General features: G+C 42.5%; 2 long non-coding RNA genes across 2 annotated transcripts; both read right to left on the reverse strand.

Moving 5' to 3' along the window:
* Positions 1–17,956: 17,956 nt before the first annotated feature.
* On the reverse strand, positions 17,957–26,579 carry LOC128834883 (uncharacterized). The gene is made up of 3 exons (XR_008444514.1): positions 25,599–26,579; positions 23,892–23,964; positions 17,957–18,525 (listed from the first exon to the last, which is right to left on the reverse strand). It is a non-coding gene; the product is annotated as an uncharacterized LOC128834883 (long non-coding RNA).
* A 13,706-nt stretch (positions 26,580–40,285) lies between these two features.
* LOC128834862 (uncharacterized) lies at positions 40,286–97,922 on the reverse strand. The gene is made up of 3 exons (XR_008444501.1): positions 97,869–97,922; positions 91,299–91,347; positions 40,286–41,023 (listed from the first exon to the last, which is right to left on the reverse strand). It is a non-coding gene; the product is annotated as an uncharacterized LOC128834862 (long non-coding RNA).
* Between the last annotated feature and the right edge of the window lie 46,257 nt (positions 97,923–144,179).

Genomic DNA, 144,179 nt, shown 5'->3' on the forward strand with positions numbered 1-144,179 from the left:
CCTGACCGCCAACCCCAAAAAGTGCCGGATTGCCTGGCAAGAGACCAACTATCTCGGCTATACCGTCGGGGGCGGGCAGGTCAAGCCCCTCGTCGGGAAAGTCCAGGCCCTCCTGGACTGTCCCACCCCATCAACCAAACGGCACGTTCGGCAGTTCCTGGGCCTCGTTGGGTATTACAGACGGTTCATCCCCCAGTTCGCGACCATCGCAGCACCCTTAACTGGGCTTCTGACGAAGGACAGCCCCCGGCAGGTACGATGGTCCCCCGAATGTGAAGCGGCCTTCCGGACACTGCAGAAGTGCCTCTGCCAGGAGCCGGTTCTCTATAGCCCAGACTTTAAACGCCCATTCATCCTGCAGACCGACGCCTCCGGCGTAGGATTAGGGGCAGTCCTGTCCCAAGAAGTGGAGGGAAAGGACCACCCCGTAGTATATCTCAGCCGGAAGCTGTTCCCCCGGGAGAGGAATTACGCCGTGGTGGAAAAAGAGGCCCTCGCGGTGAAGTGGGCCTGCGATGCCCTGCGCTTCTACCTCCTCGGGGCCCCGTTCACCCTCGTCACAGACCACGCCCCCCTCCGGTGGCTAATGCGGATGAAAGATAATAATGCCCGCATCATGCGGTGGTACCTCGCCTTACAACCCTACGCATTTACGGTCCAGCATCGAGCAGGTAAGGACCATACGAATGCGGACTTCCTATCCCGCATGGGGGAGATGGCAGGACCTGGCCCCGACAGGCGGGAGCCAGTCTTAAGGGGGGGTGTGTGTAGTGAGTCGGTGTGGCTCCCCTCCTGCCCAGAAGAGGGAGCCCACGTGCCGGCACCAGAGTGGGTGGGACCACCACCGCCTGTCCCCGCCCCCCGGAAGTCAAGGGGCGGGACAGGAAGTATAAAGGCCGGCCGCCAGAGCTCAGTTGGCGGCCAGCCACCACAGGGAGCAGACGTGCGGCCGGGAGCTCCCGGCCAGGAGACCGTCGAAGACCCTAGCTGGCCTGAGCTACCCCGGGCCCGCTACGAGGAGGAGCCGCCGGAGCCCGTTCACGCCCGCCACTGGGAGAACCCCTGGGAACCGAACCCCGCTAACCCTGAGGGTGAGACTGGACCCGAACCCCTCAGCCCCTGCTGCTATCCAGAGGAGCCGCCTGAGGACCATTGGCCGGACTTCCCGGCAGAGCTACCAGACTTGCCGCCGAGCCCGGGCAGAGAGGAGCCCATGCAGGTGGACTGGCCCGATCCCGGCGCAACGACCGAGGTAGGCTGTGAGGGGGATCACGGAAGTAGCCCGGGGGTAGCCGACCCCGGTCCGGCTGCAACTGAGTGTGAGCCTATGTCAGTGTGTTGCGGTCTGGATACCCCACTGACCAGCAGCGGCAGCAACCGCTGTTAGGGCCCCGGGCTGGAACGCAGTGGAGTGGGTGGGCCTGCGTTCCCCCCTGCCACCCTCCGTACGGGTGGCAGGCTTCCCCCTCACCCAACGCTCGGCTACAGAAGCCTGGCCTCTGAACTATTTGCTCGCTCAGCCCCTGCAACAAGGGCCTGAGCTAACTGTGTTTGCCCGCCCTGATCCAGGGCCTGGGCTCTGAACTATTTGCTCGCTCAGCTCCCTGCAACAAGGGCCTGAGCTTAACTGTGTTTGCCCCGCCCTGATCCAGGGCCTGGCCTCTGAACTATTTGCTCGCTCAGCCCCTGCAAACAAGGGCCTGAGCTTAACTGTGTTTGCCCCGCCCTGATCCAGGGCCTGGGCTCTGAACTATTTGCTCGCTCAGCTCCCTGCAACAAGGGCCTGAGCTTAACTGTGTTTGCCCCGCCCTGATCCAGGGCCTGGCCTCTGAACTATTTGCTCGCTCAGCCCCTGCAAACAAGGGCCTGAGCTTAACTGTGTTTGCCCCGCCCTGATCCAGGGCCTGGGCTTTGAACTGTTTGCTCGCTCAGCCCCTGCAACAAGGGCCTGAGCCTAACTGTGTTTGCCCCGCCCTGATCCAGGGCCTGGGCTCTGAACTATTTGCCCGCTCAGCCCAGCAAGCAAGGGTCTGAGCTAACTGTGTTTGCCCCGCCCTGATCCAGGGCCTGGGCTCCTGAGCTTTAACTGTGGTTGCTCCGACTCTGCACCAAAGAGCCGGAGTTTCAGGACTAACTGACTGCTTATTCCCAGAGTAGTGAGTCGGTGTGGCTCCCCTCCTGCCCGGAAGGGTCGAGCCCCGGCTAGGACCTACTACAGTGTATTTTCCCATTTCTGTTATTTAGTCAGAAAAGCTAATAGGTAAATAGAAATGTAACGCTGTTATTAAAGTGATCGTTGCATAGGAAAGAGCCCATCTGAAAAGCCATGTTACCAACTCTCACAATTTTCTCAAAAGCCTAATGATATTTGGTGGTTTTTAAAGTTTCTGTCCCTGGAGTCGGATGAGAACATGAAAATCTCGGATTTCATTTTTTTCTAAACATACGTTTCTCGCTCTCATAGTTGCAGAGAAAAGCCTGAAACCCTGAGCTGAAAAAGTTCAAAAGCCGGACGGCAATTCAGAAGAACCCCAGATTTATTATGTTTTTAAATTTCATCATGAGGGGGCGGGAGCCTGACTCATGATTTTTGAATGGTTGGGGCTGGCAACATTGCTGACATTACCTGAAGAAGCAGTACAATACATATTTCATTTGAAGTATTGTTTCCTACCCTCTTGAATGGATAGATAAAATATCAAGGGCTATAATTTCAAAGGGGCCCAATCAAGACCTGTACATTTGTGCCTTTAATGTGCAATGACCTGCAGCTGCAAATCACATGAAAATGTCTAATTGCAGTACCATAATTGGAGTGTGCAAAACTAGATGAGAATGATGGACATAACTTTATTCTTCAAGTTTGCTAAATATATTTTGAAGGTGAACAAACTTCCCCTAGACAGATAGATCCATCCTCATTCCTAAATGAATTGTGTAAATCAACCCCTTATTCAGGAAGGGAATTAAGCTAATCAACTAGTCCCACCTATTCACATACTTAAAATTAGGCAAGTGCTTAATTCCTTTCCTGAGTTGGGGCTGATTTCCTCAATTTGTTTAGGAATGAAGATGGGTCTGTCTGTCTCCTCTGTGTATTTGGAGGCTCACTATTCAAGAGTAAGCCACAGAAGATCACCTTCCGGTCACTTGAACAGATAATTTCTACTCCTACATTATGCAAATTCTAATGCAGCTTTCTGAGATCTATAGGCTCTTTAACTGACATGATTTTCATGTGTATAATCAAACAAATATCAAAGTAAAGCAGATAACATTGATTGGATAAAATTGAGCAAAGGAAAAATTAGTCTGTATAGCGGGGGGGGGGGGAGGGGAATTCCTAATGGTGAGACTTATTAGCCAGTGGAATAGTTTCCCAAGGGAAGTGGTGGAAGCCCCACTGAGGAAACCACTGACAACAAGACAAAACAAACCTCTTAAGAACCAATACACTGTAGGGAGTGATTCTAGATGGGCAGTGGAATTAATGTGATGACCTCTTAGGTCATTTCCATATTCATTTTCTATGAGGCTATGTCAGGTAATGAATGTATAGACTCAGTGTAAAAAATAGCTAGCTTAGGAGGATTTTAAAAGTAAACAAGTGGAACACAGTTTGAAATAGTCATGTTTTCCTCTCAGAGCAGGCCAATGTAAATATTATTTCACATGTTATCAAGTAATTCTAAAACTAAACATACTCACCCTAACAATGGTTATGATCAAAATTTAACAATGTCCTTTTGAAAATGCTCAGTACATAAAACTTAAAGGTAGCCTAAAGGTATAGATGACTAGAAGTTTGGAGTTGGGTGCTTCTTGCTCATTGCGGCAAAGGAGCTGTTGTTTGGTTTTAATATTACATTCCATTTATTTTATGCTCTCCCCTCAGTTTCAGAACAGTTTTCTCAATGTGTTACAAATGGTCATCGTTAGGTTTCAGGGTTAGAAAATGTCCCCAGTATAGACAGTTCCAAGCAGCCACTATGTAAGCAGGTATAACTCCAGTTAAGTCCATAGCATTATAACCACTTACACCAGGGCTGAATTTGGCTTAATAACTTATGTGTAAGATGCTGCCCATCCAATAGCAGAGTCTCTATCCCTTATTCCCACTTAAGTATCTTTAACCACCGGGCTACTAACATATTCTTCCAGTTTCGGGATCTATTTCTAGAGTAACATTATTGGTTTCATGATATCTTTACCATTTTTGTTACACTGTGGTCATATTTATCTTGTTTTGTTTCAACAGGGGAAGAGAATATGCTAATGAAGGAATCATCACTTGAAGGGATATTGAAAGATATGAGCACCTCTTCTGACAAGCTGCATGCTCATTGACTTCAGTGCTGAGGGTGATCAACACCTTGCAGCACCAGACCCTACATTCCAAAGTAGGAGAGCACATGGCTCTAGTGTTGTGATTCTTCCCCTTTCTTCTACTTTTCCTTGTGTATTAGCTGGTTTCCCTCACTTCCCAGCTTTTGGAGTCATATCACTAGCTTTGTTTGTTTATAAAAATAAAAATGTTTTTAGTTCTGTTGAGAACCTTGAAAATGCAAACTCTAATGGCTCAAAAACCAGAAGGTAAATAACAACCCCAAATTATGGTTGTTGGCTTTTTTAAGTCCATGTTTTTTAAACCAACTTCATGATTTTTTGAACCCTGATACAGTTTTTCAATGTGTGTGGTTGACCATACTATGGTTCGTTCAGGTGAATTAAAAGGCAGCAGTCTTTAAGGATGCAGAAAGATAGGTTTAATAGGAAGATTAAAATCTTGCCTTATTTCACAACATGTCAAAATACAAGGAGAGCAATCAACAACCTAGGTCTGTTGAATGGAGGTTATCTAAGGGCCACCTGCCTAGCTGATCAAGGCTACAAGCCTCTAAAGCATTGCTGAGTTTGCTGATTTTTGCACTTATTTGCCTTCCATGGGGTTTTACTCCACTGCAAGCTTAACATATGCACCTGCATAATTGAAAACAATCCAACCGTAAGTGCTACTCATGCAAAAAAAAGACACAAAACAAAACAAAAAAATGACAGAGAATTTCATAGGGCCGGCACTAAACCAGTAAAAATATCTGATGAACTTTGCCAGCTGTTGAAAACTGTCTGTGGGATCAGTTCCTTTGTTCTTCTCTAATAATAGTTTTAGTTTATGTTTCTTTTTTCCTTCTTTTTCTTTTACTTTTACTGTTTTCATTTTGCTTTGATGTTGAAAACAGCCACAGCTGCATTACAAAAATAATTGTTCCCACTTTCATATACAAGTTCATGCACTTGGAGGCAACATTCTGAATACACACACACACACACACACACAAACAAACTTTGTGCATAATCTGATGGTGACCGTCTATGGCCAAACAAGAAAAATAGGACGTCTCTCTCTTAAAACAAAACAAAACAAAACATAAAAACAAGGTCCTCTGGCCCATTTATAATGGGATCTTTTAATAACAACCAACAATAACCTCTTGACATTTATATAGTTAGTGCATTCTCTCGAAGGCTTTCAATTCCCTGTACAAACATGAATTAATTATTGTATTTATTTATTCAAATTTTTATTTTGCTACCAGTGCTCTGGACACCCCTGACAATCTTCTAAAATTATACTAATAAATAAACAGACCCATGAATTACCTCAGATCAAATCAACCGGCAACAACATAAATATAACAGAAATTAATCAACCTTCCTGCACATACTCTACTATGTCCCACAGCCACCACTACCCAGCTCAACTCCTCACATGCAAAGAAGAAAGGGTAGACCTCCCAGTGTGTTCTGAAGCCTAACAAACTTGGGCAATTAAGACCATGGAAGCAGACAATATCTTCTGAAGGCCTGGAAGCCCTAACAAAGAACACCCTCCCAGCTAGTCCTCATCCCTTGTTTAATTTAGCCTCACATCTATAGATGAGTGATATAGGTAAGTATTATTCCTATTGCTAAAAATGAGGAAAGTGAAGCACAGTGACAGGTTAAATGACTTGTTCAAGGTGACACAGGAAGCCTGTTGCAGAGCTGGGAATTGAATCCAGGTCTTCTAAGTCCCAGCTCTGCATTTAACCACATGACCTTCCTTCCCTTGGACATGAAAAACAAGGATATTTTTTAATGAAAAAACATTTTCTTCCTTTGTGTGTCTTTTCATAGGATGCCTAAAATGGAGCATTCCTGTTGATTTCGACTCGACTTCCTGAATAGCCCCCGTTATTATAATGTTGCTTAAAATAACAGAATAATTAGATCACGATTCCTAACCCCTGGAATATAGCTCAGCAAAATTAGCAGCAAACTGTACCATAGCAAGCCAGATTGTAGAACCCTTATTCTTGTTGGTCAGGATTTACCTAGGCAAGTAGTTCCACTGACTTGGTTGGGACCACTCAGGTAAGTAACAGCTCCCCAGTGTATCTATTTCACAGCCAAGCCCAGAGAATGAAGTAGGGGACTGGAGTCAAGACTCCTGAGTTCTATTCCTAGTGATATATTATTATTAAAATATTAATATTACAGATTGAGACCTCTGGGCACCACAGATTAGGGTCCTGTTGTGATAGGCACTATACAAACATTATATGAAGACTGTTCCTATGCTCAAGTGTTTACATTCGAAGACCTGATCTGATAGTTGCCACTGAGGGTATGTCTACACTGCTGACTCGGGCTCACGGGGCTCAGGGACTGTTTAATTGCAGTCTAAACATTCAGGCTTTGGTTGAAGTCTAGGCTCTAGAACCCTGTGAGGTGAAAGGATCCCAAAACTCAGACTGCAGACCGAGCTCAAATGTCTACGCTGCAATTAAACAGCCCCTTTGCCCCTTGGCCAGCCATGGGTTTTTAATTGCAGTATAGACATACTCTGAGAGCTATATGAGCTCTGACAAATCATTTCTGCTCTTTGAGCATCATTTTCCCCCATTGAAGATGTATGATAATATTTCCCTACCTTGCAGGTACACTGCAAGGCTTAATTAATTAGGGCCGATTCTGCTCCTGTTACATTGAAATCAATTAGGCTGTTCACAAGAGTAAGGATTGAAACACTGAAACTCAAGGTAACGAAGATGCTAAAGATCAGAATTGGATTTCCTGGCTCCACTAGTGATATCATGCTCTCACTTCATGAAGAAACCAAATCACCCAATCTAAAAATAAATAGATTTATCGCCTTGCCTATGGTAAAGTATCCTTCTTCAAAGTTACCCAGGTTGGCTCTGAGTTCAGTTTTAAATTAAAATCATTATTTTGTTATGCAGGCAAGTGTACCTTTCCTATAGGACAGAACTACACTTTTTTAACATTTTGAAAATCATAGTTTTTCAATTATCTAGAAATCCCAACCAGCTCTACAACAATTAGAAAACTCTAAAAAAAATTGCATTAAAATCTACAGGGTTCCACCCACTCCTGATCTTTAAATCGAAAAATCTAATTTTAGACATTTTTTCCCATTAGAAACCTGAATTTCAAGAAATTTCAAGCAGCTCTATTCTAAATGCTTCACTGAAATATTTTTAAAACCCCTTTGTCCCTAGGAATTAAACTGTCATCATTATAAACCAGGAAGAATTGGTTAGTAGCAGTGGACAGATAGAAAAAGAAATTAAGAAAAATGCGATAGCCTCAAAATATCCCAAACTCCTTTAAAGTGATCGACATTATTAGAGTTATACATTGTACTAGCAATATACAAACAAATAATTCCAGATATGTGGATCAAAGAAATACAGTCAATGAAGGCAACTGGAACACAGAGTGCGAGAAGCAGGAATGTCTTATTTTAGGCCTGCAAGCAGTATGCATTCTTTTTTTTTTTTTTGTAATTATTGCCAGTTATCTTTAAAGACTTTGCCAGTAGAATGAAATGTTCTTCCTCCTGTTGAGTCTGCTTCCATCTGTACCTTCCCACCCCGATAGAAACATTTAGTAATGATTAGTGATGGCTACATCTACTGCAGGAAGCAGCTGGCCCACTGACTGGTCTTATCTGTCATAGAAATTCCAGGGTGTTCCGCAGCTTCAGATTATATGATGAACTCTATTTAAAAGCAGTTGTCAGGGCAATCAGTGGATACTGATCCCTGTCATGTGACAGAGAGATTGAGCTTTGTCACCCTGGCATGGATCACGTGACTACAGGAGGGAAAAAAATTCAAATTACTTGCCTGGGCACTTGTGTGTCAGACCCTTGCTATAGGGATGGATGTTTAGGGGTATAATTTAGCAATGGTTCAGTTGCCATGTAGTGGAAGTTGTGCTCACTTGTTGCTATACAAAGTGTTGCCAATCCTCAAGATTTTTTTGAGTGTTATGGGACTTCTGTTAGGGCTGGAGTCAGGCGAAAGGTGACCTGAAAAGTTCTAGCCCTCTTTAATATTTAAGCCCTGCCTAGGAATAGCCCCCTTCTGATTGGCTTCCTTCCCCACGTCCTGGGAAAGAGCAGCCAATCAGGGCGAGCAAGACCTTTTCACCCTCCCCTCAAGAACTGACATCATTCTCACAGTAGGGGGTAGGGGAAGAGGGAGCAAACAGAGGCAAGCAGCTCAGGGTAGGCCGTCTCCCTCCTTCCCCTCCTGTGGTTCCTCCGCTTCTCCCCTTCTTTCTCCCTCCCCGTATTACCTGGCAGGGGAAGGGAGAGAGGGAGGTGAAGAATCCCTCAAGCTGCCCCCTCAGCCTGGAATGGGGATAAGGAGTCCTCACTGCAGTTCCTCCCTCAAGCCTGGGAGAGAGGGGTGACAAACCCCAGGACCTGCAGGAGGAGCTGGGGTGAAGCTGGGGAGGGAGAGAACTGATTTGGGGTTTGGTGGACAGTGTTGATTTGGGGGACTTGGAAAGGTGGGAAGATGTGGGGTGAGATCTCCTGCCAAAATCCACCTTGCTCTGTACATTTGGGAAAATTGGCAACCCAGTAATTGACACACACACACACACACACACACACGGGAGAGTGCGTCAGAACGAGTGTATAAACCAAAAGGCCAACCAAAAATAACACAATATAATTTTTGTAGAAAAAGTTCTCATGATTTTTAAGACAATCTCATGAATGTTTGGGGTCTGACATAATTTTTGAACCTTCGGGATTGGCAATACTGTACTCAATACTGCATGTAACACCCACAAATACAATGAACATGAAATGGCCCTTCCCCCCCCCCAAACTAGATTAATAACATTCATTAATTTATAAATAATTACTTGAAAGAAAAGCCCACCGCCAGAATAAAAACCCAGAAGATTTGGCACCTGAAACAAAGAGATGTGCTGTTATGCATTGTATGTGAGTCTAGCCAATAAAATAAGAAAGACCTGGTTTGCTACATTCTATTTTCTCTGCTTCAATTCCTTGGTAATGAAGGGTAGGGCCTATGGTCCTAATCGCAAGGCATTTGAGGTGAGTTTAGAGCCACGTTGCTCCTCCCTCTCACGCAACAGCACAGTCCCCATCATTGCATTAGGGTCTGCTCCAGTGCTGACCAATTCTAGAAGACTTCATAGTTAAACACTATATGACACTTATTTCCCTGAAGTTGGCTGTGCTCTATCTCCAGGGCTAGATTTTAATGTTAAGTATTCCCTTCCTTTCTTATTGCCCCTGCCTAACCCTAACCCTTCCACCATTAATCCAGCTGTTCTGCCACTGTACTTCCCGAAAAAAAAGTATAGGGCCCTTGACAATCTGAGAGGAAGAAATGTGTATTTCAGAGTGGATTTAAAACTCCATGATTGTGGGGTAGGCCAAAAGCCAGAACCAATCAAATATTCACAAATATTAAAATGTAATAAAATGTAAATTAAGTGGGGGCCATAAAGATGCTTGTCTCCATAGCTAAAGTAAGCAGCCAAACTCTCATGTCCTTGGTCCCTGTCTCCAGCAAAATAGTCTCCTGCTGATAAGATATTGTCCCTCTTAGATTTCACCTGAGTACAGTCATGTAGCATTACCACTGTATGAGATATGTTTCCAAGACAATACATGGAGCTTAGCTTTTCAACTTCCATTAAGGAGATAGCATAAATTTGTGGTTGCGGGGGGAGGGGGAACAAACAAATAAAGAAAAACCCAGCAGCCAGGAAGGAACTGGATTATAATTTGGCCTGAGACATTGGCTAACATCACCAGGTGACCTTCTGCAAATCATTTGACTTCTTCCATCAGCCCAGCTGGAAACAAAAGCAAGACCTCACTGGAAACCAGACATTGCATGTAAACTGAGGTTTTCTAGATAAATAAATTACAAAAGAAAGTTTTATGGCAGTCACACAGCCAATGTTCCGCACATTGAACAGACAATGGTAACGTAAAACTTGTGTGAATCCTGTGTGGCAAAACTGCTGCACTACAGAGTCCTCTACTGAAGTTACAAATGAGCCAAACAGTTCCTCATCCTAGGACACTGAAATCACAGCGTGCCAAATTCTGATATCCTTGCTCATTTTTGGCAGGACATTATTCCACCTGCAATCACATCAATTTCAGTGGGACTATTCCGAGAGCAAAGGACAACTCAGTGGCAGTGAGTCTGGCAGAATCTGCCCCCTCTATGCCACCAACAAGCACAAAACCATAGCGAGGGCTCAGTTGTGCACACTGGGGAGCATTTATTCATGTGAGTAATCCCATTCATTTCAATGGGATTATTCACGTGAGGCTCAACAGAATTAAAACCCATAGAGATGACCCCTAAACCATTACATTTAGAGTGTGAGCCTGCTCCTACTGAACTCAAAGGAGTTATGCCATTGACTTCAGTGGGAGCAGAATCAGGGTCTCTATAAGGTCAGCGTTTGTTTTAAATGTTCAAAAATCTAAGGTGCCCTCTTCCTGGGCTCAATCTTGCAAGATATTGAGTGAGCTCAACTGCATTTGAAGTCAGCAGATATTGGGGGCTCGCTGCACCTTACAAACTCAGGCCCACTCTGAGATACTGGCTTTGTTAATTAAAAGGCCACATTGCTGTGAAGCTAGTCGCATGCATTATGCCAATGTGTAAAATTAATATTTCAAATGGACTTCACATTTTCCAGTTTTTAAATGTTGCATCAGGTAACACAGGAGCAATAAGAGCTCTTGTTTTCTCCCGAATTACGGCAGATACTCAAGATAACACATTCCACGCCCGGGGCTCTAGGAAAGAGATTGTACAAATTTACACAGTCCTGGGTAGGAGGCAGTGCAGAACGATACTGACGCTAGAGGAGCAATGGAAGAACTTGTGCTTGAGGAGATACAGTCCATCTTGAGGTTACTTGGTGCAACACACACTGAACATTTTGCAATATCCAGTGAAATGATGCAGATTGCTCCCCCTGGTGGGTTGATGCTATAACCCTGCCCTGCCTTCAGGTACCTCCTTACCTTCATTTCAGGCCACTTGTTTGCTGGGGGGAAGAAAAGGAAATCAGTGCTTGCCTAAAGAAACTGTTGTGAGTGATCCTGGCACAGATGGCACAAGGAACAGTGGGAGGAGAGAAAGGTTTCTTGCACGTGCCCTGCCCTTTCCCTAAGGACCCGCACAATGGTTCATCACACCGTAACCCTCTGAGCATATCTGAGTGAGTTAAACTCCAAGACTGCTTGGCTAGCTGTTGTTTTTTTTCTCCTCACTATGTGAAAATAGCAATATTGTACATAAAAAGCCTGTTGGGAGAAACGTGTTTTTCCTCCATCAGCGAGCAGATGGCACGCAGATTTTGTGCATCATTTATAAATTATTTCAAAGTCTATTTGTCTATTCCAAAGAGATTACTGGAATCTACATCTGCATTTTAATGTAATTGTTTCCATGTCACATGAATGACGCATAGGAGGGTTACAAAAAAATGAAGAACACCATAGTTGGCTGAAAACTGCAAGAATTTGGGGAAACCCACCTAACAAATCCCTCCTCACACCTTGTTTTATTTATTGGTTTTTTATTTATTTATTTATTTTTGACACTACGACATTAGAAGAAAGTCTGCTAGCCTACGTGGGGAGCTAGAATTCAGTTTTACTGAAAAATTTGCAATAACAATAAATGAAATAGCAAAAGCTGCATCTGTTATAATAAACCAAAACTGAACTGTAAGTAAGAGTGCTTCATACTTATTTCTCTTCTCAAAAAGGGCCAAAGCACGCCTTCTGTGGGATGCCAAAACTGGGAAGCATTTCCTAAATTATCCTGGTCAGGATAAACTGACCCTCTATTCACTATGAAATATGTTTCCTTGCCAAGTAACATACCAGGAATCAGGATGATGGATTGAGAAATAACACTTCCTCTAGAAGGATAAAATTCACCTTTCTGTAGAGTCCAAGGCCCTCTGCAACACCTAAGCTTGACATTGGGCCTTCAGATGAATGGGAATGGGTAGAGCAGTGCAGAGGCAGGAAACATTAATGGAGGAGATCTTCTGTACTGGTCCTGAATAAGCATGTGTGAAGATCATGGTTTGCAAGAGGGATAGGGGTGGGACTATTGACTCCATGATTATAGGGATGGATAGATTTGGGGACCAGGTTAGCAGCCCTTTTGAAGAAGTGACTTTTAAGGAGAGCCTTGAAAGAGGAAAGGTGTGGATAAAATCTGCTTAGAGGATAAGAGACTGCACAAGTATCCTCTGAACCATCCCACTGTATGCACAGAGTTTTACTATCTCCAATCTTTCCCACCATGGATTAGGTAGTGTTCAGCTCAGTCCCATGGATGTCCCATCTAGGGAGATCTCAAGAGCTACATGGCTTTGGACACACAGAGTCTCTGCTGCTTCCCAGCTCCCTCAACCCCATGCTTACATGGCTGCATGGCTCCTATATAAATCTAATTTAAAGCTAGGCTGGACAACATGTAAATAAATCTATATTTATTGCAACATTAATATGCTGTCACAAGCACTCAAAACCTAGGAAATTCCCAAAGTTAGGTGGCCTCCACCTGTCCAGAAATGCCAGCTTGAATTTTATTATTTTTCCAAATATGCAGTATAATGGAAAAGACCATGTCTTAAAGGCTTATGCACAGTGAAGCTTCAGTGTTCAACCTTAACTTTGGGAACAACCTGATTTTTGAGTGAGTTCTCACAGCTATTTTTATGGAATTTCCTTGTTTTAAGCTAAAAATAAAAAATAACATGGTTGAGAAGGACTAAGATAGAAAATAATAAAGAGAACAACTCTGAGCTATTCATCTTGCAGAGACAAGATAGATTCCTTGATCAAAAGACTTTCTTACTGGTCCTGCCACCATTAAGTCTGCGGGGATCCCTATTATTACTAATAACAATAAATGTATGTAGTGCCATATATTTCGCAAACACTGACATAGATGGGAAGCTCTTTGGGACAGTAAATGTCTTTCTGTTTTATGTGTACCCAGTGCTTAGGATAATAAGGCCCAGATCACGAATTGGGACCATTAAGCATTACTACAATACAAATTGCTAAGTAATAAATTCCATTCAGCGTCTTGGTGATTGCCTACGCCACTGGATTTGTGCTACGATAAGGTGCAGAACCAGATCATCCTCCCATTGCTCCATGTCTTTCACCCAGTTTTGCAGGGAATAACAGTGAAGTGCTATGAACTCGATTAAAGGGACAGATAGATTTGGGACCAGCGTTAACAGCCCTTTGGTAGAAAGCAACAGAGGGTCCTGGGGCACCTTTGAGACTAACAGAAGTATTGGGAGCATAAGCTTTCGTGGGTAAGAACCTCACTTCTTCAGACGCAAGGGGCTTGCATCTGAAGAAGTGAGGTTCTTACCCACGAAAGCTTATGCTCCCAATACTTCTGTTAGTCTTAAAGGTGCCACAGGACCCTCTGTTGCTTTTTACAGATTCAGACTAACACGGCTACCCCTCTGATACCTTTGGTAGAAGTGACACATAATTGTGGGACCGTCCCAAACTCTGAAATCTCCTGATACTTTCCAAATGCTATTGGCATCTGTTGTCCTAATTTGAGGAAATATTTACTGATTTTAAGCATTCAGAACTTTAAAACTACTGAATGAGTTTATTTAAAATTTGGCTTGACTCATAGCCCTCAGTGGGACGTACATAAGCCAGGGTTTAAGTACAAATTCTATGACTGTAGCAGCTGTGAAGAGTGTACTGTTTCTCACTTACATAGCTCAAAAAATATATTTGTAATCAAATTTTCCACAAATATTTGCCTTCGGAAAGATACCCGGCATGGACATTTTCAAATGAAAAGGAATGAATTTGCTAATGACAAAGACGGTGGGTGCTGTTTATGAACCTAGACAGACAGAAAGCACGCTCTGGACAGATGAAAAAAAGTGGTTTCTATAATAAAACGTAGAACATAAGGTTAATATAATCATGAGCATCATAATGTACTGTAGGGAACAATCCTACATTTGCTGTGGAATAAAATGGTTGACTTAATAGTTCTTTTTCATTTCCAGCTTCTACGGACTTTCCCTTCAACTCTGCTGCTAGGAGCCTGTCTTTTTGAAGAAGGTCCTCAATGCTATATCTCTAGTTGCATTACATTACTCTAGCTGGTAACAGTTGTGTGCATTTAGGCCCTGAATTTCTATTTTTGGGACATCACAAAATGGCACACCCAAGTGCCCAAAAGTATGAAGTCAACAGTTCATCACTCTCATGTTATTTTTCTTTTACTATTGAATATTAGTAAACACTGATAGTAAAAAACCTTGAGATCCATAGCCCATAATCAGTCTGTCCCAGGATGGGGCAGGAGGGAGCAACAAAGTCAATTTGTATGGCCATTAATGCTGCGATTAAAATGACAGTTCTCCACCTGGTGATGTAATGTAAAGTTCAAATGAAATTTGACCCTCTTGAGACTCTGTAATGAATGGAGAAAGCATAGAGTTGGATGGGCTTTTTCTTTAATGGTATGCATTTTCCAGGTGCTTGTATTGATATATTAAAAAAATCACATTAGAACTGTGGAAAATTTCTAGGGTTTTAAAATTTTAATGGTTTTAAATCAAAAAGTTTGAATTTTAATGGAAAAAATGGAAAATTTGACAAAATGTGCACCATTTTTTCTCCACTATTTTTCAGCTAACTTTATAGCTCTGTCTACACTTATGCACATACCCAAGTAGTGAAGCATGTAATTCTCCTGTGTACTTTCCATACCCATGCCTGACCATCCACATTGTGCTGGACACGGGTCTAACACTGTATACACGCGCATACCTGCATCGACATAGTGCTATTGTTACATAACATTAGCACTACCACTTAGGGAGGTATCTTGGGTTCTCTGCATCATAGAAAGACACTCTAAGACCTGCTCTCCTGTGTTTTGTTGGTACTGTCACCTGCCTTTACACATTTGCCAATGGCAATTTCTGATTACGTCACATCTCACTGTTATTCCTGCAAAACTGGGTGGAAGACATGAAGTAACGGGATGATGATCCAGTTCTGCTCCTGCTCCTTATTGAGGGACAAATGGTTAGGCAATGGAGTAGGCAATCGCCGAGATGCTGAATGGAATTTGGGTAGCATTGGGTGATATGTTAATGGCAGCTGACCTTGAGGTTTCAATGACATGTCTTTCAGGTCACACTATACAGATACGGTGAATGTCAGTATGCATCTGATGCAGGAGCACCAGCACCGTCTGGTGGGATCATATAGTTTTGGAAACCTGGGATGACTAGCAGGTGGCTTCAGAAGGTCTGAATGGGGAAACAGACTTTAATGGAAGTGTCTGAAGATCTTGCACCAACCCTCCAGCACCTGAACACTTGCTTCATGGAAGCTATATGACTGTAGAATCAGGTGGCGATTGCCCTGTGGAATCTGGCAAGCTATAGATTCAGTGCAAACCATTTTGGGGTTGGAACGTCCATGATTGGGGGTTGTGGTTTTGCATGTCTGTGAGGCAGTTAACATTGTTGTTTACCCACAATGGTTGCCATAAGAAAAGTTCTAGCAATAATAGCTGAGTTTCCAAGGATGGACTTTCCAAACCGTGCAGGGGCCAGTAATGGCACCTGTACCCCAGTACTTTGCCCACCACACGGGTCAAGTGAGTATGTGAATGGAAAATGTTACTATTTGATCGTCCTGCAAGATTTAGTGGACTACAGAGGCTGATTCCTGAATACAAATGTGGAAAACTTGAGAAAGGGCATGACACCAGGATGTTGAGAAGATCAGGATTGTACTTGAAGGGGGAAGAAGGGATTTTATTTTTCAGAAATAATATGGTTCTGTATGGCATGTCTGTGCTAACTGTTATACACACTCCAAACTTGGCTCCTAAAAGAATACCCCAACAGCAATAACCCTGAGAAAAGGAATTCAGCTACAAGTAAAGTACCTGCAGAATGGTCATGGAGTGGACATTTGATAGGCTGAAAGTTCATTAGGGAAGCCAGTGCACCCAGCTGGATGTCAATGTGGCAAATCCTGTCTGTATAATTGTTGCCTGCTGCTGGGTAAAGGGAATTGGTTCCATCCCAAGTGGACTCAGGATAACTCTAGTTTACAAACTCTGTACAGGCAGCTGGATCCCAACTATAGGTAAACTGGGCCTGGTTCCCAATGGGCAAGGGAAATCAGAGATGCCATACGGGCACACATCTTGGCACAACAGGGACACAAGATGTAAAGCTGCTGGAAAAATATGAGGGTACATGTTTATGGGGCTATATAGCTTTGCGAGGGTTTTTTTCGCCTGTAGCCGAAGGTCATTAGCCATTCGTTCATGTGACATGGCATACATTATAGCCAATGATAGCAGAGCACCTCCACTGGGTTAGCGTGTTGGGGTTGGATTTGTGCCATGTAGCATGGCAGCCGAGTTATATGGTCATTGTGCCATGTTTTTGACTTTACTATACACACTTTGTTAGCTCTCTTATTGGGAGCTTTTTTAACAAGTTTATGACGGTTTGCTGCTTCGGTTGGAGAGTATTGCATCCATTGTGTTTTCTGACCTATTCTTGTCAGCAGTGGTAAATACAATTAATGGCTGTTAGAGAGCACTGCTCCCTGGCATGGTTGAAACTGCTTAAAGTTTGTTTGTTTTTGCGTGGGAGGAGTATACAGGCAGATGCTGTTATTGCCATATTCCCTCTTTCTTTATTATTGGGTTTAGATTTTCAACATGTGTAATAAAGCCCGTAAGATATTGATTGACCCCTTTTTGTTTGTTTTAAACATCTGCTGCATAGAAAATTAGCAGTGCTTTTTAAAGCACATAATGCCATACATTGCACCATACAACTTAACGGATTTCTGAATCTTGCGGGGAAGGGGAGACTCAAAAATATTTGCACTACAGTGGCACCATATTTTTTACGCATTATGTGAGGTGGGAAGCTTGTGGCCATGGGTGGAGGGTGGACTTCCCTCCTTCAGGGAGGCTAGCCTCCAACCCCACCTCTTCTGCAAGAGGCCCTGCCTCCTATGGCCAGAGCCATGAGCCTCCCACCCAACAGCCGAAGAAGCCCTGGGCTGGCCAGAAGCCCGAACCCCCACCCCCCACCGCCGGAGTAGTCCTGGGCCTCCCCCATCCGCACTGGTTGCCCAAACCGACCCCAGCTGTGTGGGCATGCTGGCCGGCCGGCCAACCCGAGCATGCAGCCCCAGCCGCCCGAGCCACCCCAGCCCCAGTCTGGCCCGAGCAACCCCGTCTGGAGAATGAGAAATATGGCATGCCTCTCCTCCTGAGACCCCCAGCTGCTCAGCGGAAGAACACTGAGCTTTTTATATGTGCCATGCAGGTTCTCAGGCAGCTGAGGAGGCAGTATCTGATACTCAGCTTGCCGGGTTCATCAATCATCTCCCTGGGCTCCAGAGAGCAACACACAGTTAAAGCAAATTTATTAAAAGTTATTATTATTTTATTATTATTAAAAGCAGAAGGTTTAATGAGAGGATTCTTACCTCAGAACTATAACATATGTTTACCAAAGTCACTGTTAACAACTGAGAACATTGCTCACAGCTTAGCATATTTGCACCCATCTCCTTCCTCTCCTCATCAGAAGGGGTGAACGACAGGGGACACTGACTCTTGGTGAGAACCAGGGACTTCTCCAGCAAGGGAGTTAGGGGTTATCCATGGTGGTGTTCTGGGTCTCCCGCCAGCTCATCATTCTCCTTCTGCTCTGTTAGGGGTGGGTCACTGCAACAGGATCCGCCAGTTTGGTAGCACCCTGAACAGAAGTCAGAGGAGGTGGGCGGGCTCTGGGGCCTTAGCAGGAGGTGGATAGGATACCACACTCTTTCAGCCACCAATTCGATGAACCTCTCCATTAAGGGATGCTTCTGTTCCCTATGGCGCATCTCCATGTCCATGAACCAGTTCATAAGTGTCTCCTTCTGCTGAAGAGCCCGCTCTTTCCTTGCCTGATGGAATTCAAATTACTCTGAGTTTCTCCTGTACATCCCTATGAGCAGCTTTTTCAGAGTCCTTCTCCATCTACTTCTGTGGTGTTTGGGGTGCTGCGCCTGCCCTCTTGGCAGCATAGTTTTACTGTCAGGAGCTGTAGATCCTGCCAATTCAAAGGGAAGGAAAGCATTATATTTGGGCCTTTGGGACAAACCTGGAAATACTCCCACGTAACATAACTTTGCTGTAGAAGGCCACAATATTGATACATTTCAGCATTCCAAGAATTTAACTGTCTCACTATCTTTTCATCTAAGACAACTTTTACAGCCCATGAGGAAGGAACAGCAGTTAATAATGGTAAGAAAACTGCTTTTAACAATTTAAAATGTTCACACTGTCTCAACAAGAGGTGGGGTAATTCCTTCCCCGGCTATTTTTCTAGTTTACAATTTCTTCTCTCAAGGCTGGCCAACATGTGGAGAACATAGCAGTTTTCAAAGTTCCAGCATGGAAAAGAGAAGTGGCTTTCCATACTGTGGAGGAGACCCAGCAATCTACGCTAGAGAGATGTTTCTGCTAATGGTCACCTCTTTACATTTTGCTGAATAGAGGGGTTCAGTCAGCTGAAAAAAGGTGGACCAAGCAGATTTGCATTGCTGGTGACCCTGAAGAACCACCTGGAGATTTTGCTGCAACAGAAATTTGCTGGAATATGCTTATAGGATTGGGAGGCACTTTGACTGACAATTGACAACATTCTCAGCTAGCATATGGAGATTTCATGCAAACGGATATCTGAACCAGTACAACAACTACCTTGGTTGTAAAATGTTTACATTCTTATTTTTACACATATTCAAAGGGCTAGCCATGGCATTGCAATGTGTCTTGAGCCAGGACAGTGCATTGTTGTGCTGCCCATTGAGCAGACCAGAAGACAGATAATGGGCAAATCATATAATCAGCTGGGAGAATGTACCTAGCGGGATCCCACACGGGTGTATCCTTCAGAATGCAATATTTTCATAGTGGAAAATGAACAGTGGAATGGAGAGTATGCTTCTCGAATTTGTGGATGACACCATGTTGGAGAAGGGGGTTACAAGCTCTCTGAAGGACAGGATTAGAATTCAAAATGACCTTGATAAATTGGAGAATGGGTTTGAAATCAACAAGACAAAATTCAATAAAGACAAGATCAAAGAACATTTAGGAAGAAGAAATCAAATCCACAAATACAAAATGGGAAATAAATGGCTAGGAAGTAGTACTGCAGAAAAGGATCCTGGTGCAGTGGAGGGAGTGTACAGTGGATATAAACCAATAGTGTGATGCAGCTGCAAAAAGACTAATATTATCCTGGGGTATATAAAAAAGAGCCTCATATGTAAGACACGGGAGGTAACTTGTCCCACACTACTCAACACTGGAGTGGCTCCCGTGCTGGTGGCCGTACAAACTCTGGCAGACTTCATAGCTACCCCCTGCTGAATCCAGAGCATTGTGTGCAGTTTTGGGGGTCACACTTTAGGAAAGATGTGAACAAATGGGAGTCCAGAGGAGAGCTACAAAAGCAATGATAGGTTTATAAAAGCCTGAGCTAGGAGGGAAAAAAAACTAGGCATGTTTCATTTTGAGAAAAGAAGACTGAAAGGGGACTTAATAGTTTTCAAAGATGTTCAGGGCTGTTCTAAAGAAAACAATGATCAATTGTTCTCCATGTCCACTGAAGGCAAGACACAAAGTAATTGGCTTAATCAGCAGAAAGGGAAATTTAAGTTAGATATTGGGGAAAATTTCTAACTCTGAGGAGAGTTAAGCATTGGAATAAGTTACCAAGAGACGTTGTTCTTAAAAATTTCCAAACACCTGTCAGGGATGGTCTAGGTTTCCTTGGTCCTGCCTCAGCGCACGCGGATGGACTAGATGACCTCTTGAGGACCCTTCCAGCCCTACAACTCTATGATTCTATGATCGATTGTCATGGGGTAGCTGGGCTCTGTGGATAGACTAAGCCCAGCTCCACTGGACCGGAGCAGATGAGCCCAAATCCAGCCAAATAACAGGGCAAGGCTACTCCTGAACCTATAAAAGCTACTAGAGAACAAGCTTGAGGAAGGACTGAGAAAGGCTGTGCCTTGGGGAGAAAAGGCCCACGCTGGAGTGGAGTTAGCTGCTGAGCTGGGTCCCTGCAGTAAGGAGCCAGGGACCCAGAGAAGCAGTCCTGGGGCTGTTGCTCCAAGAAAGGAGCAAAACTAACTGAGACTAGGAAGCTGCCAGGAGATAAAGTGCTAGAGACCCCAGGGAAGGGGGGCCCAGGATTGAGTTAAAAGACTTTCTGTTTGTTTGCTAACCTCTGTTAAAGAAATAGACCTCTGTGCAAAAGACTGGGCGTGGCAGTGCATGCTTTGGAGCTGGGGAAAAACAAGACTGTTTGACATCAACTATACCTTTCAAAAGAGTATTCCAGTCTGATCCTTGAGCCATTACTCAGGCAAAGCTCTCATTGAGGTTCCTACCTGAGTAAGGACGGATGACGCAATACTTTTCTTTGTAGAAAGGTTAAAGTTCTACAATTAATATTGCCAAAATGGACAGCATCCTTTATAGACTCTTCTCACTAACATTTACAAATGCTGTTAAACTGTTTCTCTCTGTGCTCAAATGAAAAGCAAATGATCTCTATTAAGTGCACTTATTGGTTTTGACTGTTAAACAATTAGAGTACACTAGCATAACTACCCTAAACATCATGTGCTGTGATGATTTATTATTTAATACCCACATTTATTGGAAGTCACAAGTTCTATTTTTCAACTATACAATCTTTTTTCTCCTTATAAAATAATGTATACTGTCTGGAATAAAAAAAAACCCTGTCAAAATGTTTTATTCAGTGTTGTTGTAGCTGTATTGGTCCCAGGATATTAGAGAGACAGGTTGGGTGAGGTAATATATTTTATTGAACCAACTTCTGTTGGTGAGAGCTCCGTGTAAGTTCAAGAAAGCTTGTCTCTCTCACCAACAGAAGTTGGTCCAATAAAAGATATTACCTCATCCACCTTGTCTCTTTAAAATGTTTTATATGCAGGTAGCTTAATGTTTCCTTTCCTTCCATTATTACCAGGAGTAATGATGCTTTACAAGGCCTATTATATCTAATATATTTAAGGACAAGTATCCTCAAGTCAATTCTAGGGGCATCTTCTATATTGCATAGTCTTTTCAGTTTCCCTGAAAAATGTTTGAATCCATACAACTTAAAGAGGGTGGAGGGTTTTGTGAAACACTGGTCCATTTTCTACGGGGAGAGGGGGCTATATAGTCTGGATGGTCTCCACCTCAGTAGAAGGAGAATCAATCTTCTCGTGGACAGGCTGGCTAGTATAGTCAGCAGGGTGTTAAACTAACAACAAAAGGAGAGGGTAAATAAAGGGAAGCGGTGGGCACTCAGCACAAAATCGAGATGTTGAGAACAAAATTAATCAAGGAACTAAAGGACATAAAGAGAACAAATTATTTAATTGCCTATACACCAATGCTAGGAGCCTGGATAACAAAGAAGAGGAATTGGAATTGCATATTTATGAGCATAAATTTGATCTAATAGGTAAACACTGAAACCTGAAATCTGGTGGGATGATTCCCATGATTGAAATGGTTATAACCTATTTAGGAAGGGGGAAAAGAGTAGCACTCTATGTTAAAAATGGCAGTATCTGTTTCCGAGTCAGAAAGAAATGATATTGAGTGCTTATGGATCAATATCCTAACAGATGAAGCACAAGATGGGGTATTAGTTGGTGTCTTCTCGGGCACCAAATCACATTGGTGAACAGAATGACGGACTCCTTATACACCTATCTGTATATGTAGGGGGGAAAGTTGTGTAGTCATGGGGATGTTGGAGTGACATATGCTGGAGGTCTCATGCTGCCAGTATTAAAACGTCCTTGAAATTTCTAAACATTATAGATGAAAATTCCCTAATTAAAAATGTCCCGTCCAACACGAGAGAATTCTATATTAGACCTCATTTTGACAAACAGAGAGGAACTGATCACAGAACTGAAAGTTAGTGGTAGCTTAGGCACAACTGATCATGATTTGATCACATTTATAATATGCAAACAGAATAAACTGCGGACCGTGATATATATACTTGATGCTTTAAAAAGACCAGTTTCCTAAAGCTGAAAACAATTTTGATCCAAGTAATCTGGGAGGAAGAATTTAATCAGAAAAACGTGAATGATAGTTGGGAATTGTGTAAAAACAAATTACAAGATGCCCAAAAAACCACAATTCCACAATCGAGGAAGAAGGCCATATTCGTTAAAAAGCAACCTGGTTTACAGGGGAAGTGAAGGCAGATATAAAAATTTAAAAAATATATATAACAAATGGAAGAAAGGGGAAATTGATAGTAATGAATATAAATCAGAAGCTAGGAATTGTAGAAAATGATAAGGGAAGTAAAGGGACACAAGTAGAAATCTAAGGACAATAAGAAGGAATTTAAATATATTATAAACAAAAATAATCCTAACAATAGTATTGGTCCACTACTAGATAGAAGTGGTAGAATTATCAATAATAACGCAAAAAAGTTCAATAAAGATTTCTATTCTGAAAAACAAAAAATATGTGGTAGTCATATCACAGGATAGCACTCTTTCCACTCCTCTAGTACCTCAGGAGGATGTTAAAGAACAGCTACTAATGTCAAAAACATTTTCAAATCAGCAGATCTGGATAACTTGCACCTAAGAGTTTTAAAAGAGCTGGATGAGGTGCTCGCTGGACTGTTAATGTTGATTTTCAATAAGTCTTGGAACAGTAGGGAAATTCCCAAAGACTGGAAGAAAGATAATGTTGCACCAATATTTAAAAAGGGTAAACTGGATGACCAGAGTAATTAGGCCTGTGAGTCTGACATCAATACCAAGCAAGATAATGGAACGGCCTTGAATAATAAAAAATTAAAGAAGAGTTATATAATTAATGGCAAACCACATGGGTTTATGGAAAACAGATTCTATCTAACTACCTTGATATTTTTTTTATGAGATTGCAAGTTTGGTTGATAAAGGTAATAGTGTGGCAATATATTTAGACTTCTGTAAAGCATTTGACTTGATACTACATGACATTTTGATTAAAAAACTAGAAAGATTACAAAATTAACATAGCACACATTAAATGGATTAAAAGCTGGCTAACTGATAGATCTCAAAATGTAATTGTAAATGGGGAATCATCATCAAACAGGTGTGTTTCTAGTGGGGTTTCACAGAGTTCTTGTTTCTACACTATTTAATGACCTGAAAGAAAACAAAATCATCACTGATAAAGTTTACAGATGACACAACAATTGAGAGAGTGGCAAATAATCAAAAGGACAGGTCACTGATATGACTAAATGTAAATGTATACATCTAGGAACAAAGAATGTAGACCATACTTACATGCTGGGGGAACTCTATTCTGGGAAGCAGTAACTCTGAAAAAGATTTGGATAATCACCTGAGCATGAGCTTCCAGTATGATGCTGTAGCCAAAAGACCTAATGCAATCCTTGAATGCATAACAGGGGAATCTAAAGTAGGAGGAGAGAAATTATTTTTATTATTTATTTATTTATTCATTCATTACTCAAAAACCAGTAGGAGAGCACTTCAATCTCCCTGGACACTCAATAACAGACTTTAAAGTGGCAATTCTTCAACAAAAAAAATTCAGAAACAGATTTCAACGAGAATCTGCAGAACTGGAATTAATTTGCAAACTGGATACCATCAAATTAGGCCTGAATAAAGACTGGGAGTGGATGGGTCACTACCAAAAGTAATTTTCCCTCTGCTGATATTCACACTTTCTTGTCAACTGTTGAGAATAGGCCACTTCCACCTTAATTGAATTGGCCTCATTAGCACTGACCCCCCACTTGGTAAGGAAACTCCCATCTTTTCATGTGCTCTAATATATATACTGCTTACTGTATTTTTCACTCCATGCATCTGATGAAGTGGATTTTAGCCCACGAAAGCTTATTCCCAAATAAATTTGCTAGTCTCTAAGCTGACACAAGGATGCCTCATTTTTTTTTTTTTTATTTTGCCTCTGTATTTGGCACTGGTGTGACCACTGCTGGATGGATGTTGATAAATTGGAGAGAATTCAGAGAAGAGACACAGAATAATTAAAGGATTAGAAAACATGCCTTACAGAAATTGAGCTCCTTGGGTCTATCTATTTAATTTAACAGCAAGAAGTTAACGGGGTAGCTTGATCACAGTCTATAAACACCTACATGGGGGACAAATATTTAATAATGATTTCTTCAGTCTAGCAGTGAAAGGAATAAAATGGTCTAATGGCTGGAAGTTGAAGCTAAACAAATTCAGACTGGAAATAAGGTAAATTTTTAACAGTGAGAGTAATTAACCATTGGAACAATTTATAAAGGGCCACGGTAAATTCTCTCGATGACCATGTTTAAATCAAGTTTGGATGTTTTTCTATAAGACATGGTCTAGGAATTACTTTGGGCAAGTTCTATGGCCTGTTTTATACAAGGACATCAGACTAGATGATCACAAAGATTCCTTTTTGCCTTGGAATCTATGAATCGACGAGGAGCACTTTTTTTTCTTCATTTACACAGTTTATTTTCTGATACAATTCATTCGTTCACCCAAAGCACTCATTTAGGCTATGTCCTATGAGCTCTGAAGCATCACAGCTTCAGCTGTGCCGCCCTCATGCGTCCATGTGGACACTCACTTCAGCGACAGGAAGGGTTCTCCCATCAATGTTGTTAATACACCTCCTCTTCTGTCAACCTACTGCTGTGTAGGTCAGCTTAACATTGTTGCTCAGGGTTGTAGATTTTCACACCCCTAAGCCATGTAGCTTGGTCAGCCTAACTGTTAGTGTAGACCTGGCCTTAGTCGAGCAAGCCATAAATTCCTGACCCCTTGCTGTTTGTTTATGTCATGGAATTTATCTAGAAATTAACCATATGTTAATGTTGAGGAAATCATGAAAAATGTGAATGCTGACAGTGATATTGGATCATTCTATAACTGCAAGCCAACCACCTATATTACACATTTATGAGCAGCTATTAAATATAAATAAACACACATGTGCACATTCCCACTATAGAATGTAGTTAAGAAAAAAGTGTACAACCCCCCCCTCAACTTTATATAGATCCATTTGACTTACCCCTTCACTTGAATTCTTCCTCAAGACCAAATTCTGTTCCCGTTTCAGTCAATGGTAAAAATTCCATCAACTTAAAAGGATATTGAAATTTGTCCTTTATTGTGGACTAGACTGTTCAATCCTTCCTCGTGTTGGTGAGCGTTTACTCACACAGCAGTCCTGTCAAAGTCTGAGAGACCTAATTGTCCTTTGGAGGCACAATGCACAGGTTCAAGTAAGACATGTTGGAAATCCATAAAGCGAATGTCTCCTCATTTTAGAAGCAGTGTTTTTTACATAAAAAGCTTTCTAAAAGCCACTGTGTCTACTAGTTATTTCTTCCTCTACTTGTTTGATGTGAAATGCACACATCTGTCCATTTATTGTCTGTTCCCAGGGATATTTTCAGACATTTACTCTGCCCTTTTTGATCTCCCAGCTCCTGGAGCCACATGACCATTAGTAATGGGAGAACTGTTTCTGTGGGTAATTTAACTTCTTGTATTCACTGGTGAGATAAAAATAGAACATGTGGCTGCTACATAAGGAAGCAGACATTTTAGTAAGTTAGTGTTATGTTAAAGGATATGGAATACTTGATATACTGTACTATACGCAGAGCTGAGGCAAAGCTGAAAAACTCTGATCTGGGTCTGAACTTTACCAAAAATCAGGGGAGTTCAAATCTAGGGTTTGTTTGGGACCTCTCTCTATTTTTTGGCACAATTAATATTTGGTAAAAAAGAAACCAGTAGCCCACTAGAAGCTTAAGGACTAAGTGACATTATTTCACAGACCAGGAACAAAGCAATCAATTACTAGCAAACAGCAGTAAAAACAGCTGGCAGAGACTGCTGCATAAGAGCAGTGCTGAATAAGGCTAGGGTAAACGAAATGTGCCCTTGATAGAAATCGTATGTCAGGCCTGAATAGATGAAGCTGCGATGTTTCCCATGATTCATGTTAATGAAAAACATTCTTGTGTCCTCCAGAAGAAAAAGTTGTTCTTTTGCAGCAAAGTATTTTTTGTTTTAATTTTGTTGTTTCTACAGATGTTTTCTGGAAAAAAAATCATTGTTATTTATCTTCTCTTCATCAGATGTGTATTCACAGCTATTTATTTTTGCTAGGGTTATTCTCCATGGTGCAGAAAGGCTCTTCAATTTGCTAGCCCTCAATTCACTGTTTAACAAAACTTGCAAGAAAACAATGCATATTTTCAAACTCAGATGCCTAAAGTTATATAACAATGTATAACAGAAGCACTTAGCACCTCTTAAAATTATGGGAGTTTTATTCAACTATCTATTATGTCAATTTTAGTTAAGTGCCTAAATATAGCTTTAGATGCATAACTTTCTGGCACCCATTTTTCAAAATATTGGCCTCAGTTTATAGTAAGACAAAACTGTCTATTTGACAAACTACCTTGGTTCACAATAAGTTCAGACAGCCACAATTGTACTCGGTTGGTTTAATCAACAAATAAATAATAGAGGCTACAAACAACAGGCAACATTTACAGGGTCTGGAGGCAGCCAGTTGACGCTCAGCAGATTTATTAATTTACAGAGCACGCGTGTGCTTGGTGCTGTACCAAGAGAGGAAGAACATGATCCTTCCCCAAGGAATTTGCAATATCAGGTTCCAAACCCGCAAAACACTTATGGCATGTGTATAAATTTACTCAAGTGATTAATCCAATGTAACCAATAGGATTACTCACACAAATGAAATTATACACATGTTTAATTGTTTGCACCTTAATCAGATACAAGCTATACATTTCAGACAAAATGCTCCAGAAGTAGGATTTCAGGGCTTCTGTATATAGGAAAACTGACAATAGCTATTCAAAAAACGTATGAAATAAAAATGTCCACACGGGAAGTTATTCCAGAATAGCTATTGCATTTTAAATTCACACTCTACCTTATTCCAGAATAACTTCTGTCCTGTGCAGGCAAGTCCTTAGCAAGCTCATGGTAGAATGGATTTCTCACAAATGCTGATACCGGAACATTTAGAATAAATGATTAATCCAGTAAAACCATTAGATTCTGCACTATCTTGGCAAACGGAGGCAACATGCTTTCAATGAAATAAGAGGTTAGTATCTTGGCTTGTTCTCAAAACACAAGAATCACTACAGTCATCGATAGAAGGATATCTGGATGGTACAGTGGATTAAATGGTAAGAGAATTGAGAGTGTTTCAACTCTGAATCACCATTTCTAATCTGGGCCAAGTCACAAGTGACTGAAAGCCACTGTGATCCAATAGGTGTTTGGTGATTCATGTGAAATGAGCAGGAGCTCTTGGGCCAGCTTGCAGCAGACAGGAATCCACCTCAGACAAGAAGGGCTGAGTGGTACAATGTGAGAGAAGGTGATCACCCATGTTACACCTGTATTAAATAAGATCTGTTATGGGGGTACCAGTTGCAAATTCATAGTTAAAGCTTTTTCTTCTGCATTGAAAACTTTGATTTAAAAATACAGTGTGTCTTCCCCAAAAGTACAGCACTAATTCGTTGAGTACAGAATGAATTTTATCTCAAACTAATTAGCCCACTAATTAAATTAATTAAATTCAAAGTTATTCTTAACACTAATCAGTTCTTAATCATACTCATATGGCTATTGCACTCACCTTTGCACTGCTCTATTGGCACCAGCCCTGGGGAATCTTGGGTGCAGGAAGGTTGGGAGGAGCAAGATGCAAATACACTCAACACAACCCAGTACATTATACACCTTAAGACATTGAGCATGTTTGCAAAAGAGACCCTCGTCTGGGCTCAACAGAGGGGAGAACAAGGGTTCAGTCAAAAGGCAGGCTTATGTACTTTCCATCCAAGAGCCAGGGTTCTGTTGCTATTACCATCCTCAGAGTCCAAACTGATGGCACACTAGCAGAGCCCATTCAAGTTGCTTAGTCAAAAGGGCATGGCAGATTATGAGATCCACCTACCAGACAGGAGGAAGAAGACTAAGGTCTACCATGTAAATTTTCCCAAGCCATGAAAGACCTGGGAAGCTCTCCTTATAGACCCTTGGCCGGTGAGCCCTGAACTAGGGCCCGAGGTAACTGCTTGCCAAAAACCTGGACTCATACTGCTGAACAAGGTCCTTTCACCAGATCAGAAGATCCAATTAGTGCAAATGATCCGAGCCTTTGCTCAGTGTTCAGGGAGAACAAACACAATACATCATCTGGAAACAGAACTAGGGAAACTGGTTAGGGAGAATCCCTCACCATTACCTAAAAGGATGTGGGACACAGTAAGAGAAGAGGTACAGGCAGTGCTGAGAATGGGAGTTATTGAGCAGTCTAACAATGATTGGAGGAGCCCTATAGTCCTAGTCCTCAAAGAGGAATAGTCCAATTTTGTATAGACTTTTGCAAGGTCAATACCATTGTGAAGTTTGATACCTACCCAATGCCAATGGTGGATGAGCTGTTAGAGTGGTTGGGCCCATCACAATACCTCAGTACCATTGACCTAAGTTAGGTCCAGGGCTTTAGAGCTGTGCTCCGGCTCTGCTCCAGCTCCAGGCAAAAACCTGCAGCTCCACTGCTCCGGAGCTGCTCTGCGCTCCAGCTCCAGGCTCCGCTTCAAAGCCCTGGACCTAACCAAGGGCTATTAGCAGATTGCCCTGTCTCCATCCTCCCAGAAGGAGACCACATTCTCAACCCTCTTGGGTTTTAAAACGATACCGTTCAGGCTGCAAGGGGCAGCAGCAATTTTCCAGCACATTATCAGCCAAATCCTTGAAACTGCTCCCAGCAATTCACCACAGTTTACCTTAATGACATTGTCATCTCTACCTATGAGTGGGAAGACTACTTACAGCACCTAAAGGCAGTATTGATATCACTACAGGAGGCTGGCCTCACATCTAACCCAGCAAAGTGACAGAAGTAACTTACTTAGGGTATCACGTAGGAGGAGACCTTGTGAAACCTGTGTCAGACAAAGTCCATGCATTAAATCCATACCCCATGTCCTGGACTGGGTGACAGATACACTACTTCCTGTGTCTGCTGGGATATTATTACCACTTCATCCCCAACTTTGCATTAATCACAGGTCCCCTGACTGATCTGTTAAAAGGCAAAGACCCCAAGAAGGTCTGGTGGGAGATGACTGAAACCTACACTTCACCTGGGAATTTATCCTCTATACCAGGGGTGGGCAAACTTTTTGGCCTGAGGGCCACATTGGGGAATAGAAATTGTATGGTGGGCCATGAATGCGCACAAAATTGGGGTTGGGGTGCAAGAGGGGGTGAGAGCTCTGGTTGGGGGTGTGGGCTCTGGGGTGGGGCTGGGGATGAGGTGTTTGGGGTGTAGGAGGGTGCTCTGGGCTGTGACTGAGGGGTTTGGAGGGCGGGAGGGGGATCAGGACTGGGGCAGGAGTGTGGGAAGGGGTGCAGGTTCCAGCTGGGGATGCGGGCTCTGGGGTGGGGCCAGGGATGAAAGGTTTGGCGTGCAGGAGGGTGCTCTGTGCTGGGATCAAGGGTTTGGAGAACGGGAGGGGGATCACGGCTGGGGCAGGGGGTTGGAGTGTGGGGAGAGGCTCAGAGGTGCAGGCTCCAAGCAGCACTTACCTCTAGCGGCTCCCGGAAGCAGTGGCATGTCCCTTCTCTGGCTCCTATGCATGGAGCAGCCCCCAACCCTGCTAGTGCTGGAGCTGGGCCATGCGGCTGCTTCCGGGAGCCGTGTGGTGCGGCTCCCGACCCCGCCCTCAGGCTGAAGATCGCGGGCCGGCTTAAAATGGCTTGTGGGCCATAGTTTGTCCAGCCCTGCTCTATACAGATGTTTCCGACATCCACCTGGGAATTGTGCTCTCTCAGAACTCTGGGGGAGAAGAGCATCCCATCCTATATTTAAGCAGGAAGTTGTGCTCCAGCCCTATAGATTCCAGGTGCAGCAATAAGCAGGGAGAGAGCATAGAAACACAGATTTTTTTCCCCAAGGAGCTTTGGACTGGGGAGATGTTACAGCACAAAACCTTTCTGGTATTGGGGCAGGGTTGTGTTGGAACATACCCCCCCCCCCATCTCACTGACAGAAAGGCTAACTGCATTCATGAAGCACCAGTTAGATGCACCTGCAGAACATACTCAATCTGGAGAAGGGGAACTTAACAAAGGTGAAGCTCTCCACAGGAAAAGGGGGAAGCTTGCCCAGGAGGAAAAGCTGTTAGGGACTCCCAATGAGCTCCACTACAAGGGGAGCCTAACCTGGGGTAGAGACCAACATTTTCTTTCCCCCTTGTTTTGGGGCAGACGGACATTGCAAGTCCTGTAAAGCTGCTTCCAGCCAATATCTGTGGCAGGGCCTGGGGAGCACCACCATGGACTAGAGGTAATTGAACTCCAAAGGGACCCTGGGAGTGATCTGAATTCCTGCCAGGAACAGTTAGATTGCCTAGAGATGGGCAAGAGATGGTGGAAGAGCCTGGGCTGAGAGTCAGCTGACTACACAGCCACGGAAAAATCTGTGCTACATTAAATTAACTAAATAAAAATCAATATTAGTGATCAAATAGGTGTGATGAGAATATTTTTACTTCATTGTTTGGTCTATTCTCCCCCGTTAAGTTTTGAATTCTTAGGAGGAGACATTCAAACTGAATCCATCAAGCCCTGATCAGCTTCTATACACCTTGTAACTAAAGAGCAACTATGTGGAATATACAGTGCATTTCACTGAACTGCTGGACTCACATATTAAGAGATTTGTCATTGTTCTACCAATTAAAAATCTATTAATAAAACTGCAGCAATGATTTAGCATTTCAGCCCTGTAGATGTATGGATGGCAGCAAGTGTTACATCCCCAGACATGTTATAAAGCTGAAATCTCGCTGCCTGTTTTTATTTTGTAAATCTGTGATTCTTGTGCAAGCATCTCCTGTTATTGGAAAGAAAGCTGGATTCCGAATGGCAGCCAGCAGGGGACTTGGAGACTTGTGCAGCTTTAATGACTTGCTAATCAAAAGCATGAAAACCAAACTGCACCTTTTGAACTGTTTTCCCATTCAGCCTAGATGGTCCAAATAAGTTTCTCCTCCACCATTCCTGTTATTTTCGCTACTTGAGTGTCAGCCTTTTTGGTGTATTTTTAAAACATGAGGGTGGGGGGGAGACCTGTCCAATGATCTCAAAGCATATGTTTTTGATTCTAATAGGATTATGGATACCAAAGGAATAAAAATGGAAATCACTGCTGCCAAGATATGAAAGAAAGTTTGCATACTAAAATAATTTAAACCCTAACATTTGGACCCAATAAGGCTAACAGAATGTTTATTCCATAGTTCTGGAAAGTGTTCTTTTTCTGCACATTAAGTGGTACAATAAAAAATAATGATTCTCACTCAGTTTATTTCTATAAATTATATTGGTTTATAGTTTTCCAGGGTCTGGTTATGTGTCAGATCCTATAGCAAGCACCTGGGTGTAAAATGCAATAAGCTAGTTACTTCCAGTGAGGAAAACAAAAGCCCTAGTTCCCTTTTCGAGAAAACTACATTGAGGCTCATCTAAAACCAGCCAAATACTTTTTCACACTTAAGAAATTATCAGTTGCACCTCATTTTCACTTGCTAGTGATATAAAACTGAAACCTTGATTCAAATGTAGCAATGGTCAGAGATGTGACCATAAATTTGGTGGTCTCTGCCCAATGGGTGATGGCCCGTCTCATGGGTTTAGAATGTAATGTAGCACAGCCTATGAATTAAATACCAAAGAAACTACTCCAAAAATGGTATTTTGGTTGCAAAGTCAAGTGCTCTGAAATTAGAAAGAGCCCGATTTAAGGATGCTCTTGCAATCCTAATTTGGCCCTTTTTTGTTTATGCATTATAATTAGAGCTAATTGGGGGTATTCCATCAAAAAAAATTTGTTTCAGCAAACATCAAAACTTTTCATTGGGAAACATCAATTTTCCATAACATTTTCAATTTACCTTCAGGATAATTTAAGCAAAATATGTAGTTTGGGATCAGGTCAACTGATTCAGGCTGTCAAACTGAATCAAAACATTTTATTTCAAGTCCGTTCAAAATTAAATGTGTGCCCATCTTAGTTGCCTCAGTTCATTGTGGGTGGTGTAGTTTGGGTGCTTTGTGCCCCCATGTTCTTCTACAGGTCAGCTTCCTCAACTGAACTATATCTCCTGTGATGCACTACTCTCCCCCCTCTGGCTGAGTAACCATGTGATTCATGGGAGATGTCATCCAGCAATGGAGAATCGCAGCACGAAGCACTCAAACTACAACTCTCATCAGACATCACGGGAGTTCAGGAGGACTCTGTTTAATGTTGAACCAGTGCTTTATTTGTGCCAGGGCTCGCCAAGGCTGCATCAGTTATTAATGTAAAAACATTGCTTGAGCCCCATCACCTAATTGCGTGAGCCATAGCACGTATTTCGTTACAAATTAAGTACTGTGTTGAACAAAGTTGAAACTAAACATTTCAATGTTTCCAAATGTTCACATTTTTTTATTTTGAAAAGGAAATGCAAGAGTTAAGATTGTATATGTAATATTAATTATGTCCCTTGTGTGCATGTATTATGATAGTCTTTATAACATACTATTTCAGTAATATGTGATGAATGCTAAATATTTAAGGTTGTAGATCATTTTTTTTCAGTTGGCAATACACTATGTGTGCCAGTCACTGAATGAAGGAAACATATGGAAAGTTCACCATAAGTGGCACTTAAATAATATCCTATAGACTAACTAAAACACACAGACTAATAGTAATATATACTGCCATACAGAGACCAACAAAGTGTGCATCTAGTGTGCATTTTTAACATTTCATAGTTAACTACCTCAATACCTTACAAACACTAAAAAGGGCTGTGCTAAAAGCTAGTCAAAAATGGGAATTTCTGTCTCTCAGTAAATTTCAATATATCCAAATTTGTTTTCATCCCAAATAGAGACAAAGTTGAAATATTTAAATTTTTCATGGAACCAACAGTTCAGAAAAATTTAAATTCTAAAATGTTCAAATATGTCATGTTGGCTTGGTTGTACTTTGGGTGCTTCTTGTCCCCATTCTCATCTATGGGCCGAATGCCACAGCTGGACTACACCTTTCATGATATTCCATGGCTGTGTGAGACCCATGATGCATTGTTATGGTTCACCATTCCGTTGTGCATCATGGGATATGTAGTCTAGCCAGGGTACTTGCTCCATAGAGGAAAATGGAAGCATGAGGCATGTAAAGTACAACTCCCATGACACACTACCACAGCTCACAAGGACATAGATTAATGCCAAACTGACCCGCAATTAAACATTGTGAGTCAGTTTGACAAACCAAAATGTTTAGATTCTGGACAACCCAATTTGAAATAAAATATTCCATTTTGATCTTCCCAATGGAAAGTGAAAAGTTTTCAACAAAATCACCTTTTTTTTTCCCATGGAAAATTTTAATTTTGCAGAAGTCACATTCTCCGTTGAAAACCATTTCTACAGAAATTACCCAGCCAGCTCTAGCTGTGCTCCTGGTTGCAAAAGGAAATGCATGGCTGCTAATTCAGGCTGTGATCCTGCAAGGTAGAACATATGGGCAGATCTATGCGCCTGCATAAAAAAGCCCATTAACTTAAATGAAGTTCATGTGGGCTCAGGGGTTTTCCCATATAGTCTAACTTACAGAATCAGGATCTAACTAATTAAAATACATACCCAGAGAGAAAAAGACTTTATAAAAATGTAAGTAAAATAAGATGTACCATTATGGACTATTATCAATAAAAAATAACTTAAGTATACCAGAAAAAAAATATTGCATGGTACTACACACATGTATCTTATCTTGTATCATACAACATAGTTTAGAGAAACAGTCTGTAATTTTTTAACTAATGACAGTATCATAATGCATGCACATAACAGGGTAGAGTTGTATTATTGATCATGTTTATTACAGCTGGTGCCTAGGCATCAACCAGGAAGAGAACCCCATTGTGCTAGGCACTGTACAAACACAGAATACCGGACAATCCCTGCCATGAAGAGTTTACAATCTAAGGGTATGTCTACACTACGAAATTAGGTCAATTTTATAGAAGTCGATTTTTAGAGATTGATTTTATACAGTCAATTGAATATGTCCACACTAAGCGCATTAAGTCAGCGGAGTGTGTCCTCACTACCATGGCTAGCATCGACTTATGGAGCAGTGCACTGTGGGTTGCTATCCCACAGTTCCCGCAGTCTCTGCCGCCCATTAGAATTCTGGGTTGAGCTCCCAATACCTGATGGGGCAAAAACATTGTCATGGGTGGTTTTGGGTACATGTCGTCAGTCACCCCTCCCTCCGTGAAAGCAACGGCCGACAATCGTTTTGCGCCAGACACCAGGGCGAATAGAAGAGCACAGCAGGGCACGCTGTGCATCAGAGAGGCTTTGAAAACCAGTTTCATGACTGGCCAGGCTTTGGTGTGACAGGTGTGTGTGTTTCTCCTTGATGCAAACCCACCCCCTTGCTGATTTTAATTCTCTGTAAGCCAACCACCCTCCCCCCTTCGAAATAAAGTAACTATTGTTTTGAAACCATGCATTCTTTCTTTATTAATTTAAAAAAATGAGAGAACAGACAAGGTAGCCCGGGTGGGGTGGGGGAGGAGGGAAGGATACGGCCAAATTGCTTATTGTAGCCACACTAAAAATCAAACTGTTTGAATGACAGCCTTCTGTTGCATGGGCCATCCTCTGGAGTGGAGTGGCTGGGTGCACAGAGCCTCTGCCCCCTCCCCTCCCCCTGCCTTCCCCCCCCCCCCCCCCGCATTCTTGGGCATCTGGGAGAGGAGGCTATAGAACATGAGGAGGAGGGTAGGTGGTTATACAGTGGATGCAGTGGGGGTCTGTGCTCTTGTTGGCTTTCCTGCAGCTCCAACAGATGCTGCATCATGTCTGTTTGCTCCCCCAACAACGCTTCATCATATCCATTTGCTCCCCCATTAGCCTCAGCATCGTGTCCTGCCTCCGCTCTTTGCGCTCATTTAATTCTTTCCTGGCCTCTGCCACTGAATGCCTCCATGCATTAAGCTGTGCCCTATCAGTGCAGGAGGACTGCATGAGCTCGGAAAACATGTCATTGCGAGTGTGTTTTTTTCGCCTTCTAATCTGCAATAACCTCAGGGACAGAGATGATAGGGGGAGCGTAGAAACATTCTACGCTCTACGATTCTGGGGGGACTGCATGGTCACCTGTGCTGCTGAGTTCACTACGCTGACCAAACAGGAAATGAAATTCAAAAGTTCCCAGGGCTTTTCCTGGGTGCTTGGCTAGTGCATCGGAGTTCAATGTGCTGTCCAGAGTGGTCACAATGGAGCACTCTGGGATAGCTCCCGGAGACCAAAACCGTCTATTTGCATCCGCACTACCCCAAATTTGACCCAGTAAAGTCAATTTTAGTGTTACTCCCCTCGCCGGGGAGGAGTACAGAAGTCGATTTTAAGAGCCCTTTAGGTCGACGGAACGGAGTTGGTTGTGTGGCTGCATTCATTTTTAAATCGACCTAATGCAGCTAAATTCGACCTAACCCCATAGTGTAGACCAGGCCTAAGTAGACAGGACAAATGACAGGTAGGGGAAAGGAATGTAGCACACAAGCAGAGTGATCAGTGTGATGGCAGCAAATGTCTGGTTAGGGCCACAAAATAGTCTATTTTTAATTTTGGGGGGGGTTTCATTGAGATGGGATTGGTAAACAGAAAGGCAAGGATGGGAGAGGGAACATTAAAGGGGGAAGCTGGGGTGCAGAGCAGCGGAGGAAGGAGGAGGACATAAGGGGCAGATGTAGAGTGAGGCTGAGAGCAAGGGGGTGGGAAGGGGTTGGAGAAAACAGTCAGGACAGGGGACAGAATGTGCAGGATGCACCCAGCCCTGACTTCTTCATTTTCTGAATTTACAAATTACCTATGCCACCTAAAGCTATCTTAATGTCATTTTATTGTACGGAACACAAATCCTGGGTGCCTGTTTCCAACTACTTAGAATATGCACATCATGGGCATAGTGTTTTGCAAATTTAGCGAGCACAGTTCCACACTGTGGGCCTAGTTCTGCTCTCGTCAGTATATGTGGAACCACAGTGAAGTGAATGGGGTTGCCTGTGCACTGCAGTTCAGAATACATCTCACCCATTTTAACTGTTTTCCTCACTGCCATAATTCAAGAAAGACATCTTGCACTGAACCAAAGAACCAAGATAAATAAATAAAAGAAACAGCTGCTACCGTTTGCTTACTAACCCTCTTAGAGATTTTTTTTAAATCTCTCTGGCAGGCTACAATACAAAATATCTTGATATCTCTGTCTAAGCTCTCTCTCACACACACACACACCCCGTTTCTCAGAGCCTGTCAAGTGTCTATTTGCCGATGAGGGTGAATGGCATAGAGCCTGCTCACTGTCCCATCATCATCTTCTTGTTTTAATTTAGCTAGGGTTCCCCCATTCCGTCCCTTGGAAGCAAGGTAAAAAACATTTTGAAACCGACAACATTATGGTTTGCTGAAATAACTTCTAATTTTTCTGCCATGAACCAAAGCAGCTGTCAAAGTACAGTATTCCGTTAAAGAGTAGCAGATATGCTGGAAAGGCACCAAAGAAATTTCTATAGTTCTAAACAGCATCTTTAAAACAGCAGCGCTAGAGCAGAAGAGGAGCTCAGGGGAATCCACAGAGCCACCAACTCTCCAAAAATAAAGTGAGCAATGGCTGACTTTGTTGAAGTTACCAGTGGTCGGTCATTGTTGGTTGAAAACTAAAAATGCATACTTTTACATTCTTAGCACAAGCCCATAATTCCAGCTGGCTTGGTGGCTTAGCATTGCTACCTAGGGGGCTAACGGGATCTCAACATCTGCAAAATTATGCTTTGATTTTTGGCACCTTCACACCCCAAGGGATGAAAACCCAAGCAATCGACAGCCAGAACTCACATTTTGACATGTTAAGCAGGGGACTGTTCCTCAGAGAGTTTGCCATTTGGAGAAGAGGAGTAAGCTATATCCTTGAAGGAGGGGGGAGAAAAAAAAGTAGCCGACAGACATCAGTGTTACAGTATTTCTGCTACCAGGGAGAGTGGCTGTTGGAATCAGCTTAAAGGAACAAATTATGAGTGAGATGGGAATGGAAGGAAATTGGCAAGCTCTGTACTCTAATGCTTATTTTTCACTTTCACCATGTTCATTATGATCACTGCAAAAGAAAAAAATATGTAATTATTTAATGCGAAAAGATGAAGAAAATATGATGAATTCTACAGTGAGAAATACTGCCATAGATTATTTCCTTTACAAAACGTTTTCACTCTAGCAACCTGGCATCCTATTTAAAGTTTGTATAGCTGTGCAAGCAAACAGAAATGTTCTAGCTCAATATTAAAAAAACAAGGAGTATAGCAGCTCATGAAAGGGCAGGAACTGTACCTGGGTGCTTTGCTACCCATCAGCCATTTCAAACAGAAAAGCTGTATTCTGTAGGCATAAACCCATTTTTCTCTACGCTTTTTCCAAATTCAGCACTTAAAGGGATGACACTGCAGCACTGGAAACTTTGCCTGGTGCCCATAATCACAGCACGACTGTTTGCAGCTCTGGGAGTTTTTACAATAGGTAGCTGGTATTTGATTGTCCATGTAACTAGGAAGACCAACTAGATCATCCCACCCTTACTTTGGAGGCAGCAATTGGATACTAAAAAGGAGATGGAATACTCCTACTTCTGTAGCCTAATCAGGAAGAACTATCATTCCAAATATTCCAACTATAAAATGTTCATTGATAGGTTTTAAGGCTAGAAGAGACCATTATGATCATCTAGTCTAACCTCCTATATATTGCAGGCCATAAAATTTCACTCAGTAGAGGGTATATAAATGAATGTTACTGAATCCTGTAACTTGTATTAAACCTTTTAGAACACCTTTTAGAAAGCCATTCAGATCTGAATTTAAAGGTTAAGGTCCTCAGCCATTGACACTGAATGCAGGTGGATTAGACAAAAAATAGGTAAACTGGGCTTTGAAAACCACAGCTCTGATTGTGGGAAGGAGTGACAAGAAAAGGATTTAATATTTTCCATAAGAGATTCTCAAACTTTGGTCTACAGTTCACTAGTGACCCTCACAGTCCTTCCTGCTGATCCTCTGAATGAAAAATCTTGAGACCCACATTATAGAGGGATTGGGGATTGTTGGGAGGGGAGTTGTGCCTGTGAAAGGATCTCCCTCTTGCAAAGAAGGCTGCAGAATCAAAAGGCCTGAAGGACACCTGTTCTGAGCAAAATCTTATGTCTTCACAGTGCCTTTCATCCTGAAGGACCCCAGAGCACTTTGCAAATCACAACCTGATTCTCCTTTCATTTACAGCAGTTTTACACCAGGACAATTCCATTGACTTCAGTGGAGTTACTAATTTGAACCAGTGCGGGAGGAGATTCAGCAATACTGTGCAACAATCAGGTGAATAGTAACTTCTCTAGTTGAAATTATAGAGGAAAGACCATTGGATGAAATATGACCACTCAGGATGGTTATGGCCAAGGTACCCAGATTAATAACTTTCACTACAGGGGGAAGTTACATGGGATCTTTTAGTCATCTAGTGTGATCAGAGCCTCTTTTCTGATTGATAAGACTTGTGCTTCCTAGAAAAAGGCATCTACTGTACATACTCAATATACCAGGAGTTCCATCGAAACCACAAGTTGGCTCAAAACTGCTTAATTTATGAGATCGCTGCAAGGATGCTTTATAGTGGGATCTTATGCTCCATTGTTTGCCCTACTCTTTTTATTAACTATTGTTTTGGCATGGTGGTGGCAAGAGCATTTGAAATTAGAGAGAGGAGCAAAATCGTCTGGTCTGCTCTTGACCCTATAAGTGTTGCCAATTATTCCATTAGTGGGGGGACTTGTTTATAATCCTTCCTCCAGGAATCTCAATGTTTCCTCAACAGTTGAAAGACTACTTCAAGTTTGTCTATAGGGAGCAGTGATGTGGACTACAGGAGTGTAATTTCTTAAGCGCACTAGCATGTTGCACATTAATTGGTCCATGTAGCTCCTATTGGTGCAAATTAAAATTCCCTAAATGTACTTTTGCTTAGTACTGTTTCAAACAACTACGTTAAAGAGCACCAGGGAACTTTCATTTGCACCAGTAGGGCCTACACTGACCAATTACTGTGCAACATGTTAGTGCTCTTTAGAAATTACATCTCTGTAGTCCGTATTACCTCTCCACGTAGACAAGCCCTTAGTCTTTTCACCATGCAGCCCAAAGGTCTCTATAGCAACTATGTCAAAAATCAGGGGTCAGATCAGTCAATGAGATTGCTGTTCTGCCATTACCAGAGAGGTAGTGGGGAAGCAGAAGAGATTACATTTTTTTAAATAACTGATTATTTCTTTAATTTATACAAAAGCCCTGTGCAAAAATCTAGACCTGACCTGTGCAAAAATCTAACACACATAGTCAACAATTGAACTAATGCCAATTAACAAGAACTAGCCCATCACCCTCCCTTCACTGCTCTCCTCTAGAATAATAAAAAGAGAAAGAGACTGACTTTGAAAACACTTTTAATAAAATCAATACAGAAACAAGAACATAAATTTCAAATTCAAAAACAACTGCCTATCCCGAACAGTACAAAGTGCATTTCCAATAACCCACCACTGAATGCATTGACCCAAATTGCTTATGAAAGTATAATAGCTAAACTTCACATGAAGGCGTAAAACCACTAAAAATCTAAAACTGAAGAGCATCAGCAACCTCTACCAAATAATTTACATTGTCTACTTTTTGAAAAGGCCACCTGTGCTTGACCCAAAATAAAGTTTGCTAGGCATCCCACAGATTTATTTGTGACCCTATACTTAACAGTAAAAATAAATATATTGTGAAATAAAATAAATAAGGGTTATAACTTGGAACAAGTAAGAAACATGTAAAAAACAGCCTTCTCCATGTCACAAAAAGGACATGACATGGAAACCTCCAGACTCAAATGATGCACAAACACAGTCATGGCAATAGTTCTGTGAAGAATTCTCCATTGTAAATTACCCATCCCCTTCACAACCAGAGGCTTGTATACAGTTCACCAGGCTGGATAGATGGAGTCTGCCACCAAAAGCTGTCTTCTCCATGCCATATTGGGATAATCAACAAGCATTCAAAAATGATGAATCTTTATCACAAGTATATACAATAACTTGTGGCCTAAGCTATTAAATGTAAATTCAGAAGACCAATTACGTATTACATAGTCCTGCCTTGAGTGCAGGGGACTCGTCTAGAAGACCTCTCAAGGTCCCTTCCAGTCCTCCACTTCTATGATTGAAGGCAAGCAAGATGCCGGGTTTGTCAACATCCCAATCTACAGTAGGAACAAAAGGCAAGAAAATAGAAACATTAGTATAATAAGGAATGGCTCGTTCAAAAAGGCAACTGTCCAGACTGGCAATACTGCCCCTAGGAAGGATTGATTCCACCTCTAATAAAAACTGAGAAACCCAGAAAAATGAATGAAAACTGAGCTTGACAGGAAAGATATCTGCTGAGACCTACGTAAAATTAGTAAAATCAATTAAATGAACCAGTTTTGTCATACCTACTGCAATACAGGAAGAGACAGGACTTCTAGAAACAAGATTACCAATCCTCATGACTCTGCTCAAAAGATCAATGAGACCTTGGCGCCCCTTTCTAAACAGGCAGATACAAAATACTCCACTAGAAAGAGTGGAGGGAGATCCTAAAGAATACATTATGCCACAACATAGTGGCAATTAAATGAACAATTACTAATACCCACCCTAAGAAAGAGAGTCAAGTCAAAGACCACTGCCACCTTCACAACTTCCCCTCCAACTTTTCCATAACTCCCTCCCAATTCTAGCCCAAAATATCATCTGATTTCAGCACAATTCCCAGTGCCTTAAAGCCTCTCCGGCAAAGTCAGGGGGTGGAAAATCATCCAAGACCCCAACAGGAATGTGTCACTCTTCCTCCAATTTAAGTAAGCTGGGGAATTCTGCTCCAAAGATTGTTGACATTCAGTCAAAACCTGGATATCAAAATCATTAGAAAGAAAACACAGTCACATTGTCAGCATATGCAGAGACTTTCACCAGAATACAAGCTGCAACAGGGAGTGAAAAGCTAGAAAGGCCAATAGAAAGAGTGTATAATAATCCACAGAGGGAACAATCCTGTCCGATTTCCCTACAGATTGGAAAGAGGGCGATCAAAACACCATTCACTTTAAGTAGATCAGTGGTTTGCAGCCAGGGCCCCCAAGTCTCAGGATGTTTCAGCATTGTAGTGTCAGTCCCGAGTCTCAGCGGTGTTGTCCCCCAAAACTGCAGTGCCTTACCTAGAGTGGGATAGTCCTGGGGGCAGCTCCGCCCACCCCCACCTCATCCTCTCCCTCAGCCTCCCTCAGACCCCACCCTCCGGCCAGATCCTAGGCAGGAAGGCAGAGCCAGACAGTGAGGGGCAGCTGCTCCTCTGGCCATTAGTGCCATGGAGTGGGCAGCCGTGGCATTCCCCCATCTGCTGCTGGTGCCTGGGGTTGCATCTGCTCCTCAGCTGCCAGCCTCCTTTGACAGCTCACGCAGGCAGCTCTGGGCCCAGCAGAGCCCTCAGGGAGTAGCCACTGGCACACAGCCCCAAACAGGTGGGTGGCCTGATGAGATGAGTCATGGGGTGGAGGTGGCACTCCCTCCCAGGACCCCGCTGTGCAGAGCTGGCCCGAGCCCTGCCCCAGAGCCCCTCTCCCCCCGATGGGCCCCAGAGTTTTTCTATCATGTTGAGGGGGGCCTGAGAAAGAAAAAGATCAAGAACCCCTGAAGTAGACCATATATATCTTGATACAATAACAGAAGCCTGGGCCAAAAGCACAAAGGGTATGAAGCAAATATCCATGATCTACACGATAAAAGGCCCTTCTCTTGATCAAAGGAAATCAACCCAACATGTAAATCATGCATTTTTTTAGGCCAAAATTACATCCCACAATAGGAAAAGGTTATCAAAAATGGACCTGTTGGGGACACAATAGGTCTGATCTGGGTGCATGAAGCAACCATATATTTCAGTCTATTTGCCAAAAATAGTGAAAAAAGTTTATGGTCAGAGCAAAGCAGGCACGTAGGTTATGAATTCTTCATCTCCCCAAGATCCCCCTTCTTAGGCAACAGGGTCAGAGCTGTTCAATGACATGAGTGGCAATATCTTCTCTTTGATGTTCTCCTGAAAAATCTGGAGCAAGTCATGCCCAAGAAGGCTCCAAAAGGCCTTATAAAACTAAATAAGCAAACCATCAATACCAGGTGCCTTCCTTGGAGCAAAACCACTTAGGACAGAAATACTAATGTTGAAATCTACACAGATCCTCAAGGAGCCACCAAGTCTAAGATGGACACAGGCTCTGCGGCATACAGGTCTGAGAAAAAGTTCAAAGCAAAGTTCCTAATCTCCACATGCACTTTGGTCATTAGGTTTTTTTCAATCTGTACCACTTCTGTTTGTCATGCTCGGAGACAGAGATGTGTCTCATAGTATACTGAGCAGAGAACAAAGAACAGATTAATGGCAGTCTGCCATCTCTACTCCACATTTTCCCTCAGTCTTATCCAGAAACCTACCAAGAGCATCCTGGGTATGTCCCCCCTCAGGTTGTTCAGGACCCAAAGAAGCTGTGAGTTCATCATCCCCCACACTCTCCCCAGACTCAGAATCTGGAGGGAGGGGGCAAAACTAATACCTGCCCACTTCTGATTTATGATATCACCTGAAAGTGAGAACAGGCATTTGCATGGGACTTTTGTAGCCAGCACTGCAAGGTATTTACGGGCCAGATAGATTAAATATTCATATGCCCCTTCATGCTTTGGCCACCATTCCAGAGGACATGCATTAAAAAATTATGTGTTAATTAAATTTGTAACTGAACTGTTTGGGGGAGAATTGTATGTCTCCAGCTCTATTTTACCTGCATTCTGCCAATATTTCATGTTATAGTAGTCTCAGATGATGGCTCAGCACATGTTCATTTTAAGAACACTTTCGCTGCAGATTTGACAAAACTCAAAGAAGGTACCAATGTGAGATTTCTAAAGATAGCTACAGCACTCAACCCAAGATTTAAGAATCTGAAGTGCCTTCCAAAGTCTGAGAGGGATGAAGTGTGGAGCATGCTTTCAGAAGTCTGAAAAGAGCAACACGCTAATGTGGAAGCTACAGAACCCAAATCACCAAAAAAGAAAATCAACCTTCTGCTGGTGGCATCTGACTCAGATGATGAAAATGAACATGCGTCAGTCCGCACTGCTTTGGATTGTTATCAAGCAGAACCCGTCATCAGCATCACCCCTCCGGAATGGTGGTTGAAGCAAGAAGGGACATATAAATCTTTAGCATATCTGGCATGTAAATATCTTGTGATGCCAGCTACAACAGTGCCAGGCGAATGCCTGTTCTCACTTTCAGGTGACATTGTCAACAAGAAGCAGGCAGCATTATCTCTTGCAAATGTAAACTAACTTGTTTGTCTGAGCAATTGGCTGAACAAGAAATAGGAGTGAGTGGACTTGTGGGCTCTAATGTTTTATATTGTTTTATCTTTGAATGCAGTTATTTTTTGTACATAATTCTAAATTTGTGAGTTCAACTTTCATGATAAAGAGATAGTACTACAGTACTTGTATTAGGTGAATTGAAAAATACTATTTCTTTTGTTTTTTACACTGCAAATATTTGTAATAAAAAATAAAAATAAAGTGAGCACTGTACACTTTGTATTCTATGTTATCATTGAAATCAATATATTTGAAAATGTTGAAAACATCCAAAGATATTTAAATAAATGGTATTCTATTATCGTTTAGCGGTGCGATTAATCGCATGATTAATCTTTTAAATCGCTTGACAGCCCTAATCTTTAATAAAAGATTATATGATATGATAAAACCTCCAGGAATACGTCCAACCAAAATTGGCAACTCTACAACCACCACAAAACTAAACAAACACAAAAAAACCAAAACCCCATTTTCCCACAGAAAGAAACACAGGGAGAACAGCAGAGCGCACACACTCTCAGCATCCCTCCCAAATACTTCCACAATCCTTTGAGAGAGAGAGAGAGAGAGAGAAGAAAAAACCCTACAACTGTCCTCTCAGAAAAAAGCCTAGGAAAATAGACAAGATTTGCAGTGTGCCCTGCAGATCAATAAACCTGGGATCTATCCAGCTCCCTGGGGGGAAGAGAATTCCAGGGTCAAAGACCAGCTCCTCAGAACACCCTTACCCCAATCTTTACATGTATAAATCTAGCTCATATATCCCAGAAGATTTCAACTTCTGGGTTGGAGCACAAAATAAGAGGCAGCCTCAAAGATGCACAGGACCATACCGGGCCTCTTCCATATCGGGCCTCCTCACTCTTATATAAGGTCATAAGATTTCTCACCTGGAATTCAACTTGAGGCAGTCCTTTCTTTCCCCATCCTATCTGGCAAAAACATAAACAGTGTTACGGCTCCACCACTCAGGAAGGCAAAAGGTTAACATCTTTCAATCATAGGTAGCATATGAACCCCAGTCCAGTCACTTCCTCTCAGGGAGAAAACTTCAAAGCAGGAACATAGAATGTAATACTCGAAGTGACACTCCCTGAGGGGCCGTGGGAGGGATGCAGGATGGGAGAAGAGAGGATTATGACAAACAGGATTACCGGTGCGTAATCTTTTTTCGCTGTACGTCTTTCCTCACCCATCTTACTCAGCAACACTCTGTAAAGACTATGGATGTAACAAGCAGCGTTATGCCAAAATTGGGCTAACCTGTAGTAGAACCTAATGTACTACCCAGCCAAATTTGGTATCCAGCAAAAGTCAGAACCAGCTGGCAGTGGCAGTCATGACTAGATGGTCAGATCACAAATAGAAAAGACAAAGCCTGAAAGGAAGTGGGCAGAGTGGGGTTTATATGCCACCAGTGATTGACAGATCTTTGACTCCTGCTTCCTGACTGGTAGAGCCATAATACTGTCTGGAAGGGCTGCTCTCAGGCAGGATGAGAGAACAGGAACACATGACAAATGGGTTTTTCTATATAGCTATTTTACCATGACAGTAACCATGCTTAGAAACATTTCCCTCAGTTCACATTACTTCGGTCTTTGCTGTATTCCCATACTTCCTCATAGTGCTTGCTGGACAGGTGTAAACCCCCACTGTGACGCTGTGAATTCTCACTCCACAAAACAGCAGCAGTGCTGGGGAAGGCGGGCCTGCCCCCAAAGCTGTGACTGGCGAGGCAATGAGCAAACAGGAGTTGGGCAGAGAGATGGCAGGAAATCCCACCCAGTTTCTAGTGGCGAGCACTCTTGGAAAGAAGGAACGGCTGAGGCAGAGGCGGTGCAGGAACACCTGAGAGCTTATCCTGGATGGGGGAACAGAGCCGGAGAGCAGCCTGAGCATGCAGCCCAAGTGAGCCTGCACCATGTGGTACATGAGAATCAACCAGACCCCAAAGTGAAGGAAACTGTGATCCGTGACTGAGGGACGGAGCAGGGCAGTGCAAATGCACAGCACCCTTTATGTCCCTCACAATTAGGTGGTACGGAACTCTATGGTGCTGTGGCTACCAGAGAGACAGTTCTGTGGCAGAACCCACAGCTGAGGGATTGCCTTGGGGACCAGATCCAGGGAGCAGCAGAGACCCAGCAAGGAAGCCCAGGTCAGCATCAACACTATGGTACCAAATGCAGCAAACACTGTTGTGATAATTGGACTTTCAAATTAATCCTAATTATGAGCTCAACTATGGAAAGTGAATGAAAGTTCATAAAGTGTCACAATAACCTATAACAACAAAGGTCAATGGGAAAAGTTGCCAAAGGGACACACAAAAACAATTCAAACAAAAAGGCCTAGTGATAAAATTCAAGGACTATGTTAAAATATGCGTGGCAAACAAGACAGTGTGAGACCGAAAAATCAATTAACCAAAATTGGTGTCAGAAATTAGGCCTAATCAGTGGACAAAATAATGACAGGAAGGGCTATTCCACCCACCTCTCCATTTTGGGTCCTTAAAGAAAGATACTCTGGAGAGAAAAATTAGCTACAGGAGTCAGCTTCACCATCAGAGCTGCCACCGTCTCCTGGGATCCTGCTGGGACTTTGTTATTCTCATTCTGAGAGCTCTCCTGAATCGACCAGGCCAGAGAGAGACCCAGGTGACATTGCCACCTCTACCAGCTCCAGTTGAATCCCAACCACCCCTTGGGATATCAGACGTGGTTCTCTCTCTTCATCCCCACCCCCAAATGTATCCTTTTCCTTCCCTGCCTTATCTCTTCTCTTTCCTGTCTCTCTCCTTTTTCCTTTTGTCTAATAAGAGTCTGGCTTAACTGGCCAAGACTGCACATTTTGAAACACTGCCTGTGACCCAGAAAAAGGCAGATAAAACCAATGTCCTAAGCAGCCCAATGCTGGTATGAGTTTGCCAGGTCTCAGAGTGGCTAAAAAGACCAGGTGCCATGCCTGTGTTTTTCTAGCAGTGAGGTTGCAATGAAAGAGAGAAGCTGCATTTTCTCTTTGCTGTTCTTTTCTCCCCCTTTTGTGTTGTGTTTGTCTTGCTTTTTCTTAGGAAAAGGACTGGACTTTAACAACTACAGCAATAACAACTGCTTCAGCCCATCTCAACTAACAACTTCTCTTTTCCCCCCAAAAAGGACAATTGTTACCATCTTTGATACCATCTAAGAGATTGTATTCTCTTAGGGAACAAGAGATGATGTAAAATTAAAATCTTATCCAGTACTTCACATTTCAAATGCTTTAACTGTTTTTTCTTCTTTTTCTGTATCTTTAATCAAACATTAAAAGGCTTTTTAATAACGTGTTTGCCATAGTACTAAGCAGGCTGAGGTCACTATCTGCCAAACCCCGAACTGTGTTTAAAACCGTTTAATGTTGGACAGTGACTGGGTTATGTTAACACCTTTGATGCTGTGGGCCCATATATTTCATCTAAATAAACACAACACCCCCAGACTTGGCACTCTCAAGTCACACTGTAGAGAGGCTGGAGCTGGAATTGGTCTGTTGCTGATAAAATAGAATATTTGTACTGATAATAGTACTGGAGTGATTCCTGGGTGAATTCCTGCCTTCCCAACAGCAGGAAAAGGGGTCTCCACCCCACGGCAAGGTGTGGGAGTCTGGGCCCCACTGCTAGCAAGGAGAGCTCCCACTGGACAGTACCCTTTTTTGAGTCTGTGATGCTAATGCTGTGAATCCCGAGGTAACAGTAGCTAAGCCAATTATCAGGACTGACGAAGTTCCTTCCCAAAGATGAAAACTGCATATACACATAACTAAATGCCCCTCTGCACGAGTGGTAGCAGAGTATTTGTTCATTTACTCGGAGATTTGCAGACAATTTTCAGGCATATAAGGTCAGGACTAGTAATCTGAACACAGAACAAATAGGCAGGAATTCCTGAGTTCTAATCTTATTTATAACACAGATTCCCCCTGTGGCATTGAGCAAGCCACTTGACCAGTCTGCCTCAGTTTCCCCATCTGTACAATGGGGATAAGAATACTTACCTGCTCTCACCATGCTGTTCTGGAGATTAGTGTGTGTAAAGCATTCTAAAAAGAGTAAAAAAAACCTGCTAAATATTTGTATTAAAACAACAGAAAGCACAAGGAGCTCTGAGTATTATGCTTGGACACTGGGGCCCTCTTGCAGCAAAGTATATTTTCCCCCTGCAGAACAACTACAAAATAAACAGCAGGTCACTAAAACCAGAACGTCAGTTTGTACATTGAGCTGAATGGAAACAATTCAGGGCGTCCATACTATATCACTATAAATGGGGCTTTGTTATACTGGAGTTCGCTATGGGCCAGTGCAGTGCCCTTCTCTGCTGCCACAGAGGGCTCCTTGCCATTCTCCTGTGCAAGGGAGAAGAGTGTGAATGCAAAACAGCAAGGCAGTGGGTGCAGAGCTCTATGAGTCCTGTGTAATAGTCCCGGAGTGGCAGCATGAAGGGAATGGGAGGTGGAAACTGTTTGGGTGTGCTAGGGGAGACATGAAGGCAGGGACAGAGGACCCATGTCTATGCACATCTCACATCAAGGACTACAGAGGCTATATAAGACATTGAGCCGAAATAGACTCTGTGGCACAATTCCAAAGCTTCCAGGGCAGAAGAGGGAATTCTTCATGTGCCCACATATCTGACCAGCACATAGTCTGGTCACTCAGGCAAGGCACTGTACAGAGGACTTGGCCCTGTAAGCAGGTTCCACTCAATACATTATTGAAGGGATACACAGCCAAGAAAATCAAAAGCAGAATCCAGCGTACCGTCGTAAATATTTCCTGCTAGTATCTTAGGTGAAAAGTTCCAGAGTCTGGAGACTCAAACAAAGAAAGCTCTAGCCACAGAGAGACCGATATAAAGCTGTCATGCCCTGATATTAAAACCTGCAGTGTTTTTATATCAAAGAAGTCTCGCCATAACTATTTTGTCTGAGACCAGAACTAACTTTTAACACCCATCGTAATCAGATAACAAATGATGCCCAAACTCTCCAAATTCCTGTAATAAGACTGACCCCCAACTCCCCTTTGCATGACTTCTCAGATAACAAAGATGTCAGCCTGTGACTCACTGAATCCACAGTATCAGTTCGTATATAACTAACAGTGTATAAACCACTGCCTCGGCTTAAATTGACAGAGATTTTTTAAACATAACATTACAAAGAAAAAATATCTGACCTGGTAAGATATTTGAGGAAATTAATCTTACCCCCATTCAACATCCGATAATAGCACATCTGACAAAATAAACAATTGCAACCAGCTGCAGGTGGCACATTAAAAAAGGTTAATATAAATGTAGCAGCAATAAATATTAAATCCAACCATCCTTCCCACTCTCGGTCTCAGAATGATCCTTTTTCCATAGCATCTGAGTGATCAGTTTGCATCCATCATACTTAGCATTTATGACATAGTCCTAGGGAGGTACAGAATGATGGCCATGGGTGATGAGGAAGAGGATGGCTAACATTTCAGGTTGTTCTGTAAGCTGAAATGTTAGCCATCCTCTTAGAATCAGAGAATATCAGGGTTGGAGGGGACCTCAGGAGGTCATCTAGTCCAACCCCCTGCTCAAAACAAGACCAATTCGCAGACAGATTTTTGCCCCAGATCCCTAAATGGCCTGCTCAATGATTGAGCTCACAACCTTGAGTTTAGCAGGCCAATACTCAAACCACTGAGCTATCCCTCCCCCATCTTCCTCATCACCAGTCAGGGCCGACTCTAACTTTTTTGATGCCCCAAGCAGCAAAAAAAAGCGCTGCCCCCCAAGCCCCCGCCCCTGCCGAGCACCGCGCTGCCAGAACCCCCCGCCGAGCACCGCCCCTCCGGAGCCCGCCCGCCGAGCGCCCCCCCCCCACAGAATGCTGCGCCGCACTGCCCCCCCTGTTGAGCACCACGCCGCCGGAGCACCCCCGCCCCCCCACGGAATGTCGCGCCGTGCCTCCCCCGCCACCCCAAGATTGGCCGCCCCTTACCAGGTGCCGCCCCAAGCATGTGCTTGGTTGCCTGGTGCCTGGAGCCGGCCCTGTCACCAGTGGTCATCATTCTGGCACCTCCCAACAATTACAATACTGCCTTTTTCATTCAAAGATCTCACAGTATGTTACAAACTGTCCTTATCCCCATTTTACAGATAGTGAAAATGAATGAGAGATGTTAAGCAACTAGCCCTAAGTCACACAGCAAGCCAGTAACAGAGCTGAAAATAGAACTTAAACCTCCCACTTCTTAACTGCTTCTGTTAGATAACTGCTTCTGACAGAAAATATCATATTGCTCTGTATAAATCCATGGTACACCCACATCTTGAATGCTGCATGCAGATGTGGTCGCCCCATCTCAAAAAAGATATATTGGAATTGGAAAAGTTCAGAAAAGGGCAACAAAAATGATTAGGGGTATAGAACAGCTGCTGTATAAGGAGAAATTAATAAGACTGGGACTTTTCAGCTTGGAAAAGAGACGACTAAGGGGGGATATGATACAGGTGTATAAAATCATGACTAGTGTGGAGAAAGTAAATAAGGAAGTGTTATTTACTTCTTCTCATAAAACAAGAACTAGGGGTCACCAAATGAAATTAATAGGCAGCTGGATTAAAACAAACTAAAGGAAGTATTTTTTTCACACAATGCACAGTCAACCTGTGGAACTCCTTGCCAGAGGATGTTGTAAAGGCCAAGACTAAAACAGCATTAAAAAAGAACTAGATAAGTTAATGGAGGATAGGTCCATCAATGGCTATTCACCAGGAGGGGCAGGAATGGTGTCCCTAGCCTCTGTTTCCCAGAAGTTGGGAATGGGCATCAGGGGATGGATCACTTACTTGGTGATTACCTGTTCTGTTCATTCCCTCTGGGACACCTGGCATTGGCCACTGTTGGAAGACAGGATAATGGGCTAGATCAGTAGTTCCCAAACTTGGTTCAGGGTTCGTACAATGTAAGCCCCTGGCAGGCTGCGAGATGCTTTGTTTACCTGAGCGTCCACAAGTATGGCTGCTCGCAGTTCCCAGTGGCTGCAGTTTGCCGTTCCCAGCCAATGGGAGCTGCGGAAAGCGGCGTGGGCCACGCCACCACTTCCCGCAGCTCCCATTGGCAGGGAACGGCAAACTGTGGCCACTAGGAGCTGCGAGCCACCGTACCTGCAGACACTCCAGGTAAACAAAGTGTCTCAGGTCCTGCCGGGGGCTTAATCAGAACAAGCCGCGAACCAAGTCTGGGAACCCCTGGCTAGATGGACCTTTGGTCTGACCCAGTATGGCCATTCTTATGTTCTCATGTTAAAGTAGCACGTACAGGCCCCACTGTGGTAAACACTTAACATATACATAGTAAGAGAGAATCCCTGTCCCAATCTTACAGTCTAAATAGGTGTGGCGGGTTGGAGAAAGGAAGTATTATGATCCTTATTTTACAGATAAGAAACTGAGGCAAAGAGAGATTAAATGACCTGCCCAGGATCACACATGAAGTCTGTAACAGAGGTGAGACTTGAAACTAGAGCTTCAGTACCAATCCCATTTTTTAACCATAAGGCCATGCGTCCTCTCCTTTCCTGTCCTTTTACTATTATACCACACTGCCTCCATTTACTCACATTAAATTTATAGCGCAAAAGGTTACTCTATTTACATTCCCTGCTATTGGCACCTAAACAAATGGGTTGCTTACATATATGCTCTCCTCAGACTGATGACAAGTTAGTGTCTAAACTCCTTGCATAGAGGGAAGAATCAAAGAACATAGGCGTTGTGAATTCATGACCATATATCAAGAATCCTGGAGTGACCACTAGTTATAGGCCTTGAGCTGTTTCACATATAAGTAGTGAATAAATGAACAAACTCCCATGGCCAATTTTCACTACAGCAGAGTTTATAGGCCAAATGCTCTCTAATCCTATAGTTAATCCCTAGCTTCTTTCCTTGTCAGAGCCAAAAAGACTGTGCCTCAAAGCAAATGTACCTGACAGATGGAAGAGGAAAACACTGACACTGATCATTCCAAAACTCATTTAAAAAATGCAGCAATTGGTCTATTGTAATAGCAAGGTGAGTCGGAAAAGGCTTAAAAGGACATGGACAAGGAAATGTAGTTCAACAATGAGGCCATCTGCTTGTCTAACATACTGGACTTCCAGAGCAAGAAGGAGAAAATGCCAAATTAAAAACGCAGTTCTATATTAATTACCGTATATACTCATTCATTAGCCCGTTTGTTTATAAGCCGACCCCCCAAGATGGTTAGGTAAAAATAGCAAAAACTGTATGACCCTTTCATAAGCCGACCCTATATTTCAGGGGTTGGCAAATTTTGGCTCCTGGCCGTCAGGGTAAGCAGCTGGCGGGTTGGGATGTTTTGTTTACCTGAAGCATCTGCAGGCATGGAGCCCCTCAGCTCCCTGTGGCCGCGGTTCGCCGTTCCCAGCCAATGGGAGCTGCAGGAAGTGGTGTGCCATTGGCTGGGAATGGCAAACCGCGGCCACAGGGAGCTGAGGGGCTCCATGCCTGCAGATGCTCCAGGTAAACAAAATTACAATGTATTATATATTCAATTCAATGATTCCATAGAGTTTAAAATTATCAAATTTTGGTGTAGACCTGTTTATAAGCCAACCCCCGCTCTTTGATGCGTCACTTTTTTTACCAAAAATATTCGGCTTATGAACGAGTATATACGGTAATTATAATTAATTAATTATATTATATTAAATTATATTATATTATACTTCCAAATAATAGGCTGCACTCCTCCATCCTGTAGAATCCTAAAGAGCCAGTCTGAAATATTCCAACTCATGCTGAGTGACACTTTATGAGTGGTCCCACTGACTTGAGTGGGACCACTGACAGAATAAAATATATCCAACGTGAGTAAGGTTGTCAGAATCTGACCCATTATGGCAAATGCCTTTGTAATACATAGAGAGACAACTCAGAGCTGGTATGAGCAGAAGTCAATAGAAATGCACGTATGCCACATCTGAATTTGGGTTGTTCTGAACGATGAATGGGGAGGTGGTCAGATCAGAGGTGATGTTGATTTGCAAACACGGGGCTGGGGAAGGTAGCCGACGGCGTTTGCACTCCTTGAATCCTGGGGCTATGCAAGGGCCGTCCTTACCCAACACCATTATAAGTTAGTATGGCCTCGAGACGGCTCTACCTTACATTCCATTTCTCATGGCTGCCTACCAGCCCTGGGAAGCAGAAAATAGTGAACTTCAGCCATGTCTCCAACATACCCCTTCACATTACTCAAGGGACCAGCTGAAACTTGGAATGCTAAGGGATCACAGTCTCAAAGCAAATTCTTTCACCAGCCTTGAAAACAAAAAGTTGGTTTAGCTATTTTAAAATTAAACAAAAACAAAAAACAAAAAAAATCGATCTTGTCTGACTTTTTCCCATATTCATAGCTTAAAGATAGCATCATGCTAGCAAATGAATTTCTCAGAGCAATTACAAGACTAGCCACAAGATTCCAAAAATAAGGAAGCTTTTGATACTTGTTCATTTTGTTATTCAGATGTCTCACTGATTAAAGTTTTTAGGATCACCGGAGACTTTAAAAGGCTGGAATTGAAATGGTAGCAATGTGAGCAAATCTCTGCATCTTGTTATAAATCTCCTTGAAATTACCTAGTTTAGTAATTAAAATTAGTAATTAAAATTACTTCTTGTTCAGCCAATCACTCAAACAAGTTTGTTTACATTTGCAGAAGATAATGCTGCCCACTTCTTGTTGACAATGTCGCCCGAAAGTGAGAACAGGCGTTCACATTGCACTGTTGTAGCTGGCGTTGCAAGATATTTATGTGCCAGAGGCGCTAAATATTCATATGTCCCTTTGTGCTTCAACCACCATTCCAGAGGACATGCATCCATGCTGATGATGGGTTCTGCTCAATAATTATTCAAATCAGTACAGACCAACACATGTTCATTTTCATCATCTGAGTCAGATGCTACTAGCAGAAGGTTGATGTTCTTTTTTGGTGGTTCTGGTTCTGTAGTTTCCACATCGGAGTTTTTCTCTTTTAAGACTTCTGAAAGCATTCTCCACACCTCGTCCCTCTCAGATTTTGGAAGGCACTTCAGATTCTTAAATCTTAGGTCGAGTGCTGTAGCTATCTTTAGAAATCTCACATTGCTACCTTCTTTGCATTTTGTGAAATCTGCAGTGAAAATGTTCTTAAAACAAACAACATGCTGGGTCATCATCCGAGACTGCTATAACATGAACTATATGGCAGAATGTGGGTAAAACACAGAGCAGCAGACATACAATTCTCCCCCAAGGAGTTTAGTCAAAAATTTAATTCACACATTATATTTTTAAAAAGCATAATCAGCATGGAAGTATGTTCTCTGGAATGGTGGCTGAAGCATGAAGGGACATATGAATGTTTAGCATATCTGGCACATAAATACCTTGCAATGCTGGCTACAAAAGTTCCATGTGAACGTCTGTTCTCACTTTCAGGTTACATTGTAAATAAGAAGTGGGCAGCATTATCTCTCATAAATGTAAACAGACTTGTTTCTCCTAGCAACTGGCGGAACAAGAAGTAGGACTGAGTGGACTTGTAGGCTCTAAAGTTGTACATTGTTTTGTTTTTGAGTGCAGTTATAAAAAAAATCTACATTTGTAAGTTGCGCTTTCATAATAAAGATTTCAGAGTAACAGCCGTGTTAGTCTGTATCCGCAAAAAGAAGAACAGGAGTACTTGTGGCACCTTAGAGACTAACAAATTTATTAGAGCATAAGCTTTCATGGACTACAGCCCCGAAGAAGTGGGCTGTAGTCCACGAAAGCTTATGCTCTAATAAATTTGTTAGTCTCTAAGGTGCCACAAGTACTCCTGTTCTTCTTTTTCATAATAAAGAAATTGTACTACAATACTTGTATGAGATGAATTGAAAAATACTATTTCTTTTGTTTATCATTTTTACGGTGTAAATATTTGTATTAAAATAATATAAAGTGAGTACTGTACACTTTGTATTGTGTTGCAATTGAAATCAATATATTTGAAAATGTAGGAAAGCATCCAAAATATTTAATAAATGTCAATTGGTATTCTATTGTTTAACAGTGTGATTGAAACTGTGATTAATTGTGATTCATTTTTTTATCATGATTAATTTTTTTAGTTAATCACATGAGTTAATTGTGATTAATTGACAGCCCTATTAATTACCATCATTATTTGTGCTTGTCGCTAATATGCATAGTAAGTGACTGAGGAATTAAATGACCAAAGTCCTTGTTAGAGCCAGGAATAGAATCCACATCTTTTGAATCCCAGTCCAGTGCCTTAACTGCAAGCCCATGCTTCCTGCTGTGCAAAAGGCACTAGATTGGTAGCCCGGGTCACAGAGGCAGTGCTCTCTTTCCTGCACCATACTGTCAATGTCCTCAACCTTTTTTCTAAAGGTACTGATCTTTAGGGTGAGGGAGCTGTTCCTCCTCAATGCCCATTCACTCTTTGGTCTCTCTGCCAAGACTGTCAGCAGCACCAATTGTTTGCAACTTTTATTCACAAGTACTTTACATTCTTGCCTAGGAACAAGTCACCTTAGCTCAGGAAATGCATGACCTTATACAAAGTAGGAAATCCAATCAAAAACAGAACTGCAAGGGAGTGTGTTTGAAATTGCAACAGCAGATCAAGTTTCAATATTAAATCATCATCATCAATCTTTAGCATTTCTATAGTACCGTCTGTCCAAGGAAGCACTACAAATATTAATCAGCTACCCCAGTGAAGTGCAGTAGGTGGTATTATCAAGAATGGTAACTTATAAAAGCCAGTAGGAGAACACTTCAATCTCCCTGGACATTCAATACCAGATTTAAAAGTAGCCATCCTTTAAAAAAAAACTTCAAAAACATTCATTTGCAAACTTAACACCATTAGTTTGGGTTTGAATAGGGACTGGGAGTGGCTGGCTCACTACAAAAGCAATTTTCCCTCTCTTGGTATTGACACCTCCTCATCAATTATTGGGAGTGGACTACATCCACCCTGATTGAATTGGCCTTGTCATCACTGGTTCTCCACTTGTAAGGTAACTCCCTCCTCTTCATGTGCCAGTATATCTATGCCTGTATTGGTAATTTTCACTCCATGTATCTTGTGACAGACCCAGACCAGTGGAGTACAGGAGTCTGGTAGAGGGCAAATATACTGGTCATTGGATGAGTAGTTTTCTGTTCCCTGAGTGACCAGAGCAGGGGCTGCACTAGAGTAATCAGGAACCTGCTAGAACCAGTTAAGGCAGGCACATTAATTAGGACACCTGGAGCCAATTAAGAAGAAGCTGCTAGAATCAATTAAGGCAGGCTAATCAGGGCACCTGGGTTTTAAAAAGGAGCTCACTTCAGTTTGTGGTGTGTGTGTGTGAGGAGCTGGGAGTAAGAGGGTGTGCTGCTGGAGGACTGAGGAGCACAAGTGTTATCAGACACCAGGAGGAAGGTCCTGTGGTGAGAATAAGGAAGGTGTTTGGAGGAGGCCATGGGGAAGTAGCCCAGGGAGTTGTAGCTGTCATGCAGCTGTTACACTGCTCTACAGCCAAAATGCTTCTGAAATAAATGTAGTCAAACTTTACTAATTCTGGGTCACTGAGAATGAAAATGATGCTTAAAATTGTTGATTGGCTCTAGTTTTCAAGATATGCTCTTGGGTCTGTATATACGACCCTTGACTTGGGAATGGCAGAGGATAAGTGAGTTATAAAGGGAAGGGATCTCAATTTAAACCAGAAATGACTAAAATACATCTTTGACTGGATCCATGAATAAATCTATGACTGGGTTCGGACAGTACTTGCTTTTTAGGCAAAACAATGAATGATGCAATCTGAAGCTGGTATTGCGTCATACATGATATGAATTGCATCGTGTTGTTCCTAGAAGTCATGGATGATGCAATCATAACGAAGCTTACATCACTCTGCTGAACAAATTGCCCTATATCAGCTCTAGAAATCATACAGTGTCATGCTCTCTTATTTGTCAGTGTTTGATTTTGCAAAGGGACACATTTCTGTTTAGCCAAAGTGAGCAGAGATGCCTCGTACTTGTGTGAACAGTTCAGATAACTTCTGCTATGTTTGTGGTGAAGTGACTTTTGCATCAGAAAAGCGCAGTATAACCACTCTGGTTAAGAAAGCCTATCACCTTTATTTTGGCTGCAAAATTGGAGATCAGGACAAGAGGTGGGTCCCACACATATGCTGCAACACTTGTGCAACAAATCTTCGCCAGTGGTTGAACAGGAAAAGGAAATCTATGCCTTTTGCAGTGCCAATGATTTGGAGAGAGCCAACAGATCATACCAGCAATTGTTACTTCTGCATGGTGCCTCCAGTTGGGAAAGGTGTGTCAAAGAAGAAAAAGTGGATTGTGCATTATCCAAACATTCCATCAGCTATACGCCCAGTACCCCACGGAGAGGGACTGCCGGTTCCTGATGCACCAGAATCATTCTCACTTGAGTCAGAAGAGGATGAAACTTCTGGTCCTGAACCATCAGTGTCACAGGACCCACATTTTCTCCCATCCTCCTCCTTTGAACCACACCTCATAACACAAGGTGAACTGAATGACCTTGTCAGGGATTTGGAACTACCCAAGAGTAAGGCAGAGCTGTTGGGCTCCAGACTACAGCAGTGGAATCTCTGGCAGGTGATGTTAGGGTTTCCATGTTCTGTGACCGTCAAAAGGATCTTGTCCCATTCTTCTTCATGGAAGGTGATCTTGTAGCCTGCAACAACATCGATGGTGTGATGGCAGCCCTCAACATCATTCACAATCCAGATGAGTGGAGACTGTTCATTGATTCATTGAAGATGAGTCTTAAAGCTGTTTTACTGCATAATGGCAATGTTTTGCCATCAATTCCAGTTGGTCATGCAGTCCATATGAAGGAAACCTATGAAAACATGAAAAACTTTTGAGGTGCATAAATTAAGACCAACATCAGTGGCAGCTTTGTGGCGATTTGAAGGTTGTTGCTCTCTTGCTTGGTCTGGAGATTGGATACACAAAGTACTGCTGTTTTCTCTGTGAATGGGATAGTCGTGCAAGAGATTCCCACTACATCAAGAAAGATTGGCCACTCCAACAGTCATTGGAGCCTGGGAGGAAAAGTGTTCAGCATCCACCACTTGTTGAATCAAGGAAGATTTTGTTACCACCCTTACACATCACGCTGGGTCTGATGAAGAACTTTGTCAAGGCCATTGACAAAACACAAGCAGCTTTCAAGTACCTCCGTGGAAAATTTCCAAGGTTAAGTGAAGCTAAGATAAAAGGAAGGTGTCCTTAAAAAGAACAGGAGTACTTGTGGCACCTTAGAGACTAACAAATTTATTAGAGCATAAGCTTTCGTGGGCTTCTTCAAGTGGGCTGTAGTCCACGAAAGCTTATGCTCCTAATAAATTTGTTAGTCTCTAAGGTGCCACAAGTACTCCTGTTCTTTTTGTGGATACAGACTAACACGGCTGCTACTCTGGAAGGTGTCTTTGTTGGTCCTCAGATTCGTGAAGTTCTTCGAGATGATGCATTTGACCATGCACTGCGTGGCAAGGAAAAGACGGCATGGAAAGCCTTCCAGTTAGTGGCAATAAATTTTCTCAGAAACAACAAGGCAGACAACTACAGGTTGTTGGTGGAAAACCTCCTCAAGGCATACAAAAGCCTTGGTTGCAACATGTCACTAAAGATACATTTTTTGCACTCTTATCTAGATTTTCTTCCACCAAACTGCGGAGCAGTGAGCGACGAGCACGGCAAGCAATTTCACCAGAACATTGCAACAATGGAGAAACGCTATCAGGGAAAATGGAGCCCATCAATGCTTGCAGACTATTGCTGGACAGCGACAAGAGATGCTCCAATTAATGAATACAAGAGACAAGCCAAGAAGCGCCGAGTAGACACTGAATAGGACTAAACTATGTACATAGTAGTTTTTTGCCTTTTGTTTCATAATAAATTTTATTTATATAACCCTTTTGCTGATTTTTAAAGTGTTACATAAACAGGACAGGTGAAATATTATCATGTAAAGCAACCATAAACACATGAAAAGACCTAGGTTTACAATTTATGATTAAAACTCTACTATCTACACAATATACATAGACATAAAATGTAAAAACTTAAATATCTTAGAAACAGTAGCCAATCAGTTGTTTTAATTGTCATATTTGAATTCAGCACATCAAAATACACAATAAATAGCACATTTTATCTCTGAAGCAGACGACTTCTCAAAAATTGTAGACCAGTGTTACAGGAGGCACTATAGACAGCTGCAGTCCACAGGGCCCTGGGCTGGAACCCAGAGTCGAGGGCGGGCCCGGGTTCCCCCCAAACGTCCCAATTGACCTGGACTGTGGGTTCTTCCAGAGGGGAAGGTCTCTGGGCTGTTCCCCAACCCACATGGTGAATCTCTGCGGCAAGAAAATCCGCCAATAAGCGCAGGACCCACCAAGATAGAGGAGAAACTTTGTCACAATCTGAAGAAGTGGGTTTTTTACCCATGAAAACTTATGCCCAAATAAATCTGTTAGTCTTTAAGGTGCCACCCAACTCCTCATTGTTTTTGTGGGTACAGACTAACACGGCTACCCCCTGATAGTTTTCATAAAGCCATTTGTTCTCTCCTCATGTCACTAAGTACTTGGGGAGGTTGTAATAGTCTCACCTTTCTGATGGCTGGATGTTAGAAAGAGGAGGTCAGTGCTAATGCTAATATTTCTGACAGCTAGCAAAGATTCTTCTTTAGCACATGTTGAGACCTGAAGGATCCCAGTTGTGACAAATAACCACAATGGAACCAAGTGAAGAAACATCAAAATGAGGAAATTCCTTCATTGGATCTTTGCAGACTTCATTGCGTCTCTCAATCCTGAACAGCAACAACTCCTGCTGTTCCAATTCACCCAACATACCTTGACAGAATGCATCTGTTATGTAGTTATTTTAGGGATTTTTTAGGAAAATATTTGTTTTAAACATTTATGCATGTATGTATATATAGTGTGAAAATATAAGGCTGAACAATGAAGTACGATAGTGCTCACTCGCCAGCAAAAACTAAGAACTAGAAGCTGAGTTGTGTAATAACCAGACAATTTATCAGACTCATGCCTCTCTTCTACTTCTTTTCTTTAGTTGTTTTTATTGCCAGTTTTCCTTTTTTCCATAAACTAAACAAATAAAGTCAAGAAAATTCAATGACAATTAGAGATGGGCTGCAATCAAAACCCCAGATCCAAACACCCCCTTTTGGGGAAGACTAGATCTCATCCAGATAGGAAGTATGCAGCATCCCCCCATGGTCCTGATTATATAAACATTTAAGGTATCCAAGTAACTTTATGTATAGTGAATAGCCCCACTGAAACCAATGGGACTACTCACTGTGCATAAAGTTCAGAGTTCATAGATTCACAGAGTTTAAGGTCAGAAGAGACCTTGGGTCGGTTGTATGTGTCCTCACAAGGAGCACTTCCACCGACCTAAGAGGGAAAGTGTGGGGAGCTGAGAGCCTGGTCTCTCAGCTCCTCTGGCAGCTCCCTGCTGGGAGTCTGGCTGCCCCACAGGCTTCCGGGCTCCTGGCAGGCTGCCCCCCCCCCCACAACTTTAGCTCTCCATTCCCCGCTGGGAGTTGGGGAAGCCGCCCAGGGCTTCTTGCTCCCCATTCCCGGCTGGGAGTGGGTGGAGGGAACTGCCTGGGGCTTCTTGCCTCCCTGTTTCCCACCAGGAGCAGGGTCCAGCCACCCAAGTTCCTCACCCTGGCTCCCAGCCAGGAGTGGGGTCCAGCCGCCCGTAGCTCCCAGCGAGTAGTGAGGTCCATTCTCGCCCCAGCTGCCAGCTGGGAGTAGCGACCACCTGCCCAGCTCTCCAGGGGACCTGGGGGTAGCTGGGCCATAGCTGCCCAGCTTTCTTGACAATTTCATGGCTCCCTGTAAGTAATGTAGTGTCTACACCAGTGGTCACCAATCGGTCGATCGTGATCGACTGGTCTATCCTAGAGGATCTCCCAGTCAATCGCGATCTCCAGCAGCGCATTGTGGCTGCCGCTAACGCAGACTCCTCGCCTACCTCGGTCCCACACCACTCCCAGAAGCGGCCAGCACAGCCCCATGGCCCCAGGGACGGGGGGCAGGGATCTCCCTCCGTGCACTGCTCCTGCTTGCAAGCACCACCCCCGCAGCTCCCATTGGCCAGGAGATCTGCAGGGGCAGTGTTTGCAGAGAGGGGCAGTGCGCAGAACCACGTGCCCCCTGCCCCCCCCCAGGGCCGCAGGGGCACATTGGCCCCTTCTGGGAGCGGCATGGGACCAGGGTGGGCAGGGATCCTGCCTTAGCCTCACTGTACCCGCCACCGACTGGGAACTGCTGGAGGTAAGTGCTGCCCGGCAGGAGGCTGCACTCCAACCCCATCCTTGAGCCCCCCCAGAGCCAGCACCCCATACCCCCTCCTGCACCTCAACCCCCTGCCCCAGCCTAGCCCCCCTCCCAGAGCCAGCACCCTGTACCCCCTCCTGCACTCCAACACTCTGCCCCAGCCTGGAGCCCCCTCCTGCACCCAATCTCCCTCCTAGAGCTTGCACCCCTCGCCCCCTCCTGCACCCCAACCCCCTGCCCCTGGCTCAGCCCAGAGCTCCCTCCCACACTGCGAATCCCTCAGCCCCAGCCCAGAGCCCACACCCCTCCCGAGCCCCAACCCCGTCTAAACCCGGTGAAAGTGAGTGATGGTGGGGGAGAGCGAGCGACGGAAAGAGGAGGGGATGGAGTGATCAGGGTGGGGCTTGGGGGAACAGGTGGGGCAGATCCTGAGTTGCCCTGAGATTCAAAAAGTTATCTTGGGCATAAAAAGGTTGGAGACCACTGGTCTACACAGATACAGCGGTGCCCTAACTACACCGACATTGGTGAGACAAGGCTGTAGTGTAGATACTGACATAATTAGATCAACCTAAACTGCCTTATGTCAACCTAACTCTGTAGTGTACACCAGGCCTGAGATGGGAGGGTTTCCCACTTTAGGATCTGCAGGATCATCTGTGGCTGTGGAGGTTTGACTGCACAACTCTGGCCAGACTCATTGGTAGTTGAGAACTTGCTCAGAATTTGCATTCATTTTTCCACCCAAGACACACATTGCAGATGCAGATCTGAGTATTTGAATCTTTGCAATCAGCTAGTTTGATTCTCAGATCTGTGTCCCCATCTGAACTATGGGTGCAAAAATTGCCCCAGCTAACGGGAGAACATCTTTCTGAAAACGTACCCTTATACTCAGACTATGGTAACATTCAGATTTTAAGCAATAAATGATATTGAGTAGATCTGATTGAAAATTGTCAACTTAATTTTGATGTTGAAAGTATCCTATTTTTTAAACAAAAAGTTTCACAAATGTTTTGCAAATTTTTTTCAAAATAAAGTTATGCTCCATAAAGTAAAAATGTAAATCCTCCTACAGTTTGATATAATTTATACAATCTCTATCGAGAGAAACAAGGAATGCAATAATACAGAACATACCCAAAGCCAAATCTGGAAGTCTTTCCTCAGGCAAAGGAGAATTAATGCCTGAGAAAAGCCTGAGTAGAAACTCAGTATTTATTCGATCGCATGAACAATAATTAATAGAAAAATATTTACATATTCATGTGTGTGTTTGTGATATTTCTTTCAATCAAAACAATTCTGTGAAAATAGCAGTTAGTTATATTTTTAGAAGACAAAATGAGAAATACCTGGTAAGGCTGACATTTCGTTAACCTCTATAACAAACCATACACTTATTCAACATCACTTATAGCATGTCGCATTGCTCCAATGTTATGTGATCATGTAATGAAAGATACTATCATAAAATGTAATATGCACAATGGGGACAGAATTAAGGTAAACATGGGAGTCTTAATTCTGAATTTCCTGACGCTTGTGGGTTTAAATCTCAAACTTAACATTGAATTAACATATATTTAATTGAGTGAGAAAGGGTAAGAAAGGGTATATTAAAAGCCTTTATTAGTTAAAGATGAGTATTTCCCAATGAACACATTTTACCCGTTCATTTTTCATTCCAAGTTGTCTTTGGAATTGAAAACTAACTTCTCCAGTTGCTCTGCACTGAGTTTCCTTAAGATTGGGAGCTCGGCATGACAGTATTCATCTTCATATTCAGTGCAGCAATGGACTTCATCTTACTTAGACAGAACCTATGCCCATTAAAGTCAATTGCAAAACTCCTATTGGCTAGAAGGGAGCAGGATATGGCCCTAGTAATTTAGATATATATTAAATATTTTGAACTATTTAAGTAAGTACAGCAAATGATTTCTGGCAACAAAAGCTATACAACTGATTGGGGCTGCTATGACAGCTTGTCAGGAAAGGAGTTTATTTCCTTTAGTTCATTTAATTCATAGAAGTGTAGAATTTCAAGAATAGAAAGAACATATCCAGGAACATTATAGCTTCTCCCCGCCCACCCCCATACCAATCAGTTTTCATCAGAAAACTTCACATTGTGTAAGATTTTAACTCCTCTGTAGCAATTTTAATCATCACCAGAGTACTGGGGTCTTTTATAATTATTATTTGATCGTATTGTCCCATTTCACCCTCTCTTCTGGAAAAATACCCTTTTTTAACTATTGTTTAAAGATTCACTAGTGTCTCTTGGAAAAGGTGGTAAACCAGATGTGTTTGGAGACTATTCTACTGAATTGCCTAATTTTTTAAACATTTTTTTAGCAAGTGGCAGGAATCATCAGTACAGGCCTGATTCAAAGCTCACTTAAGTCATTGATCTCATTGGGTTTTGGATCAGACCCTATATATTGCAGCTGTAGAATACATTGGCATTTCACTAGAGATGCTCATTTTAAAGAAATAAACCAACCCCAAAAATATGATACTGTGATGGAAATTTCTAAAGTTGCCATTTTTATGGCATTAACTTCCAGATTTTGGTTGTCTTCATAAAAATACTGTTGGAGATGAAGTTCTCTGGAGGCAGCTCTCCCTTCTAGTATGGCTTTTTTAGTAAGCAGTAATTGAAAAGCCTGATTGATAAGAGGAATATTTTGGATCTAGTTTCCAAAAGGAAGTCACTTTTATTTTGGAGCTAGAAACCAGGGTGTCGTGTAGCACAGTCAATTGTCCTCTTAGAACCCCACTGGGAAATCAATAGAGTTTTATGATGTTAGCTGGAGCTTTGTGTAAACACTATAACATTTTATGATGGGAAACAGTACTTTGCTTTTTATGTAAAAATGGCATTGATTAGAGGGTTTTAGGTATTGTGTGGCTGAATTGTTGGGGACAGTTAAAAGAGCATGTATTGTGGTTTGAAAACTGTGTAACCCAAGAAGAGATCATTCATTATTTTCTTGTTCATTCAAAACAATGCAAATTTTGGGGCTTTGTAGCAACCAAGGTAATAAAATGGATTTTGATTTCTAAGAATATACTCTTAGCAGATTATTTATATTAAAAATGATTAGTTGTACATTCATTTTATTATATTCTGAATATGTATCAGAAAGTACATTTACCAAGCTACTTCATGGCCAACATTTGGGGTGTTTTTCTCTCTCAAGGCTCACACTCATTTCTCTTTTCTGCTGTTTATTTCTCATATCCATAGCTTTATGATAACATAGATTACAAGGCAACACATATTCTAGACATGAGCCAGATCAAACCTCAGCAGGTGGGAATCACTAGCAATTCTCAGATCTGGAGTTTGGATTTCTTATCCAAATGCAAAGAAATGTCCATTACTGAGTTCTCAGCCTTTGCCCACACACAAATTCAAACTCACACATTTTTTTCTTTCTTTCCCATAAGGCACCACTTTTATCTCCCAATATCCCATATCCCCAAATCCTTTGCACTATTTCAGTCAAAGACACCATAATAATGTGTTATTTTTAAGTCCATTCAGTGCATACACGTTTTATAATTTCATATTTTAAAAGAATAGCAAAAAGCTATAGGTGGGATTTTCAAAAGTGCTCAGCACTAGCTTAACTGTCCTCCGATTTAAGTTAACTGGAGTTTACCATTGATTTCAATGAGTACAAAGTTGCCCAGTGCTGGGTGCTTTTGAAAATCTCATCCTACAACTACGCACAAGATGAAGAGTTAAAAATTGCATATTCCCCAGTGCCCTGGGCTAGATTGTGCCTTTAAGGCACAGCCCTGAGTAAGGGGTGGTACCAAACCACTCTGCCCCAGGGGTAGCTTGAGGAGAGACCGTGCCTGAAGGAGGCACAATCCCACTCCAAGCTTCCTGATATGCAAGAAAGAGTATGCTGGGTCACCATTCTTTAGGCTACTCCCCCAACACAGAGATGGGGTGGGGCTATAGCGTCCCTGTAGATGCCCATCCTCTGTAGGCCAACATGCATCTCTGGAATGCATGAAGGGAGCAGTCCCTGTGCACCGCACAAGCTTAGAGATTGCAGTTGTGACTGGTATTTGCATGGGGTGCACAAGGTTTGCTAAGGTGCCTTGAGCCCTCTGTGTTAATTCCAGCCACTAACATATCCTACATATGCAATAAACTTAATAAGTGTGGTTCTTGATGTTCAGAAGGTTAAATGCTAGTTTCACAACCAGAAACAATTGAAGAAAAATATTAAAAGGTCAGATTCTGTAAGATATTTCAGGACCCCACTCCCCCAAAATCATTTTTGACCCAGTTTATGGTTGCAACTTGCTACAACAGAAAAAAGCAAACAAACCCCCAAAACACTGGTTTTCATACATTGTGAAAAGAGCATTACTAAGGTCTTTGCCCATCCAGCCTAAAATAAAGCTAGCACTGGCAGGCAGATACAGCTCGGATATGTAACGTTTTATGTACTGTAAACATAAATCAGTGAAACACTCATACTTGCGCAGACATACCCACATATTTCTCACCACATAAAGCCTGTTAAGAAGATCTCAAGGTTCAATGTTCATTAAACATTTGTGTGTAACTCTTCCACTTAGAATCAAAGTAGCTTTTTAACTACACTCCAGTGCATTGAGAAAGACAAGTCAAAAAGTCTTTTGATACGTATTTTTTTAAAGAATAGTTTCAGTGTAAGTCAGTCTATTTTTTTAACATTTTTATCTGATTATTTGGTTAAAAGATTAGAAACTAAACCTTTTATTTATCCAGGGCACAGAACTTGCAGCTGCAAGACAAGCAAGCTTCCTCATGCTGCCCTTCCGAGGACCTCAGCTCTGACCTGCAGGGACCACCCTTATTAGAGGTGAGAGGTAACTCAGGCTCCACTCTTGCTTAGTCTGGGCCTCCCCTAAGCAGAAACTTTGGTGTTTTATGAGCTGATCACATATCGGTGAGGGACAAAGCTGAGGGCTTCACATAACATTTGAGTCGAGGTGGAAAGCCAGCATTTTATCACTAAGCCACCCATGTCCTATTTGTGATTCCCATTTATTTAAGAACACACATAAAAATCCATGGGCCAAATTCTGTCTTCATTTGCACCCTGGGCACATGGCTGCCTTGACATATATCCTCTCAGTGGAGTTAAATGCAGAATAAGTCAATGAAGAATCTGACCCACTTTATTTGATTTGATTTCTTAATTTGCCTCACTGAGTTTTAATTTACCCAGGAGATCAATTTCTCTTTGGATGTTAAAAAAATCCACTTACATGTCAAAAAGTCTCCCTATTATACAACAGAACTGAAATAACATTTTAAAAACTTCAGGCTAAGTAAGAGTTTGTTCTTTTGAAAAATCTAGGCCTTTTGGAAGCTGATTAATTTTTAAGATCTTAAGAAGCCATATGCAGTTGCTTTAAATAGCAATGAAAGGCTGATTCAAGTTGTTAAATTTTATGTTGTGTGTAATGTTGTAATTGATGTCAAGCCTTTCCTATATTCTTCTCACTGACATTGGGCAGTCTCCTGAACTCAAGGAGCTCAATTACAAGAATCCAGACCAAGTAATAGAGCCATGAAATGGATGGCAGAATGAGCATTTATTGCTAAGAACTGAGAAGTTAAAATGCAAAATAATTAAGCCTTAGCCAAATTTATCCAGTTTCTCCCCCATCCATTTATTTTGGTGGATAATTGGGTGTATTAGGTATTTCATTGCATGCTGTTTCTCCTGTAAATGCATATAAAACTTTATTACCCTTGTAAAATACACGCTGTGAATTCTGATGCTTCTGTGTGTTTGGGAGAACTTAATTGTTCCCTTTGCAGGAAAGCATACTTACCTAGATCTTTAACTGAACAAGCAGCTTCCAAAACAACTGCTGCTTAAAAGCAGTGCACCAGACTTGCAATAGAGCACTATTGTGGAAAAGGCAAATCCAACTTATAGCTCAAAAAGACAGTGTCTTCCCCTCTCTCAGAGGATTTATTAAGTTAGTGCTTTGTCTACCTCTTGTTGTTATTTTTGTGATTTCCTTTCTTAACAAGCCCAAGAAAATTATAATCATTTATGATGTCAATTCTGGAAGCATGTAAATGCCTGAGTAACTTCATTTGTGAAAGTCCTACTGTTGCGTTCAATGGGACTAGTCAAGTGTTTGATGTTACTCACGTGCCAGTGCTAAATTAGCTTTTAAAAAAGGAGGGGGAAAAGAGTAGAGACAAAAGAAAAAGTCAGAGAGAGAAGTATAATGGATAGGTACCAAGAATATGCAAGTAAAACATTTACAAAGGCCTCACCTTCCACTGTCACCTTGCCAGCCTTCATTCCATCGTAGATGACTGCCCATTCTCTGACATATAAAACTGCACTGCAGCATCGTCTTTTATCTGTAGTACAGAATCCCCAGGCCCAGTCCTACAAACCCACAGGGATGCACAGGAATAACCCTTCCCATTGATGTCAATGGGATTACTCCCATGAGTAAGTAATCGAGTAAGGGTTTGCAGGATTGGGCCCCAGATAGTCTATGGAAGCCACGCTCAAGCATTTGCCTTAGGCACACAGCTGTCAATTTTAAATCAGTGTGTATCCTGATTTTTTAACCTTGGCACTAAAATATCAGTTCCAGGCACTCCTGCCCACTGCTTGAAGTTAGAGGCTAATTATTTCTCATCCTGTTAGCTGCCAGATCTCACAAGAAATGTAGTGTATATTTCCCAGAATATATCCCTCTTTAGTTGTGATGCCAAGGTAGTGCACTTCTGATTCCATAAATCCTTTGGACAGTTAATAAATATCTATAGGTAGAAAAGGGCAGCTGTTTCTCGCCTGATCCTAAAATCTTAAAATGTCAAAACCAGCAGGACAGTCACCCCTTCAGACCTTTAATTTCACCCTTAGCAGATCTGATTTGTTGGAGGAAGTAACAGTTTACACATTGCAAAAATAAATGGTGCAGCAGGCGATCGTACACAGTAGGAGGTGTGAAAAATGGGGAGGGGGAAGTGACACTGATGGAAACAATCAACTAATGCAGAATGAAAGCACTTTTCCTGCTCCAAGTGGAACTAAAAGGAGCCTCAAACACCTTAAACTAAAACAGAAACACAAACAACCAAATTGTTTTATTTTTTGCAAAGCCCGTTTGCAAGAGCAGTTGAAATCACACATATTTATCCAGGCAAAAACTAAAATTTCTGCATCCAGAACATACAATCAGTTTCAAATTCCTGTATATTTAAAAGGGTGACATTTGTTCGTCTGCCTATCCAGTGTATCTCCAGAAACCACAAATTCACAACCTGGGACCTCACTAACTGAATAGAGGATTGAGTTTATACCTACCTTGTATCGCTCTGTGCACAAGAAATGTGGGATGCATCAGTTGTGTGTCTAAAACAAAGCCGTATTGCAGTAATATTATTTCAGCACAACACGACTCATATCTTATGACTATCTGGCAAAAATGTGACTGTGTATAATGCCATTATAAGGCAGAGATGGTGGGTCCAAATGCTTATGTCATTTGGATTCAATGGGCCATCATTTGGATTTCATTCTGTTCTTGATGACACCAGGGTAAACAAGATCAGAATTTGGCCCAATGAGACAATTGTATGGTACAGGAACACTTCCAAAGGTGGTAGGCCCAGAATGTGACACCCAAGTTATTGGAGAAATTAACTTTGGTTCTATGCATGCCCAGGCCATTGAACTCAAATACATAGTTCAGTGATGGTTTTTCCTTAAAAATAAATAAATAAAAATGATGAAATATCAGTAGCCTTGCCCTCAATAGCAGTCCTTGGAACCAATGTGTGTTTATGCCTGGGAAGAGCAAATTCATTAAGGAAGGACATCAGTCTGAAAGATCTAATGGATTAATATAATTAATAACATTGTTTTAAAAAAGCGTTCTGTTAAATAAGCCCCAAGTTAATGTTAAAAACATAGAGTTAAATGATGCCTATCTCTGCACACCTTTTGGAAACATCCTATAAATATATATAAAATCTTTCTATAGGCTTTGCCTTTAAACCATGTCATAACAGAGAATTAGATCCCTGCAATAGAATTCTACAGACTGTTTTAAAAACCCATAGAAAACATCTAATTCTCTAACAAATTATAAGGCTTTTTTAAGAGTCATTTCTAAGGAATACTCTTAAATGTCTGTAGAAACCTATTGGTTTCAACCCTATGCATTTCTATAGGACTTTTCCATTGGGATTTATGACACTAAAGGAAAGAAAAGACATGGGGAACCTTGCCCTCAGTGCACCCATGCAGCAGACAGCCATGCTTTTTAGCTCCCAAGAACACAACAGGGAAAGGGACTGGCAGGGTAGTGGAATAATCATTGTCTCACCCCTCTGCATACAGGCATGATTCTCCTGCCATGAGCACAGGCTATATCTTGGCAGAGGTGTAGCAAGAGCGAACTCTCCTTACACTTCCTCTGCACCCTGCCTTTGCTTTTGAACCCTTATGTCTGATATAAGCATAATGGACCACATCCCAAGCTGGTGTAGACAGACAATCTGGGCCCATTAACATCTGATGTTAATGTGTCCCGATGCCTCCAACCATCATGATTCTAGTTGTGCACTGTCTCCACTCCTCGGTAAGGTATAATGCAACTCATAATATGGTACTGAACCAGTTAATTATTGTATATAATCGATATTTGAGAGAATGAGGTATGACAATTACACAAACAATATGTGCTACATATGGATTAAACCTCAATAAATGTTTTAAACTTTGTAGTAATTAAATGATACTTAATTTTACCACATTAATTTACGCTTTCTATTGAAGTCATGGGCTTAAATTTAGGCATGTGCTTAAATACCTTCCTGAATCAGAGGCTATATGCACATTTTGGAAACAAAGTATAACCATGCCAGAAAATATACTAAAATAAAGTCGTTATTGAGCTGGGTATCTATCAGCATTATATATTTTCACATGCTGGCTGTGTTCAAAAGTAAATAGCCCATGAAAATAAGTCTAAAAATCTTATATGAATAAATATGATCGCAGTTAAGATTATAATTAAACCAAGGATGTGGTGAGAGTTATAATGCTCATGGAGAGAATACTTCTTAATTCTGGAGGGTTTTTTCAAAAATACATTAATATTATATTTTTAGCACAAAACAAAGCTAAAGAGAGAACTGAAAATGGATGAAATACCATTTTTATATATATTTGGCAGAGCATGTTCTTGGTACCGATCTATTATACTGGTCTAATTACTTTAGTTTTCTTGTGAACTCCTTCAGTGTAAACAAACTCTGTTAGTGTCCTTTAGCTGTGGGCTTCAAAAGACCTACAATTACTAATTTTATTGCTCAGTGTTACAAGATGATGGTATCTCAGGAGAAGGTGACAGTGAGTTAACAGATAGGTCCCCAAGGGCAACTGGCCCAGACCTACAGACTCCCTTCTCCAAACAGAGAAACAGGCACAATTAGCAACTTTCAAAATGATAAATCTCTTTACTTCACTAACCCAGCCTAATGGACTCCCTTTCATTCACATTTTGGTACTAATTAACTCATAACATTTGGCTTTGTCTCTTAAGACTCTGTAGTTTTTTAGATGGCATCTCTGACAACAGCATGCAATGGCAAACACAAATAATGTCAGAACAAACCAATTACAAAGTGAATGAGTCTGCAACTCTCTCCTGGTAAACCATCAGGAAGCACAAGTATATTGACTCCTGGTATCTATCTATTTTAGGGTTTTCTGTAGTGGCCATCATCATAGTATCTAAACACTGGTAGTAGGCAGAGATAAGGGTGAAGATTAGATTGCCAAAAGTCATCAAATTGTCCTCATATCTATCTATTTCTAAAGTGCTCATCACCATAGTATCTAGTCATTAGAAATTTGTTATAAAAGGGATGTCCAATAATATAGACCACTTAGGTATTTTTTTTAAATAGAGAAGGGCTGAGGTTCTAATATTGGATCTAGATCTGATTAAGGTTAGGCTGGGAGTTAGTTTTGACACTAGATTTGAGCTAGCACTTTTAATGAAGCTAATTACTTCAGGTATATTCAAGGAAACTTGAGGTTTCAGTTTTCATCCATCTCTCCTTTTGACATCTGTCATCTGGAGAAAATGTGTGTCAAGCACAGATACTTAATGATCCATTTCTATTATTGTGCCATGGAAGTCTGCTTAGGAATCTGTGCACCAGTTTGGATAAAATAAGGATTAGCTTGCACCTTTACCTGAAACTTGCACCAAACCTTTTTGGAGGCTTGAAAGAATCTGGATATACGCTACAAGTCTTTTGTCTCTTCACTTCATGATATCAGGCAGAAGCACCAAAATACCATTAGAAAAGCTTTTCTCCTTGAGTTGTGTGGAAGGCATGATATAGAAGAGCCTACGGGAGAAGCAGTGTTGCCTGGGAAATACCATGGTGACATTTACAGAGTTACTGACATATTCTATGAGAAGGGCAAGGGACACATCACTCCAAGTGTGCAGATATCCCACGGTCCCTTGGCATTTCCTGAGTGTTACTCGTACTCCTTACGTCTTTCATTCTTCTCTGCAGCACAAATTCTGAGGCAGCTAAGATGCCATGGCCCTGTTGCCCCTTTCTAGTCCACCATCCTCCACACACACTGAAGAGTGTGACTGTAATAATTCTGACTATGTCAGAATTAACCTCAGCAGAAAATTTTCCACAAGTTTACCAGGGAAGGTATTGCATAGAGTAGACATACTCTCTATATCCCAGAACCCTGGCCACATTGTGTTCATACACAGGGGTTTTCATGGCTTTAAAAGGGAATAATGGCACTTGGTCTCCAGTTCTTCCCCTCCCCCGTACAATCATACAGTTGTTTGACTAGTATTTGGACACTTATGCCCTTCATGCTCGAAGTGGAGGGAATGATGTGTCCTCCAGTTTGTATCAGAAATTTCATGAAAGAAAGTGTTCTCGTTTGATTTCTAGAAATGAATCAGAATAAAATGCCTTGATATGAATCCCACATAATTTTGTTTGTGTGATCCTTGGTAAGTTGTTTTAGTGGTTAATTACTTTAACAATGAAAAATGTATGCCTTATTTCCCATCTGAATTTATCTAGCTTCAACTTCCAGTCATTGGATGTTATACTTTTCCCTGCTAGACTGAAGAGCCTGTTATTAAATACGTGACACTTGTGAAGGTACTCACAGACTGCAATCATGTCACCCCTTAACCTTCTCTTTGTTAAGCTAAATACATTGAGTGCCTTGAGTCTATCACTGTAAGGCAGGTTTTTTAATCCTTTAATCATTCTCTTGGCTCTTCTCTGAACCCTCTCCAATATGTCAACATCCTTCCTGAATTGTGGACACCAAAACTGGGCAGTGTTCCAGCAGCAGTCTCACCAATGCACAATACAGAGGTAAAATAACCTCTCTACCCTATTCAAGACCCCCCTGTTTATGCATCCTAGGATTGCATTAGCCCTTTTAGCCACAGCAACTGGAAGCTCATGTTCAGCGGATTATCCAACCAAATCTTTTCTGAGAGTCGCTGCCCCCCAGGATAGTGTAAGTATGACCTACATTCTTTGTTCCTTACATTTAGCCATATTACAACACATATTATTTGCTTGCACCCAGATTACCAAGCGATTCAGTTTGCTGTTTTAGTGACCTGTCCTCTTCATTATTTACCACTCCCTCAATTTTTGTGTCATCTGCAAACTTCATCAGTAATGATTTTGTGTTTCCTTGTTCCGGGTCATTAATAAAAATGTTCAGCATAGAGCCACTCGTCATTAATTTGTCTAGCACTGAATACTTACTATGGGCCACCTTAATCAGTGGCATGGAAGGCAAAAGAAGTTGTGAATCTTAGCTTCCCAACAGACTAATCTGTTCAGCAGAAAGTTTAGCCAGCCAATGGAATTCATGTTTCTCTTCCATTAAAGCCATGGCTTTAGTAAACTGAAGGGGAAGAAGAGGTCTCCTCCCTCAGTATCTCTTTGCATTTGATTCAGCAGGTGGTTTAAATTATAATCTAAGTCGTCAACTCAGTCTTCAAAATTTAGAGCCCCTGAGGTCAAAGAGTGAATGGGCACGGAGAGTGAATTACTTTTTCACTCTGAGGAGGGACCATCCCTGGTGCAGGGTTCACTAATAACAGTGGAGTGGGAGTGGGGAAGCCAGAGATATCCTAACAAATATGAAAGAGAGGTCTACAAAATTAATGACTAGCCACATCAGATAAGCAAGAGATGGGAATTGGAGTGTAACAATGATAGACTAGAGACCAGAGCAAGGACCATCAGCAAAGATGAGGAGCAAAAGATTTGACAGCCTCTGCAGGACGTACTGGATCATGTTTGTTATAAGACAGGAATGTTCAGCAACACCACGGTGAGGTCTTCATCCAGCAGTAAATCAAATGTGATGCCACTTATATACCCTCCAATCTGAAACAGAGAAATAGGTACAACTTGGCTGAAGGACCCAAGTCTGCAAACCCAATGAACACATAAAATTCAGGGATAGCTCCACATGTGAAGATTTTGTAGGACCAACTTATTAGATTTTAAGCATCTGCGGCCAGGTGGAGTCAATTCTCCATTGCTGCATTCCTGCACTTAGCTCAGAAAAAGAGCAGGGATGGTGGCTTTAAACCACCCTTGAACTCCCCATATTTTTCAAGCTACTTGGCCCTCAGCATAAATGAAAGTAGCCTCAGGACTGCTCTAACTTATATTCTGGCTGCAACCATCAACCACAGGCCAGTTGTAGTCTGCCAGTCCAGAGTACCCCGAAAGCTGTGGGCTTGGACACACCCCTCCACATTCCCTTGGTATGCCCCATACATCAGGGCTGCATGGGGGGGAAGGGGAGTATAGGACCATCATAGTAGCTCTATGCCAGGGATATTCCACAGGACCACTTATAGCCCCTTTCCACAGTTCTACCACCTAAGCAGTTAAAATAAATGAGGGTGTGATGAAGTCCCATGTCTTGTACAACACTGAGCATGTCATGGGCACTCTATAACTGGCAAAGAATAGGTAGCTAAGTAAATGACAATAGCTTGTGAGCATCTCCTGTGTTAAGTGAGAGTGAATGTCATTCACTCGCACTTAACACAGGAGATGCTCACTGTGTTAAGTGAGGGAACAGAGACCATCTGTGTGTGAGGGAACAGAGACCATCTCTCACACACCCCAAAAAAACTAACTTCAAGACATACAATCTAGTAAGAATGATTTTAAATAAATATATCTGTATTTCCTTGTTTGTGAGTGAACCTCTAAAAGTGGAGTTACAGGGGCAAGACACAGTACTGGGAAACCAGTATATTTAATTACTGATGTATCTGATAGATACCCTGATTCAGAGGCATTATGCCTGTACAATACCTGCAGATGGAGAGAATTTAATCCTTTCCTGAGGATCTATTACACTGACCTTTCTCAAAGGCTCTGTACGAAAATTTAGAAAAGCCTGTCACTGCATAAGAGCATCGGGGATATTTCCTGAGCACATTTAATCAGTTTCCTATCTGTAAAATGCAACTATAACCCAGTAGTGTGTGTGTTACAAGTTCTCCTCTATGCCAGTCCACAGAGGATATCCCCTAGCTCCGGGGTGGGCAAACTTTTTGGCCCGAGGGCTGCATCGGGGTTGTGCAACTGTATGGAGGGCCGGGTAGGGAAGGCTGTGCCTCCCCAAACAGCCTGGCCCCTGCCCCCTATCCGCCCCCTCCCACTTCCCACCCCCCTCAGAACCCCCAACCCATCCAACCCCCCCGTTCCTTGTCCCCTGACCGCCCTCTCCTGGGACCCCCTATCCGCCCCCTATCCAAACCCCCTGCTCCCTGTCCCCTGACTGCCCTGACCCCTATCCACACCCCCAGCCCTCCCCCTGGACTCCCACCCCCTAGCCAACCGCCCTCTGCTCCTCATCCCCTGACCACCCCCTACCCCTAACTGCCCCCTGGGATCCCACCCCCTTATTCAACCTCCCCTGCTCCCTGTCCCCTGACTGCCTTCCTGACCCCTATCCACATCCCCACCCCCTGACAGGCCCCCCGGGACTCCCACTCCCAACCCTCCCTGTTCCCCCATCCCCTGACCACCACCCCAGAACCTCTGCCCCATCCAACCACCCCCTCCTCCCTGACTGCCCTCCAGGACTCCCCACTCCCTTACCCCCCCCCCCACCAGCAGCAGCAGCAGCTTGCAGCCGCGACACCCGGCCAGAGCCAGCTGTGCTCCCCATGCTGCCCAGCAGGAGCGGCGGGCCAGAGCACTGCCCACGCGACGGCGTACCTGCGGGGGAGGGGCCGGGGACTAGGCTCCCCAGCCAGGAGCTCAGGGGCCAGGCAGGACAGTCCTACGGGCCAGATGTGGCCCGCGGGCCATAGGTTGCCCACATCTGCCCTAGCTCTAAAGCTTCAAGCTTTTAGCTCTGGAGGTCTCCAGCTCAATCCCTGATGTGTTGGCCATGAGTGCAACCATCACACAAATAATAATATTGAACTGACATCCTTCAAAAGAGCATCTACGTAAGGTACAGAAATCATGGAAAAATCTTCAATCTGCTAAGGTCTAATGCAAAGGCAAATGTCCTTGAGGAACTCCTATATGAAGCACTATTTGTGGATGATTGTGCTCTACTTAGTCATAGTGAAGTGACCTATAGCTTATCCTTGACAGATTCTCAGAGGGAACTAGACAGTCCAACCAACTCAATCAACTACCACTGAGCCAAACATCACCATCGATGGTGCAAAACTAAAGAACATCAATCACTTTGCATACTTTGGAAGTACCATCTCATTTGACAGTTCTCTGGATCAAGAAATAGCAAACAGACTACATAAGGTAAGCCAGGCTTTCAGAAGACTCTGTCATAGGATATTCAACCAGAACACCATCAAACTGCCAACAAAAGTGATGATATACAATGCAGCAGTGATATCCTTTTTATACAGGTGTGAAACATGGACAGTTTTCCAGAGACGCATCAAGCAATTTGAACAATTTCACATGCGCTGTCTTTTTGCTGTTGTGGAGGTCTACTGGCAAGACAAAGTGTCAAACATTAACATCCTTGAAAGAGCAAAAACAACCAGCATTGAGGCAATGATTATCAAAGCTCATCTTAGATGGATGGATCATGTTATCAGAATGGGTGATGACAGACGCCCAGAAAAAGTCTTTCTTGGTAAGCTGAAATTTGGAAAGCACAGGAAGGGTGCTCAAGGTAAACACTTAAAAGACACTTTTAAGTAGACATGTGGCATAAACAGGGCTGGCTCGAGGGTTTTTGCCGCTCCAAGTGGCGCAAAAAAAAAAAAAAGCCACAATCGCGATGGCAATTCTGCGGGAGGTCCTTCGCTCCGAGCGGGAGTGAGGGACCGTCCGCCAAATTGCCGCCGAATAGCTGGATGTGCCGCCCCTCTCCGGAGTGGCCGCCCCAAGCACCTGCTTGGCAAGCTGGTGCCTGGAGCCGGCCCTGGGCGTAAATATTGACAACTTCAAAGACACAGACAAGGTAAGACCTCAGTGGAGAACTACTATTAATAAAGGTTGTAATTACTTTGAAAAAGACCCAAAAAACAAATTGAAAAAGGGCCAAGCATCATTCCATGTCCTCAGTGGGACCCTTCACATTCCTACGTGACATCTGTTCACAACCTTGCTCCTTGCAGATTGGACTATATACAGCCACAAAAGAATACACAAGATGCTGAGACATCATCATTAGCTACAATGTACAGCCATAATAATAATAATATTCACAAGAGGGCTGGTTAGATTAATTAAATATTGTTTGTAGGGCACTTTGGAGACAACCAGTGTAATTAAGGAAAACATAGAAGTAAGGAAAGCAGTTGCCCACTAGCAAAGATATGTGCAAGTTTTTGTAGACCTACCTTACATCTAACCCTTCTTTTCAGAATTAGCTAAACTATACGGTAAGAATGAATACATTCAAAGAATGAAAACATACTTTTTATTAAACAGGATATTGTTCTATTGATATAAAACTGTTTTGTTAATTGCACTTACATCTCACTTGATCACAACCAAGATCTGACAGTGACATGTTAGCTCCAGTACATTTCTAAATTACTCTTTGTTGGGTGGCTGGAGGTACTTTCATTATTTTGACATCTGTTCAAGCTCCACAAGAGGTGTCATCTCCTGCTCAGCAAAAGAAGATCTATAGACATCAGACAAGCCATTGTGGAACATCAGGGGACAAAAGACTTTGTTGATTTCTCTCCCCCACATCTATGAAGAGAGATGTACAGGTGGACATGTCTCATCACAATTTGAACATTGGCGAAAAGGAATAAAAATCCCTAACCAGAAGGAACTGTGTCAGAATTCTGCTTTCAGAGTAGCAGCCGTGTTAGTCTGTATCTGCAAAAAGAAGAACAGGAGTACTTGTGGCACCTTAGAGACTAACAAATTTATTAGAGCATAAGCTTTCATGGACTACAGCCCACTTCTTCGGATGCTGTAGTCCACGAAAGCTTATGCTCTAATAAATTTGTTAGTCTCTAAGGTGCCACAAGTACTCCTGTTCTTCTTTTTGAGAATTCTGCTTGGAATTTGGAGAGGGCAATATTTCTAAGCATAAGCAAGGAATCAGCAAGGTGCTTAGCCTGCATTAGCCCTAAAGGACATATGGAGCTTGCACATTACAGCTGCTTTTCTTACTTTTTGGAACCTAAGACTATAACTCGTGTGTGTGTATGTTTACCTGCTTTAACCTTGTAAACAACTCTCATTTCTTTTTCCTAGTTAATAAATCTTTAGTTTATTACAGGATTGGCTATAAGTGTTGTCTTTGGTGACAAATCTAAGGTACAACTGATCTGGGGCAAGTGACTGGTCTTTTCGGACTGGGAGTACCCTGAATATTGTTGTGATTTGTGGTGTAAGGGACCATCTATCACAAAGGCAAGCTTGCCTGGGAGGCAAGATAGACCACAGTACCCAAGGGGACTGTCTGTAACTCCATGTTGAGGCTGTTATAGTACTTGAGGAATTCACACTTGATACTTGGTTGGTGAAATCTAATTATAGAACATATTACCAGTTTGGGGTTGTGCCCTGGTTTGTAACAGTCTGCCCTGAGGTTGGCTTCCATGTTTGTGAGCCACTCCAGACAGCTTGACACATGGTATAAAAACCTAGGGCAAAATCCTGGCTCCACTGAAGTCAATGGGAGTTTTGCTATAGAGCCAGGATTTCTATCCAGCTAGATTTTGGGGGCTGTTGTCCTAAATTTCTGAAATAAACTACTGCACCATCAGTAAAAATAATCTACTTTATTTTGCTTTAAGAAACTTTCTAACCTTTACATCATCTAATCTGAAGTGGTGGCTTTTCCATTCTGACTGCTATTTCAGACTCCCTGGGCTGGGCTGAAGTTCAATGAAATAAGGTAATTTGATGTCTGCGATCCTGTGACCCTCATGAAACTAGTATGTGAGGTGTAAGCAGGATGATACATTTGAAAGAAATGTAGGAATAATGAAATAACTATTCATGAAAGCTTGTCACAAGAAACAAGAAGTTGTATTTGCTGCTCAGTATGCATTCCAGCACAAAATAACCAAGTACTCCAGAATGTATTTTGGATGATGCTGTCACAGTGCAGAAACAATTTTACTGTCGGCTATTCACCTTCAAATGCTTCCCAAAAGCTAATTTCTATTCGTTAACCTTCCAGGACTGACCCCTGCTCTATTACTCCTGTCTTTTAAGGCATTCCTGCCTCATACTGTGATTATAACAATCAGTTATGAAAATACATATCCTTTACACAGCCCAGACAAACATAACAAACATAACATATATAAGCCCCCACGACTGCGGACCAAAGTGCTTCATACACGGAGAGCACCTAGATCCAAAGTATAGCATTTGTTATGGAAAATGAACAATGAAAGCAGGTTTTTTCACAGACATATTAAAGAAAAACACACGTTTGTAGCTACAGACTTTTCCATTTATGGTTGTCCTGGTTTGCCAAATGTAAAACCAGGAGGTTGGCAAGAGTTGAAAGAAAGGGTTGCCATTTTTCTGTATTCCTTACTCACCCATGTGCCTGTGTCTTCCACATCCTTACCCTTTCTTCTCTTTTTCCACCCTTTTCCCCATTCTTTATCATCTATATACCTTCTTTCTATACCTCCTTCATTCATCTCTTCTTTATGCTGCCTTTTTTGGGAACTAGAGGTGGAAGAAACATCAGCCAAGTGCATGGTTTTCTTTTTGTTAGTCTGCTCCTGCACTGCTAACACAGAGACTTGTTCTGGCACTTTCAATTCAGCATGGCTTCTAGAACAGTCCGTCTATCAGGAGTCAGCACATGCAGTGCCATTTGGCTAAGAAACAGACAAAAATCAGGAAGGCTGGACAGCTGACATTTAATTTACATTTAAAATAAAAACAACAGGACAAGCTGCACAAAAATGACTTGGCGGCTTGAAAAACTGTCTGGGTGGCAACCCTAACTCCGTTTGATCTCTTTTTTTTTTTTTTGCCTTATTAAATAACAGTGCCAGAACAATCTTAAGGAGACTGAAGCTCATTTTTAAAGCAGATCCACATATCAATGAAAGACAAACTTACGGTGTAACATGGCAGTTAGTCACAATTTGTCCAGGATATTGGCAATTATGAAAAGGCATCCTTTCACCTTTAAGGCCAACGGGATTTTTAAGCTAAAAATATGAGGCACACAACAGATTCTGGATCATGGCCATTCACATGAGGTAGAAGAGCAAGATCTACACAGGTAATCTGCAGCTCAACCAAGGTTCTATATATTTACAAACCAAGATGAAAGACAAGAAGCAGTTAAGCATGTTCTGACACGGATGCCTGAAATGAAGATGACTTGAGTTCTATTCCCAGCTCTGCCATTGACATATTGTGTGAGCCGGTGAAGTCATTCCATGTCTCTGAGCCTTGGCTTCCCTCTAGTGCAAACTAAGGATAATACTTACTCACTTTGGTAAAGTTCTTTGAGATCTACAGATCACATCCTGGTTCCACAGAATTCAATGGAAAAACTTACTGTAAGCAGTGTCTGAATGAATTCTCCCCTGATGGCTGGGATGGGGAGAGACTTCAGGAGCAAACTGTATTTACTGAACACACCTACTCTGCCTAGCTATCCAAAAGATAGAGTGGTGTTGCTCAAAGTGATCAACTTTGGCTGGTGTTGGGTTACAAATCACTTTAATACTGAATGCAGGGGTAGTGAAATTTTATCAATGTTGTTGTCTTTATTGTATGAATAAAGGGGAGCAGAACAGTGCTTAACCTATCCCAAATGAGGGGGTCACCCTTATAAGAACATAAGAACGGCCATACTGGGGCAGACCAAAGGTCCATCTAGCCCAGTATCCTGCCTTCTGACAGTGGCCAATGCCAGGTGCCCCAAAGGGAATGAACAGAACAGGTAATCATCAAGTGATCCATCCCCTGTCGCCTATTCCCAGCTTCTGGCAAACAGAAGCTAGGGACACCATCCCTGCCCATTCTGGCTAATAGCTATTGATGGACCTATCCTCCATGAACTTATCTAGTTCTTTTTTGAACCCTGTTATAGTCTTGGCCTTCACAACATCCTCTGGCAAGGTGTTCTACGGGTTGAGTGTAGGTTGTGTAAAAAAACACTTCCGTTTGTTTGTTTTAAACCTGCGCTGCCTATTAAGCTGAAAGCACCTCGTTAAGCCAGGGGCTCGAATGCCAGACCCCTGTGAAAGTAAGAGGTTGGGGATAGGTATCCCAGCCAGAAGGAGTAGACTCTCCATAAGGATCCCCTGTCTGGTTTAACCTGTTCCTCCCCACTATTCAAAGATAGAGCTAAATAGGCTCCATTGGGAGCCTTTTGTTATTTTAAGTGTTCAAAAGAGCTGACAATCACTTGTGGTGGGGCAGTGTTTCTACCCAGCCTAAGAGACAATCACTGAGAGCTGGGTAAAACCTCAAGAGACTGATCTGCAGAGGTCACAGCAGAGAGGCAGGTGGCAGAAGGTGACCAGTGAGTGGAACGGCAGTTGGTGAGGTGGCAAGCAGAGAGGAATCATGGCTGGTGGGGTGGCCAGCCACAGCAAGTGCTCAGATGATGAAGCAAGCAAGATGCCTTCCTCCCCGGGTGGGAGGTGAATTCACACAGATGCACCTCTGAACCCTGGGTCCTCACTGACCAAGGCCAACCACTGAGAGTGGGTATGATGAGGGAGCAGCGAGAGACACAGAAAAGGAACTTTTGGTTACAGAACTCAAGAACGTGAGGCAGAAGGCACTGCCCCCATGCACTCTGGAGTGGGTGTCCTGCTCACAGTTTTATGATGATGAATCCTGCTTGTGGCACTTTCCCTAATTAATGTCAGGTGACTTCCCTCCTTTCATTAAAAGTTTATTTTCTAAACTCAGACTCTGTGCTTGCGAGTGAGGAAGTATTGCCTCTCCAAGGTGCCCAGGGCTGGTGTGTAATTTTCCCAGGTTACTGGTGGAGGGTGGAGCCGTTTTTGTGTTGTATTGTTGAAAAGGAACCCCTAGATATTGAACCTGGCCCTGGTTGCTGCTGGCTCCACCTGGCAGAAGATTTACATTTCCATTGGTCTTCCTGGGACCAGGATTTGGCTCATCAGTTTTAATATACTGTATGTTTAACACTGCCTGTGTACCCCACACACCTCCTGGGTGTGGTGTTGTGTCTCATCTAGTGGCACCGAGACCACTTAGAGAGAGAGATTAATGAGTTTGCTCTACAGCCTTAGCTAACAGTCAGTTGGCTTTTAGCTCAGTAACACTGACAGACCCCAGTTGTCGGTGGGTGGGATCAAACCATGGATTTCTGAAGCTTAGTGCATGAGCCTCTACTGCATGAGCTGAAAGCAAACTGGCTGTTAGCTAAGGCCGTAGAGCAGACTCATTTTCTCTCTCTCTCTCTAAGTGCCACTAGATGGGACAGAACACCACACCCAGGTGGTGTGTGGGTTACACCTGCTCCTACCCTGGTATTTTCTTGTAAGGTATTTAACTCACTTCCATTTAACATATCTGTAACTGTTGGCATATTTTGAGAAGCTCTATAGAATCCTTAGCAAAGAACTAGTAGTAGGTGCCCAATTTCAATTTAGTCTGACCTCCCATTGTGAAGACTACTGTGCTGGGTCTCCATTTTGAATTCCCCGTATAAGCTCGAATATCATTCTAAAACTGTCTTCACTTGACGTCGTTAACGTTCTGCAAGTTCTGCCTTTGTCAATCGTGCTGTTCACACTGGTGGAAAAGCACAAAGGTAAAACCGGAACAAACTTCAGCAGAACAAAATGGGCAAAAAAAATTGAAATGTAAAGTGCTAAATTATTGAGGCAATGCAGGTTTTTAAACTCCATCACCCACTGAGTGCAAGCAAAATACTCTAATCCCTGAGCTACCAGAATCAGCTGGCAATTTCCAAAAGCTGACAACAGCAAGCAAATTATTGCATGACTTCTTTTTAAACAACAGAAGTGTGAGGGTGGAGGGAGGATCAGAGAAAGGGGCTGGGGGAAACTTTGACATCTAATCTATCATTTTTATTAGGCTGGGTCTGCAGACATTTGAATTGTTTTCCTCACTTTTTTAAATGAAATCGAGAGCAGTAACACTAATATTGTAGCTCCTCATGAGTGATAGGGTAATTCAAACTTCATGGAGCCTCTTGTTTCACATATTGTTAATTTATATGTGAAAGAACTTGGAAGTGTGGTGTTTCTATTTAAAAAAAAAAAAAAGCTACAAAGTACCTTTGCATGTCTGCCTGGGGGCATGTGCAAAATCTCAGCTGAGAAGTCTGAAAAAAACATGATCCCCCCAAAACATGTGTACACAGAATGAAGGGAGGGTGGAGGCTGGGTGCATTGTGGAAGCTGTTTTCTTAACCTCTGTAACATAGTCTTGGTTAGACTCTGCTCCACCCCACCCTGCTACCCTCTCCCTGTGTGCTGCATGTCAGCCAAAACACCAACAACAGCTTGAGCAAAAAACAGCTTTCACTGTGGGTAAAAAAGACAGGAAAGAACTTAGTGCCTTTTATAGACAAATAGTATCTGTTAAAGCCAAAGACAAATTTGGGGTGATTAGGTGGTTTATGTCGATTAGCTAAACTCTGAACCCTGGTCAGCAGAGACCCAGGGTGAAATTCAGCCCCATTGAAGTCAATGGCAACAATCCTATTGACTTCAAAGTGATCAGGATTTCACCCCAAAAGTTATTACCTGAAGCTTTTCCCTGTCTGTTCATGACACAATTTTATGGTCTTCATCTAGATCCTAGTGGACTCATTCCACAGCACAAACTACCACCACATTTGGCTTTAATTAACTGTCTCAGCAGAGAGGCTAAGTATGAATAGTCATAAAGACTAAACTTCCATCTCAACCCTCACGGGTGTTTCCTCCAGTTTGGACTTATTGCATGGTGCAGTGCAGGGAAGCTTGTCCAGTAGCAATTACATGGTTGAATAGATGATTTCACCTGGCAGAGCTGTGAATCCAGCACCTTTCACCAGCACTAAATATAACTGTTATTGCTTACAGAGTATTTTTAATCTTAGTGCAATGTTCAGGATGTTTTCCCTTCAGGCACATTAAATGCAGTTAAGAAGAGAGGAGGAGGACCCACATGAGAGAAATCTGTCCTGGAAAAAAAATAACAAAAACACAAGCACAAAATTAATGGTATATTAAATGTTTGTTTAGAAACTGAAAAAACATAATTTGCTCTTTCATTTGTATTGAATTTCTTGGCATTCTCATAGATAGATTGATTCTGGAAGAAATCCCATGCTTAGAATCAATCTTCATTCAAAGGCTCTATCTGGGTTGACTGCTCCTACAGTGGCAGCAAAGGGATAAATGTTCCACTAAAGCATTCTTACTGCAGGTACAATACAGTCCAAATAAAATCAAGTCAATGAGCGCTGAGCTTGCATCCTGAATAACCTGCAATGAGACAGATTTAGTGTTTTAAACCATCATCAGTCACTGCCAGCGAGAAAGAAAAATTACATTTCACTTCAGATAAGTGGTGCTCATTTCAACAAACTGAAAAGTCTCTGAACTTCTGCTTTTGTTCTGACCTTATATATATTCGTCTGAGTTAGGAAATGCAAAGCAGGGAAATATCAGGAGCTTCTGGGGGTTTTCAGCGATGCAGACAATTGGAATTGCTTGCTGATAGCCATGAGTTATCTGGGTCTGAATATCCTTCACACAAGATTTCTTTGGAGGTCCATGGTTCGAATGACTATCTAGACCATCTTCTTGAGGTAAATGTTGTGGTTGTGCTAGATGGACAGGCCTAGAGCCTAATGTTCACTCTTTATGTACAGCAGTGTTTCACAGGGAATGTCTACACAGCCGCTGGGAGGTGTAATTCCCAGTTTGAGCAGATGTACACAAGCTAGTTTTGCTCAAGCTAGCATGCTAAAAATAGCAGGGTGGACATGGCTGAAGAGGTGGTGGCTTGAGCTAGCTGCCCAAATATGTACCCACTGGGTCAAGTGGGATTGTACTTGGATGGATAGAGTGAGCCCCCACCCATGCTGGGGCAGCCACACTGCTATTTTTAGGTGCTAGGTCAAGCAGAGCTAGCATACATCCAGTAGGGGCATTATCAGCAGATCGAGGGACATGATCATTCCCCTCTATTCGACATTGGTGAAGCCTCATCTGGAGTACTGTGTCCAGTTTTGGGCCCCACACTACAAGAAGGATGTGGAAAAATTGGAAAGAGTCCAGCGGAGGGCAACAAAAATGATTAGGGGGCTGGAGCACATGACTTATGAGAGAGGCTGAGGGAACTGGGATTGTTTAGTCTGCAGAAGAGAAGAGTGAGGGGGGATTTGATAGCTGCTTTCAACTACCTGAAAGGGGGTTCCAAAGAGGATGGATCTAGACTGTTCTCAGTGGTACCAGATGACAGAACAAGGAGTAATGGTCTCAAGTTGCAGCGGGGGTGGTTTAGGTTGGATATTAGGAAAAAAATTTCACTAGGAGGGTGGTGAAGCACTGGAATGGGTTACCTAGGGAGGTGGTTGACTCTCCTTCCTTAGAGGTTTTTAAGGTCAGGCTTGACAAAGCCCTGGCTGGGATGATTTAGTTGGGAATTGGTCCTGCTTTGAGCAGGGGGTTGGACTAGATGACCTCCTGAGGACCCTTCCAACCCTGATATTCTATTCTATGATTCTATTTACTCAAACTGGAAGTTATACCTCCCAGCTGCTGTATAGATGTACCCTCAAATGATTCGCTAACAAATAGTGCAGGATTGAGAAGCTGGGATGGCAGGTGTTTGTGACTTTATCTCACTTGCAAACTGGTATTCAGGATAATAAAGATGGAGAACAACTGATGTATAGAATAGATGCAAGCATGGGCAGTCCCAAAGGGACAACCTCTCGGGGAGAAAGCTTAATTCTCCTCTGTGCCCATCCAATCCTTGTGATGGCACCTGAGAAGAACTGATCAAAAATTCTCCACTGACATTTGTTTTCCCACAATGTATTTAAATATTGGCTTTAAAGTTGAAGTATGTGCTCAGGAGTATTGATGGATCAAGACCTGATGGATCACTTTGCAGGATTTTTTTTAAAAAGTGAGTAATACTTGTTTTTATTTATTTATCTCAAAGGCTATTTCTTCAATGCAGAAAATGTGTAATTTAAAATCAAGCTAGCTATCTCAATGTAAAATCCCACTGGAGACAAGACATTGTCATCTTGATGTAGCTAGTTGAGATCAACCCCAGGTAATGGGGGAGTAATCCAATAACCAAGTCATTCAGCTTCTGGGTAGAGTTGAGGTTCAGTCCTATATAGATTTATGTAACATAGAATCCTATTTTACATAAACCTTTCCATAATAAGAATTGTTCCATTATCTTTAGAAATGGGAACATATATATTATATTCACTGTTTGTTCACATTTTGCTCCTGTAACAGGTTGCTTAGAGGGCTGGGAGGCCTAGTGGTTGGCGCACCTGACCTCCAGCCCCCAGTTTCCCCAGTTGAGGTGCCTCAGTCTTTTAGGCAGTGGGGTAGGGGAACCCGGACCCTCCCTCTCCACCAGGTTCCAGCCCAGGGCCCTGTGTGCATCAACCCCTGAACAGGAGATGGTCTGAACCCCTGAACAGCAGGTAGTCTAAATCCACTGACTACTTCCTACCATTGTCCCCTAAATATAGTCCAATTCATTGAAGTGGCTTGGCTCCCATAGTGCCCCCTTGTGGATCTTGGGTGGTGCCCTGCTGTGGTCCCAGGCTCCTTTGTGCAGGGCAGCCATAGGTTTAGTGAGACCAAACCCCACAATGTCTCTGGGCTTCAGTCACCCAGTTACCTCAGTTGCCGGAGTCTCCTAGGTCTCCTCTGCATTCCCCCTTGGCTGGGGAGAAAGCACTTCGTCCCCAGTGGCTGCTTCAGTTGGCAGGCTAGTGACCTTTCCTCTGAGGTAGGGAGGCAGCTAGCTCCTGCCTCTTTGCCAGTCAGCTCTCAACTGAGCCAGGATCTCTTCTTTTCTCCCCTCTCCAGGCCAGGCATTGGCTGCAGTTGTAACAGGGCAGGGCTAACTGTGCCCAGAGGCATCCCTTTAACCACTGCCGTGCTGGCACGCTGTTTCTCCCCTTCATCACAGCTCCCATTTCAGTCTGAGTAGTGAGACTAGCTTGTAAGTGTAACCTGCTTATACACAATCTCATAATCCAAATCACGTAGTAAACTGGGTGCAAGCAAATGATATGCATTTTCATATAGCTCAGTGAAAATGTATACATCTAGTAACAAAGAATGTAGGTCATATACATGCTGGGGAACTCTATTCTGGGAAGCAGTGACTCTGAAAATCTTTTGGTGGTTATCATAGATGATCAGTTGAACATGAGTTTCCAATGTGACACTGTGCCTTACAGTGATAGACTGAAAGAATTCTATCTATTTAGCTTAAAAAAGAGAAGGTTATGGGGTAACTTGATTGCAGTTTATAAGTGTCTATATGGGGAACAAATATTTAATAGTGGGTTCTTCGATCTAGCAGAGAAAGGTCTAACATGACCCAACGCCTGGAGTGGAAGCTAGACAAATTCAGACTGGAAATAAGGTGTACATTTTTGACAGTGGGGATAATTAATCATTGGAACAAATTACCCAGGGTTGTGATGGATTCTCCATCACTGGCAATTTTTAAATCAAGATCAGATGTTTTTCTAAAAGATCTGCTCTAGGAATGATTTGGGGGAAATTCTATGGCCTGTGTTATACAGACTAGAGCAGGGGTGGGCAACCTGGTGCCTGCGGGCCGCATGTGGCCCATCAGGGTAATCTGATTGCGGGCTGCGAGACATTTTGCTGACATTGACCATCCACAGGCATGGCCCCCCGCAGATCCCAGTGGCCACGGTTCGCCATTCCCAGCCAATGGGAGCTGTGGGGGGCCATGCCTGTGGACGGTCAACATCAGCAAAATGTCTCACGGCCCGCAAACAGATTACCCTGATGGGCCACATGTGACCCGCGGGCCGCAGGTTGCCCATCACTGGATTAGAGGATCACAGTGGTCCCTTCTGGACTTGGAATCTATGAATCTACCATAGACCAATGCTGTTGCATTTGATTTCCAAGAGTGAAGGGAAATGTTTAAAGATTAAAAAAAAAATTAAAAGACCAGCACCACCGCCATTCATTGGAATTTAAGTTGAGAAAAAAAATTGATATTTCTATTTCCATTAGGTTTGGTATCACCCCAGATACACATAAGAATGGCCATACTGAGTCAGACTAATAATCCCTCTAACCCAGTATTCTAGAGGCCAATGCCAGGTGCTTCAGAGGAAATGAATAGAACAGGCAATCATCGAGTGAGCCATCCACTATAATCCACTCCTAGATTCTGGCAGTTAGAGGCTAGGGACACCCAGATCATGGGGTTGCATCCCTAATCATCTTGGCAAATAGCCATTGATATCCTCCATAAACTTATTGAATTCTTTTTTGACCCCCGTATAGTTTTGGCCTTCACAATATCACCTGGCAACGAGTTCCACAGGTTGACTGTGTGTTGTGTGAAGAACTTTGTTTGTTTTAAACCTGCTACCTATTAATTTCATTGGGTGACACATGGTTCTGGTACACGTTCTTGGGGATTAGAGACTGCATCCAACTTCCATTCAATGAAAACTGGACTGAGCCCTAAATGAATAGTTGCCCTTTACCAGATTAAGACACATGCACATACAAATAGGCTTGTTTATGCCGCTAAATATTTAAACATTTTCAGATCATCCCTATATATCTTGCAAGAGATTTCAATTTAAACCGAACAAGAGAATCAATTGTATTGAAAGTCATAGTGATTACATCTAAAAATTCATTTCAATCTGTTCTAAATGAAGAAGCCCAAATGTACCATTACATCTCTTTACACAGTCTAATTTAAAACAATTCAAACCAACAGTAACGCTTCATTCTTTCCCTAACCTCCCATAATTTTGATAAATGCAAATAAGCATGAATTTTCAATTCATTTCCCCCCACCAATAGGTGGCACTAGCCATGTAAGAATTTTCTATAATGTTATACCTGCAGTTCTCACATTCCTATACACAAAACATTCTGGAAACACAAAGCCCAGATTCAAGAAGACATATCTCGATCTGCATTAGTAGAATCTCATGCAGAATTAAGAAAGCATCTGATAAGAAGCACTACTCCAAGGGAGTTAACTTTCTGGCATATACACCTCATAGGCTTTGCCAAACTAGCAGGTCTGAGTCAGAACCATACTAAACATGTTATCCACAGCCTGACTGTCCACATGCTTTATAACACTGGACTTTATTCAAAATAAATAATGGTAGTAACAGGCCACAAAACTGAACTCTCCTCTGAAAAAGCGCTAATACAGCATCTTCATGCCTTAGGGTACGTCTTCACTACCCGCCGGATCGGTGGGTAGCAATCGGCCTATCGGGGATTGATTTACCGCGTCTCGTCTAGACACAATAAATCGATCCCCGAACGCGCTCCCCGTCAACTCCGGAACTCCACCAGGGCAAGAGGCGGAAGCGGAGTCGACGGGGGAGCCGCGGCCATCGATCCCGCGCTGTGAGGAGGGGAGATAAGTCGATCTAAGATACGTCAACTTCAGCTACGCTATTCTCGTAGCTGAAGTTGCGTATCTTAGCTCGAACCCCCCCCCCCCCGCCACTGTACACCAGCCCTTAGACATCAATGTTCTCTGAACCAAATGAGAAGAAACTTATTTTAGTAGTTAGGGCAGAAGATGGGAGAAAAGAGACCTAGGGTGAAATCCTGGCCCTGGCGAAGTCAATGGGAGCTTTGCTGTTGATTTCAAGTAGGCTAGGGTTTCACTCCTGAGCTCTACTAAGCTCTGCCAGTGACTTTGTGAGGTGGGCAAAGTATTCTAACCTTTCTGTGGCTCAGTTTCCCCGCATGAAAATTGATAATATTGCCTATCTCACCGAAGTGTTAAGTAAAATGCCTGGACATCTTCTGACGGAAAGAACCGTGGGCTCAATCATGCGGATGTTAAGTGTAATTAATTTCAATTTACTTCTTCAGGATTTGAAGGAACTCACGAGAGCAATAGACAAGTACAAATATTATTGGTCCTAATCCTGTGGTCCTCAGTGAGGCAAAATTCCCATTGGATTTGGTGGAAGTTTAGCCTGTACATGGACTTCAGGATTTGGCCCCTTAATTACAACCTCATACTTCCCCCACAAACACAACACAGCTCAGACTTAACTCGTGCTCATATGTCAAGCCTGATTATTTGTTTATACTGCTGAAATTGCGATTAAGGTTATACCATTATACAGATTAGTGTGCTGTGTATTTCATTACCTGTTGGAGGCAGAAGGAAGTTCGTGGAGATGAGGGCAAGTCTGTCATTCTCAGTGGAAATGTGCTCTGTGGTATCGTACTGTTAAGAGGTGTCCCAAAACTTGGAATTTCTTTGCTTTTTAGAGTTTGCACTGGGAGATGTCACACTTAATCATCCTCAATCTCGTTCAAACTACGTTTTTGTTCACAGAATTGTACCAAGTATAGTGACATGGAACAGTTATTCAACTGAGAGTGAATCAGTGACACGATTCAGCACAATTCAAACTCACCTGATTTATTTCTTTCCAGTAAGGAATGTCTGTTAGAGCCAGGAAAATTTTTTATCACCAGGCTAAATTCATATCAACAATTAAATAATCATTTACAGAAAGTGGAATTTCGCTTAGCAAAGAACTTCAGCACAATAAATCCCTACAGCCCTTTTTTTTTAATCTCTAAACTCTTTTTTCCCTTCATTTTGGTTTATTTTCATTGTATGCTCATACTTCTAAGTGGCAAACTTTTGTTTTTCTGGGATTATAGCTATAAACTTTTTTTAAAAATAGCAATTTGTGTTTGAGATTGGAGAAGCATTTTTTTATTCAATTTGATGAACTGTTAGCAATAAAATAAGATCTAAATAACTCACATAAGAAAGGTCCAGAGGACACCATTCCATCCAGCCTCTGGTATCAGAGCTGTAGAAGACAGAAAAGAATAATAAAATCACTAGTTATTGCCCTTGACCAGGGCTGGGGACCTTTTCATCTTTCATAACTTGTTGGTATCAGCTTGAGATCTATATGGAAAAGAAATGGGATATTGGGACAGAAATAAGGGGAAAGCGTTTCCTAAAAAGAGCACAAGACTCCATAAGACCTTAAACCAAAGACCTCACTCATATGGGCCTTGATTAAGCAAAGCACTTAAATTTATTTTTTATTTTAAGCATATGCTTAGGGCCATTCTTATTCAGCAAAGTACTTAAACACATGGTTAAGTTCCACTGAAGTCAATGGGGTACAAGCATCTGTACTTAAGTGTTTTGCAGAATAAGGATGGACTTAAGCATGTGCTTAAGTGTATTGTTAAATCTGGACCTAAAACTCCAGCCCCATGGCATTATCTAGATTGTGAGCTTTTCAATGCCGTGACTTCGTTTGGTTGTGAAGCACCAGGCTCATTTATGGCAGCATTTCAATAATAATCTCTGTCGGGGTACCTTGGATAGAAAGAACGGAACCAGGACAACAGCTTCAGTACCCAGTTTCAAAGGCAGATCTTTGTAATATTCTGCCCCAAGGAAGATGGCAAGGGCCAGTGTGAGCACAGAGACTGCCAAATAATCCAAAAGGTGAGAGACATTATTATTTATCATTATATTATTTATTTGTATTGTGGTAGCCCCAGCCATGGATCAGGACCTCTCATTGTGCTAGACTCTGATCCTGAAAGATCTTCTGTACAGGCCCCAGCCTCTGCCCCTAACCCCACACAGGCCCTCGAAGCTATGGGGTACCACACAGCTGCAGAAGGTCTCTCCCTGAGGATGAGCTTGCAGGATTGGACCCTAAATGTGGAAGCCATTTTATACGTGATTAAATATAGTAATCCCCATACCCAGATCATTTTAGGGTGTCAAAGGGCAACATATACAATACTGTATCACAGCATCCTCACTAATGCTCTAGCTTAGAATGCTTTGTCATATTTATATGCACCAAAAGAAGCTGCAGTAATGTAGAAATATTCAATATGGATTCTTATCTGGCATTTCTTAGACCATAAAATTGCCCCCAGAGCAACCAGTTTCTGGAAACTATTGGAGAACAGTATAAATCCCTTGATTTCTGGGTACAACTTTCCAACTGCCCTTACGAATCCTGCAAATTAAAAGTGCAATCTTGTCGATTACAATAAGAAATGCCAGGGCAATTACATGAGATAGTTCTGTATTAAATGCAGACCACCCCAGAATTTCTTGAAATAAAATCTGGAAAGAGATTACCATCCAGTGTGCTGGGACCTGCCAATCACAGAAGGTCTGAATGCCTGTCAGGCTCTCTTATATTTGACTTGGAAGCAGCTCGTATCAATATGTAGTCAGGAAATGGCTCTTTAATCACTGCAAAGTCTCTCCTGATTTTAAAGATTAAATCAACCACAGGCAGCTAGGATTTTTTTTCCTCCTCCAAGATAACTGATGATAGCATTTGAGAATGATTAGCCATGCTGCATGGCATGAGCACACAGCTTGGTCCGATTTCATGCATCACGGGCCAAGCTGCACAACACTGATATCAGGTAACAGACTGCGCAATGAGATCTTAGAACCTCATATATGAATGATAGATGAGGAAGAGGCAAAAATGAAATACGGAAAGAAAAAAAGTTACCCAATATGTTAACGGTGATTTTATTAGAAACACTGCAGGGAGGCAACCCATGCAAAGATCTGGTTATCTCCACACAACAACCCCTCAAAGGGGTGGAAGCTTGGATGGTGACTCCTTGTATGTCATAGTAGCAGTTTATCATTACTGGAAGGACCGCTTCCTTGGAAGGAATATCAAGCCAGACAGACATAAAGGAGTCAATATAAAGCTTGGGAAAAGTTTAACTAGTTTTCAGGATAATCTTTATAACCACATATGCAGATGGGCTATTTGACAAGCTGCCAAGATCAGCTGTAGAATCAGAGATACCAAAGGCTACAGATGGCACCCACCTTTCAAAGGTAGCTTAGAAATCCTCATTAAGCATGTGGCATACATGAAGCCGGGGGTGCACTAGCACATCACTCATGGTCTTTTACAGTCCAAACAACCCTAAAAACTTCTCACACACACAAACAGAAAACACTCGAGGCACGATTGTAACTTGATGATGTACTCCGAGTAAGGGGCAGCGAGTAGCTGCACTGCTCCAGAAGTAGACCTGCTAACAACCTGAGATTTACAGTTCCTCCCCTGCTCCCTACTTGCTGTAGGGGAGGAGTCAAAGTTACTTCAGCCCCTTTTACAGATCAACTCGCTAACCCATGGGTGCCCAGCCCATTACTCTACTTGGTGATTGTAGGAGGGAGAATCTAGAATTCCTCCCACTCCCTGCTCCCCTCTGTTCATTTACTTGCAGCAGGAATATTAGGCAAGCAACCCTTGCTCTCCCCACCACAACCACAGTCACAGTCTGACAGGGAAATACTCCCCTTTACTGTTCTGTGCAGTCGAGTAAGGCTAAGATGTTAGCTCTACGGAAGTACATTTTTTCACTGTGCTTTGTGTGTCTCTTATACCACAAGTGGCCATATTTAGTCTCAGGCAAACACTCACCTCTCTCACTTGCATTAGATTTACAAGTACATTTCTACCCCGATATAACTCTGTCCTTGGGAGCCAAAAAATCTTACCGCGTTATAGGTGAAACCATGTTATATCGAACTTGCTTTGATCTGCCAAAGTGCGCAGCCCCACCTCCCCGGAGCACTGCTTTACCGCATTATATCCAAATTTGTGTTATATCAGATCGCGTTATATCGGGGTAGAGGTGTAATTGCTGGGCGTATATTGACACACACTATCCTATCGACTGACTTACTCTGGCAAGCTTTTATCCTCGCCTTTACATTTAAAGGGCATGGTCTGATTTTTTAGATAAAGTTATGTTTTCTATTAAAATCTCTGCCTTGTGTTACAAGCTTGGACAGAAAAAAACTTCTCTTGAAGGTTACTGGCATTTTCGAGGATCTAAAAGTGTGCTCAGGCACTTCCTTTAAGTTGAAAAGGAGTGTGGTGACATGGACTATAATTTCACACTTCTGCATTCGACTTCTAGGTCAGTATGGAAAGACCATGTGAGGGGAAAGAGGCAGCAATAAGTTGTTCTCTCAAAGTCTGATCCAAACTCCATCGAAGTCAATGGCATGATTCCGATTGATTCCAGCAGGCTTTGCATCAGCTCATACAACTTGGAAGGGGCCATGTAAGTGGTTGCATTGGTGGGGGGAGAACGGCAATGACTCGATACACATAAGTATACTAGAGAAAGGCTTGTACCAAGCCCCTGGAACTAAACACCCCAAAACTTGAAGGAAATATAGGCTTAGATCTGAAATTTGCGATGCGTGAGTATGTACATGTTTATTTGAAAGCCTCATGCCAGCCTAACGTGGACATAGCACAAGCACATAGGGACAAAATCAGAAAAGCTAAGGCATAACGTGAGTTACACTCGGTGAAGTACTGGAATGCGTTACCTAGGGAGGTGGTGGAGTCTCCTTCCTTGGAGGTTTTTAAGGCCCGGCTTGACAAAGCCCTGGCTGGGATGATTTAGTTGGGAATTGGTCCTGCTTTGAGCAGGGGGTTGGACTAGATGACCTCTTGAGGTCCCTTCCAACCCTGATATTCTATGATTCAAAGGATATAAAAGACAATAAGGAGAGATTCTATAAACACACTGGCAGCAAGCAAAAGACAAAGGAAAGTGTAGGTCCACTACTTACTGGGGAAGGAGAGCTCATAACAGATGACCTCAAGAAGGCTGAAATATTCAAAGCCTATTTTCCTTCAATTTTCACTTAAAAGGTTCATTGACTGGATGCTTAACATAATTAATATTAACAACAAGGGAAAGAATACAAACCAGAATAGGAAAATAAGAGGTTAAAGAATATTTAGATAAGTTAGATATGTTCAAGTCAGAAGGGCATGATGAAATTCACCCGAGGGTACTTAAGGAACTAGCTGAAGCAATCTCAGTACTGTTAGTGATTATCCTCAAGAACTCATGGAGGATGGATGAGGTCCTAGAGGACAGGAGAAGGGCAAACACAGTGCCTATCTTTTAAAAGGGGGAACAAAGGGTATGTCTATACTGCAATAAAACACCCACAGCTGGCCCATGTCAGCTGACTCAGGGCTCGTGGAGCTTGGGCTGCAGGGCTACAAAACTGCAGTGTAGACATTCGGGTTCAGGCTGGAAGCCCAAGCTCTTGTGATATAGTTGTGATATATCTAGATTCTGGTGAGGCTTTTGACACAATCCCATATGACTTTTTCATAAGCAAACTAGAGAAATGTGGTCTACATGAAATTCCTATAAGGTGGGTATATAACAGAGGTTTACATGGTTTTTCATTTCACCCATTTTCTGTTCCAATGATACTTCGGCAGCAGCAGTATTGTGATACGCTGGGATTTCAGCCATCAGTAGCTAGCTGCCACATGGTGTAGTTGCACCAGTTCAAACCCACAGTGCCAGCAGGTAAAATTACTATAAGCCACAAAATGCACCGGATAGGGTTGTCAACTTTCTAACTGCACAAAACTGAGCCCCCTGCCCCACCCCTTCCCTGAAGCCCCACCCCTGCCCTTTCTCTGACACCCTGCCGCCACTCACTCCAGCCCCCTCCCTCTGTCGCTTGATCTCCCCCACCCTCACTCACAGGCACCACCCCCGCAGCTCCATTGGCCACGGTTCCCAACCAATGGGAGCTGCAGAGGCGGCGCTCGGGGCTGGGCAGCATGTGGAGCTTCCCTGATCACACCTGTGCCTAGGAACCACAGGGACATACCGATCACTTTCAGGAGTTGCGTGGAGCCAGGGCAGGCAGGAAGCCTGCCTTAGCCCTGTTGCGCCACCAACTGGACTTTTAATGGCCCGGTCAGCAGTGCTGACCGGAGCCACCAGGGTCCCTTTTTGACCAGGCATTCCAGTCGAAGACTGGATGCCTGGCAACCCTAGTATCACAGCAGCTTATTCTTGCTTGAAACTGGGTTTGGATGCACCAGTACAAACTGTGGCTTGTTGCAGCTTTGGCTATCAACACAAGGGTTTTGCACTAAAGCAGCTACACAACTAACTAATGATGGCCATAAGTAGGGCAAATCGCCAGTGTAGACAAAGCCCAGATCTGAAAAACCTGACAGTTTCTCCAGAACATAATTCATCAAGATGACCAACCACCAGAAAACACTCAACAGCAATTCAGTCTGTGACTGCTCCTTCCCACACATAGTGGGACTTTGAGCATCATATCTCCAGCACATTAGCCCTCATTGACTAGAAGTAAAGGGATCTTAGGGTTGTATAGCTCAAGGACCTGCTTTTTGGATACCTCCAGACTTTCAGCTCTAGGTTACCCATTCCATATAGCCAGTGTAGCAATAACGCAGGTCTTATTTATACTGTAAAAATGCATCATGTTAGAAAACGTGTTAACTCACATATTTTTGCCTTTAGAGTCCTGTTTAAAAATGTGTTAGCTGGTTCTGACTAACCCAAGAGGGAGGTGAGGTGGTCCAGTTGACCAAGATCGGATAACAAATTCTTCCCTTGTCCACACTAATGTCAAAATCAGTTGACCTAGTCAATTCATTTTCCCAATGCAGACAAAAACTTAAAGTTATTGGCATTGTACAGTTCTTCAGTAGCCAATGTGAAAAGAACGGTTGTCCTTGTTCCTAGACAGCAAGCTTCCACACCTCACAAAAGCCACACCATAGTGAGCACTATTTATCACTCTTGTTGGCTGTCACAGCACAGACATGGAAAAAACCTCAGTAAACATGTAAAAGAGTCAAAACTTTTCAGGACTTCTTTAAGGCAGCAAAAGAAAAGCAGTAACACAATTTTATGCCCTTTGCAGATCACCTTTAAGGATGTTTGCCTATGGGAAAAAAGTAAAAACCTTTTTATAGAAACAAATCCTGCATCCCATAAATGACTGTGAACTACCAATCACCAGAAGCTTTTTCCAAAACCCTTGAAAACTAGTTTTAAAAACAAGAAATATTTTGTTGCAAGGTGAAACTCTATACTGGGCAACAGCATATAAACTGCTGCAGTTACAGGGGTCCTTGTCTCTGAAGTTTAAAAAGAATGGTTCCTCAGGTAAAATGCTAAAAAAGTAAACAGAAAATGTCATTTAGCTCATTTCCAGTATGCACCCCAGTTGCTGCCAACCTGGGCTTACTGAAAGCCTTTAAGGTTGTTCTAATGGCAAATTAGCAGCTCATAATATCTGGACTAGATTCAACTGTCCTATTAAAATAATGCCATGCTTTCGTTAGTACTTCCTCCAATACTATAAACTGAGAACTAGTTAGGGCAAGATAAAGCCTACACGATAAATCTGGATTATGTTTTTCTGTTAGTTACCAAAAGAGACTTTTGCGTATACTATACGGGTACATATTCAAGTAGAATAATTACTGTTTACCTTCCTTTTAAATGCTCTCTGCAGAAGCTGAAACAAGATCTCTGAGGACCTATCGGAGTTCAAGGGAAGGAATGAAGAGCACTTCTAAGCTGCTGGGTTCTTTGGAATCTCACATGGCTATATCATGCAATGTCTAACTTCCCTAAAGGTTTCACAACACTCCAGAAGTTCAAAGTGATAAATATTAAGAAGTCAGACTATTCTAACGCTGTCGGCACAATGTGGTATCAAAGTCCTGTAATAATCTGAATAGCCGTCAGGATAGTGGAATGAATTTTCAGTCGCAGCCCACAGGAATTTCTGCATCCAGGCCCCATTAATCATCCAAGCTCTGCATGTTGCTCCTTATGCAAAACCCTTAATAGCTAGCACTGTAAGATATAAGCTGGAATTGGGGCCAAATTCTGCCCTCAATTATATCTCAGCAATGCCATTAACTTCATATAGCTGTAAGCATAGTCTGATTTGGCCCTTTGTCTTTTATATCACTCAAACGTCAAAGCAAATTCAATGGGACTACTCACGTACTTAAAGTGAGGCACATGCGTAAGTGTGCTGCTAAACTGGGGGCCAAGTGAAGTCAATAGAGGTATGTCTGCTTATGCCAGTGGAGAATTTAGCCTTTGGAATTTTGCCAGGACAACCAGGTCTAGCATTTCTACTATTATGTGAAAAGTGTCATGGGATCTGTAATGATCAAAATTGGTCAGAAGGATCTTGGTTTTATGTCCCACCAGAAAAACAAGTGAAAATTACATTATGTGTACATACATATGGTGAAAAGCTTCTGGATTTTAGTACTTCAGAATAAGTATATGCTAGTTTAAAACGTGTTTCCCTTTCCAAATAACAGAGGGATCCATTTAAAATGTTGTGACAATCTTAAAAGAAATCAAACTATTTTTTCTTCCATAGTTAGTTAGAACTCATATTTACTACCCAGGTAGATAGCAGTTTAGCTTCAGAAAAGTTACACACAAAACATTTGGCCTCATGGAATATTCACAACTGTATTTTAGTTGACTTCTCTTCAATGGCAGGTTAAAAGAGAAATTTTAATATAAAGCTTGGATTTTACAGCACATCCTTACCATACACGAACAATGGTGGAGCGAAACCTCTTTATGGCACAGTCAGGTCCTGAAAGCTGCAATTTACAACAAGTAATTGCTCACAAAAGGAAAACACTGCAGCTACAACCCTTACTACAAAGAACTGCAGATAGTATTTTTTTTGCTAAGCATTCAAGTTAAAAGCTCAACCAATCAGGGCTTTGGAGCTGTGCTCCAGCTCCGCTCCAGCTCCAGGCAAAAACCTGCAGCTCCACTGCTCCAGAGCTGCTCCACGCTCAGCCACTAAAATCTCTAAAGATTCCATACTCACTAAGCATACTCAAGTCTCTCAGAGCTCCTACCCTGTTTCCCCGAAAATAAGACAGTGTCTTATATTAATTTTTGCTCCCAAAGATGCGCTAGGTCTTATTTTCAGGGGATGTCTTATTTTTCAGAAATGAAAAATGCCTTATTATCGGTGGATGCCTTATTATCGGGGAGGTCTTATTATCGGGGGGATGCCTTATATTACAATGAGAGGCAAAACTGTAAGTAGGCCTTATTTTCGGAGGATGTCTTATTTTCGGGGAAACAGGGTAGCATTGACTGGACTGTGCTTGCACCATCCCCACAGAGTGATTGGCTCTGCCCTGAGGTGGAGTGTGCTCAGACTTTCCCTGTAGTGGCTGCTCTGAGCCAAGGTGAATCCAGGCACTGAAACTGAGAGCAGGGAGCCTGTCTCTCCTGTGCTGTCAGTGACATCCGTGCTGGTTCCCAGGCAGCGTGGAGAAGGAAGCTCAGGTTCTGATTCAAATGCAGAGGAGACAATACATGGGCTGGGGGGGGAAAGAAGTAGATTGGAACAAGGAGGCTGGTGAAACTTAACCTCAAAAACTGGGGAGGTTGGGGAGACTGTGTCTGGGCCAGGAGACTGGGAGCTGGATGGGATGTGAGGAGGCTGGAACTGGCTGGGCAAGAAGACTGGGATTTGAAGCCAGGGCTTGTGGGGGAGAATGGAATCCAGTAAGGAAAATGGAGTGGGAGGGAACTGGGATACAGTTGGCTAAGGAAGGGGAGACACTGCGATCAGATGAGGAGCTAAGGGGAGGGAGGAAATCTGGCACTGCCTGGGCAAAGAGACTGAGACAAGAAGCCAGAGAGGCATGGGGCAGAAACAGAATGAGAACAGATGAGATGCCCACGGAGACTAGGATTGGGAGCCAGTGGAGAGTGTTTCATGTACCATGTGCTGGGTAATAATATGAGAGGATTCTGTGTTTCTAAAACTAAACTGGATCTTTATTAAGAGAACTATTTACAGAGGTGCTGCAACTACAGCTACTATTCCAAGCGTGTGCTCACGGACTGACTTCCTGGTGCCTCCTCCAAATTATTCTCTTCCGCAACCTGTGCTCCTCCCTCAAAGTTCCATGCAGGTTGCAACAGGGGGAAGGAAAGACATCAGATGAGGAGCCCAAAGAGGGAAACTGGGGCTGACTGGCGCTAGTTGTGGGGAGGGGGAGTAGGAGCGAGATTCGGTCTCAGACAGTGAGCCTGGAGAGAGAATCTAGAACTGACTCAACACAGAGACTGGGAGCCAATGAGAAAAATGGAGGAACTGGGTGCCAGTCGGCTAGTAGGGAAACTGTGAGACAAGACAAGGAGCTGGTGGGAGCAGAGAGACCGGGACTAGGAACCAGTGTGGGATGAACTGGACACAGGAGGAGGGAAGACAGATTTAATGAGCCATGGTCCAGGGGGAAGACTGTGACTGGTTGGGCAAAGAGAGGAGACTGGTTCAAGGAGCTGGAGAGGAAGTGAGGGTGAGACTGAGGCTATGTCTACACTAACACTACACTACACTACACTCCCTCCCCCGAAAGGCAAAAGTTTTGCCACGACAAGTGCCAGTGTGAACAGTGCATTGTCAGCAGGAGCGCTCTCCTGTCAACAATGCAAACGCCGCTTGTTGGGGGTGGAAGTTTTTTGTCGGCAGGGCAGCTGACAAACAGCGGCTACACTGCGTGACTTTTAGCAGCATGACTGTGGCGACACAGCCATGTTGCTAAAAGCTGTGTAGCGTAGAAATAGCCTGAGACTGAATGAGGAGCCTGGGGAGGGAGACTAGGCCTGGGAGCCAGTGGGATGGGGAGGGGAGAGACAGATGGGAGGGGGAGCTGGAACAGGTTGGGTAAAGAGATTGGGATGAGAAGCCTAAGGAACGGAAATTGGGACTGGGTAGGCAGGGAGAACAGAACTGGGACAACGATCCAGGGTGGAAAGGAGACAGGTGTGGAACCGAGACAGATTAGAGAGGACAGGGCAGAAGTGCTCAAGCTGCGGGGGAGAAGGAAGAAGAATCTACACTTCACTCCAGAGCAGGAAAGATTGCTGATGTGCCAGATGTGGAGGTGCTTTGTAATAGTCTAAGACAATGGCTCTCAAACTTTTTTACTGGTGACTCCTTTCCCATAGCAAGTCTCTGAGTGCGACCCCCTCCCTTATAATTTAAAAACACTTTTTAATATATTTAACACCATTATAAATGCTGGAGGTAAAGCGGGGTTTGGGGTGGAGGTTGACAGCTCGCAACCCCCCATGTAATAACCTTGCAACCCCCTGAGGGGTCCCAACCCCCAGTTTGAGAACCCCTGGTCTAAGAATACTGAGATGTAACGTAGTTATTGAGGTAGCCCGTGTAACTTATATTGCAGGTAGTGGAATGTTTATTATATGCCTAACCTGCTTGAATTGAGGGGGGACTGTGCATGAGGGTTACAGAATGACTCCCCGGATAAGAATATCACAGCACACACATGAAAGACAATGGAGAAAGCAATTGACTCCGGTGATCCTATATCCTGTTCCAGGAAGATGCAAGCTTTTTTGTGTCAAGATGGGTACCTAGAGATCAAAAAGATACTAAATAGTTACAAGCCCTCTGAAAAGAGGAGGGATAGCTGTCATTTGCCAGGGGCTGTCCAGGGAGTTGTCAGTGAATTCTGACACAGAGAGACTCTGTAGAAGAACCTAAAGAAGCTTGTGCCTTCCCCAGCTCCAGGGACTGGTGAGTCTTAGGAAAAGGCAGGCACGAGACCTCAGTGGGGCGTGCATTCGAAGAGACTAGGATGGGTCAAGAGTGCATATAGCCTCAGAACTATGACACCTGAGTCTCACCTTTCCTCTGCTGTCAGCAAATATCTGGGAAACCCAAGATGTGTGTCTCACCACCCTCCAGTGGTGCTGCTCCGCACACAGAATGACAACCTATTAATGCTATCAGTGACTCCATTATCTCAAGTGGTCAGAAGTCTGCATGGTGGATATAAAGGTTTCAACACCGTGGAAGTCCCATGCAGGAGTCAATATGTTGCCACATGATGGAATGTTTTCAATTTGCTGTTTTAGAAACCTAGGAAATTTCATGCCCACAAAATCCACATTATTATGATTGCTAAGTCATCCACTCAAAAGTTAGAAAATGCCCGAATTAAGGTTGCCAGAGCAACATTTATCTGCCCCCCTGTGTATATGCATTCTGATACAGATTTAATTACATGATCACATGCTATTTTCCCCCACGGGATCCTTGCCTAAATCAGTACACAGGATATACAAATCCCCACATATACATTTTTTCCACTATAAGAGTAGGGTACTTTTTTTTGTTTTGTTAGCTTATATTGCTTGGGAAAGGGTTTAAACCAAAAAAGGCACTCTTTTAGCAGAATAAGAGTGTCCACACAGGGAAGCAGAGGGGAGTGGTAGTTATACTGGTAGCATTTCCCATGTTGAGAAGACCTTAGTCTCAAGAAGTTGAACAATGTAAGGGAATCTGAGTGCAAGAGGGACCAAACCACTGTAAGAGCATCTAAGTTTACAACACCTCTGAATTTGATCCAAGTGCTTTAACCACAGGCAGCATTACAGCTATGCTTACCTAGGACTGTTTCTGTCAGTGCCAAAATCACATTAGTGAGGGATCTTACTGACAGTGAAGATATGCAGGAGAGAGCCAAGTAGGCTGTAAATTTAGAAGTGGCAAAGAAAAATCACCCTTGCAGTCAGGGGAGGACATTGTGGATCCACCGCTGCATCTCTGGACCTCCAGAAAAACCACTGCAATCCTGGACCTCCCTATACTTGCTGCTTCCACTGCAGACCTTTACATTGCTCACTAGAGCAGGGCAAGTGGGTATCACATTTGCCTAAATAAGGACATTCTCCCTTACAACTCGATTTCTCCTTTTGCACAATCTCACAGCGAACTCGAAATCCTGTATTTAGGACACCATAGTCTGCTGTCATGGAAATAATTGAGATATCAGAGATTTAGCATTACGACTTCATTGCCTGACTAGGTAGGGGTGAGAAGATTAACTGAGTGAGAAAACCCTACTTGTAAATATGACTACCTGCTCATTTGCAAACAGAACAAAGAAATGTGTGACAATGTTCTCTGGGCCTGAGCCAAAGCCCATGGAAGTGAATGGGAAGACTCCTGATGATTCCAATTGGCTAAGGATCAGGTTCTCTGAGAGACACAGGGGGATAGTTGTTAAAGTTTTCCAAAGTGTTACAAGTTCCTTTTCCACTTCCCAAACCAGCTACATTAGTGCTTCAGAGCAAGTTAAATTCCAGAGACTTTTCTAAAGCCAAGTCATCATTCTTCCCTTTTCCTTGCCGGAATCTGGTGTTTAAGGCCTGGCTTAAGTCCTTATTGATTGTTTTGAGTTGCAGAAGTGACATCTGTAAGTCCCTATCTTGTTTGTTAATTTTTACACTAAATCTTAGCTCAAATCATTTCATGATAAGTCTCCTTTTCCTCATCATTCTCACCCCATCTGCTCTCTCTGGGGGGACATTTGTTTTCCATCTTCCAGGCTCATCTCTTCAAACAGTAAGGAAACTGTCAGCTCCTGTGAAGATTTGTAGGGTACTAAATCTTAAACTTTAAACCTTTAAACATGTTTATCCAGGTAAAACATTTTGAAGGAAATCTATAAATGCTCTGGGTTTACTGGCATATGGGGCAATGAATAAGCTGCTCAGGTTATGTTGACCAGTGGGTCACTGCATCCTCATTATCTTTTTTTAAATATTATGTGACTGTTCTCCTGTAAAACAGTTCACCTGAACTCTGATTGGATTATCCTTTGTAAAGCTTTTGCCACTGCAATTACTGAAGTTATGGGCATCCTCAGAAGGCAGAGTTTTAGTAGGATTAAATACCCCAGAATGTAGATTCTTACCTGAACCTTTTAGGTCTACAAGAATAAGTTCTCTAATGAGGTTTCTGGTGCTTACCATTTCCATTCACAGTGGATGTAACATCAGAACAGTCTGCCGTGGTATTACAACACTGCCGGCCCCACTAGGTACCCAAAAAGTACAGACCATGCAACAAAGAAAAGTTACCCAAGGCCCTGTTCTGGGTCTTTGTTTTTCCAAATCTCCCAAGTTTCAGTTCAAGGAATCAATGAGGGGATGGGCTTCTCTTTTCTTCATCCAGTTGCCAACTTAGAATATGAATTATTCACAGAAGTCAAGCACCAGTATCACTGCCTATCAGAAGCTTTAATTACCTGACATTTTATCCAGATGTGACAGATGCTTTGTCCAAATAGACCTGCCTTTTATTTTTTCTTTCATTAATGAGTGTCAGGAAAGTCTTTGAGGTCTCAGGATAGGGGCTATAGCAGTGCAACGTCAATATTATGATTCATTTCATTAATTGCTGTTATTGTAACATGCTGTAGCGAGCACTGACAGTGTTAACAACAGAAATGACAGAGCGTAACAAAGAGACATACAGAAAGGAGAAGAAGTCACAGAAATTAGAGAGAGACGAGATCTATGAAGTCATCTAGTCCACTCTCTGCCAATGCAAGCTTGTTCCCTACAGTATAATACTGTATCTGGTGCTTTGTGAAGTCTTGTTTTCAAATGAGAAGGCAGCATCCAAAACAACAGCAGCAGGTGTGACCCAGCTGAAGGAATAGGTGGATAGTAGAGATGGCCCCAAGAGTAGACTGCTGCAGCAGATTTGCCGAAAGTTGAGCCACGGAGCCTCACAGAGACCAGTTAATTATAAGTGGATTACTATGTACTGAAACTGATACACTTTTACAGTGTATTTGTTTTGTCAGTCTTTTCCCCCTTTGGGAGGAGCACTGTGGTGTCAGTTTATTCTAGTTTCTGAAATACATTGTGGTTTTGAGTGTGTGCCTTCTCTCCAGCTGTCAGATTGTGCTGCTGATCACAAGATGCTTCTTCAGCATTCTGTGCTTTTGGGGGCCCAACTCAGCAACCCTTACACTGAACAATACCGGCTGTATGCGTGTGAGGAAACCTCTTGACTTCAGTGGGACTATTTATATAACCAGGTGCTCCACAGTACATGGAAGAGTTTCCAAATCAGGCACTGAAGTGGTAACACATACCAAATTTAACTGCATAACACATCTGATGTGCAGTGAAATACACTATGGTAAACCACCAATGATTCACCATCTACTTATTAGAAGTATTGGGAGCATAAGCTTTCATGGGTAAGAACCTCACTTCTTCAGATGCAACCTGTTGCATCTGAAGAAGTGAGGTTCTTACCCATGAAAGCTTATGCTCCCAATACTTCTGTTAGTCTTAAAGGTGCCACAGGACCCTCTGTTACTTTTTACAGATTCAGACTAACATGGCTACCCCTCTGATACCATCTACTTATTGTAGAAAACAAATAGTCTTTTTCTGAGTCAGGTTCATGCTAACGATTTTTCCCCCTCTTGACAACATAAAAAACATGGTTGCTTGTATCAAAACGACTTACTTCACCGGATGTCATTAAAGGTGGATAAAGCATCGTGTTGATGGCATTTGCTATACTTCTAGAGTAGCAACCGCCGCAATGAAATGCAGTGGTAGAATGTCTTGGTTTGCATGGAAGCCACATTATGTGAATAACATTATCTGGAACCTCAGTTCATAATTCAGCATTTGTGATGTAAAATGATTGCAGGCTTATGTAAGAGGGAGCAATCACTCACTAGCAGTCAGAGTACGGTGACCATTGACTCTAGCAGATCCAGGTCCCTGAGGTACTATACACACTCAGCTCACACTGACGTCAGTAGAAGTTTGAAGGTACTTAACACCTTTCAGGATTGGGCCACTAGAACTACTTCCAAAAGGAAATAATCTTTAAGAGATAGATCATTGGCTGTTAAATGTAGCATACATGCAAAACGGCAGAAAAAGGCATTTTGCAAAATGTATCTTCTTTAGTGTGATATTCCCAAGTGACAAACTTATTCACTCTTGGCTCTCTCTTTCCACTGTCTTATCTGTTACGATGTTGGCACAGAGCTCAGTTCAATGGGATTTCAGAACTGGAACACAACAGTGAATGTTCTCCAGGTTTTCTTGTCTTACAGAATTCCCTAACTCCCAACATACTTAAGGGGGAGCCGTGAGCTAAAGCAAAATTATAGTTTTGTCTTTTTCTAAAGCCAGAACTCTCTAGAGGGAATTACTCTTAGAGGGTATTTTTTTCCCCAGAACCTCTACCACCATCTCAGCACCTTCCTTGGAAAACATATTCTGATTGTTCCCTGACAAGAGTTTGAATTTATGAAGATAAATTAAACAAATTAGTTCTAATCAATTCAATAGGATTTTTGTTGTTCTTCTATGAGCAGTTGCTTCTATGAACTGGAATTTAATATTTAATCTTGTATAGCCAGCCAGGACGTTTATATAAAGTTATGAACTCTGCCAGATTACATATAACAGCTGCAAAGAAAGGACAGAATATGTTTGCAACAATAAAAAATAGTCTAGCTTCTAGGCCTTCTTTGGAAGATTCAGACTGCAGGTTTTGTAGTTAAAAGAAAGTAAAATTTTGCAACAATCAAATAAAACACGTTTTTAAATAATGCAACTTAAAACAGCTTAATGTTAGTCTTTTGTGTCTTGCTTTCAAATTACTTTGAAGAGGATTTTCAAAGTTCTTTTGAACAGAAAAATTACGGAAGTATTGCTTTATGCAGTCACTAACCTAAATATTAAAGAGATTCAACAAAAAAGTGGTGTTTAATATTTTTCTCTTTTCTCCACCCTATTGTGATGCCCCATAATGCATCACTCTTTAATGTTACAACCACCATGGATCCAATCTACAGGGTCAGGTAAAAGGAATATTTTAAAATTGATTATATGGTTTCCAGTAGGACTCAGAACTATCTCTGATGTTAAAGAAGAATGATGATTATGGAGCACCAGAGCAGACCAGCCCTTTGAAAGGGGCCTGATATTTTTCTTTCAAGTGTTAGGGTTAAATCCACTTCTGGCCCTTGCTGTTTGGGGCCTTCCATACATACAAAAACACTTCATTCTTGTTTGTTCAAACATTCACTTTTTAATGTACTGAAAATTCCAGTGGGGACTGTATGATGGAAATAATGCCTATAAGAAAAATTACAGCTTTCATTTTCTTCTGAAGTGTTTCTCAACAAGGGCCTGGGTCACAAAAGATGCTAAGTACCCTCAACTCCCTGTGACTTTAAGAAGGGTTCAGGGCACTCAACACCATGCAGGATTGGGATCATCTTGCATGTGTGTGGAAATCCTATTAACGGTATATGCCCAGATTCCAGAGTCCAGCTCAGCTGTGCTTAGAACAGGGCCTATGATGGAGGAGCAGGGGAATAAAGGCCACCTTTCTGCTTCTCTGAATCTGGAGCCAAACAGAAGCCAGTTCAGCTCCTAGCAAGACTAAGACCAGCCTAAGAGCTGCTCTAAATTATACCAGCAGGAATTCACCAGCAGCAGCTCACCAGGAATGGTCTACCAGCTAGGAATCACAGCAGGAGAAGACACACCAGTCATGCTTCCTACCGGTCTCTATATGATGTAGATGCTGTGTGAAGGCGTGAGGGCTGGAAGATGCTGTGTGAAAGTATGTGGAATCTATAATGACAGCTATGTCAATTGTCTTAGGCTACGTCCTCACTACGGGGGGGAGGGTCGATTTAAGATACGCAAATTCAGGGTAGCTGAATTCGACGTATCGGAGCAGACTTACCCCGCTGTGAGGATGGCGGCTAATCGACCTCCACGGCTCCCCCATCAATGGCGCTTACTCCTACCTCCGCTGGTGGAATACAAGTGTCGATTTGGGGATCGATTGTTGTGTCCCAATGAGACGTGATAATTCGATCCCCGAGAGATCGATTTCTACCCGCTGATTCAGGCAGGTAGTGTAGACCTGCCCTTATATTAAGGGGATCAGTAGCTTCCTTTTAGGGCAATTCTGTCCCCTTGGTACCACTGGAGCAGTGCAAAAAAGGATGTAGGAAGGGGCTACAGCCATAAAAATCAGGAATAATCTATAAATACAGTTTTCAACAGGGCCAAAAATTATAGAATATGCATGTCAGAAATCCAGGTAGAGCTTCCTTGTGGGTATTTATTTGTTCACAACCAAGATTCACAGGAGTGGCCAGCAGGAGAGAGAATATTTAAACTGAAGCAGTGGTTTTTGTAACTCCTGATTTTTTCATGGGATTGCAGTGCAAGTGGGTGGGGTGATGGGGAGTGATGAAGGATTATATGGCAGTGGGGAACAGGCTGGATCCCTTAACTGCCTAGTGCCACATTTTTTTCACATATGGATTTGTTTGTAAAAGTGTAGAATTTTTGTAAAGAAAATGTCATTTTGTGAGGGGTTAAGCTGAACTCTCTCGAAAGCTGTGTTCAACCTGAGCTCTTTTTTTTTTTTTTTAAAGCATCATTCGTATGTTTAGAAACGTTGAACTAAATATGAATTTCATTCTGACAAAGATTCAAAGCTCTTGTTTTGTAATGCAGTGTCCTGGGACAGACTATTGTTGCTCCATGCTGTGCAGATGTAGCCATGGATGATTATCCCAGCTCCCAAACCCCGCATAGTACCGTTTCCTCAAGAATCGCTCTCTGGTGACTGATTTATTTCTGCAGAAATGTGTACGTAAAACAAACTTATTTTACAACTGTTCTACATTCATCTCTGTGCGTCCCCTGCCTTTAACAATAGAAAAAACTTTCATGGAGGGATACAGCATTCTACTGAAAGGCTCAGAAGGAAAAAAAATGAGTACTGTGTAACACTTGGAAAGTTTGGATTTTTTTTTTAATAATAATAAACCAATGGAAAACTACAGGACTTGAGGTTAGAATGGAGGCCAGAGGAAGGGAAATCAGCAATGGAACCCCCTATCTGAAAGGAAAATATAAACATATGTTTTATAATTAGGGCCCTACCAAATTTACAGTCCATATTGGTCAATTTCATGGTCATAGGATTTTAAAAGTAATAATTTTCATGATTTCAGATATTTAAATCTAAAATGTCACGGTGTTGTAATTGTAGGGGCCTGACCCAAAAAGGAGTTGTGGGGGAATTGCAAGGTTATTGTGGGGGGGGGGGGTTGCGGTACTGCTACCCTTACTTCTACGCTGCTGCTGGCGGCGGCGCTGCCTTCAGAGCTGGGCAGCTGGAGAGTGGCAGCTGCTGGCTGGGAGCTCAGTTCTGAAGGCAAAATCACCACAAGCAGCAGCATGGAAGTAAGAATGGCATGGTTTGGTATTGCCTCCCTTACTTCTGTGCTGCTGCCTTCAGAGCTGAGCCCTTGGTCAGCAGCTGCCACTCTCTGGACACCCAGCTCTGAAAGCAGCAACGCAAAAGTAAGGGTAGCATAGTATGGTATTGCCACCTTTACTTCTGCACTGCTGCTGACTGGGCGCCTAGCCAACAGCCACTGCTCTCTGGCCGTCCAGCTCTGAAGGCAGCGCAGAAGTAAGGGTGGCAATACCACGACCCCCATAAAATAACCTTGCAACCCACCTGCAACTCCCTTTTGGGTCAGGACCCCCAATTTGAGAAATGCTGGTCTCCCCTGTGAAATCTGTATAGTATAGGGTAAAAGCACACAAAAGAAGAGATTTCATCACAGGGAGGAGTCCAGATTTCATGGTCCGTTACACGTTTTTCATGGCCGTGAATTTGGTAGGGCCCTATTTATAATATAGACCTGCCTTTATGAAGCACTTTTAAAATTCTACATTCAAATCTCTTCTTTCATTCATGCTGTAGGCACACAGCATCACTGACATGCAAGTAGGTTGCATATAGAGTGTAGTAACCAGCTGGTACCCAGAGCACACTACAGATAGTAGGGTAGGAAATTTAGGCTAAGGGTAGCTGGGAAAATTCCTACTATTACAAAAAGAGCCATGGCTTCGTTAATATCTGCATAAAGCAGTCAGGTCTATGTTATGGTATACAGTGAACTGTGTAGTGTTCAAATGAACTACAGCTGCCTACAGATGTTTGCAGTGGATATCATGTATGCCTTGAGGAGAATATATTTTAAAAGAGGCCTCTCATAGGCTTTCCTCACAGAAAATAGCCTAGAACATGTCCTCTATATTTGTTAATTACATGATAAAACATTATTGAAAACTTCCAATGTTCTGATGTTCAAAGTTTTTTATATCCAGCCTATAAAATCAATGTTTGCAGCATCCAAACCAATTGTCAGGGAGCAATTTTAGCCTGTCCATGACAAAGAAACTCCCTCAAAGAGCTAAGCAGTTTCTGGGAGTAACTATCTTCTCAGCTCCAGAGGTGATCCCTCAATATCAGGATACATATAGGTGTTACAGATTAATCAGAGCCAATACCAAAGAGTTTTGCATACACTGGTTTGTCTGATTACGGAGTAAAGGGCTAGGCTCAAAGAGAGGTTATCATTCTCCAGGACTATTAATCCAGCACCTTTCAGCAGGATGGCATTTGCACCAAGTTTATTTTTAAAAATAATTAAACCAGAATGAGAATTGTGTTAGTAGCGACAGAATTATGTGAATGCTCAATGGGACACCAAAAGATGCTCACTGTTACATAACGGAGTGTGTTGCAGCTAGTAGCCCAGCAGGTTCAGCCTAAGGACAGGAATATGGTTGGGTTTTTTCCCCACAACTCTCTATTCATCCTGCTGTAGAATAGGCTATATTTACACTTACAACAGTCTCTAGCTATGCACTACAGTGAAAGACTCCAGCAATGAGGAGGCAGAGGGGAAAGATGCTGGCAACAGGGAGATACCGAGCCTTTCCCCATTGTCTCCACTCTTTCCCAGCTGCCGGAGCCTTTCACTGCAGCAGGGAAAGGATCCAACAGGAGGACATTACACTGCTAAAAATAGCCGTATAGACAGGGGAGGCACTGCTCAGGCATGCTGGAGCCATATAGGGTATGCCCCTGGGGATTCAGGCATGTAGGGCTCTCTACCCACCTAAGCCATGTCTCACCAACTGCACAACTATTTATACCTGTGCTTGCTCGGGGTATGGTGGCTATACTCCAGAGCACTCTAAGCAAGGCAAGGTATTTACTATCTCAAAAAGAACTAAACATACACAGAGTCAAAATATTAGTTGCACTGAAAAAGTGGGAGAGAACAGCAATGGTACGTGAGGGAACACTGAACTATCATCTTGAAGAACTGGTGGTAGGAACATTAATTGTATTGCCCCTGAAGAACCTTGAAAGCTTTCAAATCTGAAACACTGGAACCAGGCGGAAGCCAGACCCTACAGTTTTCCCAAGGAGCATCTCAACATTTTGCAATCAGAATAAAGAAGCCTAAAAACTTCTAGCTGCTGACGTGGAGATGGAAATCATTCCCTCAGTGAGGAACAAACAGCATACAATGTACTGTGATTTTCAATTACTCACCCAATTATCCTGTGAAAGTTTCAGATAAAATACACTGGGCCAGATCATCAGTTGATGTAACTCAGCATAACTCCATTGACTTCAATATGCAGCTGAAGATCCAGCCCCTTAAAAACACCGTCTGTCCTTAACCAAAACTTTTTCAGACCGGATGTTTTTACAAAGCCAAGATACATGCTGAGTGAAATGTGTGCTACATAAAGAAATATGCTATGTACTTTGCAAAACGCTGGGTAACCCTGACTTCTTAGTTACCCCACAAAAGGCATATAATACCCCTTCAGAAGAGGCTGGGAATCACAGTCTGAAGCCAAGCTTCCTTCTCCATGTGCAGGGCAATTAGAGTTTTCCCTCCATGTAAAGCACAGGATTGCCCCCCCCTCTTTCCCCGCAAGGACACAAGACTGGTAGGTCTCAGAGTTGGGTCCATTTTTTTATCTCAGATGTGAGCGTAATACTGCAAGGCGCTGAGATTCTCCCTCAGGCTATTCAGCTCTCTCATCGCCCGTTGACTTTCTTGGACATTAAGGACGCTCAGTATCTCAAATGAGGAGTTCAGCACCTCGAAGAATCAGGCCCTCTGTTTGTATTCTCTGGACAGATTGCCCTCCCCCACCTACAAATATTTCAGTGCATTTTTTTGTATAAAAAAATGCCAGTAGCTCACCATTCCTTAAAGACCCTACAATAATAAGTGAGTCTGTGTATGTGAAGGAAGAAAAAAGAATTTAGGCCCTCATTCAGCAGGGCATGTCAGCACATGCCTAACTTTAAGCACTGGAGTGGGCCCAGTGAAGTCAAATGGGACAACTCGTGTGTTTGAATGCAAGCAGATATTTAAGTACCTTGCTAAAATGGGGCCTCAGAAAAGAAGTGCTGCAATTAAAAGAATCAACAGGTTATTATCAAATATGGACCAAATCTCAGTGTAAATCTAGAGTAACTTCACTGATTTAAAGTGAATTACTTCATTTTACACCACTGGAGCTGAATTTAACACAATAAGTAATTGGCCAGATACTTAGGTGATGTAAAACAATATATCTCCATTGCAGTCAATAGAATGATGCTAATTTACACCATTGAAGGATATGCCCCCATGCAATTCAATATATATCTAAGGACAGTTTCCAGTATAAATATATTATTTTCAGTACAACAGATGTCAAAAAGACAGGAGCATTAGTAACAGCTGCTCTTAAGCAGCTGTAGTTTCAGTGCTGGGTTCTACATGCTTAAACTAAACTTCTAATCATTGGCAAAAAATAATAATAATCCCAACCTTGTCATCAGCACAGACATATACTTCACACATTTCCATTCTTAAAGGGAAAGTTTTCAGCACAAAAGTCTTATGAGTAATGGCTTATTAAAAATAGAATTTTTGGTACACATTAGACACAGAGCTTTCAGTGATAACATGTACTGCAAACCAAGGGAAGGTGAATTATTTAGATGACCAGTAAGAATAATGTAGAAAGAATATGTACCAAGTAGCAGATCAGCATGTTTGGGGACACTAGGAACCCAGTTTAAATGGTGGCAGATTCAACTCCCATTTTCTTTCCATGTTATCATTTTCCCAATACACTCCTTTCTCTCTCTTGGGCACATGAGTCATGCTTGTTTTGCACAGCTACTGAATGCCACATCAATGGAAATTACCCTACATTACCAACCATATTCACAACTTCATTACTCCAGTTTCACAAATGTGTAACCAGTGGAGCAGTAGGGAATCTGACTAGGTATTAGTTGGTCAAAAATGGGTTTAAATGGGTGGTTGTGAATCACAGCCCTATGTATGAGTTACAGGAGCACAGTGCCTGATTTTGATTTTGTTATCATCACATTGATAAAAAAGGCATATGGAAAAATGACCACCCTGTTCATTTTATTTTCTTTCAAGACATCCCTTAGTTCATACATCAGAAATTGCACCTGCCCATTTAAACTGTGCGATACGTGGGCCAGATACCAGCTAGGTTTGAAGGCTCAAACCTTATTCTTTTCAGTGCTAAATAAATCCTGAAACAGATTTTTAAAAATACTAGTTTACCACAACACTATGTCAAGTATTTAGAAGAGCAAGAGTCAGGAACGTAACAGTTATGCTTCTGTCAGAGTCCCTTAATTTGACTCTCTTGCACATTTGCAGGGTAAGAATTTGATTTCTGTTACGCTTGTATAAATCCAGAGTAAATCCATTGTTTTAGATGATGTTATTCTACATTTAAACTCATATAGTCAAGATCATTTTATTTGATATTACTGTATAATCAATAAATGTCAACATTATTTATTCTACTTTCATTTGCGCAAGTCCAAATCCCGAGTATCTCCATTACAATCAATGGAGTATTTGCCAGTAGTGCACGTAGGGTGACTAGATAGCAAATGTGAAAAATCGGGACAGAGGGTGGGGGGTAATAGGTGCCTATATAAGAAAAAGTCCCAAATATCAGGATTGTCCCTATAAAATCAGGACATCTGGTCACCCTAAGTGCACACGTGGGAAAAATTTGGCTGCATGTGTCATGTATCCGAACTGTGTGGAAAAGGCTACTTTTGGATTCCCTGATTTCTGTGCCTTCACACTCTCATACACTGCATTGCACTAACATCAATCCTACATTGAATTTCTTTGACTTTAACATCAAAAAAAACCCCAAAACACAGGAGGATAATCGCACATCAAAATAAATGCACTATGTATCTAAACCCAGCCTCTCCTTTGCAAAAGATGGAGCAGGAGCAAGGCTGTAGTTCCATTACATGGGGAAGAGGACAGCATACAGAGAGACTATAGGGGAGGTCTGTCTCCTCATTGCACCATGAAATGCAGCTCCATGCAAGCTCCCAAGACAACACTTCTTACAAGCAGGATGAAGACAAGTAGGAGGCAGAGGATCCATGAGTGCACAAATCTTCTGGTTCTTTCCCCACAACGGGGCAAGAGGAAAGGCCCTATGGCTTCTAAAACTACTCCAGCCTTTAATCTAGAGTGCCAGCGGTGGAGCAGCGCTGTTCTCAGAGCTAGTGCATACGAAGATTCCTTACCACTTTGTCCCCACAGATCCTCAGCCATTACTCAGGCTGGAATCAGGATTTGGGCTGAGTGTGTTTGTAGCATATTTTTAATGTATATTGTGAAATTCATATTAGGGCAAAATATAAAGGAATATACAAAAGGAAAATGCACCTTAGTGATCACATTTATTTCAATGTTCACTAATTGAAATGATTACAGGTCTGAAGCTCAGATATTCATAGATATTCATCCACATAGTTGAAGGCTGGAAGGGGCCATTGGTCATTTAGTCTGACTGCCAATATAACCCAGACCACAGAATTTCACTCAATTACCCCTGTATTATTATTATTATTATTTGTATTATCACAGCACCTAGCAGCCATAGTCATGGACCAGGATCCATTGTGCTTTGTGTTGTAAAGATATAGAAGACAGGCCCTCCCCCAAAGAGGTAACAATCTAAGTATAAGACAAGAGACAACCAATGGCTACAGACAGACCGACAAGGAAAAAATGAGATAATACTTGAACCCAATATCTGCATTTGACTAAAGTATATCTTCTAGAAAGGAGTCCATCAAGAGATGGAGAATCCACTACTTACCTTGGTAGCTTATTCCAAAATATATACCTGAAGTCCACAAAGCTACACTGATTTATACCAATTGAGTATGTGACCCACAACCTTTAACTTTATAGGGCCCACTTTTCAACTTCTTACCTGACCTGTAATTTCACATACATGGCCATGGTCGAATGACAGAGCTTGCCTGTACAAAGTTGCCACATCCTGCCTCAACAACAGGGTGTGCACATATAAAGAGAGACCACATATTGAAGATTGGGGCCATTATATTTTAGAGTAGTAAATTCATTCTGCAAAGGAGAATAAAGTTCAAGAGCCTTAGAAACATTAGTAAATATTTCCCCACCCTTCCCATCATGCTCATTACTGAAAATCCATGAGAACTGTCAGACTGGAATGTTTTGGTTTGAAGCCTGATTGAATCTTGGACAAGATGCTGTGCAAAAAGTATTTTATTCCAGCAATCTACCAATCATACTAACAGTTGTTGATTTCACCACTCTTCAGAAGTGAAAATCTCTATTGTTATAGTCTCCAAGCCAGAGAAAATCTGCCAGAGGTAAAAGAAGCAGTGAGCATAATTAGACTTGGAGGAATTTCATTTTATTTGTTATGAATTTTGATGGATAATATTGATGTTTGTTTCCATGTACTCCCCCCCCTCCCCATTTTAATGACCTAATTATTTTCAACAGCAGGATACTGAAACTTCTGATACTAATTGTTCTTTATTCCTAATGTAATGGCCATAGAAGTCAAGATTAATAACAGATTCATAAATAAAATCATATTTCATGAGATTCAATTCTGATAGATTGCCAAATAAAACAGCAGGAAAGCACACCAGCTGTCCAGAAGTACAATATTTCATGTTTTCCACTATCCCCTTCTGTAAATTTCACTTACTAATGATGGAATTTTTTTTAAACTAGTTTTCGGCAGAAGGAACAAAGATAACGATTATGTACGATTACTGGTTCAAATCTAATCTCTCCAAGCCTATTTATAATTGAGAGGCTAATAAAACTGCTTACTGCCTTGCTGATTTTGTAAGTCTAAACTAGAGAAGTTTAGCTACAAACTTAAAAGCACAGACGATGATCAGATTTGATAAAGCACTAACTAGAACAACATTAAGAAGTCAGATTTCCAGAGCTCTCCCTTCATTTTTTCCCTCCAAGATTCCAGCTCCAGTTAAATTTGGTGTGTAAAAATGGATAACAGTTTCTTATTGTGATTTGTTTGTTAATTTGATAGGTACACATCCACTAGGAACTGAACTGAGAAACATTTCACACATACCATCAAAGAGCTATCAGATATTAAATACTTTCAGACACTACTGAGTATGGCTCATTTTATATTAGTGACCTAGATGTGTAAGGCTCTGGCTAACATTTTCAAAAACAGGTGGCTAAAGTTAGGCTCCTAAATACTTACTTAGGAACCCAAATAAATGCCCTGTTATTCAAAAGTTACTCAGAGGCTTCCTATGTTTTAATTAGCTACAATTAACAATTATTTTTGTTTGGTAAAATGCTAATGAAAAAACTCACAGTTGAAAAGAAAGAAATGTTAAACACAATGAATGAGGAAGAAAAATGTTTTCCGGTATTTTCTTTTACAGCTTTCTAATTCTAGCATCTACGTGAGGAAGAACTTGTTTGTTATTGACCCTGAAAAAGGAGAAAAGCCAGAGACTCCATAAAGTCCACTAGGAACTTTGCTATTGGTTTTACATGGAAGGTGCACAGATACTGCGGTGATAAGTAGCACTATAAAATCCTAAAGTAGTCATATCATGTCTAATATGGTGAAACAAAGTTCTTCATGTAACCTGGAATGATCTGAACCCAGGGTAACAAATTTTCAAAGCTGCAATTTGGGTTATTTTGTTTTGTTTATAGATGGTAGCATTTCAGCAACCTTTTCCAAAAGAAAATGAGCTATTTTAACATGCAAAGTGTCTTGGGCTGGGTTTGTGATTACATCATCCTCCAGAGATATAGAAGCAACTAGAATGAAAAGTTTTGGAATGTTCCTTGCACACAAATACTTCTTTTTTTAAAGCTTTTGTAACCTGCCTGCTTTCTGAATCACTTTCAAACATAGCCATTAGCTTAGAAGGAATCTTTGCTCTTTTATCTATGTTTGTTATCCCCTATCCATTCCACAGTTATTCTCATCTCAGTTATACAGTAACTCCTCACTTAAAGTCGTCCCGGTTAACGTTGTTACGTTGCTGATCAATTAGGGAACATGCTCATTTAAAGTTGTTTAATGCTCCCTTCTAACATCATTTGGCAGCTGCCTGCTTTGTCTACTGCTTGCAGGAAGAGCAGCCCGTTGCAGCTAGCTGGTGGGGGCTTGGAACCAGGGTGGACCGGCAGCCCCCATCAGCTCCCCAAAGTTCCCTGTGCAGCAGCTGTCCCTCCCCCCACTGCCATGTGCTGCTCCTGCCCTCTGCCTTGGAGCTGCTCCCCCAGACTCCTGCTTGCTGTGCGGGGGGGAGGGAAGGAAGAACCGGGGCTAATGTCAGGGTATCCCCCTCCCCCCTGCTCCTGCACCCCGCTTACCCCATCTTCCATAGAGCAGGGGGGACACACCAGGGCTCAGGACGGAGGGAGCTTGCAGCAGCTGTGGTCTCAGCAAGCTGATCTAATTAACAAGGCAGTGTACTTAAAGGGGAAATGCACATATCTCCCTCCATTCCTGCTGCCTTGTAGAGAGAGAGAGAGTTAACCCTGGAGGGCTCAGCCAATTGCTAGTTCATCATTTAGCAGTAAGGAAATGTCCCACCCTCTGACTCCTCCACCTCAACCAAGCTTCACAATCATCATCACTGTGTACACCAGTATTAAATTGTTAGTTTAAAACTTATACTGTGTGTGTGTGTGTGTGTGTGTGTGTGTGTGTGTGTGTGTGTGTGTTAGGGTTACCATCTGTCCAGGTTTCCCCAGACATGTCCAGCTTTTTCAGCTTTAAATGGCCGTCTGGGGGGGATTTCTAATAAAGTAGAAATGTCCGGGATTTCCCCCTTCCCCTCATGCAGAGTGCGGCGCAGCTGATTGGACGGCTGGGCCTGATTGAAAGCCGCTCGCAGCCACTGGGGCCTCTAGCAGCCAGAGTCCCTCCCCCTCTCCCTCCTCCCCCGCAGAGCAGCGCCACAATGTTTGGCTGCATGTGGAGCTTGCAGCTCTCCGTTGGCCTGGTGCAGGGGGCAGGCAAGGGACAGGGAACGGGGGGGGGTTAGATTGGTTGGGGATTCTGGGGGGGCTGTCAGGAGAAGGGGGTGTAGAGAGCGGTTGGGGCAGGCAAGGGACAGGGAACGGGGGGTTAGATTGGTCAGGGGTTCTGGGGGGCTGTCAGGAGAAGGGGGTGTAGAGAGCGGTTGGGGCAGGCAAGGGACAGGGAACGGGGGGGTTAGATTGGTTGGGGATTCTGGGGGGGCTGTCAGGAGAAGGGGGTGTAGAGAGCGGTTGGGGCAGGCAAGGGACAGGGAACGGGGGGTTAGATTGGTCAGGGGTTCTGGGGGGCTGTCAGGAGAAGGGGGTGTAGAGAGCGGTTGGGGCAGGCAAGGGACAGGGAGCAGGGAGACAGATAGGGGGTGGGATCCTGGGGGCAGTTAGGGTGGGGGGGTGTCTCAGGAGAGGGCAGTCAGGGGACAGGTAGGGGGTAGGGGGATTCTGAAGGGGCGGGAAGTGGGAGGGGGCAGGGCTGGGGTGGGGGTAGGGCGGCACCCGTGTCCTCTTTTTTGATTGTTGAAATATGGTAACCCTAGTGTGTGTATAGATAAATAGATAGATAGTCCTTTTGTCTGGTGAAAAAAAAATTCCCTGGAACCTAACTCCCTTATTTACATTAATTCTTATGGGGAAATTGGATTTGCTTAACATCGTTTCGCTTAAAGTCACATTTTTCAGGAACATAACTACAACGTTAAGTGAGGAGTTACTGTACTTAAATGGAATTGTCTCAACCAGCCAGTCGACTGGGACAACTAGTTACTGATCCACAACAGACTAGCTCTGAATAATTTTATCATGGGCAAATCATTGCTCTCTGATTGGCTATTGAAGACTCTTGAGTAAACAAATCAAAACACAGATTTGAATATTGAATGCATCCATGTGCATTACAGGTCTCATAACCTCCACTCTTCACCATGAGAAAATTGGTATTGATCATAACTATTCATCCCCCCACACAAATTCTGAGCATCTGCTGTAGATTTCTCTCTCCAAATACAATGATATGAACATGCTCAGAACCCTGAGATATCTAGTGCTACCTAATGAGGAAGGGAAGGAATTTCTCCCACCAAGAAATTATGTAATGCATGTGGGGTTCATGATGTATAGTGGGGGACTTGCTACACCTGAAAAGAGGTGTAGTCTCTGCTAAACCTTGTGGTTTTCTGTCAATGTGCAAGGCAGAAGGACTATGATCCTCAACCTACTAGGGGTGCTGGAACAATTTGTATAGTGGGAGAGTTGAGAGCCATTCAACCAAATTGTAAACCCTGCATATGATGGAAACCACTTCAAGCCAGGAGGTGCAGCAACACCCTCAGAACGTCTACTTCCAGCACCTATGCACCCTATATCAAGGCACACCTCCTTTTGGTCCATGGCACACTAGCAGCTCACATACCCCACATCTGTAGATAGATTATGATTGTCCATGTAGGGTTTCTCTGAGGGGCAAAAGGGCTCCTTGTGCTCTCTCCACGACCAGGGCACCCAATAATTGGACCCTAAACTTTTATTGGTGACCAATCCGACTGAAGGATCTTTTCCAATACACTCCAGCTTTGTGTTTAAAAAAGAAGCACCCCAATGTTTTCTAATCACTTTCAGCAACTTACAAATGAAGATCATTATAAGCACCAATCTTAGCAGCATATTAATATCCTTCCCCCCTCCAATATATTTAATCCTGGAGGGTCGATGCACTGGCTTCTATTTTGGGAGGTGAAAGCAGGTAGTCATCAGAGTTTTATTAAGAACAGAATTTCTTCAAGATTTTGCATCACTTAAATAAGTCATAAACAAAGAGCAGTGCAGTATTTACTGTGCCATTAAGGTAAACAAAAATATCAAGCCACAGGTAATTATGAAACAGATTGACTCTGGCAGGTGGGTTTCAGCAATCTGGTTCTGATTTTCAAACAAGGGATTAGAGCCAAAACATAGCTTTGCTATAATAAATTAACTATATTCCAATACTTATGTGGCTCATTTCTTTGCACTTCTACTTTCATTTTACATCAGCAAAGTCTGATTTAAAAACAGGCCTTTTCTGTTTTTAATCTGCATTGCACCAAGTGTTCTTTTTATGGTAGAGCTCTCGGATTTTGCACAGTGAATCCTGAGATGAAAACTAGAACCTGTTCAGTACAGACCCCAAGAAAGAATCATAGAATCATAGAATATCAGGGTTGGAAGGGACCTCAGGAGGTCATCTAGTCCAACCCCCTGCTCAAAGCAGGACCAATTCCCAAATAAATCATCCCAACCAGGGCTTTGTCAAGCCGGGCCTTAAAAACCTCCAAGGAAGGCGATTCCACCACCTCCTAGTGAAATAGTGTTTCCTAATATCCAACCTAGACCTCCCCCACTGCAACTTGAGACCATTGCTTCTTGTTCTGTCAATTGCCACCACTGAGAACAGCCGAGCTCCATCCTCTTTGGTAGTTGAAAGCAGCTATCAAATCCACCCTCATTCTTCTCTTCTGGAGACTAAACAATCCCAATTCCCTCAGCCTCTCCTCATAAGTCATGTGCTCCAGACTCCTAATCATTTTTGTTGCCCTCTGCTGGACTCTTTTCATTTCCACATCCTTCTTGTAGCGTGGGGCCCAAAACACAGTACTCCAGATGAGGCCTCACCAATGTCGAATAAAGGGGAATGATCACGTTCCTCGATCTGCTGGCAATGCCCCTACTTATACAGCCCAAAATGCCATTAGCCTTCTTGGCAACAAGAGCACACTGTTGACTCATATCCAGCTTCTCGTCCACTGTGACCCCAGGTCCTTTTCTGCAGAAAGGCTACCTAGCCATTCGGTCCCTAGTCTGTAGCAGTGCATGGGATTCTTCCGTCCTAAGTGCAGGACTCTGCACTTGTCCTTGTTGAACCTCATCAGGTTTTTTTTGGCCCAATCCTCTAATTTGTCTAGGTCCCTCTGTATCTCATCCCTACCCTCCAGCGTATCTACCATGCCTCCCAGTTTAGTGTCATCTGCAAACTTGCGGAGAGTGCAGTCCACACCACCCTCCAGATCATTAATAAAGACATTAAACAAAACCGGCCCCAGGACCGACCCTTGGGGCACTCCGCTTGAAACCGGCTGCCAACTAGACATGGAGCCATTGATCACTACCCATTGAGCCCGATGATCTAGCCAGCTTTCTATCCACTTTACAGTCCATTCATCCAGCCCATACTTCTTTAACTTGGTGGCAAGAATACTGTGGGAGACCGTATCAAAAGCTTTGCTAAAGTCAAGGAATAACACATCCACTGCTTTCCCCTCATCCACAGAGCCAGTTATCTCACCATAGAAGGCAATTAGGTTAATCAGGCATGACTTGCCCTTGGTGAACCCATGCTGACTGTTCCTGATCACTTTCCTCTCCTCTGAGTGCTTCATAATTGATTCCTTGAGGACCTGCTCCATGATTTTTCCAGGGACTGAGGTGAGGCTGACTGGCCTGTAATTCCCTGGATCCTCCTTCTTTCCTTTTTTAAAGATGGGCACTACATTAGCCTTTTTCTAGTCATCTGGGACGTCCCCCGATCACCAAGAGTTTTCAAAGATGATGGCCAATGGCTCTGCAATCACATCCACCAACTCCTTTAGCACCCTCGGATGCAGCGCATCTGGCCCCATGGATTTGTGCTCATCCAGTTTTTCTAAATAGTCCCGAACCACTTCTTTCTCCGTGGAGGGCTGGTCACCTCCTCCCCATACTGTGCTGCCCAGTCCAGCAGTCTGGGAGCTGACCTTGTTTGTGAAGACAGAGGCAAGAAATATGCATAGTCTATTTATTAGGCAAGAGGAAACTCTGTCATTAAATGAGTAGTCAATGAAGCGGAGAGATACAAGGATCCAGAGGACAAGAGCTGCAGAAGAGAAATCTCTTGCACCAACAATGGTGATACCAAAAGACGAGTCACAGAGGACAGCATTAGTCAAGTGGAGTGAGCAAGGACAGCACTAGAAAAAGATTGCAGCAAGTGTTTAAAGCATTTAAAAACTGAGGGAATGGTTGATTTTATTTGTACTAAGATCTTTAATACAAACTAGTTAATTACTTTGGGTAACATTTTCAAAAGTTCTTAAGTGACTTACGATCCCCACCGCTTCCCGCAGCTCCCATTGGCCAGGAATGGTGAACTGCAGCCACTGGGAGCTGCAGGGGGGCATGCCTGCGGATGGTCAATGTCAGCAAAATGTCTCGCGGCCCGCAATCAGATTACACTGATGGGCCACAGGTTGCCCACCACTGGACTAGATGATCACAATGATCCCTTCTGGCCTTGGAATCTATGGATCTATGAAACTCCACCCACTTCTCATATCCATTCAGAAGGCACCCATAAAGAAAATTCTCCAAGCCCCTCATTTTGACAAAGTCACCCCTCTCTTTGCATCCCTTCTCTGGACCCCCCTTCTCTATCACATCAAACATAAGTTTCAGAGTAACAGCCGTGTTAGTCTGTATCCGCAAAAAGAAGAACAGGAGTACTTGTGGCACCTTAGAGACTAACAAATTTATTAGAGCATAAGCTTTCGTGGACTACAGCCCACTTCTTCGGATGCATATAGAATGGAACATATAATGAGGAGATATATATACACACATACAGAGAGCATAAACAGGTGGGAGTTGTCTTACCAACTCTGAGAGGCCAATTAATTAAGAGGGAAAAAAAAAAAAAAACTTTTGAAGTGATAATCAAGCTAGCCGAGTACAGACAGTGTGATAAGAAGTGTGAGAGTACTTACAAGGGGAGATAGAGTCAACGTTTGTAATGGCTCAGCCATTCCCAGTCCTTATTCAAACCGGAGTTGATTGTGTCTAGTTTGCATATCAATTCTAGCTCTGCAGTCTCTCTTTGGAGTCTGTTTTTGAAGTTTTTCTGTTGTAATATAGCCACCCACAGGTCTGTCACTGAATGACCAGACAGGTTAAAGTGTTCTCCCACTGGTTTTTGAGTATTTTGATTCCTGATGTCAGATTTGTGTCCATTAATTCTTTTGCGTAATTCTCTACTTCTTCAAATCCCTCCTCAAAACACTCTTTTGTTTTGATGCCTACAAAACACTTGACAATGGCTAGGCATGTCATGGCCTGTCATGCTTACCAATATTGTATCATTGTTCCTTCTACTCCCCGTCTGTCTGTATCCATTTCTTGTTTCGTGCTATACTTAGACTGTAACCTCTTTGGGGCAGAAACTGTATTTGTTCTGTGTTTGTGAAGCACTTAGGCTGCTAGGCATTTATTAAAATAAATAAATAGATAATAAAGCCATTGCATATATACTAGCAAGCAAAAGTTAACATGCTATCACTGCATATAGTGATGATACAACATGTCAAACTAAAGCCTACAAAATACAAGATCACTATAACTCAAAAGCAACTTACTTTGAAAGGTTCTTTACCTTTTTTCCCCCTTTAACAGCAAGTAGCATGATCCACTGAATAACACAAAGAACAGGAAATAAACAATTGGACCAGATCATCAGCTGGTATAAACCGATATAGCTCCAATGAGTCTCAGTCAACGTTGCCCATGACTGCTGTGTGACCTCAAGCCAGTCACATGTCCTCTTTGTGCCTCAGTTTCCTTATTGTTAAGTAAGAAAATGTGGGTAAAACTTGCCTTCATAAAGTTCTTTGGATAAAAATCTCTATATCAATGACATTTTTGTAATATCTAGCAATATAGTAAATTAAAAAGGGCAGCATTTTGACAGAGCAACATTCTCTTCTCCACTTCACTCTGTGAAGCTCTGCTATCACATAATCTGTAGACGTGTGCAATGAGTGAAGAATAGACATTAGGAATCTGCAAAGCCCATCAGAGAGAATTTTATCCAGACTGCCATTCAAATAGAATTGTTCAAAAATGGTAACAATTCCACTATAATCCAGAAAGGCCAAAAGGAATAAATTTTGCCTTTGGAGCAGGGAAAGGTGGCAAATTCAAAATTAAAAAAAGGCAATACTTTTCCCCAGAATACATAATTTGACTGTAGATCTCATTGTCATATGATGTCATTGAGGCCAAGAACATAGCAAGATTCAAAGGTGGATTGGATGCTTGTGTGCTTAGCAAAGTTACAGTTTTTAAATCAATCTGTAACTATTAAGGATTGGGATGAGACCTTCTTGTGGGACAGATTATCCAACATGTGCTTACTTTGAGGTTTTTGAACTTTTCTCTGAAGCATCTGGTGCCAGACACTATCAGAGACAGAATACTGGACTAAATAGACCTTTGGCACACGGCCCATCAGGGTAATCTGCTGGCGGGCCACAAGATATTTTGTTTATGTTGGCCGTCCACAGGCACGCCCCTCCCCCCCCCCCCCCCCCGCAGCTCCCAGTGGCTGTGGTTTGCCATTTCCAGCCAATAGGAGCTGCGGGAAGTGGAGGCCAGCACGTCCCTGCAGCCCGCTGCTTCCCGCAGCTGCCATTGGCCAGGAACGGCGAAGTGTGGCCACTGGGAGCTGTGGGGAGCTGTGCCTGCGGACGGTAAACAAAATGTCTCGCAGCCCACCAGCGGATTACCCTGATGGGCCACATGCTGAAAGTTGCCAACTCCTGACATAGACTGATTCTGAACCAACATGGCAATTCCTATGTTTCTGTCTAAAGGCAATATTTGGAGAAAAGTCAATCATAGATTCAAATGCAAGCCACAACAATCACATGCATCTGCACGCGCACATTGGATACTTTGGTTCCCAGATGGCTACTTTCTTCACATAAATGTGAGCATGCTTGAAAGGATGGCTGTAAACACAATTCTGAGAATGCAAAACTCAGAGGCTGAGTTGAGGCAAGCTGAATTATCAGTCTCTAGAAACACTTTAAAAAGGCAAATATTTGGATCTATTATTATTAATTTGTGTTGTACATCAAGTATCCAGTTCCCATTGTGCTACGCAGCATACACACACATAGTGAAGAGAGACTTCAAGCTCTTAGGGGAGGGACTAAGTGCATGGATGCTTATTTTTCATTCTTGTGCCAATCTCCAGCTACACATGTCGGTTAGGTAGGTTGACAATCATCTCTTCTTTTCATAGACAGCCAGGAACCTCTTGTGTAGATATAGTTGATTTTTTTTTAGAACTGTTTAGCCCTTGTCTAGAGAATATCCCAACAAGACAAAAACAACACAACAATATCACTTATTAGGAAACTAGTGCACAATAAATGCATGTAGCTAAGAACTGTGTGTGCGGAGTTGAATCCAATATGAGACTCAGTATCTCCTGTGCAGTTGAAGTAGCCGGACAACATCCAATTTTAACAGCAACTGGTGGGGTGAGCAGATGGAAGCAAATTTGAGCTCTTGCACAAACATGGTCATGCTTTCCCAGATCTTCACTGCACCACGTAAGAAGGAAAGGAACCTTTATTCCCTTGGATATTCTGGTGATAAACAGCCTCCCCACCCTTCAAGTAGCCAAAACTGCCATTTTAGGATGACTAATGACAGGCAGCTTCAAATCTTAACAGCTCTGACAAACATGAGGTACAACTCTATCTACAGAACAAATACCATTAAAAACAACTGCCAACACTCGGACTCTAATCCTAGGGAAAGCAGACAGATTTCGGCTTCCTGCATAATGTAGGTACCCAACAGCCTGCAGTTAAAAGCTATTTTAGGCCCATTACTGGAGACGAGTTTGCTTCTCCCCGCAAAGAGAGTTTGCTGCACAATATTTACAAGGTTAAATATATGCTCCAGTCTTTTCTGCCAGGTCTATTGCTGCTACTCTACTAAGTGTTCCTCACAAAACACACAAACAATCACTCCAGATTCTCCCATGTGTAACCCTTCTGCAAGGTGGAGCCAGCAGCAGCAACAAGGGACGGATTCAATATCTAGGGGTTCCTTTCCATGGATACAACACAGAACTGGCTTGAGCCCCCACCCAGTAACCTGGGAAAATTACACACCACCACTGGTGGCCTCTGAGAGGCAATACTTTCACTTGCAAGGACAGAGTCCGGGTGTAGAAAAGAAACTTTTAATAAAAGGAGGAAAGTAACTCGGTGTTAATTTGGGAAAACACACAAACAGGGTTTATAAACATAAACCATGAGCAAAAGACCCACCCCCAAGTAAGTTGGGCAGTGTCTTTTTCCCCTCAGGGTCTTAAGTCCAGCAACCCAAAAGTCCCTTTAGTGTGCCCATCCCCTCTCTGCACCCCATTCACAGTTGCTGTCCTTGGACAGTGCAGACCCTGAATTCAGAGGAGAATCTGCAGAGTTCACCTCCCACCCTGGATGGAGGTAAGGAGGCACCTTACTCGCTCCGCTGCTTGGGCACTCACTCGCTGCGCCTCTCCACCAGCTGCCCCATCGGCTGCTCACTGCGCCTCTCCGCCAGCCGCCCTGCCGGCCACTTGCTGCTCCGCCTGGCCGCCTCGCCAACTGCTCATTCTGCTCACCACCTTACCAGCCACTCGTTTGCCAGCCGACTGTCAGTCACCTTCTGCTGCCACCTGCCTCTCTGATGCGACCTCTGCATGTCAGTCTCTTCGTAATTTTCAGCTCTTTGCAGGCTGCGCAGAAACACTGCCCCATCTCAAGTGATTTCAGCTCTCAGTGATCTTCAGCTTTGGGCAGAAACATAGTACCCCCACAACTGATTTAGCTCTGATTGAGCATTAAAAATTACAAAGAGGCTCCTAATGAAGCCTAGTTAGCTCTTTCTTTGAACACTGGGGAGAAACGGGTTAAATCAGTCTGGTGGGAACCTTTAGGGGGGGCCACAACCTCCTGGCTGGGGCACTTGTCTCCACTCCTTTTACTTTCATGGGGTTCTGGCATTTAAGCCCCTGGCTTAATGAGGTTCTTTCAGCTGAGGGTGATCCCCTCATCTGGGACAGGTTAAGTACAGTTCTGTTCCCCTTTATCCATACAATAACAACATTGGTAACAGCATTTCACTCTGCATTCAGTACTCAAGTGATTTGTAACCCAACACCAGCTAAAGTTGATTACTTTGACACCACTCTATCCGCTGGATATCTAAGGAGAGCAGGAGCAAACTGTATTTACATGAGCACACCTAAAGCCTCTCCACCTCCCAGCTAGCTGTCAAGGAAGAATTCATTCAGACCTGCTTACAAATGTAATAAGACTGAGAACCTCCTTTCCTTCACCGTTCTTCTTAGTGGTAAGTGAGTCTCAACATCTAGGTCATGTTCTGATCTCACTGAGGCTGATGTAAACTGTGACAGGTGTGAAATCTCTCCCAACTTCCAGCAGTGTCACTTCAGCTCACCTTTGGCACCCATAAACTCAGGTGATTATCAAACTTTATCAGAACCTCTTCTGTTTTGGAAGAATCCAGTGGAATTTTACAACGGTGACTCCAGTAGGATTGTATTGAAATTAAATAAAGTCCTTATGAAATTACTTATCCAGTCAGGGAATAGAAACGTGAGATGTATTTATGTGCTCAATCAAAGCTAAACAACACAGCTCAAATTATACACAGAAATTTGAGAGAAATCATGACCTGAAGATGGACAGTGAAAGAGGCAAAATTCATGAAATAAATTATTCTTTGTGACTAATTCATGCATCTGTAGTTCCTAACATTTGAAACAAAAGAAATGTCCTTTGCGGACCAGCCAAGAAAGGGTAGCATGATCACCCATACTTGAGCAGGGTTAAGTTCTGTTAGCAGAGTGTCATGGCATTGTGGCCAGCCAGTATGTTGCAGATTCCATCTCAAAAAAGAAAAATGTGCTCTGTGGGAATGAGTGGCTAAACATATCTGCTGTTTGGGGACACCCCACTCCCAGGGCCGGCTCAAGATTTTTTGCCGCCCCAACCGGCGAAGAAAAAAAAAAATGCTGCGATCAGCAGCACTTTGACGGCTGCTTCATTCTTCGGCAGCAGTTCGGCAGCCGGTCCTTCCGTCTGACAGGGAGTGAGGGACCCGCCGCTGAATTGCTGCCGAAGACCCGGACATGCCGCCCCTTTCCATGGGCCGCCCCAAGCACCAGCTTGCTGCGCTGGTGCCTGGAGCTGGCCCTGCCCACTCCTGCCATAGAACTTGGTGACAGTAAAGACTGAAAAGGTGCCATTTTTGCATCCTGGAACCCAGAGGCAGAGGTGCTGACTTTTGTTTTATCTGCCAGTCCTCCTCTCCGCCCCCTTCTGCCCCCCCATGCGAGCAGTGGGTGGGGCCTCAGGGGAAGAGGCTGAGCGGGGATGGACTTTGTTGCAGAGTATGGGTGGAGCGTGGGCACATCAGGGAGCGGAGCCATGGAGGCCCACAAAAGATTAATCCAGCCCTGTGGGTGCTGAGCACCCCCCCTTTTTTTTTTTTGGTGGGTGCTTGAGCTCCAGAGTACTCCTGGTGTCAGCGCCCGTGCCCAGAGGACAGGTTGTGAAAATCTAGAACTACCCTCTGGAAACAGGATAGACAACTGCCTTAACTTGGATAATGTTGCATCACAAGTTTCTTTTTGCCCGCGATGCATTTTGATTTTAGGATATATCATATTCTTATCACTGAGTAAATTTGGCTCCAACACCATTGAGCTTTCTTCTAGGAGATTCCCAAAAATTGTTGGATGTTTTCTTGCAAATATGCTTCTAATTATTATTTTATTATAGCAGGTCAAGAGAAAGAATGGCAGCCCTCTTCAATAGTGGCAATGCTTCAGATTCCTTTGAAGAGACCTTTGATGTTATAACACCTTTGCAGGGAAACATTTTACTGACCAGGGTTTGTAATTTCAGCTTGGTGAAATATTTCAGCCGAAACTTTTTTGGCAAAAAAATGCAGATTCGTCGACACCAAAATATCATGAATTTCTGTCGGTTAGCTAAAAAAACCCTAAAAAAATTCCTGAAAAATAATCATAAAATTTTACTTTGAAATTTTCCAAATGAAACATTTTAGTTTTTCTGTTCAAAATTACTTTTCCTTTTGAATTATCCTTAATTATATATTTTTAAAATAAAATAGAAAATTGAATGATTGAAGTATAAATGTTTTGGTTGCAAAGTGATAATACAAAAAACATTTTGTTCCACATACTGCAACATGCTTTTTTAACTTTTCAATTCACCAAAAATTTTTAGTTTGCTCTGAAACTATTAGCTTTTTTAATTTTTCACAATCCCAGAAAAAAAAAACATTATTCACACAGCTCTAATTGTAATAGCATAACGTAGGAGCCTCTGGGGTAGAAGGGAAATTATGAATGCAGCCCTCTGGGTCTTCTCAAAGAGGAAGAAGCAAACCTAATCTAAGGCCACCCCTTATCTACTCTTGCCCATTTCCTCAACTGAGTTAACCACTTATTGGCCAATGATATCAAAGATTGCTGATACAGTCTATGTAACATACTGTTCATGCTCATATTCTGCTACTAATGGTGAGCACATCTGCATCTATAGTGACTCAAATCTTTGTGGGTAAGTACAGTAAGAAGCAGGATAGGCAAATGTGAATGCATCAGACAAGCTGGCATGAGTCTCTTGTACCTGGAGATTCTAAACAAATCTCCAGTGGCTTATTCATCACATCTCTAGTACCAGTGAAGTACTGTAGAGAAAGTACAAACATATTAGCACATGTGATCCTTTTATTGGGCTAAGAAAAAATATATATTATTACTCTACAAGTTTCATGACTTCCAAAACCCAGCTATAGAGGAAGAAATTAATTGAAAAGAAATTCCCTTTTTGAGACTAAAAACCAACTTTTTTATTTTTATTCGTGTTCAATGAATTTTCTAGGAGTCAGTCCTGGTAAATATATTATTACTGGGCCAGCTGGTGTAGATTAGCATAACTCCACTGATGTGCAGCTAAGGATCTGGAGAATAAAATGATGCCAATTGCCAATCTGGTCTGCTATTTTCTTTATAGCCATTGATATTTTTTAAGCTTTGATTTTTTTAAGCTTTAAATGTAGAGGAAAGATAGAGTTAACAGGCTTCAATAGCTCTATTATATGTTCCTCTCTTTCTGTGGAGACAGCGAACTCAGTTCACCTGCAATTTGACAAAAAAAAAAAAAAAAAAAAAAAGGTAATGGTTGAAATTTAAGTTCTGATTACAGCCTGGGAAGTTTACTTTGCAGGGCAGCACGAGTGTGTGCTTATTGTACATTTCCTGAAGACGCCCCTTCAAGCAAATGCTGCTGAATTTGTATCCATAAAATAAGCCTTAAGGGAGTTCAATTGAAGTTGTTATCTCCATGGAGATGTTTGACCTTAAATGATGCGGGAAAGGCTGAAACAGCACCAATCAGATCTGACACCTGAAAAAAAAAAGAGACTCAGACAATAATTGCAGCTCTCCACAATGCCATTGATTTAAAAGTCAAGGGTGGCACAGGAGACATGTGATTTGTATTCTGCTCTCTTTTCAATCCAAAAGTATAATCAACCGGACAGGACAAATGCATTAAAGGGACCACAGAAAAGTTAATTGAATAATCAATTAATAGTAACTTCAACTCAATGGGTAAATTGAGTCAAATATCCTCACACTAAATTAGGAGATAAAACACCATACTGTATCACTACCCAAGAGTGAACCTACACATTAAATAGAAAAACAACCCTTTGCTCCTCTTCAGACTCCACACAAAAATCACAAGTGCCCATAGGATCCACATGATAACAGAAGGGGCTCCAGCTGGTGGCTCCACCCAGGAATCCTAAACAAGTGGCCTTATTGACTTCAATGGACTATCTGTGTAAATACTACTAATATGAATAAGGGTTGCAGGAATAGACCCTAAACACCCAATCAGATTAGAGACCCTGTATTGACTCCCATGTGACATCACAGCACTCGCCAGTTGACCCTACATAGCACAGGGAGTCTTAAAATTCACCAATATGGATCAAGGATCATAGAATCGAAGCATTTTTTTCTGGGGTTATTTTGTTTTGTGACATAATATTAGCCAATATTAAAAGCCCTCTTTTCTACTAGTGGAAATGGCTTGTACCTTAAGAGCACATGATAAGTTAAGTAATTTTTCAAATGCCCAATTTAAATTAAAAAATATGTAGCTAAATCCGACTATATTTTAAGCCATCACGCCCCACCGTCACTCCTGATGCAACCCTCCCCCACTTGACCTTATCTTTTTCAGTTTCCCGCTCAGATGCGTGTTTCATGAAACAAAAACCTGACTGATTTTCAAACTCAAAGCAAGTTCTTTCCCTATTGCAACCATCAGCTAATTTCCTTAAAACATCATCACATAATCAAAGGGCTCCAGGGACCAGCATCCTAACTCTGTCCTGTATGACAGATGGAAGATTCCTTTCTTATAGGTCTAGAGCTCAAGGTTGACAGGAGTCCTTCAGGGAACAATACTCATTTTTTCCAAGTCAGTACCAGCTACAGGTCAACTATAGCACTAACTATTAAAAAACCAAAGACTTTTCCTGTTGATCTGTCAGTGCTCTTTAATGTTAACCTGCTGGGCGTACCCATTCTTAATACAATTGTACTAAGCATCAACAAAAGAGAATACATGCATATTATTTTCTGAACTGAACATTTGACCTCACATATTGTTGCCCAGTTTTCATTGGACAAAAATATCCAAGTTATTTGTGTTTGGCCCATTCCCTCCTCTTAGCTCCCTCAATGCTCTTAACTGTGTATTCAAGAACAAAACTGGTAACCTTCGCTGGTGTAGCTACTTACCTTTAAACCTCAATAATTAATCCCAAGTGGATGACAAATACTATGCAATTTATTCTCTGTTTGGCTGCAGCTTGAAGGAGCATGGACTCTGAATTAGTGAGCTCTTTGGGTTCAATCTGGAAAGCATATGTTTCCCTTCCATCATTCAATCCATCAAAATGGAAAAAGGTCTGGGAAAGGCACATAGCGCATTTTGATATTACTCATTAACATTAATGTCCTTGTTATAAAGGTATGTTTTATTTGCAGGTAACAAACAGCCCCATGGGCATCTGGGAACACTTTGAATGATTGCCAGAAAAAAAGAAATTTGGGTCATAACTAATGATCAACATCCTCTTTTACTCAAATGAAGCCGTCATAATGTGTTAATCCTCTGGGGAAGCAAGGACCTTTCACCTTACTGAGACCTGCAGTAGCATTAACCTATGCGAGTGAACAGTCCCTTTCCTTTAGAGAGTGGGAAATGGGATCTAGACATCAGTGTGCACACATATGACATTGTAAGTATAAAAGAAACTGAGGATGATTAATTAAGATAGCAGGAGACACAAAAGATGCAGTAGCCTAGGCATAATACTATACCTTAACTGAAATTGCCTTATTCATCTATGGAATGCCCATTGACAGCCTCTCCCTGTTCCGCCTCAAGCAGAACTCTCACTGGCATCGATGGTACAGAAGACCAATATTTTATTGCCCTATCATCATCTTGTAACAGATCCATGAAGATGTTGCATATGAAATTTAAGCCACAACTCCAGAGATTTTGGGGCAATCTGGAGTTCATGATGCTGCCTTGGGATTCTATCAAGTCAGTCTTCTATAGAGTTATTTCTCCCACACAATTGAAAACTGTTCAGTAGGGCTGGCCAAAAATTTTCCATCAAAAACAGTTTTTCCAACAGAAAATTGGATTTTTGACCAAACATATTTTTTTGCAAGACATGTCTCCTTTTGGTGGAAAACGTTGAGTCAAAAACAGAACATTTAAATTCAGAAATACTGTGGCAGTGCCTCGTGTGAGTTGGTGCCTCATACCTCTATTCTCTTCTATGAGTTGGGCTGCCCAGCCAGACTACATCTCCCATGAATGCACCTTGGTCATGGGAGTCCCATGATGCACTGTGGCTACTCTGCAAGAGGGGAGACTAGTGCATTAAGAGAAATGTAGTCCAGCCATCCCACAGAGGAAAATGGAGGCATGAGACACCAGAATGACAACTCCCATGATGCACTGTGGTGGCATTTCCAACCAGAATGTTCTGTTTTTGATTTTGTGCTGAAAAGCCAAAACTTGTCATGGAAAATTTCAACAATTCTTTTTTCAAAATTTTCTACAGACATTTTTTTTTCAACTAGGTCTACTGTTCTTTACAACAGTGTTATTACTTAATAAGCACAATGTGCTCTGTGCTGTACAAGGTACAAATAAAGACAAGTTGCTCTCCTTTGCACTTGATTGTTCCATGAGTGAGAGGGACTTTGCAGTGGTGCCAGTGCTATGGACTTTTTCTGGTCCATGAGTGCTATTATGGCCATTGTGCTTAGAAATGGGAAAAATGTTCAACCAAAACTATTTGTGGCAAAAATGCAGATTCAGTGACACCAAAACATTTTATGAATTCGTGTTGGTTTCATTTAATTATTCATTTATGGGGGGGGGAGGGAGGGATTTAAAAGCTTGAAATGGTTCGTATGGATATTTTCTAAAAGAAATGTTGTGATATTTTAGTTCAAACTGACTCTATTTTTAAAAAAAAACATTTTAAAATGCTCAAAATCTAAACAAAACAAATACTTCTTCAATTTTTTGGACTTAACAGCAAACTGAATCCCTCCGCATTACCATAAACATATATCCCTGTGTGTCTCAATGTATAGTACTCACCAAAGGAAGGGACAATTATTTTATGACTATCCCATAGAATACAGATCATAAGAACATAAGAACAGCCATATTGGATCAGACCAAAGGTCCATCTAGCCCAGTATCCGGTCTTCCAACGCCAACGCCAGGTGCCCCAGAGGGAATGAACAGAACAGGTAATCATCATCCCCTGTTGCCCTTTCCCAGCTTCTGGCAAACAGACACTAGGGACACCATCCGTGCCCACCCTAATAGCCATTGATGGACCTATCCTCCATGAATTTATCTAGTTCTTTTTGAACTCTGTTATACTCTTGGCATTCACAACCTCTCTGGCAAAGAGTTCCACAGGCTGACCGTGCGTTATGTGAAGAAATACTTCCTTTTGTTTGTTTTAAACCTGCTGTCTATTAAATTCATTTGGTGACCCCCTAGTTTTTGTGTTCTGAGAATAGCCCCCCTTAATCATCTCTTTTACAAGTCCCAATCTTATTAATCTCTCCTCATACGGAAGCCATTCCATACCCCCTAATAATTTTTGTTGCCCTTTTCTGAATCTTTTCCAATTCCAATAGATCTTTTGTGAGATGGGGCAACCATATCTGCATGCAGTATTCAAGATGTGGGCGTACCATGGATTTATATAGAGGTAATATGATATTTTCTGTTTTATTTGTCTATCCCTTTCTTAATGATTCCAAGCATTCTGTTAGCTTTTTTGACTGCCGCTGCACATCGAGTGGATGTTTTCTGAGAACTATCCATAATGACTCCAAGGGTCTCTCTTGAGAGGTAACAGCTAATTATTCCCCATCATTTTATATATATTAGTTGGGATTATGTTTTCCACTGTGCATTACTTTGCATTTATTGGCATTGAATTTCATCTGCCATTTGTTGCCCAGTCACCCAGTTTGGAGATCCCTTTGTAACTCTTTGCAGTCTGCTTTGGACTTAACTATCTTGAGTAGTTTTGTATCATCTGCAAAATCTTAGCAATCGCACTCTAGCATTTGTCATTGTAATTCAAGATTCCGTCATTGAACTATAGTTTAAAATTCTTCTGTGTTGCTGTAACTGAAATGACATCCCAGATTTGTGTGTGTATAATGTATATCTCAGATTTCTCCCTAGATAGTCCTCTATATATCAAAGAAACGAACCTCCTGTTGAAATGTTTTCCTATTCGCTTACCCTGGAAAGTCACATATACGTTTTTAAAATGAACACATGCCTGAGCAGGAGTGGACACTGACTGGAGTTTGGAACTCTACCTGCAGCAACAGGATACCCTCTTTGTGTAGGACCTGACAGAACACGGGCTACATAGTGCCATAGATCCATTCACATGCCTCCCGTTATTGGCTGCAATGGAAGCTCTGTGCATATAAAGACAGAATTTGGACCAGATTAAGTTGTGCACATAGATAAAACATATATGCCAGATCTTCAGCTGGTGTAATGGAGCTATGGTAATTTACACCAGCTGAGGAACTGGGCCTTCGGCTCAGAGGGAGGAGGCTGATAAATTAGAGAAGGTTCAGAGAAGAGCCCACAAGAATGATTAAAGGATTAGAAAACATGTCTTATAGTGATTGAGATCCTTTAATCTATCTATTTAGTTTAACAAAGAGATGGTTCAAGGGTGACTTGATTAGTCTATAAGTACCTACCTGGGGAACAAATATTTAATAATGGACTCTTCAATCTGGGGGAAAGGTATAACAGGATCCAATGGCAGGAAGCTGAAGCTAGAGAAATTCAGACTGAAAACAAGGTGTAATTTCTTAATGGTGAGAGTAACTAACCTTTGCAGCAATTTACAGAGTCACAATGGATTCTCCATCATCGACAATTTTTAAAATCAAGATTTTATGTTTTTCAAAGAGGTATGCTCCAGGAATGATTTTGGGCAAGCTCTTACCTGTATAACACAGGCCGTAGGCTAGATGATCACAGTATCCCTTCTGACCTTGGAAACTATTTACTCTAATCACTCAATTACGCTTCCTACCTGAATAAACTTTATATTTTTAGACCTGAAGAACTCTTCCTATGCTATTGAATTTTTGGAGTGTAATTTTAACCATCCTGTCAACACTATATAAACTCACCACTTTTCCTACCAGGGCTCATACCATTGTAAAAGTAGTGCACTATGTGAGTTTAATACTTAGAGGAAGGGATGAAGTGGCAAGAGCTGATTTTGATAGCTTTGGACTTGGCATCTTTTCTCTGTAGAGGTGCTTTCCACCAGCTCCCCAAAACCACTGATCTGGAGTGAAGTATACAAGGCTGACCTCATACCCAAGACACCACACCCAACTGGCAGCTTTCTGCAAGACTATTAGTGTCCTTACATACTAGAAGTCTCCTGTTCAGGATACTGCTGGTACCCACATCATCTTTCCAGGCTGGAAATGTTTTCAGGATGTTCCCTGTGCCTAGTTTCTGTTTTATTTGGAAACTCGGGTGAATACACTGAAATAAAAAGAAATGGTCTGAGTTTGCTACACTCCCAGAGACCTAAGGCATGACTGAAGAAGGGCAAAATGCTCCCTTCATTGGTGATGAATATAATCTATTAATTAAATTCTCTCAGCTATACTTCCCATCCCTTGTCTTTGGAATATGGTGCCTGACTGCTCATTAGGCATCTGCAGCAAAAACAATATTCTTTCCTCCTCTCCCTCTGAAATAACGTGTGTTGAATAGTTGATCTAAATTGAGACAGATATCGAATTTCCACCTGTTGAGCATGAAAAAAAAATCAATAATCCTCTAAAGCATTACATGCAGTTACAGAACAATCATTTTTTTAAACAGCTCATGTTTTTTTGGAAGTCATATAAGAATTGTTTTTGCAAATGTTGCGTGCAAAAATGAAAGCTGCACCCATGAGTTATTGCATCAACAGAGATGATGGATGGAAATCTGAATTAGCGATCAGTGTTTACTTCCAGTAGGACTGAGTGCATTAATCACATGCTCCTTAACAATCCTACTTCCAAGGCTATGCAAGGAAATCAGAGAGCCTTTTCTAACCTTGAAATCAAACTCCTCTGGTTTTCCATTGGGGCTGCCACAGAACCGCACATGCCGTGAAGCCTACAAAAAACTTGTCAATGATTAGGCTGCAGAGTGTTGAGACCACAGCCTATCAAGCTGGCCAATATTGCCTCATTGTTTCTTTATGCTCCCCCATCTATCTGATTCATCTTTTGTCTCTTGTTTTATACTTAGATTGTAAGCTCCTTGGGGCACAGACCTTGAGTTTATTCTATGTTTTTGAAATGCCTAGTACAATGAGGTTCTGGTCCCTGACCAGGTCCCTTAGAAGCTACAATAACACAAACAATAATAATGGTAAGATGTCCCTGAACCTGACTACCGAGGGCACAAATATGTGTAGTGGAGAGGATTACAGGATGTGGGAACAGGCAGTCTGGAGTGCAAGGATAAAGAATGGTTTTGAGCAGTAATATATTTGAGCATTTTGAAGGTCTACATTAATGACTATGGTCTTCCTGCTGTGGCAATTGAGTGGAGGAAATAATAATGGAGATTGAAAGGCATTCGGCATTTGACCTCTTGTGACCCAGCCATTTTTAGTAGAATACGATAGGGAGTGGGCACATCTGCTCTCAATAGTAAATGTAAAGAATGACCTGCAGCTCTAAGGTCTGAAAAACAAACTTGTGTTAAAGGAGGCACATAAAGAACCCCTGTAGATTCAATATGACTTTATGGTGCAAGAATAATTCTATACTCTGGACGCACAATTTTTTTTCTCCTGGAAATCTTAAGAAAATGTAGTGTCAACTGCTGACGATGAAATCACAATGACAACTTGCATCTACGAGTAGCTGACCAGCTAGTGATGGACACCATGCAGGTGTACAGGCTTCAGTAGGCAGAGCTGACAGCTATCTTGCCTTGTTCAAAACACAACGCTGATTTCATAGCCAAACGCAAAGCACGGTTCAGTTCAACCTCCTGAGCATCCACCTGCTCCGCTCCCAGTGCTAAGAAACAAACATTGCCATTAAACAGAGCTGGAAACACATCCTGGGCTATATTGGGACATGCCATTAGGTGAGTGAGAAGTGGGATGATATGCAAGAAACTCTCCCCATCTTGCATAGCCCATGGAAGGGCCTATCAGTTTCAGTCCCTGGATTTAACTTGGCATCACTGGCATAACCTGGCTCCACCTGGACACAGCAGTGTTTATGCACACAAACGACTGCAAGACCTGGGCTCTAGTGATAGATGCAGTCCCTGCCCCAAAGAGGTTACAATCTAAGAAGACAAGTAACAGACAAAGGGGAAGAGGAAGGAGACAATGGAGTTTATATGATTTTTTAATAAGAACATAAAAATGGCCACACTGGGTCAGACCAACGGTCCATCTAGTTCAATATCCAGTCTTCTGACAGTGGCTGGTGCCAGATGCTTCAGAGGGAATGAACAGAACAGGGCAATTATCAAATGATCCATCCCCTCTAGCAGTCAAAGGCTTAGGGACACCCAAACCATGTGGTTGTATCCCTGACCATCTTGGCTAATAGCCATTGATGGACCTATCCTCCAGGAGCTTAGCCAATTCTTTTTTGACCCAATTATACTTTTGGCCTTCACAACATTCTATGGCAATGAGTTCCACAGGTTGACGAAGTAGTACTTCCTTATGTTTGTTTTAAACCTGCAGCCTATTCCTTTCACTGGGCCATCTCTTGTGTTATGTGAAGGGGTAAATAACACTTCCTTATTCACTTTCTTCATACCACTGATGATTTTATAGTCCTCTATCAGATCACCCCTTAGTCATCTCTATTCTAAGCTGAATAGTCCCAGTCTTTTAAATCTCTCCAAATAGGGAAACTGTTCCAACCCCTGATCATTTTTGTTGCCCTTCTCTGTATTTCTTCCAATACTAATAAATCTTTTTTGAGATGAGGCGATCAGAACTGCATGCAGTATTCAAGGTGTGGGCATGACATGAATTTATATGGTGGCATTAAGATATGTCTTATCTATCCCTGTCCTAATGGTTCCTAATATAGCGTTAGCTTTTTTGACTGCCACTGCATATTGAGCAGATGTTTTCAGAGAACTATCCACAGTGACTCTAAGATCTGTTCCTCTTTCTTTATATCCACATATGCATTTGGACTACAGAAACAATACAAAAATACAGATCTTTGTAGCCCACCATTTTCCTGGCATGTTTGTAACTAGCATATGACATGTGGCAATATTCTCTCGGGATTGTGAAGTGATCAACTCTTTCAAAACGTAAGATCAAAACAAACCTTTAAAAACTAAACACTCCATTTCCTGTTGTCTTATGTGCAAGGCAAGCAGTCTGCAGAAATATTTTTTTCCTCTTTTATGAAGCGGGGAGTGACGGGGCGGGGAATAAAAGGCCCAGCCATGTTGTTCTTCACATTGATTAAAGCAACAAGAGCTGTAAGTTTTTTAGGGCAGGGACTGTCTACTGCTCAGTGTCTGTACAGTGTCTATCACAATGCGGCCTCCATTTTGTTGGCACCAAATCGCTACCACAATAAACACAATAATCATAATTAAACAACTATGTTATTTTTCTGTAAAGACCACATGACAGAAACCAGAATCCGATTTTCACTGCAGCCTGCAGCTCACTCTCTACCTTTGTAGCTCAGGGCTCCATCTTTCAATATGGAGAACAGCCTTTTATCTCTACAGCCATAGCCCACAAGATGGAGGGCTACCATTTTGGCCTCCACACCCCACACAAGGCACAAGAAGATGAGAATATAGGGAGTGGCATGAACATCCATATTTCTGCCAGAGCAACATAGAAGAAAATAGACCTTGTACGTAAAACCTATGTAGGGGGGGCGGGGGGGGGGGCGGGCTGTAGAATCCACATGTATCTCACAAAAGGGGTAGAGACAAACCTACATGACTTCCATAGCTGGTACTTCTACCTTGAACTGGAAAAGAGGACACAATTTCTGTGAACCCTTTCTTCATTCCACTAGATCCACATGATCTCACAGGTCATGATCCCTTGGCTATCCTACAAAACCTGTCCATATCGGCCAGTGCCACTGGTGCAAATACAGCCCTGTCTGCTCAAGGCCCTTTGCACAAATGACGCCAAGCCCCCATTTCCAACATAATGATGTCTTCATTGACAGCCTTCCATTGCTGGGATGCTGCTGGCTGGCCGAATTTCCCCTACAAGGCATAGACAAATATTTGTATCAATACAAACCAAACTTCCCCCTAACAATTGACATAAGATAGTTGTAGTAAAGACACAGCTTGGGTGTATGCTTTACAGTAGATCCGACCGTTTGTTGTTGCTAATCATTTAATATGGTATTTTTCTTCTTCTGCCTACAAAGAACAGCTGACTGGTAACAGGCTTAAAAGGGTGCAACTTGGAGAAAACATATTTCGGAAGCATTTCCTGTGTCCTTCCTTATCTGACCAGCATCTTTCACTTTTCTTTACATTTTATCTTCTTTAAGAACCCTTGTGTTACCAATTGAGTCATCCATAAGGGCACACATGAAAGGAGGGATGAAAAATAAGCTGTCTAAAGAGCACTACTCTTCAGGAAACTTATTAGCATTTATTGCGTGGTCTCAGGTTACATGGGTTGCACGGAAAGAACAGAGTTTATTTAAATGGCACAAAACACAACTCTCTAGAAGTCAAATGAAATATTCAGGAACTGTATATTGAGTATGCAAATATGAGAAAGCTCAGATTTGGGTCAAAGTGAGATGCTGATAACAGGTACAAGTTATTTTTTTAAAAGTAAGTCAGCGGGAACGACAGAACTTTTTAAACCTCTTAGATGCAGGGAAATGCCATAGAGTTCGGGAATGGAGTGTAATTTACAATGGGAGAAATCCCAGGGCTATCACATTCATGACCTACAGACATCCTATGTCTTGCTTCCTCCTACCCCCACAAAAAAAGAGACATACTTAAGGAATAGTTCCACAGATTTCCAAAGCGGATTTCTGCATCTGGAAGACTTCTGAGCTTTTTCAATGGCCAAGTCACAATCGTCACTCCCACATTAATAGAATCTGATTGCTACTGATGTGGATGATAGAAAAATCCTGGAAGTCTCTCCCTTGCAGTAAAGCAGGATATTTATTTACAGATGAGGTGCATGTGCTGCCATATGCACAGCATACAATTAAAATCCAAGGCTAGATCTACAGATTTCAGCTCTCCTTGGCTTGAAGAATGATCAAGAGTGCAGAGCTGACATTACTCTAGGAAAGCAAAAATACATGTGTAGAGATGGCATTACCTTATTGTAGGAGGAACTTTTATTCTTCCCCGGCTTTGTTCTCTCCAAGCAGGGGGTCATGATCTGAACTTCCATTATGACTGTTTAAAAATGCATCAAAGGGTCGATGGATAAAAGAATGTTATGTTCCAAAACCACTGGGACACTTCCTGTCAGTTCACATAATTGAGTATTACAGTATTTAAATTACAAATTGAGGATTATTTTTACAGGTGTCATTTTAAATATAATATGAAATTTTTTGACATTACATCAGCCGCGCCACACAAACCAGCTGCAGTTGGCCTTGCATGTGTGATGCACATGGCTGAAATTTTGTAATATTACATCATGGGCTACAAAAACACACAGTATAAATAGACAATGTAATATTTGAAAGAGAAAAAAAATATATAGTACTGGACTCTCCTTCTAGAGCCCCAGATCTAGCAGGGACATGGAAATATAAACTCTTATTAGAGTTCAGATCAAGAACGCTAAGAAAGGTCATGCAGAAGATGAGTAGAGGTCAGATAAACAGTGCTACAGTGCCCTCACGTGGACACTAATTGTTTGTGCATCTACATGCAATTACTTATGAGCAAAGAAAACTAAGCAATGCTACATAATGAAGCTAAACAAACGAGACAGACTTAGCCCATAAGAAAGACACACTGGTAAATCTGCAAACCAATACCAAAATGTTAGATCAATTAAAAACAGATCTTTAAAAATCCTGTTGGCTTTTTATCCACAAATTGGTGTTAGTGGCGGCAAAGAATCTGCTTTCAACTGTTAACATTTTAAAAAGCCACACTAAATGAGATTATCTCTGTAATTTGTCAGGTTATTTTCATGGTTTTCATCAAATGCAATGTCTGGAAAGCAAAATTCTGCCTTTGCTCATTTATTGAAGTAGCTTGCAACTTCCTTGAGAAGTTATTGCATTGATTTTGAATGCAGTGCTCTGTTGCCATCAAACAATTCTGAGATCAATTGGAAAAAAAAATGTAAGTGTCAACGGCTTTATATCATCTTAATAAAAAGAATGTGAGCAACAGATCCAAACAGAAAAATGAAAAAAATCTCCAGAATTTTCACTATTAGCCCTGGTCTACACTACGAGTTTAGGTCGAATTTAGCAGCGTTAGATCGATTTAACCCTGCACCCATCCACACGACCAAGCCATTTTTGTCAACTTAAAGGGCTGTTAAAATCTATTTCTGTACTCCTCCCCGACGAGGGGATTAGCACTGAAGTCGACTGGGTCGAATTTGGGGTGGTGTGGACGCAATTCGACAGTATTGGCCTCCGGGAGCCATCCCAGAGTGCTCCATTGTGACCGCTTTGGACAGCACTCTCAACTCAGATGCACTGGCCAGGTACACAGGAAAAGCCCCGTGAACTTTTGAATTTCATTTCCTGTTTGGCCACCATGGCGAGCTGATCAGCACAGGTGACCATGCAGAGCTCTTCAGCACAGGTAACCATGGAGTCCCAGAATCGCAAAAGAGCTCCAGCATTGACCAAATGGGAGGTACTGGATCTGATCGCTGTATCGGGCGACGAATCCGTGCTATCAGAACTCCATTCTAAAGACTAAATGATTAAGCGCAGCCAGACACCAGGGCGGTTAGAAAAGTGCATCAGGGCGCGTTGCGCATCAGAGATGCTTTGAAAACCAGTTTCATGACTGGCCAGACTACGGTGTGAAAGTTCTGTTTGTTTCTCCTTGATGAAAACCCACCCTCTTGGTTCACTCTACTTCCCTGTAAACCAACCGCCCTCCCCTCCCCCCTTTGATCTCCACTTGCAGAGGCAATAAAGTCATTGTTTCAAATTCATGCATTCTTTATTAATTCATCACACAAATGGGGGGATAACTGCCAAAGTAGCCTGGGAGGGTGGGGGAGGAGGGAATCACAGGGGTGGGGTAGTTGTAGGGGCACCCCCTAGAATGGCATGCTGCTCATCATAGAAGCAGGATGTCTGGGGCTCTGACCCAGAGTGGCCGTTTGCCTCTCTGGTTCTTTGGTAGGCTTGCTTGATATTCCAGGCAGGACTGGATCTCCATTAGACGAAATTTAAAGAAGGAAATGACCTGGAGTCACTCCCATTTATGTCCAGGCGCCCCCAACCGACCTCACCGAGGCCGGCCAGGGGCACCCATGTCTGCCCAGGAGCCCCCGACCAACCTCACCGAGGCTGGCCAGGAGGAACCAGGAAACAGCAGCAGACGGTACAATACGGCTGCTAACCGTCTTTGCTAACTTGCAAAGGCAAGGAGCTGCTGCTGTGTAGCACTGCAGTACCACGTCTGCCAGCAGCACCCAGGAGACATACGGTGACAGTGAGCTGAGCGGGCTTCATGCTTGCCGTGGTATGTCGTCCGCACGGGTAACTCAGGAAAAAAGGCGAGAAAGGTTTTTTTGCAATTGCTTTTTTGATAAGGCCTTAAAAAATCAGCACTCATTTGCTGTAAACAATCTGCCTAATTGTAAGCTAAAAGAAAAGGGCCAGTCTAGAGTCAAAGAGAAGGACAAGAAGAAGGAAAAGGTAATGCCTAAAGTTGAAGAGGAGTAGTAGAAGCAGCACAAAGGACAGGAAGATGCTGAGTTTAAATACATTTTTGCAGGATCTGAATGTTATCCTGAACTACTGTTGTTGGTTTTTTTTCCCCCTATCCTTAGTGGGGGAAAGGTTTAGAATTCCAAAAACATATATGAATTAAGGT

The sequence above is a fragment of the Malaclemys terrapin genome, chromosome 3 (genome assembly GCF_027887155.1).
Source record: "Malaclemys terrapin pileata isolate rMalTer1 chromosome 3, rMalTer1.hap1, whole genome shotgun sequence".
In the NCBI taxonomy this organism is placed as follows: Eukaryota; Metazoa; Chordata; order Testudines; family Emydidae; genus Malaclemys; species Malaclemys terrapin.